Genomic DNA, 128944 nt, shown 5'->3' on the forward strand with positions numbered 1-128944 from the left:
GGACACGGAAGGCGGCCACATGCAGTGGCCTGGAGAGGGCTGGAGAGGTGCGTGAGCATGTGTGTGCGTGTGTGCGTGTGTGTGTGTGTTTGGTGGGTGAGACTCAAGTAAATGACTTGTTCCTTTTAATTTTTATTTTAAATTGTATTAAATGACACCAGATGAAAGTGATAGAGCTTGGGGGGTAAGGGTGCAATCTCCAAATGCTTACAACATAGGAAATGGTTTATAAGAGTCACTTTTTACTTAAAGCTCTCCCTGTTGCTGAGGAAGTGAATGAAGAGTGAGTAATTTACTTACTGTCAAGTTGTGAGTGTGTTCACTGTTACACGCTATTCTAAGATATACGACTCTCGTGGCCACACACAGTTTTGCCAGGGGACAGAGCATACGCTTTAACACGTGTGCCTGAAACTGGGTCAGGGCCTTTGTAAAGGGCCACTTCCTGCCCTTGAGGCAGGAAGGTGGGCAGTGGGCTGGCCCGTGCTCCTGGAAGGCGAACAGACTCAGCGCCCACTGGACTCAGGCCTGCGTCAGGAGGACGCTGTTGGAAACCATCGGAAGGGCGTCCTACGTGTTCACAGAGAGAGAAATCAAACGAGCGTGACTCGTATGTGTCCACTAGCTCAGGTGTCAGTTGTAAAGAAGGTGACAGGGAGAACTCAGGACTTTCCAGGCTGGGGGACAGCCGTGAGTGACAGTGTCAGAGAGTTACCTGAATAATTGTATTTTCTGTTATGTCTTCCCCCAAACACCCCATCACAGATGCACCACTCTCCTCAGGAATCTGCGTAACGAGGAGTGTACAGCCCTTTGTCAGGTAGAAAAGCTCACGGACTCACCCCACTGTGGATGAACTCAGGTTGGCATCCAGTTCCTGTGGGGGGAAAGGAGTAAATGATGATTCCTCAAGTTAAGAAAGAAGCCCTCGACATGGAACTTATCTTACACAAAATCAAGCCCATCATAAGTGGACTTCGAGTAAGGCTACCTCAGGGGCTCCCAGGTCCAGGGAAGGATCCCTGGTGGGCGGTGCCCTACCCCCAGTCCTCGGGTTCTGGCCTGAATTGCACCCCCTCCATTTCTATGCTGAAGTCCTAGCCCCTCGTGACTTTGACTGTATTTGGAAACAGGGCCTTTAGAGCGGCAATTAATGTGGCATGAGGTCATTGGGGTGCGTCGTATAGTCCACTGTGCCTGGTTTCCTCACGTGAGGAGGAGATCAGGAAGAAGGCCGTGTGATGGCCAAGCAGAGATGCTCAGAAGAGCCAACCTTGACTACGGCCTGACTGCAGACTTCTAGCCTCCAGAATTGTAAGAAAAGAAACGTGTAGTTTGGGCTGCCTGGCCTCTGCGGCCAAAGCAGAGAAATACACTGTCCATGTGCATGTGTTTTCACTCCTGTTTGGTGAGGACAGGAGTGGGGCGGCTGGGTCACGTGAAAGCATGTATTTGACCCCAGGTGCTGCCGGCCTGGCCTGTCTTCCACATCTCACCCGCAGGGCACAGACCTCCACCTCCCCTGCCTCTTCACCACGCTTGGTATCAGTAAACTTTTTGCTTATAGCCACGCTGGCGGGTATGTGGTGATCCCTTATTGCAGTTCTAATTTGCATTTCCTCAGTGCCCAGTGATACTGAGCCTCTTTTCACGGGCTTATTTGCTGTCCATGGATCCCTTTTGGTAAAGAGTTTGTTCAAATCTAACCCTGACCCTAACCCTAAACTTTGATGATGTCCAATGTATCATTTTTGTTCTTTTTGTTCCTTTTTTAACCTAAAAAAAATAAATATTTCATGTATTTTTACTCAAAAATCATGCAACCACAGATAACACTTTGGAAAATAGAAAAAGAGAACTAAAAGTTACCCAGAGTTCAATCATTCTAATGCATTTTCTGTCAATCTTTTCTTCCCTATTTATAGGATTTGGTTTTTGCTTTATACAGTTGCAAACATGCCATATATGTAATTTTATATACTGCTTTTCCCCACTTATTACATCAGAAGCATTTAACTTCATTATTTCATCTTCAAAGCCAGAATTTTCAATTGGCCCATCATCTGTCAGGACTGGGTATCCAGCCCATTTTACTTAATCATTCACCTGAATTTGGATTTTTAGATTATTTCAGATTTTTCATCATTATAAACAATGCTATGGTGAACATCTTTGCAATAGAGCTTTGTCCACGTTTATGATTGGATCTTCAAGTTAATGGTAAGAAACAGTTGCATGCTCCCACGTGCTGGGTGCTGTGCTAGTGGAGCATCTCTGCAATCATCACCAATACACTTAGACGTTTGCACAGGAGTAGACATGCACAGGGCTCCCTGCCCAGGTAACCGGCAGAACTGGGTTGAACCCAGGAAGCCTTAGAGTCTATTTTCATTCTCAGGAGTGCAATTCCTGGGACCAAAAGTTTATTAATAGGTTTACCCAAAGGGAAGACCTTCTAAAATAAACCTTATGATCTAACGTGCATCCTGGTGACTGTACTTGGAATTTGCTGAGAGAGTAGATCTCAAGGTTCTCTCTCACACACACAAGGTGACGACATGAGATGCGATCATCTCACGATGTACACACATGCCATTGTTCTCTTTCATAGACAGTGATTTTGGCATCGTATAAAAGAAAACTTGGCCTAACACAAGATCTGGATGCCCGTCTGGATGTAAGAATGGACGTAGGAACATACCGTTAGAGTAGCAGCCCCGGAAACACTACAAATGTTTAAAACAGTCGAGTCCCTGAGTCCGGCCCCTGGCCCCGCGCCGCGCTTACCTGCAGCCCCGAGGAGCTCTCGCCGGGGATGTTGATGGTGGAGTCCTGTTCTGTGAGCTTCATGCTGGCGGGACATACAGAAGGAAGAAAGGACACGTATCAGCAAATGTGGACTTCTGGGGGCTCAGAATGGGCTGTGAGAGGCTGCGCGATCATACAAGGCTCAGAGAGGGAGCAGCTCTGCTGAGCCCTGGAGTCTGGCCTCTGACACCGAGAGAGAACAAACGCCTCCTCTTTAAGCCCCTTAGTTTGTGAGGATCTGTTGCACTAGACCTAAAACGAACACAGAAGTATCGTGCTGAATTCTCCACGTGGGCCCAGGGTAATCATCTGAGCCTCTAAAACCGGAGAAGCCAGGAAGCATAATTCAGAGAGATTTGAACGTAAGAAGGACGTAAACTGCCGTTGCTGACTTGCTATTAGGGGGAGGAGAAAAGGTGAGAAGTGAATTCTGTCACTGTCCCCAGTGGGCTTGGAAGGGGCTTCTCCCCCAGGACCTCCAGGGATGAACGAAACCTGGGGACACACGGTTGCTGTCTGTGGGGTGCAGAGAAGAGACCCAGTTTCATTCGACCAGGTTTCTGCCCCAAGGAAACCATGAGATAGTAAGTGTCGATGCGTGTCTTCACGTGTAAGATCTGATTCCTTGCTCATATTCTCATCCCATCCATTTAACGTTCCAGAACAGATAAACAGTCCAGAAGAAATACTCTTTAGAAAATGGTACGATAACCACTGCTAGAGCAAGAGACACTGTAAGGTCCTCCGTGAGGTTTCCCGTTACAACTTGCCCACAGAACACCGTCACATCCACGGGCACGTATGGGGCGCACTTCTTCCTCTGGCAGGTGTCACATGACTTAGATATTTCCCCTGGTCTCTGTGAACCGAGGTCCGACCTGCTCTAACAGGGTCAGCCGCAGGGTGAGGCTGGGAATGGCCATCACAAGTGCCGATTTCCTCAACTGGATCCAAACTACTACGTTACCCTAGAAACATTTTCTGCCACAAAAAAGACTACTGGCAATGTATTTCCCATCGCATCTAGAGGATTTGTACCTTACATTGTACTTGTATTGCATTTTACCCATCATTAACCCTTTCATTAAATAATGCTAGCTCCTTTTCCAGTTGGAGGAGTAGAGGCTGGATTGGAAAAGAAAAAGAATTCGGTAAAGACGGTAAAGACGAATATGATACATGCCCAAAAGGTAGAAGAAAATGTCTCGAATTTTTTCTTTTAACAGAAGAAACTTCACAATACGTGAGGCGCCTAAGGAATTATATATGATCATTATTTTATAAAATAAAACATTATGGATACAATGCACAGAAAAATTATTAGAAGGGAAGACTTGAAAGGTACAAACCGAAATTCCAGCAGGAGCTACGGGCGGGTGGGGGACTCTGAGTGTCTTTTGTTTTTATACTGGGGATTCTGTATTTCCAAATTTTCTATAATAAATATGCATTGATTTGGAAATCTGAAAAAAATTTTGTTTGAGGTGAAAGTTTACCATCCTGGTTCCAGTTAAGTTTCTATCATTCTTACCAGAAAAGGATAAGAGAGAAACGTTCTCCGATTTTACTTAAAGGGTCCTGGTTAGATGATGCTGCGAAGTGAAATTCATAATGACTTGGATTTACACGATAGTCTCGCCAGTCAGATTTCTCAGGAAGTCAATTTAGAAGGAAACTTACTGGGTTGTTTGAAAGCGAACGATCTTTTTACACTAAATCATATTTACTGGCTGACTGTTAGACTAAGCAAAAATCTAAGTAACTCTCAGCATGTGAGAAACTGCCTAGTGGTGCATTTCTTCTAAGCTCCCCTTTCCTGGTCCAGGGAACCTCTCTGCCCTGCTGGATGCAGGATGGAGAGAGAGTCCCCGTCCGCAGCTCCCAGCACGTCCCTCCGGAAGGGCAGGGGCTGCACTTCTGGCCCCCTTTCCACTGAGGAGAGATGAATCTAGGCTTCCCTGTGCTGCCACATGGAGCAGTGATGCTGGGAAGAAGCAATGGTCCCTCCCAAGTGAAGCCATATTGAAGGCAACACCAACCCCAAAGCCAGGTGTCTTGGAACGGGACAAAATCCTTTCAAAGTTTATCTGGAAAAATAAATGTGTAAGAATTGTCAAAAATTTTGAAAAATGAAAACATCTTGATAGGAATTTGTCTAACCGGGAATAATGGGATGCTGCAGTAGAAGGAGATAAATGAGGCAGAAGCAGGCGTCCAGGATGAGTGCAGATGGGTCCAGACACTAAAGAGAGAGCGTCTCACTTCCACTACTTAACAAATGAGATGGCAACCAACAGGTGTATCGTTGGGATAAAATGACTTTGTTACCTGTCTCACTGTTTCCAAAAATCAAGATGGCCTGAGAATCAAAATGTAAAGAAAGCAAATAAAAACTATGAAAATATTAGAAAGACTATTGGAGGATATCTGTAGAAACTGAGAGTAAGGAAGGCTTTTCAAAGCAAGACAAAAGAAAATTTTGACAAATTCAGCTTCAGAAAAATCTGTGACCTCTACATTGCAAAAGACACAATAAAGAAATTTTTTTAAATGACAGACTGGATGAAATATATTTGAAACACACAGAACAAAGAATTAGTCAATATCTTCAGTAGGCAAAGAGCTCTTAAAATTGCTAAGAAATATACAAATACCCCAGTATAAAAATGGTGAAAATATGTGAAAACCTAACGCAATGCACACAGGAGAAATTATATAATGGTCAAAAGAGATGAAAGGATGTACATTCCCACTGGTATTAAAAGGACTGCACACAGAAACAATTACTTGTTTTATTTGGATAAAACTAAATATACTGTTAGTACCTTGTATTGAAAACTTTGAGGAAATTGATGCAAGTGTGAATTACTCTAACTTTGGGGAAAGTAATCGTGAAGATCTATGAAGATTGAAAGTGCACAGCCAAGCCCTTTGCCCTACGGATGTCCTACAGAAATAAAACCGACTGTACCTAACAACACTGGCACAAAGACGCTTCCAGTAAACTGTCCGAAAAAACCAAGGCTGGACGTAACCTCCGGGTCTGCCGGGGGGCAGCTGACGAACTCACGGTCTATCCATGGAAGAGGATGACTTTCCTGACGAGAAGGAATCACGTCTATGTGCAGTGTCACAAAAGCCATCCACGATCCACCATTGGGGGTATAAAATAGGGGGCTGCACACTGACAGGCACGGCGTGATCTGATCGTTCCCTGTAAGCTTTTGTGTACGGATAGAAAGCAAAGGTGGCGGCTGCTCAGATATCAGCCTTGAGGCGGTGCTGGGGGTTTTCCATGGTCCCTATGTTGATGCAAGAGCATGTGTTGCAGATATAATAATGCAGAAGCCGTGAGGTATTAATCTCAACCGACTCTCAACTTTACATGGATAACAAGCCCAGCTTCCTGGCATGAAGCAGGGCGTGGTGGGCCGTCACCTGGTGGGCCTGGCGATAGCACAGATGACCAAGCCAAAGGGGATTTTTCTCAACACTTGAAATCTAAGGAATTTGCCCTGCTGGGTTTCAGATTTGCTCGGGACTGGTGACCCTTTTTTCCTTCTGATTTCTTCCTGCTGGAATGGGTATGTCTCGCCTATGCCTGTCCCGTCAATGTATTTTGGAAGCAAATAACTTGCCTGGTTTCACAGGTTCACAGATGGAGTGGAATTTTGTCCAGGATGAATCAGTCATACCCTGAGTCTCAGCCGTCTCTGATTTGGATGATTTAGGTGGTGAGATTTGGGACTTAGAGCTGATGCTTGAACTGGGGGAAGTTGTGATGTGGTGACAGAAGAGCATGGACTTTGGAGGGCTAGAAGGCAGACTGTTGTGGGTTAAATTGTGTCCCTTCAAAAAAGGTGAGCAGCTGACCCTTGAACAACATGGCTTTGCACAGTACGGGTTCACTTATACGTGCGTTTTCTACGATATACAGTTGGCCCTCCGGATCTATGGGTCTCACGTCCGAGAATTCACCCAAGCTTGGACTGAAATTTCTCTCAGTGGTTTGTTGAATCCTCGGATCCAGAGCCCACAGATGTGGACGGCTACCCATGGGACTCGAGCATTCATGGATTTTGGTAAACGGAGGGGTTCCTGGAACAAACCCCAACGGATACTGAGGGATGACTGCATTGGAGCCGTAATTCCCAGGACATCAGAATGTGACCTTATTTGGAGACAGGGTGTTTCAGAAGCCATCAACTTAAAGTGAGGTCATGGGGGCTTCCCTGGTGGCACAGTGGTTAAGAATCCGCCTGCCAATGCAAGGGATACGGGTTCGAGCCCTGGTCCGGGAAGATCCCACCTGCCGCAGAGCAACTAAGCCCGTGTGCTGCAACCAGTGAGCCTGTGCTCTAGATCCTGTGAGCCACAACTACAGAAGCCCAAGTGCCACAACTACTGAAGCCTGAGCACCTAGAGCCCGTGCTCCACAACAAGAGAAGCCACCGCAATGAGAAGTCCACACACAGCAATGAAGAGTAGCCCCCGCTCGCAGCAACTAGAGAAAGCCACTGCGTGGCAACAAAGACCCAACGCAGCCAAAAATAAATTATAAAATAAAATAAAAAATGTTGGATTAGGGTGGGTACTAATCCAATACCCGTGGTGGCCTTGTAGAAAGGGGAAATTTGTGCACAGAGACAGGCACAGAGGGAAGATGATGTGAAGAGACACAGGGAGAAGATCACCACCTAAAGCCAAGGAGCCAGGCCCGGAACAGACCCCACTACCCTCAGATCCCAGCCCACCCTGCCAACACTTGATTTCAGACTTCCAGCCTCCAGAACAGTGAGACATGCTTCTAATGCTTAAGCCGCTTGTTCTGTGGTACTTTGCTGTGGCAGCCGTAGTAAGTGAAAACACCCACCATAACACTGTGAGTAAATTCCCCGTTTCTCCACCTTCTGTGAGAAGACGACTTTTCATGGCTGCATACAATTTCATCACGGAGACAGAGTGTACTCTTAAAGTGTGTTCGTACCCTGGGTGATGACCTTTGTAATGGGTCATGTTCTGCTTTTGTGATTTTGAGGTGAAAATGTCATGTGCGTGTGTGCAGTGCTCCTGGGGCAGAGTGTCACCTACCTTGGCATCTAACTGACTCAACACCGACTCCACATGAGTCAGCCTGACTTTCGGGAGCTTAATTGAAACCTAGTGTTAGGAGAGGCTGTCAAAAGGACATTCAGACTCAACGGAGCCCATGTGCTCCAGCTGGCACAGAAAATAAAGAGACTTGCCTTATTTTTGTGTATTAGTTCAGATGTTAGTTGTACAGAAGGGCAAGAAGAATTATTGTAGTTTTTGCAAGTAAGGTAAGTAAAAATGAGATACGTGAATGGCTATAATTGTTAGTAATTTTAGTGAAACAATTTTAGTTTACATTGTGTTACACATTATTTAAAAATATTCCATCACAGATGAGTTATTTTTCAAAGTAATTTGAGTTAAGAAGAGAATACAGCTATTTTTCAGATAGATACAACAACTCTAGTAAGCATCTAACCTACCTCTGTACAGATGAACTCAGGCTGGCAACTGGTTGCTGTGAGAATAAATAAAAATCAATAAAATTGTAAAGGAAGAAATTGTCGATGTTGAGGTTACTTGTTCAGAAAATTCAAGTCTGTCAGAGTTGATTTCAAGCAATGGTGTCTCAGGGGCTTCTGAGGCCTGGGAAAGGATCTCATTGGTGGGATAGTATCTTTCCTCCCAACCCATGTTACATGTACAGAGGTGGCTTCATTTCTCCTAGTCAGGAATGGAATGGGACTGCTGGGTCAAATGATAAGAATATATTTAAGTTTTAGAGAAACTTCCAAACTACTTTCCAAAGTGGTGTCACTTTAAATTCCCATGTATTAAGACATCCAACTCCTCTACAGGTTCACCAACACTTGGTATTGTCAGCCTTTTTAATTTTAGCCACTCTGATGCCTGTGTAGTGGGGTCTTATTTTAGTTTTAATTTCATTCCCCTAATGCCTAACGATGTTGACCATCTTTTCATGTGCATATTTGCCACCCATATATCTTCTTTGGGGCGGTGTGTTCAAGTCTTTTGCCCATTTAAAAAACTGGGTCATTTTTCTTATAATTGAGTTTTGAAAATTCTTTATATATTCTGGATACAAGTATATGGTTTGGAAGTATTTATTCCAGTCTGTGGCTTAGATCTTTATTTTTGTAGTAGTGACTTCTGAAGGGCAAATATTTTAAATTTTGATGATGTCCAATTTTTCATATTTTTCTTTAATAGTGCTTTGGTGTCATATTAAAGAAAACTTTGCCTAACTCAAGATCACAAAGATTTTATTCTGTTTGCTTCCTAAAGTGTTGTAGTTTAGCCCTGAAATTTAGGTCCAAGATTGATTTTCAGTTATTTTTTTGTATGCTGTGAAGTAGGACATTAAGTTCTTTTTTTTTTTTTTTTCCCTTGTGGTTATCCAACTGTTCCAGTATCATTTACTGAAAACACATTTCTCCCCATTGAATTGCCTTGGCACATTTGCTTAAAATCCATTTACCATAAATGTAAAGGTTTTATTTCTGGAGTTTCTATTCTGTTTCATTGATCTCTATGTCTATCCTTATGCTGGCAACCATACAGTAGCTTTGCAGTGAAATTTGAAGTCAGATTGTCTAAATCCTCCAATTTGGTTCTTCTTTTTCTAAGTGATTTTGGCCACTCTAAGTCCTCCGAATTTCCACATACAGCGTGCTATTTCCTTAAAGAAAAAATCTTGCTGGGAATTCAATGGGGATCATGTATGTTTGTAGATCAATTGGGGGGAAAGTTTCTATCATGACAATATTGAGTGTTCCAATCCATAAATATTGTAAATCTTTCCATTTATTTGGATTGTGTCTAATTTCTCTCAGCAATAGTTTGTAGCTTCACATATACAGATTTTTGTGCTTGTTTTGTTATTTTATTATTTTTTGATTCTACCGTGAATGGAATAGTTTTCTTAAGACCATTTTCAGAATTTTCACTGCTAGTATACGGAAATGGAATTCAGTTTTTAACACTGATTTTATATCCTACCACCTTGCTAAGCTATCTTATTATTTCTACCAGCGTTTCTGCAGATTAGTTAACATCATGTTTCCGGCAAATAAACACCGTTTCATTTTCAAATCTATACGCCTTTAACTTATATTTCTTGCTTTACTGCACTGGCTGGAACTTCAGTAAGATGTCAAATAGAAGTTTGGAATGGACATTCTTGTCTTGGTCCCAATCTTAAGGGGAAAGCCTTCAGTATGCATTAAGTATGAATTAGTTGTAAGTTTCACCAGTGTTATCAGATTTAGGGTGTTTTCCCCCCTAGGTTGGGAAATTGTTTTATCATAACTAGATGTGTTACTAGCAAATGCTTTTTCTGATTGATTGATGTGCTTGTATGTTTATTGTATTTTATTTTATTAATATGTTTACTACATTAATACGATTTCAGATGTTAAACCAACCTTGCATTCCTGGACTAAACCTCACTTAGTCACAGTTCTGTATATATGTGACTGCATTTGGTTTGCTAATATTTTGTTAATGATTTTTGCTTCTGTATTCACGAGTGATATTGGCTTATGATACTCTTTTTTTTTTAATGATACTCTTTTTTGATGACATTATCTGGCTTTAGTATTATGTACTAGCCTCACAGAAATTAGTTGGGAAGTATTTCTTCCTCCTCTATTTTCTGAAAGTTTGTGCATAATTGATTTGGGTTTTTTTCCCCCTTAAAATAACAGAATTCATCAATGAGGCCATTAGGGCCTAGGATTTTCTTTGTGGAGAATTTAAAATTACTAGTTCAGTGTCTTTTTTTTCTTTCTTTCTTTTCTTTTTTTTTAAATGTTGAGCCTTCTTTTAATTTATTTATTTTTATTTTTGGCTGTGTTGGGTCTTCGTTTCTGTGCGAGGGCTTTCTCTAGTTGTGGCAAGCGGGGGCCACTCTTCATTGCGGTGCACAGGCCTCTCACTGTCGTGGCCTCTCTTGTTGCGGAGCACAGGCTCCAGATGCGCAGGCTCAGTAGTTGTGGCTCACGGGCCTAGTTGCTCCACGGCATGTGGGATCTTCCCGGACCAGGGCTTGAACCCATGTCCCCTGCATTGGCAGGCAGACTCTCAACCATTGCGCCACCAGGGAAGCCCCCTAGTTCAGTGTCTTTACTTGTTATATGACCATCTGAATGTTCCATTTCTTCTTGAATCGGTTTTGGTAATTTGTACCAACTAAGTAGAATGGTAAATCCCTTCCTTAAATAATAAAGCACATTTCAACCTTAGAACACTTACAATTAAGTATAGAAAAGTGTAAGAGACCCAAACCCATAATGTTATATTTTTGCATTAGAAAGTCACCTGTGCATTGGTAATTTGGTATTTCATGTTCTTAAATGCCAAAGATAATGTGTTCTCCAGTGCAGGAGAGAGAAAGGTTTCAAATCTCAGTCTTAGAAGATCTGCCTGCTCTTACGCGTTGAGCTTGGCCTCGTTCTCTCCTGTTGGCCACCAAATGGATATAATAATGTGTCCAGGAGACTCTTAGTGAGATTTAACATAACGATCAATGACAAGTGTCCGTCAGAGTGGTGACCACATGGTCAGGACTGGCAGCAGGTGTCAAATGGGACTGTCACAGGCAAACTGGAACATAGGGTCACCCTGGCTTCAATGACAGCAAAGAAAAACCCACGGACGCCTGCTCCTGGCTTGCAGTGAAGTTCACCTTTGGTGGTTGAGTCTGGGGGGGTGGGCAGGATGATAGTTTCCACGAAACGTGCTTCCGAACTTCTAGTAGAAGTTGCTAGCGCAAGTGCAAGCAAGGAAAAGGAGTGATGACAACCTCACTGCTGCTAAAGGTGGGTGCGGACCCTCTTGCTATTTCTAAATTATGGCAAGGATCCCCCTTCTCTGACGCCCTTCAGAGTTTGTGGTGAGATGAAGCTCCTCCACAGAGAAAATAAAGTCACCAGCAACCTTCAGAAACTGGCAGAGTAGCAATGCCTGCTCACAAGTAGCCCACCAGACACCCCCAGAGCATCCGACCTCTAGGGGGGCCTACAATGAGCCAGCCCTGCAGGCTTGATCCTGTGAAGTTATGGAAATGATATAGCACACTCACACATCACACACACGTCACACACACGCATCACACATGCGTCACACTCACACATCATACACACACATCACACACATCACACTCACATCACACATCACACACACATCACACACACACATCACACACACATCACACACACACATCACACACATCACACACACATCACACACACATCACACACATCACACTCACACATTACACACACACATCACACATGCATCATACACATCTCACACACACATCACACACATCACACACACATCACACACACACATCATACACACACAACCCAAACATCACACACACACATCACACACGCCACACACACATCACACTCACACATCACACACACACATCACACATGCATCACACTCACACATCACACACACACATCACACAAACACATCACACTCACACATCACACTCACACATCACACTCACATATCACACACACGTCACACACGCATCACACATGCGTCACACTCACACATCATACACACACATCACACACACATCACACACACATCACACACACATCACACACACACATAACACACACATCACACACACACATCACACACACACATCATACACATAACACACACATCACACACACACATCACACACACACATCACACACACATAACCCAAACACATCACACACATCACACTCACACATTACACACACACATCACACATGCATCATACTCACACATCACACACACATCACACACATCACACACACATCACACACACACATCACACACACACATCACACACACATCACACACACACATCACACACACATCACACACACACATCACACACATCACACACACATCACACACATCACACACATCACACTCACACATTACACACACACATCACACATGCATCATACACATCTCACACACACATCACACACATCACACACACATCACACACACACATCATACACACACAACCCAAACATCACACACACACATCACACACGCCACACACACATCACACTCACACATCACACACACACATCACACATGCATCACACTCACACATCACACACACACATCACACAAACACATCACACTCACACATCACACTCACACATCACACTCACATATCACACACACGTCACACACGCATCACACATGCGTCACACTCACACATCATACACACACATCACACACACATCACACACACATCACACACACATCACACACACACATAACACACACATCACACACACACATCACACACACACATCATACACATAACACACACATCACACACACACATCACACACACATAACCCAAACACATCACACACATCACACTCACACATTACACACACACATCACACATGCATCATACTCACACATCACACACACATCACACACATCACACACACATCACACACACATCACACTCACACATCACACACACACATCACACACACACATCACACATGCATCACACTCACATCACACACACACATCACACAAACACATCACACATCACACTCACACATCACACTCACATATCACACACACGTCACACACACGCATCACACATGCGTCACACTCACACATCATACACACACATCACACATATCACACACACATCACACACACACATCACACACACATCACACACACACATCACACACACACATAACACACACATCACACACACACACCACACACACACATCATACACATAACACACACATCACACACACACATCACACACACACATCACACACACATAACCCAAACACATCACACACATCACACTCACACATTACACACACACATCACACATGCATCATACTCACACATCACACACACACATCACACACATCACACACACATCACACACACATCACACACACACATCACACACACACATAACACACACATCACACACATCACACAAACACATCACACTCACATCACACTCACACATCACACTCACATATCACACACACGTCACACACACGCATCACACATGCGTCACACTCACACATCATACACACACATCACACATATCACACTCACATCACACACACACATCACACACACACATCACACACACACATCACACACACACATAACACACACATCACACGCACACATCACACACACACATCATACACATAACACACACACATCACACACACATCACACACACACATCACACACACATAACCCAAACACATCACACACATCACACTCACACATTACACACACATCACACATGCATCATACTCACACATCACACACACACATCACACACATCACACACACATCACACACACATCACACACACACATCACACACACACATCATACACACACAACCCAAACATCACACACACACATCACACATGCCACACACACATCACACTCACACATCACACACACACATCACACATGCATCACACTCACACATCACACACACACATCACACATATCACACAAACACATCACACTCACACATCACACTCACATATCACACACACGTCACACACACATCACACTCACACATCACACACACACATCACACACACACATAACACAAACATCACACACACACATCACACGTGCATCATACTCACACATCACACACACATAACACAAACACATCACACACATCACACACATCACACTCACACACATCACACATGCATCACACTCACACATCACACACACATCATACACACACATAACACAAACACATCACACACATCACACTCACACATCACACACACACATCACACACACACATAACCCAAACACATCACACTCACACATCACTCACACATCACACACACCCATCACACACACATATCACACACACACATCACACATGCATCACACTCACACATCACACACACACATCACACACACACATCACACATGCATCACACTCACACATCACACACACATCATACACACACACATCATACACACACATAACCCAAACACATCACAATCACACACATCACACTCACATATCACACACACATAACACAAACACATCACACACATCACACACAATCATACACACATAACACAAACATCACACACATCACACACACATCACACATGCATCATACTCACACATCACACACACACATAACACAAACACATCACACAAACATCACACACATCACACACACATCACACACACATCACACACATCACACACACACATCACACGTGCATCATACTCACACATCACACACACACATCATACACACACATAACCCAAACACATCACACTCACACATCACTCACACATCACACACACACATCACACTCACACATCACACACATCACACTCACACATCACACACACACATCATACACACACATAACCCAAACACATCACACTCACACATCACTCGCACATCACACACACACATCACACACATCACACACGCATCACACACACAGACTCACACACACAATGCGAGCCCCACAGTTAGTTTGTCCCCCACTTTCTCTTCTATTCCTCACCTACCTTTGTCCCCATGTGAGGGGCACCCCTGGGAACCACATCAATGCTTCAATTCATCAAACAAGCAATTCCAAATACTGCTCTGCCCTCACTCTTGGAGGGCCTTAGACCCACCTTCGGCTCTGACCCCCGTGGTGAGTCTCACGCTGGTGGCCGTGGGCTTACCGTTGATGACGACGTGTCCTCTGGCTTTACGGTGGCGGAGCACAGACTCAGGTGCATGGAAGTTGGCAGGAACTCCTTGGGCTTCTTGCTGCTAGGATGGGGCAGGGGGAGGGAAGACGGAGGTCAGCGAGGAGGGAGCTGGCTGGGGGCAGGAGCGCATGCGGGGCGGGTAAGGCTGCAAAGCCTCACACCAGCGTCAACGCTGCCGTTTCCTCCTTAGAGCAGCAGCCCTGGGAGGCCGTGGGAACGCTCGATGTAAAACAGCCTGCAGGGGCTGTGCGTGTAAAGGACCATGACTGCTTGCCGGTGGGATGCCAGGAAGGCGGGCTTTGCCCCACTGAGCCCCCCTGGACAGCTACACTTGCCAGTTTGTGAGCAGCAGCGGTGCAGGAGCTCTTTACTAGCGCACAGTGACGCGCTTCCAGGCCACAACATTGCCACTCTGTGGCACTTTCCCGCAGAGGCTCCAGGGAACGAATAGGGAGGCTTGTCTTTGATGCCCAGGTAGGTCAGTGTCATCACACGGACCTCCACAAACTGAGGAACATGGAAGAGGGAAGTCGGGGAGGTTTGAAGCACGAGGAGGACTCGGCCCTCCGCTACCGACTTAGAGATGGAGCGTGAGGACGGGACGGGCTCTGTCAACATTCCAGACCCACCGTCTGCAGAGGACGCTGCCCCAGGAGCCCTGGCGGCTCCGTGTGAAATGCCAAGCAGAGCCCGATGCGCCCGCAGGCGTGTGACTGCGGGAACCGAGAGTTCACGCGTCGTCTTTGCCACTAAGTCTGTGGGGATTTGCTGTGTAGCAATGGGAACTGGCACAGGCCACGCCTCTAAAATCAGACAGGAAGTGTCTGCCTGTGTGTGGTCCTGCCCCCACTTGTATGTTCATCCTAGCTGGGCAATTTCTATCGCTATAATCCATTCTATGTACTGTTCCACGGCAGGCAAACAGTCCAGAAGAGAAGAAGCACTCCCAGTAAACTGGTCTGATAACTGCTACTAGAGACACACTTTACAAAGTCCCGCAGTGTTTTCCCCCAAAACACGCCTGTGAGACACTTCAGTGTCTTGTGATTTAAACATATTCCCGGGTTTCTAGGACCTACTCCAGCAAACTTTCCCCCAAATCGGGCTGTGTCTACTCGTCAACTGTTAGGTTGACTCCCAGGTCACCCCAGGAACATTTCTGCAGCAAAAAAAGGTCATTGGTGTTTTATTGCCCATTGGGTCTGGAGGGCTTGTAAACTTGTATTTTGTTGTATCACACTTCTCGCACAATCAACCCTTTCAATAAAGGGATGCAGAAGTAAAGATTAGATTGAAAATAAAGAATAGTATTCCAAAAATGAGGAAGACGGTACATTCCAAAGATGGCATGATTTACATTCATAAAAATCATCATTTTTTCTGTTAACAATGTTCACAATATATGGAGTTTTTAAAAAAGACTTCTAAAGAGTTCTACAATATGATTATAATTTTAGAAAAAAACCCATCATGGGCTTCCCTGGTGGCGCAGTGGTTGAGAGTCCGCCTGCCGATGCAGGGGACACGGGTTCGTGCCCCGGTCCGGGAAGATCCCACATGCCGCGGAGCGGCTGGGCCCGTGAGCCATGGCCGCTAAGCCCGCGCGTCTGGAGCCTGTGCTCCGCAACGGGAGAGGCCACAACAGTGAGAGGCCCGCGTACCGCAAAAAAAAAAGAAAAAGAAAAAACCCATCATGTATATAATGCACTCAAAAAATATTTAAAAGGAAGAACCTAAAAGATGCTAATCAAATGCCAACAGTGGCGCTTGGCGGAGGGGGCAAGAAGGGATGTTCGTATTTACACTGGGAAGTTTTGCAGTTTCCAAATTTTCTATAATGAATATGCATTGATAAGGCAATCTGAAAAAAAACTAGGTTTTTGTCTTGTTTAGGTTTGGTTTTAGAGTTAAGCTTACCATGCTGATTCCAGTTAGGTTTCTACCATTCTTGCCAGAAAGCAATAAAAGAAAAAATATTCTTAGATTTTTTTTTAAAGAACCATAGACACTTGAAAGTGAAATTCAAAATGACTTAGATTTTCACAATACTAGTGCCAATCAGGTTTCTAATAAATTTAGAAGAAAAAAAATAGTGGGCTATTTGAAAAGGAATGTTCTTTCACACTAAACTATAATGCCCTGATTATTAAACTAAGCAAAACTCTGCAGCAATTCTCACTTTGGGGGAATTGACTAATGGTGCCCTTCTCCTTTTCTGAGTCTCTCTGCCAGTTGAGCTGCGGCAAGGGAGACGTGAAGCCCTCCAGGACCCCGGGGCCAGTCTTCCCTGCCAGGGACACTGGAGCTTCCCCTGCAGGTTTCCGGGAAGAAGGAGCCTACTAGGGTGTGCCCGGCACTACCAGCCCACCTCCCCACCCGCAGACTGGCTTCCTGGTTTGCTCCCCACACAGACGCTGAGCTGTGAAGGTGGGGAGGCAGCCTTTGTCCCACCCACGTAAAGTGCACACCTAACGTAACTCCAGTTCAAACTCCAGGTTTCTTGGAACTGCACAAATGATCTTCAAGTTTATATGGAAAAATAAATACAGGAAAGAATTGTCAAAATAATGAAAAACAAAAATCTTAAGAGAGGCATTCACCTACTAGATATCAAAAGGCAGCTAAATGAAGTCCTATCGTTAAAACAGCACAGTGTCCTGAGTACGCTCAGCAGAGGGACAGACTGGTGTCCAGAAGCAGACAAGCCCAGAGTCTGCAGAAGCTCGGGGTATCAGGAAAACGGCCTTTCGATTTGATGAGGAAAAGTGGACCATTTCGTTAATGAGGTGGCAACCAACAGCTATGCTGTAATAAAACACCTTGGCTATTTCAGTAAATACAAAAATCAATAGAAGATGGTTTCAAAACCAAGTGTAAAGAAGGCAAGTAAAAACCACGAAAATATTAGGAAAGCATATGGAGGACGTTCCTTGGGCTAAGAAAGACATTTTAAAGCAAGCCGTTAAGAGGAGAATATAGCTGCTCTAGGCAGATGACGACTTACCCCTGCGCAGGTGATCTCAGGTAGCTATCCAGCTGTTGCGGGACATAGAGGAAAGTCATAAAACGAAAGCAAGTTGTTGACACTTTCAGTCGATTTGGAGCAGTGGTACCTCAGAGTCTCCTGGGTCCTGGGAAGGGACCTCACAGGAGGGGAGGGGGGCACCCTTCCCCGCACCCTTACACATGTGTGCGCGTTTCCACTTCTCTTTGGCAAGAGACAGGGAGTGGGGTGACTGGGTCACTGAGACGTATGTATTTCACTTTTTAAGAAAATGCCAAACCTCTTCACAAAGTGCTGTAGTTTCACATCCCCACCAGCAGTGTGTGAGCTCACCACCTACAGCCTCGCCGACACCTGCGGCTGGGCTCTTTGATTATGGCCACTCTAATGGACACGTGTGATGTCTCACTGTGGTTTTGTGTTTCCTTAACGATGAATTATGTTGACCCTCTTTCATCTGCCACCCATAGATCCCCTTTGGTGCAGTGTGTTCAAATCTTTTGCCCATTTAAAAATCTGGGTCGATTTTCTTATAATTGAGTTTTGAAAGTTCTATACATTTTCTGGGTGCAAGTATATGATTTGCAAATAATTATTTGTGTCTGTGGCTTATATTTTCATTTTCTTAATGGTGTCCTTTGAAGAGTGAACGTTAACTTTGATGAGCAGCAGCTGCAGAAACGGGCGGCCTGAAAGGAGTCGCCTCACTTGTGGAGAGTGAGCTCGGAAATGATACAACACACACACGCACACTACATGCCAAACTCACTCACACGCACATACAGCCCCCCACACATGCCAGCACAGAAGCGAAGGACTGTGGCTAAGTGGTCCTAGCTGCAAGGTGACCTTGGGTCTTGCCCCAGCCCTGCATCAACCTGGGTGGTGAAGCAGAGAGACGTCCAGTACCTGTAACAACCCTTTTCTTGGTGGGGTCACATCTCTCTTCACTGCCGGGGGCTTCGAGCGCTGCAGTTTGTTGTTTTGCATTATGTACTCAAACGTGCTCAACTTCTTGGCCCCTAGAGAGGAGGAAGGAGGCAAGGGGCAGAGTCACCCTCCATCAGCTGCAGAGCGGCCCGCCCTCCGCGGTCCGGGGCGTTGGGGGCTGGTTCCCAGGCCACTCCAAGCCCGGCTGGCCTTGGGCCGCGGCCAGCAGTGGCCCACCAGCCCTGTCCCGGGCAGGGGAGCCATGGCCCTGCGTCCCTCACAGGCCCGTAAAGCCAAGGTGGACGGGGGAGTGCTGAGCCCAGCTCCGTTTTAATTAAGGTGAGACACCAGCTCTCACACGTGGCGGAAGGACCCCAGGTTGTTAGAAGAAACTCTCAAACATGTTTGTCAATAGAAAAGCACTATTAACGAAAGCATGCTCTGTGCCCGCTTCACTCGTGTGCCTTCGCGGAGGGGCCAAACGTTCCCTGAAAACTAACAAACGGGAGAACAGAGGGTTGACCATCATTTCTGAAAAGCGAAAAGGGCCACCCACAGAAGCCTATTTGCCGCTCGAGGAGCAGACGGAGGGCCGCCTGCCCTTACAAGGCCCCACAAGGCCCCACAAGGGCCCACTAGGGCCCACGAGGCCTCACGAGGCCCCACGAGGCCCCCGCAAGGGCCCACGAGGTGCCATGAGGGCCCACGAGGCCCCACGAGGGCCCACGAGGCCCGCTCGGCTGCTGCCCCGCGGGGGCCCGAGGCTCAGGACGCCTTCCCCGCCCCCTTCCCTGGGGGCTCCTACGAGGGCTTTCGCTTCGTTTGCCTTATCTTTCTTGATTAACTGCACACGTTCCCTCAGAACCGGTGTCACACTTTGAGGATGTAAACCTGACCCTGTTTGTATTCTCATGAAAATATTCATTCTTCTGTGTGGGTTTGCACAAACACCACCAAATCCAGACTGTGAGATGCCCTGCATGCCTCCGGCGCCCTCCCTCTTCTGACTGCACTTGGCGTGAGGTGTGGTGATCGGACCGCAGTGATGAAGCGGAGGAGGGGACACGGACGCAGAGCCCCACGCACCCCGCGGCCTGGGAGCTGCGGCCGGAGCCCAGCGCGCTGGGGAAGGTCCACCTGTGTCCACCGCCTTGCAGTGCCCACCCGCCGGCTCGGGCAGCCGGAGGATCCTCTTCCTCAGCACCTTCCACGGCGCTTTCTCTCCCACTTGCGGCGCCCGGCTCTTCCTTGAGCCTCCAGCCTGAGGGTTTCACTCGATCGCATGCTGAGCGCTCGCCACTGCGCTGAGCCTGGACTGAATGCTGACTCGCCACTGCGCTGAGTCTGACCCCGCAGAAACTGAGAGGTCGCAAGAGTGTTAAGTAGATGCGTTCTAGGGTACTTTTACTGTAACTAACAATAGCTAAATCCCGACGTTTTCCTGGAAATCCATTCTTGGAGGTTCAAAGACCCTAAAATAAACCCACTCGGTCCTGAGTCCAGCACGTCTCCCCCTGTACAGGCCTCCTGTGTGTCCTCAGCCTCGGTGACGGTGGCATCACTAGCCCCTGGACACTCCTGTCCTTACATGTCTAGCCGGCCACCAAGTCCTGTGGGCTTGACTTCTCCAGGCCCCTCCTCGCTCCTGCGGACTCACCGCATCCCCAACAGCTGCAGAAGCGCACAGAGCAGCGCTTGGGCGCGCTCCGCCTGGACAGACGCAGCGGCCCCCGACACGCACCCCGGCCCCGAGCCCAGGGCCCTGCGGGCCCCGCCGTGCATGCAGGAGCTGGGGGAGCCCTCTGGGGCTTGCCCCTCGCCTTCCTCGGGGCCGCAGAGGCTGGTGATGCTTGTGACTTCCAAACAAAGGCTTCACAGGGTGCAGGACAGGCCTCCTCCCCTCATTTTAAAGGCAGATGGAGCCTGCCCCGGGCAGCTGCCGTGTGGACACGAGAAAACCACCCGTTCTCCCTCAAGCGAGTTTGGTGAGTGGAGACCCCATCGCCGAGTTCAATGCTCTTCATTGTTAGGATTTCTGGTTTTTGCTTTTCTAAATCTCCCTGTTCTTTCCCACAGTGTCCTGTTCCTGCCTCATAGATTCTATTCCTTTCTATCTCTGAACACCTTAACTGACCACTTTTTGAACCTCCTTTATCTTTTCCGCAGGCCTTGGAATAGGACTCAGCCCTCTGCCCCTCGTGGGGTGTTTCTTCTCTTCCTGTCCCTTGTCCTTTGTGCTCTGAGCTTGTTTCTGGCGGAGGCTGCCTGCCCGGGGACCCACGTGAACACAGGGCCAAGGTTGGCCAACACGGGGGGAACGCACTCAAGTAGAGGTGTAAAAGGAGCAGGTGACCGAGCAGCAGCAGGCTGATGAGCTCAAGCAGCAGCGTCAGCGCCCCGATGCCCAGGAAGACCGGCGTGCTCGTCCTCACGGGGAAAAGCGGAAGGAGCAGGAGCCACGTGTTCTGGTCGGAGATACCTGTGGAGAGGGGGAGAGGCACACGCGTCCAGCTCCTGCGGACAAGGTAGCACCTCTCATCAGGTGAGTACCTGGGGACAGAGCTTGGCAGTGGGGGAGGGAACACCAGCCTGAGGGAGTGACTCCCTGCCCAGGTGAGCCCCTCCCTGCCCAGGTGAGCACCTCCCCTGCCCAGGTGAGCCCGTCCCTGCCCAGGTGAGCCCCTCCCCCGCCCAGGTGAGCCCCTCCCTGCCCAGGTGAGCACCTCCCCTGCCCAGGTGAGCCCGTCCCTGCCCAGGTGAGCCCGTCCCTGCCCAGGTGAGCCCCTCCGCCGCCCAGGTGAGCCCCTCCCTGCCCAGGTGAGCACCTCCCCTGCCCAGGTGAGCCCCTCCCTGCCCAGGTGAGCCCCTCCCCTGCCCAAGTGAGCCCCTCCCTGCCCAGGTGAGCCCCTCCCCTGCCCAGGTGAGCCCCCCCTGCCCAGGTGAGCCCCTCCCCCGCCCAGGTGAGCCCCTCCCTGCCCAGGTGAGCCCCTCCCTGCCCAGGTGAGCACCTCCCCCGACCAGGTGAGCCCCTCCCTGCCCAGATGAGCCCCTCCCTGCCCAGGTGAGCCCTTCCTCCTTGCCCAGGTGTGCTCTGCCTGAGCTATGTACCCTTGCAGGCCCTCCTGACTGCGGTGGGTATCATGACCCACTTTATGGATCTGAAAGGTAAGGCTGGGAGAGGGTAACTAGGTGCCCAGGTCACAGAGCCTGACCCCAGCGTCCACTGCGCTGCCCCGCTGGGCCCTCCCCACTCTAACTAGAGCTGGAAGGTCAGAGCCACCACCTGGGGCATTTCCAGGATACAGTCCTCTGTGACCCAAGGGGACCTGACACCACAGCCATGCAGCTTCCAACAATTAAGTGAAGAAAAACAGAGAAGGGTCGTGTGCCGGCCAGTGAAGACCGAATCCCAGCTCAAGCGTCTTCACCCCACAACTCAGCCTGGACAGGTGCTCGACCCCGGGCTGCCCTACGTGGCCCCCCAAAGGGAAGGTGGCGGGAGGGGAGGCCCGGCCCGGGCGCAGGGCAGCGCATACTCCTATAGTGTGGGTCGCTGCGCAGCCCGGCGGGGTTGAAGAAGTACTGGGTGAAGGTGTACAGCAGCGTGGCGACCATGCACAGCAGTCCGGCCGCAGCTGAGGCCATGGAGGCGAAGAAGTACCTGTGGGAGGAGAGCCTGCTCGGGCGGCTGCACAGCCCGGGCCCGGGAGCCAGGCGGCACGCGTGCCGGGGCCCGGGGCAGCGTGCGCGACCCGGGGTCGCCCCTGCTGAGGGTGTGCCCCGGCCACCGTCCCGCGGCCCTTCCCCCTCTGGCTCCCGGCCTTTGGGCTGCTCTCCCCTGCTCTCGGGTGACTGCACAGACCCACGGCTCCACAACACGCGCCTGAGATCTCACTCGGTCCTACAGGAGGCCTGAGGAGGGCCCTAACCCTAACGCTAGCAAGAGGGAGACGGAGGCTCAGACACAGGGTGCGACTGGTCCAAGCCGGCCCCTCCCGGGCCCCCTGGTTCAGACCCGGCTCCCTCCCAGCCACCGCCAAGGGCATGGCGGCCGGGGCACTGATGCCAGCGCCGAGGGGCGGGGCCACACTGCCTTCGAAAGGCACACCCGTCAGGGCCGCGTGCCTCGGTTTTAGACCCGAATCACTGCCGCGCTCTGCACACGAAAGACACGGAGAACGGTCTTCCCGTCAGAACAAATAAAGCCTGGGTGGCAACTCCTGGAATACGGTTCCACTAAAACGCCCTCCTTTAGTCTTTCCGCTGTTATACCTTTAACATTTTCAGTGTTAAACAGTGTCTGTAGTTCACCTGAAGTCCCCTTACGCCTGCCCTGAGGTCCTCCCCCAACGCCCCGGATAACCCCGCACAGGCCCCCCCACCCCCCGTCCTGCCGACTCTGCCCGGTGGACATGGGGAGGCGCCCGCCAGGAGAGCCCTCTCAGTCAGCTCTGCGCGCTCGGAGCCGCCGTCGGGACCTGCGGCCTGCCCTGTGCTCTGCACGGCAGGGCCACACCTCTCACCCATCCCCATGGCAGGTGGACCTTGAGGTGCTCGGCCAGTTAGGAGGCCCCTTAAGGGGGCACGTCCCGGAGGAGGGGGGAGCGCCGCCCCAGGCCCGACGTCCCGGGTGGGGAGAACCCTCACCAGTAATTCCTGCTCCCCACGCAGTTGTTAAGCCACTTGCAGTGATGGTCGAAGCCTGAGACACACTTGTTGCAGGTGCTACAATGCTTGGCTTTCACAGTCCTGGAAGGAAGGTTGGGAGGGGCAGCCTGTCAGAGCCCCTGTCTGCCTACAGGGCCAACCCCACACGGTGGGTGCCTGCCCGGGCGGGCGCGGCGGCCACAAGGCGCCAGGGCCTGAGGCCCGGAGGCTGAGTCAGATCCCTCCTGGCCGCCTACTGACACCCCTGGGGCCCTGAGCAGCCCCGGGCTGTGATCCGGTCGGGGGCAGAGGCCTGTGTGAGACCCAAGGCTACAGCGCTCCTGCCCCGGCCTGGCGGGGGCTGTGTGTCGGGGCCCCTGCTTCTCTGCAAAAGGGGCGGCGCCCGTCGGCTCCTGGGGACCAGGTGCGCCTGAGCCCAGCCCACCCCCGCGGAACGGCGCGGGGGGCCCCTCACACGGCCGGGCACTCACACGGTGACCTCGCACAGGTAACAATACTGCCTCTGGATGACATGTGCGTGTTTGGACCGGTCGAAGGTCGGCACCGTCCGTGAGTAGTTCTTCTTGAGGCGGACGTTGGCGTCGGCCGGATCGATGGAAAGAACAATCAGGTGGACCAAGAGGTGGAAGAGGCAAATCCCGCCGGTCACCTGGGGTGAGTCAAGGGACAGCTCGGCCTGCGCGGCACGCGTGAGGGGCCTCTGCTCCGGGCGGCCAGGTGTCCAGGCCCCAGGCAGCCACGGGAGCCTGTGCCTGGCCGGGAACGGGAGCGGCCCCTCTGGCACCGGCGTGCCCAGCATAACCCACCCGAGTCCTTTGTCCTTGAGGGACAGAGCAGGGCCCGCTGGAGGCCGTGGCCCCGCAACCCCAGCGGAGCTTCACTGGGACGGCGGGAGAGGCCTGTGTGCGTCTGCGGGCACCAAGCCTGGGGCCGAAGCCGGGTGGTGGAGCTCCTTGGGGCAGGGAGGCCACACTGAGCACGTGCGCCACCAGGAGAAGGAGGGAGGGCTCCAATACCCCCAGGGAGCCTTTGTGGTGAGTGGGCCGGGGCTGTCTGTCTGTCTGTCTCTGTCTCGTTCTCTCCCCTAGCCAGGAACCCCCAGGCCCACGCCCTCCAGGGCTCGCAGGGTAAAATCAGTTCCTCACATCCCACCCTCTCCACCTCCTCTTCAGGGACTGACACACTGTCCCCATGGAAACCAAACAGAGGGGAGGAAGTGTCGGCCTGGCCTCCCCATCAGCCCTGCCCTGCTTCCCAGAAAGGTTCTGAGCCGGGAGGGTTCGGGTTCACAGGTCCAGCTCCTGCGAGGGCGGCCTGGGCGTGGTGGGGAGATGCCTCTCTCCGCCCACCCACAGGGTCTCGTGGCAAGGCCACATGTGCACAGGGTCTACGGTGCCTGTACGGAGGCCCACCGGCAGTGCAGACTCTGAGCAAGGAGGCCCCTCTTCTGGGGTCCTTCCCAGGCTGCACCGCCGTCGGGGTCCACGGCCTGCTGGCCCTGCCTATAAGGCTCAGCCTCAGTGGAGCCGCCCTGGGGCTCTGCGGCGTGTGCTCACAGGCGCGGTCCTGCCTGGACCAAGCATCCCCGCTGCACGGCGAGCCTCAGTGGGGGGCTGGTCTGGCCAAAGCTGCTTGGTCTCCCTTGTCCTCCAGCCTCCAGTGCACACCCAGGGCCCTGGGTGCCAGGCGTGGGGCAACAGAGGCCCGGCCCAGCCGGGGGCGCAGAGACCACGGTGAGGGCGAGAGCGCCGAGGACCAGCCAGGCCGGGGGACCTACACAGGGAACGGGACTGACCGGATCCCTCAGTGCCACACAGGGACGCCCTTCCTGTGGCCTGGACCTCCCTGCCCCTGCCGTCCAGCAGACTGAGCCACGCTCCTGTGCAGGGTGTGGGGCAGTGGGCAGGTGGTCAGCGGCCAGCCTGCACGGTCCCGTCTGGAGATGCCAGCATGGTCCGGGCTCGCTGGTGCCCCTACGCCCGCTTCCCGAGGCCTGAGGCACAGCTGACGCAGCACTGTGTGTGTGGCTGCTGAGGCGACGGGAGCGGGTCCTGAGCGCAGGACACAGGCGGGGGCACGGCCCAGAACAGGAGATGTGGCAGGAAGTCGCACTGCGGCCCAGGTGCGGCCCTGCTCTGCGGAGCTAGAGTAGGACTGTCCCCATCAGACGCCGGGGGGCGGGGGCCAGGAGGGCAGCTGGGAGGCTGGAGCCCAGTGTGGCCCGTGGGTTCTGTCTGCACGTCCACACTCGGCTCCACACGAGACCGCCGCCAGGGAGAGCGGGGGGACGGCAGCCCACGCTCAGACCCTCAGCCTCAGTGTGGAGGTGCCCGGGGGCCCAACCCAAGCCTGACAGGCAGCCCTGCGGAGCCCCTAAACCTGCAGGTGCCCGGGGGATCCCGAGACCCAGACGCGGTGGGCCAAGCTGCCACGGCCCCTCAGACGTCACGCGTCTGCCACAGGTACAGGCGTGGGCCCACCTGCCTGCCCGCGTCTGGTTTGCCATAGACGACCCGGTCATTCCCGCTGTCGTTCACACACTCAGTGGCCGTCACTGAGCCCCCAGAAGAGAAGGTGCTATAGGCGGGGTGGCGCGCCCTCAAGCTGCCAGCTTTCACTTTCGATGTAATTTTATCTCAGGAGCGTCTTAGGTTCAAGTTAATAATAAAAAGAACCCGGTCTGCCTTCTCACTTCCCCTGCAAAGCAGGGCCCCGAGCTGTTCTGAGGACGCAGCGGTCCCCTAGCAACTATCTTTGTTCAGTAAACAAACAGCACCGGGCGCCAGCCCAGGATGCCCGCCCTGTCACACGGCTGCCTCGCCGGTCCTGCAGCGGGAGGGCGGGGCCCCCGCGGAGCTGCCCCACCGCTGCCTGGGTCCCAGAGGAGCCCCACCCCGCCCAGTGCTTTCCGCACGCCGAGGGCGGCCAGGATCCTGCGCGGTGACCCCCACGCTGCTCCTGCAGCCTTGCTGACGCTTCCCTGTCTCCACCGGGCCCACGGAATGCCACACGGCTTCCTGAAATCGCGCGGCCCTGACCCGGGACCCTGCCCTCCCTGCTCCTGGGTCCCTGCAGGCGCCGAGTGACGCTGGCGCTCCCTAGTGGCCAGAGCATGGCGCCCAAGTGCTGCTGCCGTGGCCTGAGGAACATCGCTGGGGCAGTGGCGGGTCTGGGGGGCAGGAAACTGGACCAGAAAACATGTCCTGAAGGTCGTCTGAGCTCTGAACAGACTGGGACGCCATCCTGCATCCACCGCTTGGGACAGGCAGGAGGGGGCCACACAGACTCGGTGCTGAGCACCCAGAGGCAAGGGGCCCACCAGGGGGCCAGGACTCTGGGAAGAAATGGCGTCCATGTGGGACGGGGTGCACTCGACCCCGGGGCTCCTTGCTGTGCGCAAAGCAGCTAAGCGCTCACAGTGGCTACTGGACAAAGCACCCGGGGACACTCAAAAAGCCTCCAAGGGCCAAGACTCAGCTAAGTTTTGGGTCAAAAGAGAATGAAGACACAGCATCATAGCCAGCACATAAGCAAAGACCCACAGGTGAGGCTGAACTGTGTCCCCAAAAGATGGTGAAGTCCTAACCCCAGGAACTGTGGCTGATTTTACTTGAAGGTGGGGTCTTTGCAGATGATCAAGTTAAGATGAGGTCCTCATGGTGGGTCCTGATCTCACAGGACTGGTGTCCTCAGAAGAGGAGAAGATCAAGCCTCAGACACGCACAGCGGGACAACCCTGTGAGGACGCGGAGGTGGCGGCATCTAAAGCCAAGGGATGCCTGAGGCCCCCAGAGCTGGGACAGGTCCTGGGAACTTCAGAGGTAGCACGGCCCTGCCCAACCAGCTTGGACCTCTGGCCTCATCTTTGTGCCTCTGTGCCTGTGTGTGTGACAGAGCGGGTGCCCATGTGTGTGGCTGGTTTGTGACTTGTGCAGTGTTTGTATATTTGTGTGTGTGTATCTGTGTGTTTGTAGGCCTGTGTGTGCTTGCACCTACGGGGAAACTTATAGCTTCAGATACGACGAAAAGAAAAAAGGTCTAAAATCAATGGCCTAAGTTTCCACCTCAAGAAGGTAGAAAAAACAGAACTTCCCTGGTGGTCCAGCGGGTAAGACTCTGCGTTTGATCCCTGGTCGGAGAGCTAGATCCCGCATGCCGCAACTAAGAGTTCACTTGTTGCAACTGAAAGATCCCACGTGCCACAATGAAGATCCCACGTGCCACAGCAAAGACCTGGCACAGCCAAAATAAATAAATAAATAGATAAAAATCAATCTTAAAAGAAAAAAAGAAGGTAGAAAAAGAGGAAATTAAAGCCACAATACATTGAAAATGAACAGTAAAAATAAAAGTCCAAAAGCTGACTCTTTGAATAATCGATAAAAGCGATAAACCCTAGGAAGACTGATGCCACTGCTGAGCGGTATCACAACAGATCCTACAGATAACAGGAAATAGTGCGAATAATTTTATTCCAAGAAATTTGACGAGTTAGACAAAATACTAAAATTTCTTGAAAAACATGACTTGCCAAAACAGACAGAAGATGAAACAGAAAAGCTGAAGAGCTCTTTTCCTATTAAGGAAATTGATCATTGCAAACATTATCACAAAGAAATCTACCTCTATGACCTCGAGGGGCAAAAAACGGGCCTCATCTGAGTGAGAGGCACTCCAGGCAGATGCCCTGGTTTTTCTGACTGACTGAGGCTCAGGGGGGCCTTTGGGGCTCAGGGGGGGCCCCACCTCTGCAAAATGACAAGTGTCAATCTTGGTAACTTCCCATGGGATATTTTAGGTGAGATAAGAAGAATGGTGGTGTGGAGACAAAAGTCTTCGTCAGATGCAAGGTGGGGCATTCCAGTGAAATTTCATGACGTCTGGGATTTTTAAAGATACTCAGTGTATGTGTGTGAGATATGAAACAACACTGGCAAAATCTTAACTGTTGCAGCTGAGTACCTGGTAGTTGGGGTCCATCACACTGTTCTCTCCACTTCTTCAAAACTGAAAGACGCCATGATAAGGGGCTGGGAGGCCCCGGGAGACAGAGGGCCCACTCTTAGAAGCTGGTTCCAACACCCACTTCGCAGCAGCCCAGCCTGTCCGCTGGCTGTAACGTGTGGCGACCCTCAGTGTGAGGGCCGGGGCTCCTGGCGGAGTCCCGCGCCACCCTGACGCACACCCTGACGCACACCCGGACGCACACCCCAGTACTCAGAGCAGACGCCTCTCGCCCAGAACACAGCCACCCCAGGTTATCACAGACGTCAATGCCTCGGCTCCACATACCTGACACTCGCAGGGGCACACGAGCTCTTCAAGTCCTTATTAAAACCCATCATTCCTCTTGGACAACACAGACTGACCGCTTAGCCATGGTTGGGAAAGTGCGTGGCCCGTCTGCGGCTCCCCCACTCCTGGGGTCTCTGTCCACCCGGGACCCTCCCACCCCTGCTGCCGGCTGGGCACCCTCTCCCTGCCCCAGCACTGGTGGGCACTTGTAGCCCAGACCCCGAGCCAGCGGCTGCCTGGAGGACAGCTGTGGGGTTTCCAGCACTGTGACAGTGGGAGCCGGGGCAGAGGAGAGGTCTGACTGCCTCCAAGGGCGGCCCGGAGCCAGGCCTGCTGGAGGCCCCTCTGGGAGCCCCGCCCCCCCTTAGATGACAGCAATGCCCCCAGTCAAAGGATACACTGTAGGCAATGTATCTCCACTCGTGTGGCAGGAGGGGAATGAAGATGCCAAAAGTGGCGAAGACCAGAATGAGGAACACGATCCAGGCCACGATCTGCAAGCAGTGGACGGGCTGCGACCAGCCATTCACCCTGGACCGCCGGGGGGGCACAGTCTTTGTGCTCCTCCTGGACGCGGCTCCTGGCAGGAGGAGCCTCGAGATCCTGGCCCAGAACGCCATCTGCAAGACAGAACGGGGCATGGCAGGCCATGGGCTCCTGCCCTCGTGGCCCGGGGACTCTGGGGGCGGGACCCACGGCCCAGCATCGCCCGGGGCCCCGGTGACATCACAGCTGCGGAAAACAGCTCTTGGGGGTGTGTGGCCCCCTGGATGAGGAACGAAGGGCACCCCCCTGCCCCCCACCATGACCGCAGAGCGGGCAGCTACCAGCCCCTCATGGCCTGGGGGCCACTTGCAGCAATGAGTCCGGGGGCTGGTTTACAGATGCACACGCCTCATCAGAAGACTCATGGGATATGGGGGACCCAGTGAGGAAAAGGTCCTCATCCCCGGGGAAACTGAGAGGGGAGCAGGAAAAGCCAGCTTTAGCTGGTGTGATCATGTGACACTTTCATCCACCAGAAATCCTGCAGGTTTCCCCTGTGGCAGGAGAGGCCACATTTCCAGAGTCCTGTGTTTTTCCTTCCACAGGGACAGGCCCTCCAGGGGTGGGAGGGAACCGTGGCCCTTCCGGCCAGTCAGGTGGGCAGGGCCACTGCGAAAGGGAGGGACGTGGCCAGGGTGGCTGTCGGGTGTTTGGGGGTGTTGGAGGGGGGAAGGATGTTAACAGCTGTTACAGGTGGAACTTTGAGGTCAGAAGGCCCTGTGCACAGCCTTCACTGTCTTCAGAAAGCAGCACACAGAATATATAGCTGATATTAATGTGTTACTGTGGGAAGAGACAGAAATGTTGAAAAATATTCTGAGATTGTTTTTTTCTGTGAGCTGTGACTCCCCCTTGGGGACTGTCCTAAGAGCAGGTTTCAGCTGCTGGCCGCAGCTTTTGGTCATCTGCTCTGGCCCTCTGGATGTGACGCCACGTGGACATCGGGACGCAGCAGCCCTGAGTTTGCGTGGGTTTCACGAGCATCTAATAGCACATTTGTACAACACGACCAAGGCACCAGGGGTTCAGAACCCAGAAAGGCAGGCTTGGTATTGAAACATGATTCCCAGATGAAAGCATTCAGATGGAAGGGCCAACTAACAGAAAAGATGTTGCCAAAAATCAAACTCCAGTCACGTGGAAGGTCACATCAAGGGATTACTGCACATCTTGAAACAGAGACGTAGAGACGTGTGGAAGGGATAATTGTGAGAGCAAATTTAAGTGACACAGACACAATGTCTGTCTGTCAGGGTTTCCAGAAGAGGAAAAGGAAGAGGGTGTAAGAGAAGAAACAAAGAAAAAAAGTGAAGCAATGTCCGTACTGCAAGGAGATTTAAGACTTTAGCCCTAAATTATACTCCAAGAACCAGACAGTGGAAAAAGAATACATCGACAGTGGTGAAAGTGAGAACTTTGAGGACACAGAGTCCTACAGGTGTCCCGGAAGAAGAAACAATGAGATTATCTATGACACGATGTAACTGGCATTTATAAAGTTCAAGTGCTGAGTCTTCTGTCCTGAGATGGACCAGCCAGCCTGTCACTGAAGGTGACACAGGGCAAGCCCCCGGGAGGCGTCGAGACTCGAGCGCACCCACTCACCTTCTCCCAGAGATCTTCTGAGAAGATTTACTCCATCAGGTCTGAGAGTCACCCTGACACCCCGGGCACCTCAAGTTCAGAATGCAGGGCCGAGCAGGTGGGTCTTCAGTGAAAGCCGGGGCCCACGGCGCTGGCCGCGCCGACACCCGCCAGCCCGTCAGCAGGCCCGCCATGTGGTGGTGTGAGGTGACACCCGGGACCCCCGACCCTGACCCAGGGCCTCCTGCACGCAGACCTGGCAACCGTGGCCGAAGTCCTTCCTCGCCAGGCCCCGCGCTGGGACGTCGGGATCAGCTGGGTTGTTCCGACCAAGAGGACCTGGGGGAGGAGAGAGCAGACGGGGTGGAGGGGCCGCGCCCACGCTCGTCCCGCGCCTCTCCTCGTGAGCCACACCCTGTGGCCGAGCGGACACGCGGGGTGACAAGAGCCACGCAGGGCCGCAAGCGCTCGTCATCCGTGGAACGTTCACGCGGGGCCGAGCCCTCTGCCCCGAGACGGGACTGTCCCCGCCTTCCTGTCCGGCTCCACCTCCCACCGCGGCCGTGGCTCGTCCTGCCGGCTCCTCTCCACTCAGCACCCCGCCAGGCGCCAGGTCCCACGCCGCCATGGCCACCGCTGCACTGCGGAACTGGAACCCCTCAGGCCCAGCGACCGGCGCGGCCACAGGCTCTCCTGCCCTGCCCGTCCTGAGACACGGCTCCACGCTGCTGCTGCACGCTGACACACATCACACGCCACACACACACACGCACACAACACATGCCACACACACATCACACACACACACGCACGCACACCACACACACGTGCACACCACACACACACGCACACCACACACCACACATACACACACATAAACACACACCACACACATACACGCACACCACACATACACACACATGCACGCACACCACACACGCACACACCACCTACACGCACATGCACGCACGCACACACCACACACACACATGCATACCACACATACACACACACCACACACACACATATGCACACAGGCACACAGCACACACCACACACACATCACACACCACACACACACACATACACGCACGCACAGCACACACCACACACACCACACACCACACACACACATACACGCACGCACACCACACACGTGCACACCACACACACATGCACACCACACACACACACACACCACACACGCACACCACACACCACACACATACACACGCACCTACACACACATGCATGCACGCACACACCACACACACACATGCACACCACACACACACACACACACCTCACACACACATGCACACAGGCACACAGCACACACCACACACACATCACACACCACACACACACATACACGCACGCACACCACACACACGTGCACACCACACACACACATGCACACCACACATACACACACACACCACACACATACACGCACACCACACACCACACACACACGCACCTACACACACATGCACGCACGCACACACCACACACACATACATGCACACCACACATACACCACACACACACACATGCACACATGCACACAACACACACCACACACACACCACACACCACACACGCCACACAGAGACATACAGACACAGCACGTAGCACACACACACACATGCACGCACGCCACACCACACACACACCACACGCCACAGAGACATACCGACACAGCACGTAGCACACACAGCACACACACACACACACACACACATGCACGCACACCACACACACACACCACACGCCACACAGAGACATACAGACACAGCACACACAGCACTCACCACAGCTGCACACCCTCAGGTTTCTGGACTCGCTCCTCACTGCTCGGTGTTTCCCAGGCTATTTCCTGGGCCGGGGCCCTGGGGCCATCTTCTGCCCCTGCCCACCCTGGTAACAGCCGCCTTCTCCCTCCGTGCCCTGTCCTGGCGCCACCTCCCCTGGGTCATTCTGGCTTCACTACAGGGCAGACCGCTGGTGTTGGGCTCAGGAAATTAGCCCTGTTTGGGGCATGATGGTGCCTGGGTCCACTTTTTGTCCCATGTTGGTTCCTGCATCTTGTTTTCCATCTTCCCTGGGGCTCCAGTCTGTGTTTGGTGCTGGGATGACCCGTAAGGTCATTGTCACCTCCAGGCCCCCGACACGACCATGGCCAAGATTCATAGGCCGTGGTCGCCATGGAAGCAGGGGGGTCCCAGGTCTCCTGACTCACCTGCCCGCAGTGCAGAGCCCCTCCCACCCCGTCTCCAGTCTGTTCCCACCCCATCCACACTGTCCCCACCCTGTCCCCACCCCGTCCCCACTCTCCCCAGAACAGGGCATCGGGCTGGCTGCACGCTGCGTCCTGAGCCAACCACGACCTCTGTGAGCACGTTTTCTGACCGTCCCTCAGCACAGATCCTGGCAGCTTCTGGACCCGTGTCTCACCCGCGTCCCACGTGGTCCTGGACTCCCTGCAGACGGAGGGGCAGAGCAGACGGAGGGGCGAAGCACCCGCCTTCCCCGCAGTCGGACGTGCAGCCAGAACACACTCTCCTCACTCCTCTCACGATTCGCAGGTCCTGGATGAGCGGGAACGCAAGGTGCCTCTCGCTCAGCCCAAGCCCACGTGAGGCGAGCCGGGTCTCCCGGCAACACTAAATGGACTCTCAAGACGCGTCACAAAGCCGGGGCCCCGCCCCCGGTACGCATCACCAGCTCTAGGGGAGGGGCAGGGCGGCGCAGGGGCAGGCCCAAGAGACCCTCAGGAGGGACTCTCACCACCCGTGCCTGAGCTGGAGAACTTCAGCCCTCGGTGAAAAGGCGGTGGGCTCGTGCCCCCGACCCGCTGCTTCAGCAACTCACGCCGGGGGAGGCCAGGGCGTCCATTACAACCTCGTCCTCACACTTGACCCAGGAGCCGAGACTCCAGGCTCTGTCCAGGGTGTGGGCGCCTCTGTCTGGGCTGCGCTCCCCCAGCCTGATGCCCCGGGTGCCCCCTTGAAGGCCACGGAAGGGCCACAGCAGGGGCAAGTAGGGGAGCACAGGGCATGTGGACACAGTGCCGAGTGGGCGGCTCGCGCCACAAGGACGGCCAGCCCACTGGCTCAGGGCCTCTCCTCCCCCACCGCCTCTCGCCACATCGTCTCGATTCCTAAGCTCCAGAAAGTCCTGGTTCCTGAGTGTGGTGTCCGAGGACTCCTATCTGAAGGCCCCGAGTGCGGCCAATCACCAATCGCGATCCTTCCTCGGTGGGGACAGGGAGGGTGGACAGGGACATGTCCCCTCTCCGTCCACAGAGGCAGCCTCTCGCAGGCTCCAGCCGCCCGCGCCCCACGCACCTTCCTGGGGAGCCCTACTGCCGGGGCCTGCGGGGACGGCTGGGTCTGGTGCAGATGGACAGAGGCACGAGTGGAGGAGCCGGCAGGTTACGAGGTCCCCTGGGTGGGGCTGGGGGCCGGTTAGGAGAGGGGGGCTCCTCCGCGGGTCAGGGACCCTCTGCTGGGCCGGCAGCAGAGGTCGAGGCTGACTCTGCTGTTGGTCAGCCCTGTGCCCCAGCCTGACCGGCCCCTCCCCGCTCACCTGGTGTCCATTCCCTCAAACTGCAGTGCTGCCTTTGGCCCGACGGCACTGTCCTGGGAGCAAAGCACCACCGGGATGAGGATGCCCATGCTGGAAATCCCAGCTGACCACAGCCGGCAGGGGCGTGGGGGGCCACGGGCCTCCCGGGATCGCCCTCCTGGGGCCCCGGGGAATGAGGGCCCCTGTGCGCGGTGCACGCCGTGAGCGGGCCCGGGCTGGCACCTCCACCCAGAACGCACTTCCCAGGGAGGCAGGCACCCAGGACGGGACCAGGCGGCCCCAGGGCAAACCATCAGGCCGCCCGAGCAGGGTGTGACCACGAGAATCCAGCCCGCCGTGCAGCAGAGGCCGCGGGCTGCGGCGCCGTCCGAGCCGTGAGCTCTGGTGACTGAAGGCACAGCTCAGCCCCGCAGACAGCGTGGCGCTTACTCCGTGCGCTCCCCTCCCAAGGTCCGGGCCCTGGGAGCCCCGCGGCAGCCACAGCTCCTGCCTGCAGCAGGCATCGCCCAGGCTGCTGGTCAGCGAGTCCTCACGGCTCTTCAGAGTGCTTTCTGGTTAAGAGAAACGTCCCCACAGCCTCCTGCACAGAACACGCTTCTCCAGAAACACACGTGAGGCCGGTGACCAGTGCAAGGGAGCCCGCACCCTCGGGGTTTGGGGGGCTCATGCCCTCAACACCAAGTGCCTCCCAAGTCCAGCCGGCCCCAGGGCATCGCCCGTGACTCTGAAGGAGGCCACCTGGGACTCCCCCTCCGCGCTCACCTCCCAGGGCTCCCCAAGTCTGCAGTCGTGAGGGCCTCCCGACTGGCCCAGGGCCCGGTGAACTCAGCTGCTCACACTTTGGAGAAATGACCCTCCCTCAGGGGCATCGCTGCTCCATGGAACAGCTGTAAAAGCTACAACCTCGGCCCGCTCGCCACGCGAACACGCACAGCCACGATCCTCGGCCGGGGCAGCCAGGCCTCTCCACACCTAAACCCACCTCGGCCCGCCCCTGTCCCCAGACTGCTGCGTCGGCCCCTCCCTGACCCAGACCCCCCATCTGGTCTTCACGGAGGGACGGATCAACAGGCCTGGAGTTCGGGGCGCTCACGCCTCTCGGGATAAGTAGCGCTCTGTAAGCCTGCCTGTGCGCACCCGGGACAGGAAAGCGGCCCTCACTGGGAGGGTCTCCAGCCCAGGTGGGGGCCCAGGTGGGTGCGGAGGGGGAGTGGCCACACCGGAGACGGCGGCGGGCGGAGCGCGGGGCAGGCGCGGGCGCTAGCACAGTGCCCACCGGCGCACGCACGCGCCCCTCACAGGCCTTGTTCTGAGGGAAGCTTCCAGTAGAAAAGCGCCATAGACAACGGACGCTGGCCATGCTGCACCGCTGCCCAGGCAGCCTCCCGGAAGCAGCCTTTTGTTTTCTCTCTCCGGGGAGTCAACAGTCCCCCATGAGGCCTGCAGCCAGCATCTGGCCAGGGTTGTCCTGAGGGCCGCCCACCCCCGCCCCAGCCAGCTGGGCAGTTACTCTGACCAGGAGCGCCTGCGGGTCTCGGCTGGGATCCCGCCGGCTTCCTTAGGCAGAGGGCCTGGCACGGAGGCCACAGGCCCCCCGGTTTCACGGCCGCGACACCCCCGGGAGTGGCCTGAGCCCCGGCAGGGTCTGTGGTGAGGGCAGGTCACCTGCAGGGCCCCACTAACTACTACATGGCCCCACTAACTACTACAGGGCCCCTACTACAACATGGATGAGCCTTGAAAGCTGTGCTGAGAAAAGCCAGGCCCAAAAGGCCGCAGAGTGCACGACTCCACCTGAACACAACGTCCAGGGCAGGGACGTCCGCGGAGACCGAAAGCAGAGTGGTTTCCAAGGGCGGGAGGAGGGGGACCTGGGGGTGGCGGCCAATCGGTACAGGCTTCCTTTCGGGGTGATGGAATGCTCCGGAATTTGAGAGATGGTGGTTTACGAAAACATGGGGGCCTTGGTCGGAGGGCCCTCCTTCCCAGCGGGCGTGCAGCTCCGAGCGGCAAGGCGGGCTCCCCTGTACTCCGTGGGCTCCAGACTCCGTCCGGCGAGTGCGGGTCCCTGGGACACCCTGCCGCGTGCACCAAGGCACGGGTCCGGCCTCCTGTGTTCACAGCTGGCACGGCCATTGTGGTGGAGACCACGCCCTCAGGGGAGTCTGGGCTCCAGGGACTCATACTGTGTCTCGGCGGCCTTGCCCTCGTGTGCTATATACCCCATGTCACACTGGCGTCTACTGGAGCACTCCGGCTGCGGGCCAGGGAGAGGCCACGCCCGCGGGGCTGCACCGTGGGGACCCCGCCTGGGATGCGCAGGGGTCCCGGCCTCCTGAGCCCTGCTGGGGGCAGAGCCCACCGCCATCCCAAGGGTGGAAATCCAGATCCTGCCCCTCCCGGCCTCCCCACAGCTGGGGCGGTGGCTGAGGTGGGGGCTGGGGGGGCCTGCAGGGCAGTGGAGGGCCAGCCACAGGGTTCGGGCCCGGCTCTGCGGCCGGGCTGCAGCCCCGCGTAGGTAGGGAGGACGGCTGCCCTCCAGCCAGCCCCGGGCGTCTGCTCCGTACCAGCCCTGCTGATAAACTCATCTGCTCACAGCAGCCACAGCTGCTCCTGACGCTTCGCCTGTGAGATGCCTTGTCTCCCCTTTCCCCGGTGCTCACGGGGATCCTCGTCTGTCCAGACAGCGAGGCAGCCAGCCCTGCTCCCTGGCCTCTCGGCCACACGCCTCTCCCAGGACTGACCCTGCCCCGGGAGGTAACGGAGGCTCCGGCTTTATGTTTCACGGCGAGGGAACAGAACGGGAAACTGTGCGGGGATGGGCGTGACCCCGGACGTCACTGCGGTGCCAAGAACCGGGCCAGATGCGGAGCAGACCGCAGGAGACGGGGCTAGGAAGAAGGGATGCCATCCAGCTCGCGTGACAAGGGTTTTGACTAAGTCACGCAAAAGGGGACACCTAGCAGTGCTGTAAGTAACTACGCGTAATGACACTCTTTGTGTATCTTTTTATTAAGACCTGTATTTACATTCTGCAAATACAAACAGGCTTCCAGTAAACACATCCAGAACAAAGAGCGTTTTCGGACACTTAACCCTTCGCCACGGCCAGCAGGACAGGCCAGCTGTCAGCAGGGGGCGCCCCTCTCACACAAGGCTCAGAGAACGGGGACGCTGCCCTCACTCCCAGCCCCGACGCGGCCCCCGCCGTGACCCGCCTGGGAAACGTGGGGACGTGGGGCACGGGCGGGGCGGGAACGTGTAGGATGCCGCAGGGAACAGAGACAGACGCACCCACGTCTGCCTCCCAAGGGCTTCTCCCAGAGGACGCGGGGCAGACAGGTGCGTCCACACAGGCACAGAGGAGGACTTCACCGCCACCGAGAAGCTCAGAGACAGACCACAGCAGCTGCCCGGCATCTGGTCACACATCCTTTACGAGTGATCTCCAACTCTTCAGGACGCACAGGACCACTCACAGAAACGCTGCGTCCCAGCGCGGCTAACATGACGACAGACGAGTCACCACCTCCCGGGGCTGCTTCCCGCACGCCAAAGGGGACAAAATGAAAGTCTTCGTCTCATGACAAAAACTGTACATGCAAATAAAAGCTTACAAAATAAGAAACAACCAAAGGCCACCTACGGGGCTAGCTCTTTGTGGAGGCTGCGGGCTCTGGGGACTGAAGAAACTCGTACGGGTCGTGGGTCCCCTCGGGCTGCTCCCCAGCACTGAGGCGAGAAGGGCTTCCTGCAATCACGGGAGAGAAGGGACGTGTCACCCCAGGGTCTGCCACACGCACGCAGCTCACGACCCTCCTTCAGGGGCATCGCTGCTCCACGGGACAACTTTAAAAGCTACAAATGCACGTGTGCTGAACACGAACGTTCGCGTGGCTGCAGCCAGCTGAGCCCGGGCCTCAGCCCCGAGCCGTGGCTCCCAGGGATGGGCCGCCCGATGGCCCCAGAAAGGGGCCCCGAGCCTCCACGCAGCAGGGCTGCTGCTTCTGCAGGAAGGAAGGCTCCTCGGCCGGGGCCTCAGACAATCCCACGCTCCGGAGGAGCCCCAGTGTCACCCTGAGTCCACCAGGACCTCGGGGCCCTCATATCTGGAGCTGCCCCAGGGTCACCTGGAACCTCCTTCACATGCCTTTATCACAAGGTTAACGGGACCAAAATGCTGGTCCTTAAGACAGTTTTAGCCAAACCTCTACAGGTGATCACTCATCGCCCCCTCCCCCGAACGCCAAGCTCTGTTACACTGAAAGAGTAACTCGGTGTCGGTATCTGGGAACTGCAACAGCAGGGTGAGGACTCATCTAGCACGTTCAAGCGGCCAGGAGACGCACTGTCCGGGCGGGGCCCCGACACACCCACCCACCCTCACTGGTTCACCAGGGGACTCCCAGGCCAGGCAAGGTCCTGTGCTCTCCCCACACGAGGGTCCTGCAGGAACACACTTGTCCACACGGGGCTTCAGGACCACAAGTAGGAACAGCAGAAAGAAAGCAACGTCCCCAATCCCTCACTCTGGAGGCTGGCAGGTCCACGGCTGGGGGCTCCTCCTGACACGGGACCTGCAGCACCTTCCGGCCAAGCCCCCAGATCCCTAGACTGAGTCCCACCCAAAGCCTTCACCTCAGTGCAGCCGCCTGGCCCGGGAACCCCAGGGGCCAGGGCCCTCCCGGCTGCGGCCCACGCCACTCTGCACGAGGCGGCCTCACCCAGGTGGCGCTGGTCCCTGTCAGAGGCGTTGGACAGGGAGCTGAGGTTGGAGGACGGCCGGGAGCCCCCACGCTCTGCCTGCGCCTCCTGCAGGTCCTGAAGGAGCTTCGTGGTCTCGTCCAGGCTCAGGTGGCTGTCGTCGTGGTCCAGCTCCTTCTTCACTTTCCCTGCACACACGGGACGATGGGATGTGGAGGCCGGCCAGCCCGTCCACCCGCAGCCACGTCACCACACGCACCAAGGACGACAAACGCCTGGCTGAGCCTGCCCTGCGCCAGTGTGAGGGTGGCCTCTTGGGGGGTCAAGAGCCGCACACATGCTGTGGTCACCTGCGGCCCAAGCCCCCCGAAGGGCGCGGCCTAATGGTGGGACCACGTCCGCCCTGCACTGACCTGGCTCTGTACCCTAAGACGGCCTAAGAAAAACCCAGACAGGGCCCGACGCTCCAAGCTGCCTAACGACCATCGGAACAGCGCCCGGCACGTGCAAAGGCGCCGACTAAATCCAGCGCGTCCCACCAGCCACGCCCATGCAGGCAGAGAAACAGGGACACGCAGCCCCACCGGGGGACAGCCCTGCGAGTGAGATGCGGGGACAGAGATTAGGAACACGCACCGCGTGTTCCAAAGGCAAAGGACACGTGACCGGAGGCAAGAGGGGGACGACGCAGGAAAAGTCGGTGGAGCTCCTGGGGGTGAAAAGAATGGCAGCTACGGCGAGCCCAGGAGACTGACAGGTCAGCAGAAGGGCGCCCAGCGCCCCCAGGACTCCGCCCGCCACGGCCCGAAACCAAGCAGAGAGCAGACCAAAGGCAGGTGGGCAGAGTCGGGCTCAGGAGGGTGCTGGAGAACTACAGCCAGACTCCCCACATTCAGCTCCAAACCCCCAGGCCCAACGACGAAACGCAACCCGTGAAGAATAAACCTAAAGGAGAACCAACCAGGGCTGCTGTAACCAAACTACCACAACCAGGTAAAGTGGAGAAAGCCTTAGACTCCGCGAGAGGAAAGAGAACAGTTGTCAGAAGCCAGACCGGCCCCTGGCTGGCTCCCACCGCCTGAGTGACCGAGGGGGCGCCGTGCCAGACCGTCTGGGCCACGGTGTGCTTTGTCCTGGGCCCCCGCCTTCCTGCTGGGAGTCTGGGGCCGGGGCTGGGCCAGGCAGAGGGTGCCGGTCGTCACAGCTCTGGCCGGGGGCTCGTGGGGAGGGCTCTGGCAGCTGGGGCCGGGTCTCCCGCAGCAACACCCCCCCAGGCCCCTCCGAGTCCTGGGGTCCTAAGGAATCACACCTGGGGGTGGTCCTGGGGACCCCTGAACCGCTGGGAAACCAGCACACAGCCAGACGGCAGGCTGGAGCGCAGTCCTATCCACAACCGCGCTGAACACCAAGGGTCTGACGCGCTTCAACCAGAAGCAGGGCCTGCCAGGCTGCGTGACGGAGCGAGGCTGCCTGACACCCTTCACGACGGGGTGACGAGGTCCACTTCCAACAGCAGGCGGGGCGCGGACCCAGCCCCCAGCCGCAGGCCAGGCCATCCCTGCTGGGGCTCTTCTGGGGCTCCAGGGCGGTCAGCAGCACCTCTGGCCTCTGTCTGCTTGAGGCCAGAAGCACCAGGTCCCAAGTGTGAGGCCAAAGACGTCTCCAGAGGCTGCCACAGGTCCCCTGGGGGAACTGCCCTGGCGAGACCACTGAGGGGACGCACAGTACGTCCAGCAGGTCTGAAGGGGGAGGGGAGGAGACGCACCATGAAAACCACTGGCCACGAGGGGCTGGGAGGGCCTCGTCGGCACACAAGAGCCGAGGGGAGCACAGAGGCATCTTCCCCGACGGGGCCAGCCCAGTGGGCACACGTGGACGACGGTAGGGAGCACACCACTGCACTAACCGGGGGCGGGACCCCAGCAGACGATTCCCAAGGCGGGCCCCATCTGGAGTCACCTGGGGGGTCCTGAGGATGGGGGTCTTCATCGTGCGGCCAATGGGCAGGGCCGAGCCACCCTGCTCGCCGGGAGGTGCCCGGCACAACCTACCCAGACAGCCGAGCACGGAGATGTCCAGAGAGACGTCCGAGTAGGACTTCATGGCCATGAAGTCCAGGGCGGGGCCACCATCCCCGAGAGGGTCCCCCGCCTGCAGGAGACAAGCGATGTGAGACAGGAAAGGAGAGGCAGCTGACACGGATGTAACGGCCTGCCAGCCACGGGGAGGCCAGGCCTGTCACGTCGTGTCCACCCGAAGAGCCCACACCGCAGCCCAGGGGTGAGCTCCCAGTGGATGCCTGTACCTGGACCAGCAATGAAGGCGGCTGGTCTCTGGGACCTACAGGCGCTGAGGGGACCTGAGAGAGACCCAAGACCTGAAGGGCCAGGCTACCTTCCAGGAACTTAACAGATAACGCGGCAGATTCCATAGCAGCACACTCTCTTTCCTTCTCTGGGCTGACCCACGGAGGCCCTGCTGCGGGCCAGAGCGGCCGGGTCCCTGCCCAAGGCAGCCTGCAGCCCATCCCAGCTCCTCGCAGACTGTGTGAGGCCGGCACCCACACGTGTCTGTGTAACCCAGACAGAGACCCGAGCAGAACCCTGGCTGCCCCGTGCACCCAGGGGAGATGCCCTTGGCACCTTCTCCAATTCTGCCCATCCAAGGGCCCCCACCTGACAGGCACCTGACGCTCTGCCCTGGGTGGGCCCCCCGGTCACCAAGGCCAGGTGACCCCTGGAGTCCAGGCCCCCACACCCTGCCCAGAGTCCTGGCATCTCTGCCCACATGGCCGTGTGCAAAGCTGGGGGCCACAAGTGCTCCAAGTCACCCCAGGGCAGGATGAGGAAACCATGGCCGGACCGCAGCGGAGCGTTTCCTCAGAGAGTGCCCGCCCCGGCGCTGGCGAGGCCCCAGGACGCCCCAGCTGACAGCACGTGTCCGCCGGCGAGCCCACCTTCTGGGAGGACCGGAAGACCCCTGCTCACCCTGCGGGCCGCCCCTCCAGCCCGTGAATCCCTCTGTCCAATTTGGAGGAATGTGCTGTGCCCACACCCTCAGTCCAGTCATCACAGTCGGGATGGGGGGACCACCACTTAAGATTCCTCATCAGCAACGCAGCCAGTTTCTAAATAAAATATCTCAACCATTTCAAAGGCCAAACACAACTGTCCTCATGGGAACCCAAACAATTAGGTTTCTACTAACTTGTCCACGAGACGCACCTTTACTTCATCCAGAGGCTTCGTCGGAACGCTTCTCCTCTGCAAAGCAAAAGAGACAAGAACCAGTGTTCCACAACAGTTTTACACAGAACCACTCGTCCAGTCGCCCATGCATGAGGTGGACGCGGCTCATCCGCTGCTCCGAGCTGGCCCTCGTGGGGTCGTGCTGCACTGTGAACCACACGGCCCGTGCGGCCCGGCTCACGAGACCACCCTGGGGTGAGGTGGACACCAAGGAGAGCACCCCAACCTGCGTCTGCATCCCTGGGGGCAGAACACCAAAGAGGAAAGTCAGACGTTGGAAAAACAGCCAATGGTTTAACCTGGAAAATGGTTTAACCCAGGAGGTAGAGAGATCCAGAGACCAGCTGGATCCCGACAGAGCACGACGCCTGTGGTACCACCGCCCTCGCAGGGATGGGGCCACAGGCCAGGCACCCTTCTCTCTGGCCTGCTCAGCGCCAGGGGAGGGCGCACACTTGACCACCCCTGTGACCACCACTCTGACCAAGCACAAAGGTTGCACTGAGCCGTGTCCTGTGACCTGGCAGAAGCACTGTGTGAAACCGCCTTAGTTCTGTGGATGAACCTAGAAAGTTACTCAGCCTGCACGCTCTCCATCTGCGATCTTTTGCTCAAGATGATGTTTCTGAGACTCGCTTGTGTTAAAAGCTTCACAACTCTTAAGCAGAAAAATAAATACTGCCATTATTTTAACATCTGTTTCCTCACATAAACTTCTGCTGACGTATATATTTCATTATTGGATGTTATTTATGCTTTGGCACATCTGAAATTATGCCACTCTGAACACAGTTCATTCCGAAAATTGATCAAACTGTTCTTGCCTTCTCTGTCATAAATTGGCCATAAGTGGGTGAGTTTATTTCTGGGCTCTCTATTCTGTTCCACTGATCTGTGTGTCTGTTTTTGTGCCAATACCACACTGTTTTGATTACTCTATCTTTGTAGTACAGTCTAAAGTCTGGGAGTGTGATACCTCCAGCTATTCTGTCTCAAGATTGCTTTGGCTATTCGGGGTCTTTCGTGTTTCCATATCAATTTTAAAATTATTTGTTCCAGTTTTGTGAAAGATGCCACTGGTATTTTGATAGGGATTGCACTGAATCTGTGGACTGCCTTGGATAGCATGGCCGTTTTAACCATATTACTTCTTCCAACGCAAGAAAGGACAGTCTGCGCAACAAGTGGTGCTGGGACAACTGGGCAGCTACACGTAGAGGAATGAGATCAGAGCGCCCCCCAACGCCACACACAAAAATAAACTCAAAATGGATTGAAGACCTGAGCGTAAGACCAGAAACCACAGAACGCCTAGAAAACACGTAAGCAGAACATTGATACAAATCGTAGCAATAGTTTTGTTTTTGGATCTGTCTCCTAAAGCAAAGAAAATAAAAGCAGAAATAAAATGAGACCTAATTAAACTTAAAAGCTTTTGCACAGCAAAGGAAACTATGAACAAAACAAAAAGACAACCTACTGAATGGGAGAAAATATTTGCAAATGATATGACCAATAGGGATTAATATCCCAAATACATAAATAGCTCACACAATTCAACATCAGAAAAACAACCCACCCAATTAAAAAATGGGCAGAAGAATTAAACAGACATTTCTCCAAAGAAGACTTACAGATGGCCAACAGGCACATGAAAAGATGCTCAACGTCGCTAATCATCAGGGAAATGCAAATCAAAACCAAAATGAGATCACCTCACACCTGTCACAGCGGCTGTCATCAAATAACAAATGCTGGAGAGGGCGTGGAGAAAAGGGAACCCTCCCACACTGTTGGTGGCAATGTACATTGGTGCAGCCACTATGCAAAAACAGTATGGAGATTTCTCAAGAAAACTAAAAACAGAACTACCACGTGATCCAGCAATTCCACTTCTGGGTACAGATCCAAAATGTATACAAATTCGAAAAGATACGTGCACTCCAATGTTCATAGAAGATTATTTATGTGTGCCAAGACATGGAAGCAACCTAAGTGTCCATCAACAGATGAATGGATAAAAAAGATGTGGTGTATGTGGGTGCGTGCGTGTGTGTGTGGATACATATAGATATATACGTATATCCACACACACACATACACACATATACATACAACGAAGTACGATTTAGCCATAACGTAGAACGAAATTTTACGACTGGCAATAACATGGATGGACTTGGAGGATTTTATGCTACGTGAGATAAGTCAAAGAAACACAAATACTGTGTGTTATCACTTATATTTGTAACCTAAAAAACACAACAAACCAGTGAATACAACAAAAAAGAAGCAGACTCACAGATACAGAGAACAAACTAGTGGTAACCAGTGGGGAGAGGGAAGGGGGAGGGGCAAGATAGGGGAGTAAGAGGTACAAACTACTCTGCACAAATAAGCTACAAGGATGTACTGTGCAACACGGGGAACAGAGCCAATATTTTATAATAACTGGGAATGGAATATAAACTTTAAAAATTGTGAATCACTATATTGTATACCTGAAACTTACGTAACATTGCACATCAACTATACTTCAATAAAAAAATGATAAAGAAATAAAAGCACAATCTAGACTTCACACACAAAAAAGAAAAACGATATTTGAAGAAATAAAGGCTGAAAATATTCCAAGTTTGATGAAAACTATACACCGAGAAGCCCAAGAAACTCACCAAACGTTAAGCAGAATAAAGACAAGAAAAGCACACGAAAAAACACCAAAAGTAAACGGATGTAAGTCAGTTATAGAAACTATAATTTTCAAGTATCTAGAGCAACACGCAGCACTTTTTCTCCAAATGGCTGGAGAGCAAATATCTGAAGCTTTGTGGTCACGCACGGTCTGTAGCACGTTTTTTTTTTTTTCTTTTAAATCTTCAAAAACTGCAAAAAACATTATTAGCTTATGGGCCCAAATTTGCCAATCCTTGATCTTGACCAAAAAAAGACACATTAAAAATGGAAAACAAAGATAAAAATGACTGCAGACACTTCCTCAGAAACAAAGCGAGTAAGCGACCATTTTAAGTAGAGGCTAAAATGTCACCCTATAATTCCACACCGGGAAGGTGACTTTCAAAAACGAAGGAAAACGAAGACACTTTTCAGATAAAGAAAAAGCTGAGTAAATTCGCAGCCAGCAAATCTGTCCTTTAAGAAACTTCAAAGGAAAGTTTTCAGGACAAAGGAAAGTGACAGCAGATGAAAGAAATGTAGGTCTAGAGAGTGATGGAGAATACGTGCCAGACAGAGAGGAACTCTGTAAGTTTCTCTGAAAGATAATTGACTAAAGTAAAAACAAAGAATAAATAATAACCAGTGAGGGAGAAAGCCACCGACCACCTAAAAACAGCACATCCCCTAGCGCCCAGTCTGGCGGGCACAGGAGTGGCCCAGCGCACCCACCTGCCTCAGCTGGAACAGCATCCGTGAGTGGTCCCCGCCCGTGATCTGGTCCAGGAGGTCATCCACCAGCTTCTTGCTGTAGCTCCCGGCATCCTTCACGAACTCCTGCAGGCTGGGAGGGGCCGCAGAGAACAGGCTGGAAGCCGCCTCCGTGCCCGCGCCCCATCCTGGCTGCACGCCCCTCAGACACGCCCCCACAGGACAGGCTCTCGCTGAGCGCTACAGCCCTCCAGGTGCAGCGGTTTGGGGAGTGGAGAACAGTCTTCATCAGAGCGGCCGGGACCCAGAAGAGTTAAAGAGCGAAGTGAAGAACACGCACCCGCATCCCGATACAGCTCACGCCGGCTTTCACAAAAGCAGCACACTCCTATCTATGCGTTTTGGATTTAGAGACACAGGGAGACTGAGGAGAGCGTGCTGCGGAGGGCTCCCCGCTGGGGAGCGGGGCGGCAGGTACGGGAGCAAGACTCCCCACGTGCACCCTGAGTGTCATTTTGATCTCTGGACCGTGTGAATGCTTGAAAATGCAAAACAAGACGAAACAGCAAATTTGGAAAGGAGGCCGGGAACAGAACCCACAGCCCAAGCCGCAGAGCCAGGCCAAGTCCCAGCAAGGGCCCCGGAATGCAAAAGCCCTCACGTGGGGCAGGGAGGGCTGCGGGCCTGGAGGGTCTCCACCAGGAGTCTTGGGGTGGGGAGCAGGGCCGAGCAGCAGCTCTCCCGGGGGAGAAGGGGCGCTGGCACCGCGAAGGGTGTGGCCTGCTTCCTGGGCTGTTCAGGCGGCCCGGGATCCGTAGGCCTTCCAGGAGCTCGTGGAAAGTCCTATATTGAGCTCACCGGGGGCGAGCTCGTGCCGGCTGCACTTGCTGCCTGAACCATGGGGAGTGGTCCCCCCAGAGCTGAGCCGAGGAGAGGGCCAACCACTCGGGACACGAGCCTCCCACCTGCAGCTTCCTCCTCGCTTCTTAACCTCCACTTCTCTTTTCGCACAAAAATCAGGGTTAGGTATTCATTTACTGTGTTAGGCGCTAACTGATTTCTTGTTGTGTGCTCTTCAAAGATATTCCATATTCTCTTTGGAATAAAACAAAGATCTGATACGGGAAGACTCTATTTCTCAGAGACTAACAAAATCGTTACTTTCCCCATAGGAAGCCACGAAAATTCTAAAAGAATGATCCACTTTTACTTTGTCTCAGAAAACAAAAAATACGAAAACAGCCCTATAGAAATGCAATACTCTATCACTAATTTTAATCACAGCTGGGGCTGAACCGCGTTCCCAAAACTCACACGTTGAGGCCCTGAGACCCTGTACCTCAGAACGTAACTGTAGTTTGAGATGCGGCCTTTACAATTTAAAGGTGATTAAGTTAAAACCAGGTCTTTGGGGGGGGGGCCTAACCTTGGTGTCCCCAGAGGAAGGGAGCTCAGGAAGCAGACGCGCAGAGGGAAGCCGGGGGAGGGTGCGGGGGACGGCTGTCTGCACGCCGGCGAGAGAGGCCACCGGAGGAGCTGCCCTGCCCGCACCTGCACCTCGGCTTCCCGCCTCCAGGACTGGAGACCGTGAGTGTGTGCTGTGCGAGCCGCTTTGTTCTGGCGGCCGGAGCCGTCGCGCAGCCACGAGACCCTCTTTAGGACAGCCGCGACCCCGGCCCCCCGTGACGGCGCACGGCTGTCCCACACACGGGCTCCCGTGGCTCCGGCCTGGACCGTCATCACCTCCAAATCCCGACCAAGCGAGTGACCCGAGCTTCAGGGCCGCCTGCGGTGGCCGCGGAGGTCTACTGGAAACAACCCGGCCCGCACGGCCCCCACCCCAGCCCTGCCCGCAAGGGCCGCGCCGCCGCCCACCTCAGCGCGCACTGCACACCCGTCTCGTCTCCGTAGGCCGAGTACAGCAGCTCTACCTCGTCGCACTTCAAGTCGCCGAACACTGAGTTGTGCGTGGACAGGGCAGTGCTGGCACCGGACAGGAAGGTGACTGGGGGGGCGGGGCAGGGCGGCGTCAGGGCTGCGGGCACACGCGGGCCACGCCCCGCGACCCTGCGCCGCCACCGCCGCTGCGCCTCGCCACGCCCACGCCGCGTCCTCCGAGGACGGGGACGTCACGCAGGCGCCGCACAAGCCAGGGAGCCCAGCGTGAGGCCCACGCGTCCTCCCGCCCTTCGCGCAGGGTCCCCGCTGCAGGCAGTCTCGCGAGCCCTCCAACACATGAAGCGTGCCAGCTTGTTGGAGGAAACGTAAACCGCACACACAGGCGGCTGCCACGTGCAGGCCCCGCCCCCCAGTGGCAGAGGCGGCACCTGCCCACCTGCCCGGTGGGCTCCTGATTCCCAGCACTTCCCGGGACCTGACCTGTAAGATGAGGTTCCAAACCAGGCCCGGACGCGGCGCCCACACGGTGAGCCGGGGCCCCTGGGGCGCTCACCTCTGCTCCTCCGCTCCTCCCTGAAGCCCAGCGCGGTGAAGCCGGGCAGCAGCTTGCTGGACAGCGCGCTCAGGTCCACCGGGTGCGTCTCCTCCTCTGCAAGGGCACCAGGGCCATGAGCAGGTGACCCCGGAGCCCCCAGCCCCAGGCAGTGATGGGTGCACGCAGGAGGGCGGGCCCGGGGGCTCCCTGTGCCCATCTACAGCCGATCTACCAAGCTGGCTGCCTTTCTCTCGTCTCAGCTGCACCGTGATCTCACCTTAGTGCCCCAGCTCTCATGACGACAGGCCAGCGGTCTGCCCACCACAGGACAACATAACCTTCCCAAACCCACGCTACCGCTCACCACCTCCGAGAGACCTCGGGCCACGTGTCACAAGCAACAGAGCAGCCTGAGGGCAATTCCTACGCTGAATTCACCCTACAAGTTGCTCACGTGACCTGAGCAGGACCCTTCAAATCCCCAATCTGAACCTCAATCTCAAGTTCTCTTGCTAAGTGTTGACCAGCTCGCCTGTTCTCTTCTAACGAGAACGTTATGATTCACTCCAACTGAAGGTCAAAAGCAGTGGCCAGCGCCTGTCCCCCTCATCCATCAGAGGACACTGAGTGACCCTGCTCATCTTGGCGGTGGCGGGGAAGCACCGAGGGGCACGCTGGGCCGTGAGAGCCGTCCCACATCCACGCAAGTGAGAACAAGGGGGGTGTTTCACCTGCTGTGTGTGTGTGACAAGCCTTTGAAATACTTTTCCAGAAGATGGAAAAGTGTAAAAGTACTTTAAAGACCACAGCCGTGGCCGTACAGGTTGGACGGACCCTCCCTTCAAGGAAGCTCCTGCCTCCTTCGAAAGCTTCCCTGATGCAGCTGCCAGGCAGGTCGTGTGGGGCAGACGCCTGCCTCGTTCTAGCCTCGAGGGCGGGCAGAGCTCAGTGCCCCGGTTCCAACAGAGGAGCCTCAGCTGGGCTGTGAAGCAAACCCAGCTCCCAGGGCCTTGCTGCAGCTTTGGGGAGCGCGACCCCAAGCACTTGGGGCTTGGGGCCCTTGGTCCGAAAGGTCTGACCAGCATCTCCGGCCCCACTGGACGGCCGCCCGCGGTCCACTGACCACATTTGCGTCCCGCTGTGTGGGAGACTGGACACGCCTTTATCTACACTTCACCACAGCGTCGTGACCAGGGAAAAGGGGCATCTCGGGCAGGCCGTGAGGTGCAAGGTCACCGAACGGGACAGAGGTGAGGGGAGCGCGTGTGAGCCGCTCACCGTCTGCGTCCGGCTCGGCCGTGTTGACCACGCTGTAGAGCAGGCTCCCGTCCCCGTTCTTCTTCAGGTAGCCCATCTGCAAGGAAGCACGCCTGAGCGCCCGCTCTCCGGATGGCCCCGGCCCCCTGGCCCAGGGCTCCACCGAGACACCAACAGAACAGAGGCCTCCGAGGGCGGCCTGAATCCTAAAAGGCCACGAAGTTACTCGTTTCCCTGTGAACAAAGGCCACGTGCACACGTGTGCGACCGCAGAACTTCTGGGACGGGCTCCAAACAGGAGCTTTGAAGACAGAGAGCGAACCCTAGAAACAGCCTTTTCCAGCAGTCAGAGGCCCGAGCACAGCGAGCTGGGTCGGGGCCTGGTCAAGGAGACCCGAGATCCACCTCTGACGCCCGTGGGAACTCATCTCCGTTTGAAAACCAGCCTGCGCGCAAGAGCAGCCCCTGCACAGGCTGTCGGGAGGGCCCAGGAAGGGGAGGCTGCCGTGTGGGTCCGTGTGTGCGAGGGGCCCAGCGTCCGAGCAGGGTGAGTAGGGCACGGGGTAGAGGGGGATGGAGAGACGACGTAAGTCGGGTTTCTCACGGTGGAACTGCGAAACTGTAAGGGGGAAAAGCAAAGCAGACCCACGGAATTAAACGTTTCCGTGTGAAAACTCGGTGTTCAGTGAACGTAAACACGGACGTCAGTACAGGCTGTACAGACGGACGGGGCCTTCCTGGAAGCTTTGTCCACCAGGGCCCAGGTCTAGGTCTGGGATGCCGCTCTCCGCTAGGGAACCAGGGCTCCTTAGAGAAATGCTGACTCCAGGGCTGAAAGGCCACAGGAGTGCAGACAAGCGAGCTCAACAGAAAGAACTATCACGTGAGCCACACGGGCAACTTCAGACTTTCTAGAAGGCACGTTGGAAATAAAAAGAAACACGTGGCGTGAAATGTAACGTATTTCATATAACCCGACACATCCAAATTGTTGCCACTTCAAACTCCTTTACGTGAAATGTAAATTCCAACGCGTGTTTCCCAGACTTAGTACAAACATACAAAGTAAAGCTGTGATACGTCTTTACACAGACTGCACGTTGAAATAGAATTTTAGACATATCACGTCAAACTAAACACTAGGGTTAATCTCATCTGTGTCCTTGCTAACGCGACCACTAGGAGGTTTAAAGCCGCACGCGTGTGAGATTCACGCTATTTCTATCGGATGCACGGAGGGAGGACACCTTGTGTTGGAGAGAGAAGGTGCTCAGAGGAGGGCAGGGCAGAGCCCTCCGCACAGGCTCACACCTGGGTCACAGACGCGTGGGCACACAGGGCAAAGGATTCACCCACAGCGGAGAGTCCTGGCCGGCTTGGCCTCGGCCCGGGGACAGAGGTTAGCGCCGCTGCGGGCAGGCGGCCCGCACACAACCACACCCCTCCTGTCCTTGAGGTGCCCTTGGAGTCCCCCCCTGCCCTCCGGGAGACCGGCCAGCAGGCTACCACGGCCAGTGGGGACGAGGAGCTGACCCCTCCGGTGACAACAGCGCCGCCCGGACACCAGCGGGACTCCGACCACATGCTCATAATGACCGGCTAACCTCTCGCTCGTGACGGCCGTGCCACTGTCCTGGCAGAAACACAGCCATCCCGTTCGGGAGTGCTACCTTGCCACCGGGGACCAGCCGGTTGATCCTGTCCCGGGCCTCGTCGGCCGCGTGCTCCACCAAGGCCAGGACGTGCTCCTCCGCGGTGCTGTCGGTCAGGCTGCAGGCGTTTCCTTCCGGCTCGAACATGCAGCTATGAGGCAGAAACAGGCAGGAGTCAACAGGCCGCACGTGGGCACACTCACCCCTCATCCCCACAGTCCGTCCCTCATGCCACGCCAGGGCGCGGCACAGGGCAGCGCAGAGCACACTGTAACTCCCTTCCTTCTACTTCCGACGCTTCCGCTAAGACGAGAAAGTACAAGCCAAGCAGATGCTCCACGTTTCTTGTGTCTCAGCTACGCGTTTCGGTCACTTTAAGAGCAACAGGGGCCTCACGGGTTAGTGCCACTCGAGGCGCCAGTAAAAAAGTGACAATCCCACGCGGGGCTGGGGCGCTGGCAGTGAGCCCGGGCTGGAGAGCCCCCCAGGACCCAGGGCGCCTAAGACCGCAGAGGCAGAGGAAGAGCGGACTGCCAGCGCCCGAGGGAGGCGCCCCCACCCCCTCCCAGTGGAAGGCTCTAGAAGCAGAGGCGCCGAGCCCCTGCAAGGAACTGTGGGGCTGGGGTGAGCCCTCCTGGGGCTCTCGAGCCTGCGGAAGGCCCTCGCTCAGGCCCAGGCTCACAGCGACCGGCGCGGGGAGCCCGCCCTCTCGCAGCTGTCTGCCCGAAGCAGCACACCCGCGCAGAGCCTGCGACGGGCAAGCCCAGGTCGCCAATGCGCGTCCTACGCGGGAAGGCATGTCCTGGGGGTGAGGGGTCAGCAAATATTCACACAGAGCATGAGTGTGGGAATGGCAGCGACTGGTCAGCAGTGGACACCGCAGAGCCAAACCACACCTGGAACAGAGCGTGTGTGTGGCCGGCCGGCCGGCGGGGGTCCATCAGGGTGACAGTGACTCTCTTCCAGGACGAGTCACTGTGCACTGGCACGCGGAGAGTGTGGGTCACAGAGCAGAGAGCCGCGCCCCTCACAACTGACCCCGGGGCTCGGGGTCTTCTGACACTCCCTGCACCCACCGCGACCACCTCATTCCCAAGGTGGGCAGGGAAGAAGGGTCGCCTCCCTCTGAACACAGGGTCCAGGGCCTGTCCCAGCTGCCTTGAAAGCCCGGGGGCTACAAACATGGCCCTCGGCTTCCAAAGAGCAAACTCTCCCGCCAGCAACGCAGGCAGCCTGCCCACGGCAGCTGCACAGACCCGCGAGGCCCAGCTCGTCACCTGCTCCCCACAGAGCCCTGGCCCCCACGGCGGGCGGTCCTGTACCTGATGACTTCTCTACTCGGCCTTTTGGATTTCTTAGCAGTTTCTACTTGTACGGGCACAACTTCAGGAACAGGCTCCTCGACGGCTGTATCTTCGTTGCCCAAAAGAGCTGCCTGCTGAGAAAAATCCATGTCCTGCATAAACGACATGCTGCGCTTCAAAGCTAACAGCCGCTCCTAGAATCAGAAAGGACAGAGCAGCAGGGACTTTACCTCTCCCTCCGGCCAAGGCACCATGACGATGGGATGGGATGGGTGGCCACAGCCCCACCTGGCCTAACAGCTAAGCTGCCACGGGGTGCGGCACCAAAGGGCGTGCCAATTGGCCGGGAGTGCTCAGAGCTGGCGGGGATGCACCTCACCTATGGGCTGGTCAGGCCCAAGGCACTGGTCCTAGATGCGTGACGCATGCAGCCTGGCTCACGGGAGAGGTCGGGGAAGCCACCTGGGATGCCCGGGATGGCTGTCTGGATTCAGAGAGGCAACCACGTAAAACAAGCCCGCAACGCAGGCTGCGACCCAGTGAGACCAACAGATCCGGAACTCTGCACCAACCCTACGCGAGACCTGCAGCTGGGGCAGGAGCAGAGAGCAGAGAGCGCCTGCAGGAGAGGGGCGTGGGGAGGGCAGCTGGCTGGGGGGCTACCCTAGAGCAGAGGGTCCACGCCGTGGCCAGGGGCGGATGGATGGAAGCATGTCAGTCACTGTGAGCTTCTGTTTAGGCACAAGGATCGTGGAGGAGGACGCTCACAGCCGAGGCTCCTCGCTCGCTGTTAGAGGGTCCCTTACTTTGCTCATCATCTTAAAGCCCGCGTGGAGGATCTTCTTAGCTAACTTGTAGTACACAGTGTCCGGTCTGTTGTACGTCATGGCATTATCACACATCAGTTTGAAATCTGCCTGAAAAGAAAAAAGAATGCATCAAGTTTGAAACACCACAGATAACAACAAAGAGTTGAGGTTTCTATCAAGAGGCCGGAAGTGGCTGAAACAGAGTGGAAAACAATTTGGCTCTCTAATTCAAGGAGTAACCTTTGTTAATTTATATGAACTTTCCCAGGTGATTTTCCACTATGGACTCCTATTAAGATATTGAGCATATAGTTCCCTGTTCTATGTAGTAAATCCTGGTTGCCTGTCTGTTTTTTATATATAATAGTCTGTAACTGTTAGTCCCAAAGTCCAAATTTAGGCTCCCCCCCGTGCCTGTCCCCTTTGGTAACTGTAGTTTGTTTTCTATGCCTGTGAGTCTGCTGCTGTCTTGTACATAGACTGTTACATTTTTTACACTCCACAAGTGATGTCGTGTAACATTTGTCTCTATCTGACTCACTTCACTAAGTATGATCGTCTCTAGGTTTATCCATGTTGCTGCCAATGGTAATATTTCATTCTTTTTTTATGGCTGAGTAATTAAAGAGTACTTTTTAAAAACTCTGAGAAATTTTCATAATTGTTCATCAGTCTTTACTTGTATGAAAAATATTCCAGTGAGAAGCTTGCCAAAGTGTGTAACTTCTTTCTGAACGTGACACACACATTTCACAGGAGTAAAATGCTGGTTCCCTCTGCTTCCTTCCTGACCCACCCTATTCCCTCTCTTTGGAAGGAACTCAGACATTAACAGGAACAAAAACCAACAACCAGTTCTTTTAAGCAAAAGCAGAGGGATTAACTGAGAGGTGGGCATGTCCTCTATCTCTGGGATTTTTCCATAGGATTTAAAATTCTGTCTACGGACAGTGACTCTAGTACGATTAGAAAAACATTTTCCCCTAAAATAAAGAAAAGCCTTAGTGAAAAACTTACAATAAAAGTAAATGCTTGGAAATATCAGCATTTTACCACCTAGCCAAATTCCTTAGGGTACACCTGTCACAGGTGAGTCAGACCTCAGGAGGGACGACTGCTAACGCAGCATGTACCACCTGGAGTCCTTACCAAGTCACGGTGCCGGTGTCCCCAGTGCTGGGACCGAGGCCATAAAGTCCCTCTGTCACAAGGCCCAACTGTGACAGGCTCAGAACACTCTCTGGAGGACACGTCTTGGCTTTGTCACTGGGTGAGTGACCAAATTAGGGGCCTGCAGGTAGACAGGTCGCCTCTAGGACATGGATTATTATTAACCACCTGCCCACAGGAGTGGTGCCTGACCTTCCTATGAAAACTTTCCTTTTCTCCCACGCTCCCTTTAGTCTGTTGTGCTGTTTCTGCAGGTCAGCAAACCCTTTCAGTAAGTAAGGTCTCCAGTAAATACAAACAGAAAAGCCAAGCTTTTCCGAAGTTAACAGAACCTAAGAAACCTAAAGCCTTTTTCTAAGTGACGTTATTGTCAATGTTGTCAAGCATTTGTTTTGCTCTTCCCCCGAACCTGAAAGCCAATAAGCAATTCTTCCCTTTCACAGCCAGTGCTGAGAAACAGGGAGTTAGGAACAGAGTAGTCAGGAGACATGAACATTTGTTATCCCAAAAAATTTAAACTCCCGGTTATTAAGATAAGGAAAATTATGTTTCTGAAAATACCCATTCTGGGGCCAGGCCAAAATGAACACGTCCTCGCTTGACCCAACATGTCCGTTTATGCAAAAATAGTAACTTAAAAAGAAACACGTCTACTAGCACGCAACATACAGGCCAGCTTCTAGACCAAAATACTGAGAAAAGTACAACCAGCCCCTATGCTGGCAAAATGTCAACCCAACGTGGAAACACCCACGAAAACTTGGAACTGGAAACAACCTAAGATGTACGCAGTGTCTACTGCACATGAAGACACATGGAGCCTCCTAACAATTACTTCAGGAGCTGAAATGAATTTACCTTAAATTCCGTGACTGACTTGTATTCATTAGCTACAATTTTGTCTCTCATTGTGCCAAAATCCATCGGGTGTTTTATTATCATTGAGTATCCAGGAGCAATTGCATCCGTGACAGGAAAAGCAAAAAATCCATGAGGATCTTTTCTGAAAACACAAACATCTTTATTTAAACTGGAAAAACCCTGAAATCTAAATTTCTAAACAAAACCCCTCCCAGTTAAAAATTTGATACAATTAACCAGATTTTAACATTTGTTTCTTAAAAATAACAAATAAAATTTATGCTCTTTAAAACTGTGGTATTTTGGATACACTGAAAATTCCAAAACTACCATCCCGGCTCCTGCCATGACTCTACATCAGGGCGTCTGACAACCGGTGCAGACTCAGAGGAGATGAAGGAGGTGTTCTCGAGCCCTCCCAGCTCTGCTCCCACATGGCAGTGCCCCACCGCCCCGACTGAGCGTTACCCAGTGAAGGTGAAGGGCCTGCTTTACAGGTGACAGGGGTGAGGCAAGAACACCAGAGAGAGAAGACACCTCAGATGTCCCCTAGCACAAACCCTTTAGAAAAGCTCTTTACCTCTGGAGCTGGCGGAGGAAATGCTCTAGTAGTTGCTGAATAGGCGTGCTCTCATTTTCAGCTGACGATTTCAAAAGTAAAAAAATAAAATTGAACAAAAGGATTTTGGTATCACTTCACCAGAAAGCAAACTCCAATATCGTAATACTTATCTATTTCTTGTTCTACAATGTTTTGGGTTCAAATGAGAACTGGATATAAAGATAAGCAGGGGGCTTCCCTGGTGGCGCAGTGGTTGAGAGTCCGCCTGCCGATGCAGGGGACACGGGTTCGTGCCCCGGTCCGGGAAGATCCCACATGCCGCGGAGCGGCTGCTCCCGTGAGCCATGGCCGCTGAGCCAGCGCTCCGCAATGGGAGAGGCCACAACAGTGAGAGGCCCGCATATCACAAAAAAAAAAAGATAAGCAGATCCCGCAAAGCTCAGCAGGGTGAAAAAGGGCACCCACAGCATTGGTCCCCTAAACCCCTCAGACTGCCAACACCCCTCTCAAACAGTGGTGTAGAGCCATCGCTCATCACCCTGTCTCCAGCCCCCAGCACTCCTGGGCCTGGGACATTCCACACAAGGTATGAAGCAGCAGACGAGGGCTCTGGACATAGAAGCTGACCCTGGATGCACCGATATCATTGTACTTGATATCGTTTACGGGCCTAAACTTCTGGGCATGCCTCTGTTTATCTGTAAAATGGGGATAAAAATGAGAGTTCCCGTGAGGACTCCAATTGTTAACCACGTCTCTGGGCCCACAGCGTGAAAAACACGGTTTTCAGGGAATGTGAACGCAGATGTCGGTACAGGCTTCCTTCCGCAAGAGTATGTATTAAATGGTCCTCCCTAGCTTTGTCCCCCAAGGCCCACACCCAGCGCCCAGATCTGGCATTCTGAATGCTGTTCTCCACTAAGCAACCAGGGCTCCTTGGGGAAATGGCTCACTTCTGGGCTGAAGGGCAACACGAGTGCAGACCTGCGGGTCCCAAGAGTGACGCTCTTGAGAGTGATCAGGACAGGTCCAAGAGAGCATCGTCTGATCGTGAGTTTTTCAGGTACACCGGGGCAGGTGCTAAACGTACGATCTCCAACAGGCCGTTGGGCAGATTAAGCTAGCAAGTACTAGTAACTGTAGTAACTTCAGGCGCGTTCATCTGAGGCACTGATGCTCTGTGCCTGACCTTCTCTGCTCCACAGCAGGCCCAAGGGCCCTGAGTCCTGCCTGTTCCCTACAGCAATGACTCCCGCAGGAGAGGGTGTTGCCAGGAAGCAGCAACCCCACACTGCAACACAGTACCTCCCCTGCCCCCACCCCGGCAACTCAAAGGTGGCCAGACCCCAAGCCAGGGAAGAAACACCTGCAGGACAAACCCGCCTCCAGTCCAGCACCTCCTGACAACCTGACAGCCTCTGAGGGAAGCGACCACACACAAATCAGAGCGTCCCGAGCACTCCAGAAGCCTTCCTCTGCTGCAGCCAGCATAGCTCCCAGGGGGAATGATGTCCTGAATAACTGATACCAGCACTAGCCTCCTCCCGTCCACAATGAGCTTCTCATTAGCTCCTGGGCTTTAAAAAAAAAAGGCCAGCAGTGGTGAGCCAAGCCCTGCTCTAGGAGTTCAGAGAGGATGGCAAGAACTTTAGGTCCATCCAGCTACTCTGTGTGAGGCCCTGGGAGAGAAAATGCTGTTCCTTCCTTCCTATGCTTCTCCCAAGAGCTGAAGGGCGGATGCCAACCACTAGTTCACAGCGACAAGCTCCGAAGCTCCAGGACGTCTCTGAAAACGCCGCCACTTGCCTGGCTGTGTCCGGCACGCTCGGACAGGCCGGTCGGGGGGCGGCTCCACCTCCACCTTCTTCCCCGGATCAAAGTCGTCCGCCTCTCCCTCTGTGTCACAGTGTTCCTTTTCCCGCTTCCGCTTCTTCTCTTCCTGTGAGGCAGGGTCAAGGCAGCGAGAGCAATGAAGTGCTTGTTAACAGACCTCGCGTTCCTCAGGGAAAGCTGAGAGAGAAAAGCCCTCTTCCAGAGCCCCTTCTTACTCCAGGCTACCACCCTTCAAAGACTCGCCCCCCAGGGGCCAGACAAGAAAAGATGCGCAGAGCCAAAACCGAAGCAACCAACCTCGGCACGGCGCACCCTACACCCTACGAGAAACAGAACACTCGCTTCCGGAGGCCAGGAAGCCCTTGCTCCACCTGCCCCCCAGGGGTTTTGGCCGCCCTCGCTCACCTTTCGCTTCCTTCTTTCTTCATCGTCAAGGTGCTTCTCCTTCTCCGACTTTTTCTTTTTCTTCTTCTTCTTCTCCTTGTGCCTCTCCCGCTCGTGGTCTGACCTATCATCGTAGTAACTGGAGTCGTGGCCGGACCCTGAGAGCTCTGTCACTTCACTTCCTCCAACCTTGAGCACCAGCTTCAGGGGCTTCTCCAAAGGCTTGTCTGCATAGTCTGTGGACACGCAGGCGACCTTCACCGTGTGTGCTCAGGGCGCTCAGAGGCGCATACTGCTGCCCTGTCGGCAGCATGGTGGGCCCAGAGTGGGGTGTCATGGGGAGGACACAGAGGCCCAGGAAGGTGGGGCGATCGGCTAAGCTCAGGTGGACAGCAGGGGAATGCCAAAACCAACAGCGAAAGATGCTGCTGGGGGCAAAGACAGGTGGGGTGCTCCCTCCCTCTCGCCCACAGACATTCTCAGGGGGGCTGCAGGGAGATCTCTGGGTCACTGTCAGGGGGGAGGAGCCAGACCACGCCTGGGGCCCAGGCGCACAATCCTCTACCCCCAGGTCCTGGCCCGTGGTCACCCCCTTCCTGTCCTGCAGCAGTCCCCGTGCGGCGTCCCTGACACCGGGACCAGGGGCTGCCGGACCAGAGCACAGGCGGGAAAGGCGGGAGAAGACCTCGGGAAACACGAACAAAGAATCACAGAGGTGCTCAGCGCTTCTCTCCAGGATGCGGCCAGAGCTAGACGGACGCTTGAGAGGCGCGGCCCCGAGACCCCGCCAGCGCGCCCCGGACCCCCGCTCTCGTCCCCGGGATCCCCGCCGCCTCGAACGCCCGCCCGTCCGCCCTCCCGGCGTCACAAAGCGCGTCCGCCGCCTCACCCTCGTACGACGAACGCCACTCGGCCTTATGCTTCTTGTGCTTCTTGCCCATGGCGACGGCGCCGAGGGCAGCAGCGAGGCCTGCCGCACCGTGGCCGCCGACCCCCGGCCCTGGTTCTCCGCCCGCCTCGCCGCGGAGCTTGCGAGATCGCGCCGGAAGCGGGCGCCGAGACCGGAAGTGACCCGCCCGCCGGCGCCGGCGCTTCCGGGTCAGGGGGCGGGACGCTGCGCGCGGCAAGTTCGAAGCGCGGGCGCGGCGGAGGGCCGAGGCTGCGGCGGTGGCGGCGGCGCAAGGCGAGAGGCGGCGGCGGCCGCGGTCCGGTCCGGTCCTCTCGGCTCTCGGCGGCGGCGCCATGGACGAGGCCGTGGGCGACCTGAAGCAGGCGCTGCCCTGCGTGGCCGAGGCGCCGACCGTCCATGTGGAGGTCCACCAGCGGAGCGGCAGGTGAGCCGGACCCCGAGCCGACCGCGGCGCAACCCAGACCTGACGACACCCGACCTCGACCCGCCCCCCCCGAGCCTGACCCCGACCAGATCCCGCCCTGACAGGAGCCGACTCCGATCCCGAGGCGGACTCCGGCCCGGCCTCGGCTGAGCCAGGGAACGCCGGGCTCTGGAACTGCCGGTCGCAGGAGCTCCGAGTCTGGGGAAACGGCCCTGACCCCGCACCCTCGCCCGCAGTCCCGATCCCCGGCGAACCCTGTCTGGCCTAGGTGGGCGGGGAGGGGCCGGGGCGCCGGGGGTGCCGGTGGCGGGTGACGGGCCCCGGCGGGCGGCGGCGGGGGGCGGGCTCTAGGGGCAGCCGAAGGGCCTGCGAGGTCTGGGAAGCAGCGGGCAGGGGGCTGAAGGGGGACCGCAGCTCACGGCCTCGTCGCCCGCCGCCGCAGCTGTGGGGCTTCCAGTCTCCGCTAATCACAGCCCTGTCACTGCGGCTGCGCTTTGCGGGCTTCACGTTGGGCCTCGCGTTATCCAGCACAGCTCCAGCGTAGTGACTGATCTCCAGGAGCCCAGGGTGGCACCGACTCTTGCCGTCCCCCCTTCTTCGAATGGGGACCTGGGGCACAGAGCCCTTGGGCGGCTTCCCCAGGTCACGAGGAGTCTGCGCAGGTCTGCTCCCCAGGCAGGCCCTCCCGCCTGCCCTCTTCACTGCACTTTGCCCTGTTCCGTCTGTTTTTTTTTCTTTTTTTAAAATCACTTATTGTTAAAATGTTGGTTTTTAACTCAGACCTGATTTACATGTTTTGTTTGTTTTCCTAGCACTGCAAAAAGAGAAGATCTAAAGCTGAGTGTTAGGAAGCTCCTCACCAGGCATAACATTGTGTTTGGCGATTACACGTGGACTGAGTTTGATGAGCCTTTTCTGGCCAGAAACGTGCAGTCTGTGTCCATTGTTGACACGGAATTACAGGCTAAAGGTCCACAGGTAACTTACTACTTCTCAGCGGCCCCGTGAACGTCACGTGCTGTTTTGAGAGTGTGTTGTGTAGATTTATTTGATGTTTCCTTCTCGTCGCAGCCCGTTGATTTGAGCATGTGCACTATTGCACTTCACATCTTCCAGCTGAATGAAGATGGCCCCAGCAGTGAAAATTTGGAGGAAGAGACAGAAAATATAGTTGCGGCAAACCATTGGGTGCTGCCTGCAGGTACCCGTGGCAGTAACAGTAGGCAGAGCATGCCAAGAATGGGAGGTCGGAGGATGGTACACGCCTTGGGCTTATCAAGGAGATTTTGTCCGCTGTGTAGAATTTTAGAATGTTGTATCTGTTATGAAATAGAAAGTATATCACGACCGAGAAAGGTAGAAACTTCCAGTATGAACCTATTTGGATAGATCCGTCAAAGACAGTGCTAACTGAGAATTACACTGGTGCTCTGCTTTCCTGCCTAGTTGGTCAGTCTTGCTGGACCACGGCTTTCTCCTGCCTTCTCGATGCTCCTCCGTGAACTTTGCCGATGGGGTCTAGCAGGCAGAATCCTGCTTCTAATCCGGGTTAGGCTTGATGTCCTAACGACTGGAATAGACCCACCGCTCGGCCCTGCTGGAATGTCGGCTTGTGGGGAGAGTGGTGGGTTCAGGGTCTTTGCTTGTGTCCGAGCATAGGTCCACAGAGACAGGTGTGCAGAATAGTACGACAAAGAGGTTAATTATCTGTCCAAAGCCACGTGCGACTGCCACTTATTCAACATCTTTAATTTTAAGAACAATTTTAAAAGTTTAGTTTCTCTGTAACCAGAATTTTAGCTTACCGCGTGTGGAGCAGTGGAGGGCATCAGTGGCTCAGGGCAGACCTAACCAGTAGGTGCAAGGCTTCCTTTCCTAAAATTAGGTGTTTGTTTTATTCTCTCAGCTGAATTCCATGGGCTTTGGGACAGCCTGGTGTATGATGTGGAAATCAAATCTCACGTGAGTTGTGGATTTTCCTAAAAGACCCCATTATTTGAAGTAGAATCATTATTGTGTCACTCTGTAGCACTCCTTAACTCAGATGGGCTTTGTGAACACTGCTTACCAGCAGCCCATGTCCTGGATTTCTGTCCTGTGGGATTGCTCCTGAGTGGAGCTGCCCTCCGGGGAGTTCCCCTTGGGAGAAGGGGGAGCGTTGGGAGGGTGAAGACCACTTGCACTGGGTCACACGCTTGGTGTGACCAAGCACGTGCACATGGTCACTCCCGTGGGCTGAGGAGGCAGTGCTGAGGGGCAGACCGAGCAGGTGGGCAGGTCTGAACCCCCTTCAAGGGGAAGAGTCCTGCATACTGGGGGGGCACTAGGGGTCTGTCCCCACCGCCCCTCATCACCCCAGGCTCCTCTAGGCAGCCACAGTGGACCGCAGAGCCCTGGCTGTTCTTTCAGTGAATGTGCCGTGCGCTGGTCCACTGCTGTGTCCCAGAGGAAGGAGCTCACTCTTACTTGGTGTGTCCCTCAGTAGTTTTGTGTGTCGTTGGCATTTTAAATAAAAGTGATCTTTGTGTTCACCGTTTATCCTGAAAACAGTAACAGCCAGCGCTTGTCCTCTCATGTCTCAAGTTACCGTCCGGGTTGAAAGCCTGTAGGTGTGTGGCAGGTGTCTGGCCGTGGCGGTCTCTGAAGACTCCCGTCACTCTACGCGCTTAGGGCACGTTCAGCGGAACCTTTGCCTTGCTGGGGACTTCATCTGTACTTTTCCTTTCTCCACGCAGCTCCTTGACTACGTGATGACAACTTTACTGTTTTCAGACAAGAATGTCGACAGCACCCTCATCACCTGGAACCGGGTGGTGCTGCTTCACGGTAAAGCATCACAGCTTCTGTTTGTGTGACGAGATCAACTGTGCGAAACCAGGCTTTTGCTGGTGGCTTTGTCCTGCGAGGAGTTGCAGCTCCTTTTTTCTGGGGGGGCCAGAGTTGTCCTAGAACGTCCTCCTCTGTGAAGCCAGTCGGCCTCACACTATCTGGGCTTTGGTTGCTTGGCCTTTCATTTGGCAGCCACCTGATTATGCCTTGTGGCTTTTTCTACTGTTATTAAACTTCTCAAGTAACTGCCTTATTTTCCGGTTGACCGTGGACTCCTTAGGATAGCAGTTGTCTCATATTTCTTCATAGTGTCCTTAGAGCTTCCTTGATGGCTAATGGACTGCAAAAGCCACTCTTCACAGGACTCTGCCTAGTTCTTGGAGGAGAATACTGGGTTTCCTTTCTTAATGTTCCTGGAGAGAAAAGAATCGAGAGAAAACCCCAATTATAGTGAAATAGGAGCTATAATTAAAAGGGTGATCCGCCTCTTTATGCAATAAAGATTGTAGGCTTGTATACAGCTTTAAGAAGACAAAGTCTTTTAAACAGCATGTGTTCTGGCAGATTGGCTTAAAGCCAGGGTCAGTGGAGGCAGTCCAGAGGCGTTTTAATTAGCGCAGTACATGACTTGCATTTAGAATTGGTTGTATGTTTACTCTCAAACTATGGAAAATGCAGAAAATCAGAGTTGACCATGTCAGCATTTTCTATTGGATGGATTTATGCTTCCACATCAGTTACCTCAGAGTTCCTGCAAAACGCTGTGCTAAGTGACACACACTCAGGGCACAAGCCCTCGCCTTACGGCTCTCCCTGTGTAGCGTGGGGTTTGGGCCCACGTCCAGGTACCTGGAGTGGAAGATGGTGGTTCCTTGGCTTCAGAAAGAGCAAACGTCAGTGCCTTCAGAAGGGTCCTGACGGCTACCAGGAAAGGTGTGTTTGACTTTTGAAAGGTGGATTTTCGTAGTCAGTGGATTTCATAGAGGACGTGTGGGGACGAGGAGGATGTCAGTGAAGATGTGGACAAAGGAACGTGGAGCGGACTGTGGGCCAGGAGGCATACTTGGTGATGTTTTCTAGCATTTACACCGCTAGGAGATTTCTTTGTAAGTTCATAAGCGGTACTTGTGGTAATAACATTCGTAGCATTGAAGTCTGTTCGTTATCTTATATCCTGTGGATAATGCAACTCCTGTTGTTTAAGAAATTTCTTATAGCACTAACTTAAAAACATATTTGCTTGCATTTTGTTACAGGTCCTCCAGGAACTGGAAAAACATCCCTGTGTAAAGCTTTAGCGCAGAAATTGACCATCAGACTCTCAAGCAGGTAACTTCGGTAATTTGAGAGAGGAGAGCCACAGAAGTGGGTTTGCTGGGTTTTCAGTTATAACAACGGAAACTGTTTTTATTTTTAAGTCATTTTACATGAATAGTAGGTCTCTGTCTTTCAGTGTAAATTAATGAACTCCTCTGTACTCAGCGTTGTCTTGAGTTATGATTCCCGTCTTTTTAAACGTGTTGAGACTTGCTTTATGACCAGCACGTGGTCTCTCCTGGTGACTGTCCCACCACGTGCACTCAGGACGTGTTTCTGCTCTTGTTGGGTCGACTGTTAGCTCAGGATGCTTCGTGTCCGTGCTGGTCGTCTGTCTGCTGTTCTGTCGCTTCCTGGGAGGACTGTCCAAGCCTAGCGCTGGGTGTGTCTTCCTTGAGTTTTGTCAGCTTTGGGGTTTATAGTTGTATCACATTTAGGGAATATCTGGCTGTTATCATTCCAACTAATCCCCTGCTCTCTGCGTTTGTTTACACGTTACACTGCGTGATACTGTCCCACAGGCCACTGATGTGCTCTTATGTGTTTTTCAGGCTTTAAACATTTTCTGTGTTTCATTTCAATAGTTTTCTGCAGTATACGATCTGTCAGTGGAATTTTCGTTTCTGTTAGTGTATTTTTCTTTGGAGATTCTGTTTGGTTCCTTTTATACTTGTATTCCTTGTCCCATTGTGTTCTCGGTAAATCCTTGGGTACGTTTATGATAGCTGTCTTATGCTCTGTATACCAAGTCCATTGTCGTTATCATCTGGGTCTGGTTGCGGGACACATGTTTCTGCCTCTTGGCGTGTCAGGGAATTTTTGCTTGAATGCGGACGTTACGATTTCAAGCGTCTGGACTCTCTGGTCTGTCTTTAGCGACCGCTGGGTTTCGTTCTGACGGGCGTTTGTGAACTTGTCTTTGGTGTGATCCTTTTGAGGTCTCTTTTCAAGCTTCGTTCGAGAGGGGTCTCGATGTGATCTAGGCTTAACCCTCAGGTGGGGCCCTTCTCGGGTCTCCGCTGAGCCCCTGAATGAGCAGCGAGTACTCTGCACCTTGGCTGTTGGGGCCTATGAGCGCCAAGGTCTCCCTACTCAGACACACCACCTACCCAGGAAAGACTCCAGGGCCCCTGATGGTTTCTGGGGCTTTATTCCTGTGTATCCCCCTCCTCTGGAGCCCTGCTCTGTAGCCTCCAGACGCCTCAGGCTCCTTGAACTCTGGCCTCTGTCTCCTCCACTCAGCCTGATGGCCACTCTTCTTGGGTACCCCCCACGGTTACTGTTGGAAGGTGCTCCAGGCAGGACGTCAGGGCGGTCGCGCTCGCCCCGTTGCCGTCCTCTCGGGTCACAGTCCTCCGGAGCTGTCGTCCAGTGCCTGTCACAGACGTTGTTTCATTTGTTCTGCCTGGTTTTCCAGTTGGTTAAGGCAGAAGGTAAATATGACCCCTGTTGATCCAGTATGACTAGAAGAGGAAGCCCTGTGAGATTTACTTTGAAATCTATTTTGTTTTCAAAAATGTCTTATAAGTAGGGAAATTGCTTTATTTCAACGCTCTCTTTTACATTTAGTAACTTGGCCTTGGGCTTTATACAGTGAAATGCATCTGTGTTTTGAAGACCTCTTAAGGGCGGTTTCCTAAGCCACCAGAGGGGGAGGTGTTATTACAAGAAATGTGACTTTTCCAGTACAAAGATCTGGAAATCTGTACTAATTTTGTGGCAGAAAGAAGCCTTAGCAAGGCTTTTTCGCCCACTTCACTTAATAATCAACGTGCTTTATAATTAATTTTGTTTAATAGTCAACCCGATCATTAGGTTGTCTGTCTCCCCCTTCTCCTATTTTGTTAAACAGAATTAGTAAATGGTCTTTTTCAACTGGAAAATTAATGATACTTTTTAAAAGTAATTCTTTTTCTTCTGTGGACTTTTGACCTGAAAGAAACTGTGAAGAGGACCTGGGAGTTAGCTTTTCTCGGGCCTGTTTCCTGTTCGATTTTAGTCAGAACCAAGTGCATCCAGTCTCTTGCCGCCTCCTTGTGGACGGGGTGTCAGTGCTGGATTCAGTCGGTGTGTGTTCAGGTTCCCTTCTGAGCTTTCCAGGGCTCTAGGTTGGCAGGAAGTGATTTTGTGCCGGAAAACAAATTGCCACATTCTTTACGGTTTTGTGGAAGGAGGACAAAATGTTCCGCTCTGGCCAAAACATTCGTCATGCTCGTGTTTTGATTTCTTTGCTGTGTTAGTGCAGGTAATGCTTTTTCAATATGGAAGCGTAAATTATAAGTAGATTTAAAATGAGAGGGATTTTATCTTGCTTTAATTCAGATGAAGGTACCGTTCAGTTCGAGAAACTTAAGTTGCTTCATCTAGAACTATTGACGTTGATGCACCTTGTTAGATTTTTCATAATTTTTAGTACATAGCTTGCGAGGTAGCCCAATCCTGTGTCAGTGGCTGCAACGATTGAACAAAGTAGCCGTTCTCAACGTGCTGGGCATTTGAGAGATGCTGCATTAACGAGGTGGAGGTGGCTGCTGCACAGGAGGCTGCCGGACTGGTTTGTAACAATTGCTGTGACTCTTTTTTCCTGTCTTAGGTACCGGTATGGCCAGTTAATTGAAATAAACAGCCACAGCCTCTTCTCTAAGTGGTTTTCAGAGGTAAGTGTTAGTACTAATTCCAGTTCTCTGGGTTGTCAGCTATGCAGTTGAAAATTTGTCCTGTAGATTAGGCAAACCTTCTCCTCCAAAAGCTTTAGGAGAGAAAGAGGTGAAACGGGAAAGTGAACAAGGGGCTGACTTTGTGGTCAGAGAAAACTTCCAGAGCTCAGCGGTAACTTGGAAATAGCGTGAGGCCTGAGAGGACCCTCTGCCCGTCACATCCAGACCTCTGACTGGGTGGGACAGGAAGTTCAGTGTAACCTTAGGAGGGGGGGGGTCTGCCTTCTAACGGGGCGGCACCCCTCAGCTGAGCGTGCGCTGGGGGCTTGGGCCTCGTTCACCATCTGTGAACTGAGGGACTCCAACCAGGTGATGTCACAGGTGCCCCTCACCTCTGAAAGGCTCTGCCGCAGGCACCTGTGTCGGGAGGTCCCCCTGGTGGGTGGTGAGTGGGGACAGGGAGTGCCCATAAGGGGTGCACCGGGCCGGTTTGCACGCGAGACCCAGGCTGTCCTGGTCATGAGGACAACCGGGAAGGGAAAGGAGGAAAGACAGGTGGGCCACGGTGCGAGTCACCTGAGCCATGCATCCCTGGCTCACGAAGCCAGGAGGGAGGACATCTGGGTTCTCTGCAGACTGGCTCCTCTGGTTCAGGGAGTTTTCCGAGGGGCCGTCAGGAGACGGTGGGCTTGTGCGGCCACCTGGGGTCAGAGCGAAGCCCAGTGGGGACAGTGGACACGTGCGCACCAGGCAGCTTGATGAGTGCAAGTGGATAATAAAGAGTGTTTTGCTTCCAGAGTGGCAAGCTGGTAACTAGGATGTTCCAGAAGATTCAGGACTTAATTGATGACAAAGATGCTCTGGTGTTTGTGCTGATTGACGAGGTACGTGTGTTCAGACTTTAAACCTGTGACTGGAGGAGGCTCAAGACTGAGCGGCCTCGCAAATTGCTGGGGCGCCGCCAACCCCCCACGGGTCCAGCCTCCGCAGGCTCCGTGCCCTGCAGTCCTTGCCCCTATCAGGCTCACGGTGCACGTGCGCACGCCCACATCTGCGTCTGCTCGGCTGACAGCGCCCCGTTGCTCCGTCCCTACAGGTGGAGAGCCTAACGGCTTCCCGCAACGCCTGCAGGGCGGGTGCCGAGCCTTCGGATGCCATCCGCGTGGTCAACGCCGTGTTGACCCAGATCGATCAGATCAAAAGGTAACGCTGTGCACAGCGGGCTTGCCTGAGAAGCACGGACAGCGCTCAGCCTTACTCCCAGCTTTTCTAGCTAAGAACGCGTCTGACGTTGAGCGTGGGCTCTGTCTTCTCCACATCTGAGGCAGCCTGTGCTAAATGCACGTTTTACAAATTAAGTATTTTCTGCTTTATTAAAGCATTAAAAGCACAAAGCAAGCCTCGGGTGTGGGTAGGGTGTGTGCCCTGCAGAGACGCATAAATGTGGTGTCTGAGTCGGCGCCAGCAGGACCCGGTGTCGGTGGCCGCTGGAGGGCCGCCACTGGGCAGGCGGGGCGCCAGCTGCTCGCCCTTCACGGGGCCGGGTTCGTGTATCCGCAGCCCAGTCCTGCAGCTCAGGCCTGTGGCCGGTGTGCCCAAAGCCGGTCCAGCTCTGGGGGCGGCTCCTGACTCACGAGAAGCCCCGTCTGCCCTGTGCGGTCTCCCGCCAGCCCCTCGGGGTTCCCCCGTTGCCCTCCACGTGCCGCGCTCAGGAGGGGGTTTGCTGAGCGGGGTGCCGTGAGCTGCACTGCGCTGTGTCGGACTTTACCCTGCCGTCGCGGTGTTCTTCACGGCAGAGAACATCTTCATTGTCTCTTGGGGTCAGCGGCAGGCGTCCCTTGCTTGTCCTGCAGGCGAACTTCGTGTGAGGTGTAGACCCTCTTGTCTCTGCCCCCTCACCCCACCGCCCCACTCTTCGGTCTGGTTTCTCCCCCTGCCACTGCCCCCACGTCCACCCCAGCGCTCAGTGTGGAACCATCCGCGGCATTCAGCCCCCGGGGCCCCTACCTCTCTCCGCTCCCCTGACCTCTCCGTTTCTGCTGCCAGCGTCTCCCCGGCATCTCTGGGCGGGGGAGGGCCTGCACTCCCACCCTGCTCACGGATCTGGTGGGCGAGTCTCCTTCGAAGACCTGTATGTCCACAAGGTCCCCGGCCCTCGTTCGGCCCAGAAACCCCAACTCCCCGCGGTTCCCATTGCACTGATGGCCTTGCTGCGCACCCACTGCTCAAGGCAGAAGATGGGGCCACCGGACCACCCACGTCACTCCGGGAGGAGTGGAGACTGGGGCTCTGGTTTGTCTCTCACCCCACTCACCTCACGCTGCCTCTGTGCGGGTCTGACCGTTTGTGAGAAGCCCGAGCCCCGGACAAGGGTCCCAGCGGCGTGTGTGCGCCCTCCGTGCAGCCTGGGCTCCCCAGCCTCCTGGCCCGTGTGCCCGCCCCGCCCCGGGCTCACCCTGCTCACCCTGCAGAGGGCTGTGTACCTGTGTATGGCCGTGCCCAGGCAGGCGGGAGTGTAGGTGCTGGGGGCTCGGGCGCGCGCAGAGGTGAGGGGTTCGCCGTGGGTGAAAGGCAGGGGGATGTCAAGCAGGGGCCCGGGAGAGCTTTCCGGGAGGCAGGGGAGCGACCGGGGCACACGGCCCGGGGAGGGTCTGCTGTGTTGCAGCCAGGAGAACCTGGCAGGAGTTGGGGGTCAGGCAGGAGCTCAAGGTGCAGGGCTTCGGAAGGCCTCGCGGGCAGGTGTGCGGAGGGGGAGTGTAGCCGGCTGAAGGGTGCTGGCTGAATGCCCGGGACCTTGGTGGCCGTGTGTCCTGACGCTCCTCGTGTCGGGTCAGGTGTGGTCGAGTCCCTACAGCATGGGGTGACCGGTCCTCACCTCTCTGTCCGCAGGCACTCCAACGTGGTGATCCTGACCACGTCCAACATCACGGAGAGGATCGACGTGGCCTTCGTGGACAGAGCTGACATCAGGCAGTACATTGGGCCGCCCTCCGCAGCAGCCATCTTCAGAATCTACCTCTCCTGCCTCGAAGAACTGATGAGGGTACCTTGGTTATTTCTCTCTCTCCTAATCAGTAGATTTCTTATGTTTTCTTAACCTGCTGATGTAGCCTAATGTATCTGGTTGCAGCATAGAATGAGGTCTCTCAACCTGACATCAGTCTTCTCCTGAGATTGAAAGTTACAGTTGTTGGGGACTTCCTGGTGGTCCAGTGGTTAAGGCTCTGTGTTTCCACTGCATGGGGTGAGGGTTCGATCCCTGGTCGGGGAGCTAAAATCCCACGGGCCACGTGGTGAGGCCAAAAAAAAAAAGAAAGAAAGCTACCGTTGTATCTGCAGGCTGAGCGAATAGTCGAAACCACAGCCACTGATCGAGTGTTTTGCTGATCATCGTGGTGGTTTGATCTGCTGATCTGCAGGGGCCGAGTGAGTAGGGGTGTGCGCCCGTCCCAGACCTCACGGCCTTTGCAAGTGACCTGCTCTCTGGGCCTCGATTTCCTCCCCTGAAAGAGGAAGAGCGGTAGTGGTCCTGGTTCACAGGGAGGTCACCGGACTGGGGGTCGTAGTTCACAGGGAGGTCGTCGGCTGCAGTGTTCGCAGCCCCGGGTTCTACCGTCAGCGCGAGCACAGCGGCAGCGAGCGCGTTCACGTTCACTGTCTGTCTCTCGCGAGTCAGTCTAAGGGCCCGCGTGTGCCCGTGGGCGGTAACCAAGCCAGCCAACAAATAGGGATTTCTACAGCGATCGCCAGGTTGGCATCCTTGTAACTGGCTGGGGGTTGGGACCACTGCCTGCACCACGGAGTGGGGGCCCCAGCGTCCTCACAAGGGTGACCCGGGTCTCCGCCCCGGGTGCGCTGTCCCGGGCCCTCCTGTTTTCCCGCGCCATGGGGGGGGGGCGGGGGGGGCGTGGAGCTTCGACGTGGTGCTGCCGTTTAGGGGCCTGCGTGGTGGCGGGTCCTGCTGGAGGCCCCTGGGGGCCTTTCCAGGGTGCCGCGTCGCACCGTGCTGCGAGTCCAGGGGCCGCCCTGAGGTTTCGCCAGGCGTTCGGACGTTTTCTGGGAGCCGAGTGCCTGGAGCAGGTGTCGTTTCCTAGACGGTTTATGGGAAATGAAGATTCCGATGTGGCGGCGGTTTGGCTGGCCCTGAAGGCTGTCGGCGCGGGACTGTGGCCCTGCGCGCTGTCGGGAGCCTGCTGGACGGCTCAGGTCCCTGGGGGGTCCGCGGAGGCCGCGGGAGCCTGAGGGAGTGTCACGCAGTCAGGTGGGAAGGTCAGAACACAGCCAGCACAGACCCTGTTGCTTAGTTTTACCTACAACCCCCACCAGCCCTCCCAAATGTGCATCCAGACCTCTCCTTTCTCCTCTCGTGGCTTCTGAATCAGACGGCGTGGCAGCCTGACAGTTTAGCGCGGGTGCTTGGGAAGGAGCGTCCCACGTGCAGACACGTGGTCTGGGAGGTGAACTCTAGGACCCGGGTCCATGGTCAGTTAGAGGCTGTCTGACATTCCACCAAATGAGAGTCTTGGTTTTAAAACAGTGAACAGAGACCCTCCTTGAGAGGCCGGCCAAGTCCGGCTCCAGGGCCCAACTCTGTCCATCGTGGGATGTGACGCATGGTTGAAACTGAATATCAGGCTGGACTCAACACCTCTGAGTTCCTCCCCACCTGACACGTGCTGAGGACATGTTTTGCCCACAGGAGCAGAAGAGGCTGAGCGCTGTGGTTTCTGAGACACGTTTTGCTGTCTGTATTCTTGCCTTTGTTAGAAGAAGAGGGGCTGTGTGAGAGAGCTGCTTCCTGGGGCCCGTGCAGGCCCAACGGCCCCGCTTGGGTTTCTGAGATGTGGCGTGGGGTGTGCCTGCCGCCTGAGTGCCGTCCCTGTTGCTGACCCTGCCTGTGTCCCCACAGTGTCAGATCGTATACCCTCGCCAGCAGCTGCTGACCCTCCGCGAGCTGGAGATGATTGGCTTCATTGAGAACAACGTGTCCAAGTTGAGCCTCCTTCTGAGTGAAATTTCACGGTGAGCGCTGACGTCGCTTTCGTAACCAAGAGAAGCCTGTTTGCTTTGGGATTGGCGGGGAGGTCGTCGTAATTGCCTGTGGCAGCCGTGGTTGTAGTTTGGGGTCAGACGGCATGGGCTTGATCCCGACGCATCGCACACGTGCCCGAAGCCCCCCAGCCTCCCTGACCCTGGGCTCCTGGACAGGAGAGTGGAAGGCAGCTGCCCTCCTACCTCCTAGACGTGACAGCGGACCGTGAACAAAGTTCTGCCCTTGTATCTGGAAAGGCGTTCAGGTTAAGGCTCTCTTTGACGCATTACTGATTTCTTAAGCAATATCTGGTAAACTTTTACAGTTTGGCAAGAAAATAAAATGGAGGCTTTTGCTTTGATAAGCAAACAGTTAAACAAGTAAACAATTAGGGCGCTGGGCTTGGTGCTTTGGGAAATAAAGGAAAGTGGTCCAGCTCCCTGGGCACCGAGGGACACGTAACACGTGAGCATCGAGAATCGTGGGCACGCCTGCTCAAGGCCCAGGCTGGTAGCGCTTTCAAGTTCTCAGATGGCCTTGGTGATCACGGGAAGCTGGGAAATGGAGCAGAGCCCCGAAGGACAGTTAGAATTTGCACAAACTGGAGAGAAATCAGGAAGGCTGCGGGCGCCCTTAGGTGGGTTGCGCTGCAGACACCAGCTGGTGGCGCTGGCGGGGCCTGGGGGGTGGTGTCACTACCTGTTGGAGAGATTTAGTTAAAGTGGCTGAGGTGGGACAGAGGAGAGCAGTTCAGAGACTTGGGCAAAAATTCACCAAGATGTGAACCAGCCCGGTTCCCGGGGGAGCCCTTGTTGCCAGCCATGTGCCCACCTCACTGTGCTCCTTGTGAGGCCGTGGGTGGCGTCAGGACCCTGTCCTGGCCCCCCTCGAGGGGCTCTGGGGGAGGGACGTGCAGGGTCTAGTCCTGAAACAGCAGTCCGTGTGGAGTTGACGCCCCGAGTGTACTTATGTTCACAGGAAGAGTGAGGGCCTCAGCGGCCGTGTCCTGAGAAAACTCCCTTTTCTGGCTCACGCTCTGTATGTCCAGGTGAGTCCCCGGCCGAGCTCCGCCTCCGGGCCCTGTTCCACCGCCGCCCGCTCTGTCCAGCAGGGTGTGGCGTCGCTGAGAGTCCCACTTGCCACCATTGGGGTGTCTGCCTCATTGCACGTTTCTAAAGCGACGGGCTCCTGGGGCAGTGGGAGGAGGCGGCCGTGTGTCTGCTCACCCCTCGCTGGCACGTCGAGCTCACGTGCAGGGCCCCCCTGCCACCTAGGAGGTGCTTGTGCCCTGGGGGGAGGGGAGGGCGGGGGGGGGGGCGCGGGTGCTGCCGGGTGGCCCCTCCGAGGACGAGAACACTCACAATGCTGTCTGTCTTTCCAGGCCCCCACCATCACCGTCGAGGGCTTCCTCCAGGCCCTGTCTCTGGCCGTGGACAAGCAGTTTGACGACAGAAAGAAGCTCTCGTCGTGCGTGTGACCTGACATCCCCGTCCGCGTTCTCGGGGAGCACACAGCAAGGAGGCGACAGGCTTCTCTCACAGCAGCGGCCGCCCCGGGAACCTCCGAGCCCGTGGCTGAGCCTTGCCGGCCACAAACCCACAGGCCGGTGTTGTTCAAGAAGCGTGTTATATCTACGTACTTTGAAACGCGTGTTAGAAGACAAACAGCCTGTCGTTTTCTCTGTTTTAAAAGACGATCATCTGAGCTCTGTGTCTCTTTGTAAAGAACCGTCTAGATGTCCTTGCTCTAGCCTGGCTCCGGTTGACTGGGCCCAAAATGCTGACAAATTTTGTTTAGAAAGATGATTAAGTAAGCTTTATAGAAGCGAAGCAGAAACCACATTGCCTTAAATAAGAATGTAATCATAGCATTAAAAGAAAAGTGCACGTCACTCGAGGCAAGACAGCGTTTGCCTCCTGCGTGAGCTTGTTCTGTTCAGTGCAGACATTTGGAGACTGATGAATAAGAAAAACCTGTTCCTATGTTAACAGAAATCGAGAAGAAAATTCTAGGGCAGGTGCTCTTCTCAGTGAGCAGACAGGCTCCACTTGCGGGGAGGAGAAGCTGACGCGGGGCGAGCCTCCCTGGTGCCCAGTGCAGGCCGGCGTTACGGGGACGTTTCACGGTCACTCACGGCCCAACTGCAGATTGACGTTAACACGTGTAAAATAAATTGGCCAATAATTGATGTATTCCACAGAATATCGTGTTTGTTGCTGTCACCTCATGCTAAAATAAATTTCACATTAGTGTTTCGTATACACTTTTAAAAGAACACGTTACCTCTTGTCACAGAACTTAAGTGTTAAACTTGTTTTTCCAAAATTTTCTCGTTTTGATTCTCTTATCACTGTCAAATGCTTTGAGTTTTATTTTAAAATTACTCACACGATCACTTGACTTTTAGCCTGTTTTACGCCTTGAGGTGAAGGTGCATCGTCTGCACGTGGCTGTGCAGCCCGGGGAGGCCCAGGGTCAGGGCTGGGCGGGGGGTGGGAGGACCTGAGTTTCCGCCCCTGGGCCGTTGGCCGTGCTCCGGTCAGATCCAGGACTAGAGCGACTGCGGCCCTGGGGCCGGGGCCTGGCTCTGTGGTCTCCTCAAGACCCTGAAATAGGGTGAAAGTGGTGTCTGTGGGCCCTGGGGTCAGAAGAGGGGAGGGGTGCTCCACGCTCCGGGGTTGCTACTGAAGTGCCCAGCGTCCAGGTGTCCAGATGGGAGGAGACGGGAGCGCGGGGGCAGCGGGGGAGGGAAGCCCCGAGAGGGACGGCGGCGGGGCCTGCAGCACAGGTCTCAGTGGGCTCCACCGGGCGTCTCCCAGAACGCGGGTATGTCTGACGCCGCCGCCTCTGGGCACCAGGGGTCAGCGCTGCTCCGCGGGACGGACAGCGGGGGCTCCGGGTTCAGCCAGGGCCCCGGGGCGGGGCGAGAGTGGCCAGCAGAGATGGCCAGCCTTGCCCCGCGCTCCTGTTCGGGCTCTCTGGCCTCCTCCGCCGCCGCCATGTGTGCCCGTGCCCACGGGACATCGGCACCCGCATGCCAGCCAGGTGGGGGCGGGAGCACGGATGCTCGGCGCCCATCCTGCCTTCTCGGGCCCCCCAGGCGGAGGACGCGGACCCCGGGCGCCTCACCGGGCGCAGGCTGTCGTGGGCACGTTCTGGGCCGCGGCCAGAAGCCGAGTGGCTGGGCCCTGGGGCCAGGGTGGGTCCGCGCGGCCCACCCCCTGGGGGCAGGTTCCCATGCGGGGGCCCGGTGAGCCCGCCGGACACGGCGCCCGCTGGCCAGGCCTCTCCTGAGCCCCCGGCCTGGCGCAAAGGGCTCCGGCCCGACCCCTCAGCCGGGAGGGGCGCCCTGCGGGAGAGGCCGCGGACATGGGGCCGGAGGGAGCAGAACTTCCCGGGCAGGATGACCTGGAGGACGAGGCGATGGGGATCGGGGTTGGCGAGGGCGATCCTCGCGGTCACGCCACCGAGGAGCCAGGTGCTGAGCTGAGGGCGCCGTGGCCGCAGCCCCTCCACCCGGCTTGGAGGTGACACCTCGCAGAAAGGCCCAGGAGCAAGCTGACGACGGCGGCTCCGCCTGCCCAGCCTGGAGGCCCTTCTGTGGAGGTCGTGGTTCCCACCCTCAGCAGTGCCCCAGGGCTGCGGCTCCTGTCACCATGGCAACATGGTGGCAGCCTGTCTCCTCGGGCTGAAGTGTCCTTTGTGATGGGGAGGTGGGTTTTCCATCCCCGGAGTTCTGATTTCCAACTCAAACTTCCTCCCTCCACCATCTGGTTACCGTTCAGGACAGGAAATATTTTGTTCTCAGTCACCTTATATCATTCGGAATTGGAACCTTCTTTCTCTCTCACCTGAGCTGTCACGGATGGAAACCTTTATTCTCTATCATCTCCAGATTTATCTATTCTGACCGGAAACCTCCTTTTTCTCTAATGTGAGTTATCCTTTGTTCCTGAAAGCTTCTTTGTCTATAATCTGGGTTCGCATTTGTTATTGGAAACCTTCCTCCTCTATCAATCACCTCAGTTAGAATTTACGACAAGACAGTTTCTTCCCCTGTCACCCGAGTCATTATTACTGACTGGAAACCTTCTTCATTATCACTTGCGTCGTCATCTGTGACTGGAAACCTTCTTCCGCTATCCCCCGACGTCATCACAACGCGAAGGCTCTTTTCTCTTTCAGAGAATCATCACTTCTGAGGGGAATCCTTTCTTTCTGTATCACTTGGGTTGTCTGTGTCTGCAAACTACCTTCTCAGTCGCTCGATGTGCCTCTGTGACAAGCGGTCTTCTGTCTGGACCACCTGAGTTACAATTTATGATGAGGAAACTTCTTTCTGCATCACCCCACTTGGGATTTATGACTGGAAAGGTTTTCCGTTGCCTGAGTGACATTTATGACTGGAAACTTCTCCCTGTGTCACGGTCGTTAGCACTTAGGGCTGGAGACCGTATTTATCTGTCTCCTGATTTAGCATTTGTGACTGGAGGTCATCTCTTTCTACCCCCGGTGTTGTCACTTACGACTGGAAACCGTCTTTCACCATGACCTGCGCTATCATTCCCTTCTGGAAACTTTTCTTTTTTACTAGTGTTGAGCAACAGCCTTCAGTTTTGCCACCTGAGTTGCCATTTGTGACTGTTATCCTTCTTCCTCTGGCACCCGAACCCTCGTTTACGACAGGACGTCTCTGTCCTGTCACCTGAGTCATCACATGAGGCTGGAACATTTCCTTCTCTTGGCCCTGTTACCTCTGTGACGGACGGTCTTCTTTTTTTTTTCCAAGCGTGCACTGGTTTATTGACCGTGGACGGTCTTCTTTTTCTGTGATCCGACTTATTGTCTGTGATGGAAACCTTTTTTTGTATATAATGTTGGTTACCATTTATGACTGGAAACCTTCCTTCTCTATCGCCTAGTTATCATTCATGACTGAAGTTTTTTTCTCTCCTGATTGATCATTTATGACTGAAAAGTCTTCTTTCTCCATAATTGATGACTGGTACCTTGTCTCTTTATCACCTGACATCATTCAGGCCTGGAAACCTTCCTGTCTCTCACCTGAGTTATCATTTATGAGTGAAACCTTTTTCCTCTGTCACCTGAACTATCACTAATTATTGGAAACCTTTCTTTTTCTGTCTTATTTATGACTAGAAACCTTTTCTCTAGCACCTTAGTTCTCTATTTTGACTAGGAACCTTCCTTCTGTATCACCTGAATGATTATTTATGACTGGAAACCTTTCTTTCTCTAGAAGTCTTCATTTGTGACTCAAAACCTTCTTCTCTAGCTTATGAATTATTTTCCATAACTGGAAGTGTTCTTTCCTATTACCTGAGTTACAATTTTTGACTGAAAACATTTCATTTTCTCTCACCTGAGTTTATCACCTGAGTTATTATTTACAACTGGAAACACTCTTTCTCTATCATATGATTTGTCTTTTATGACTTGAGAAAGACAAATATTATCACTTATATGTGGACCCTAAAAATTAAAGCAAACAAGTATAACAAAGTGGAAATAGACTCACAGACACAGAACAGACTAGTGGTGACCAGCGGCGAGAGGAGTAGGGGAGGGGCAGGGTAGGTGAAGGGGAGTTAGAGGCACAAAGCACTAGGAATAAAACAAGAAAGTTCCAGGGACATAATGTACAGCACAGGGAACACAGCCAATGTTTTATCATAACTTTGGAGTATAATCTATAAAAGTACTGAACCACTATGTTGTACAGCTGAAACTAATATAATGTTGTAAGTCAGCTATATTCAAATAGAAAAATGTGAAATGAGGATTTAAACCACTTCATAATTAAATTACCTTAGAATTTATTTTAAAAATTTTTTTAATGAATTTAAGAAAATAAAATAAAAACAGGAAACGCCAGTGGGAAGACTTAATCACAGAGGCACTGGCGACTGGCCTAACGTTTCCCAGTAGACGGGGCTGGTGCCGCCCCGGGGCTGCTTCATCCCTGCGAGGGCCCAAGATCCCCACGGGCAGAGGGCTCCCCTGGCGGGGCTGGGGTCCCCATGGTGCAGGCCCCACGTCGCGCGTTTCGGGAGCCCAGCGGCTGGGCGGTGGTGATTAAGTCCAAGTGCCGCCCAGCTCTGGACACAGAACAAGCTGATATTAAACACCTGACAGGCACTGACGGATGGCGGAGGCCGAGTCTCCCGCTGTGTCTGTGGAGCAGCACGTGCTCGGTGACCCCCGTGTCCTCTGAGGGCCTCACGGGAGCCCCACCCACCCAGCAGAGGGCATGTGGCCCCAGGGAGCGCAGGTCCGGCCCTGCCGAGATCCACCGGCCCAGCTCGGTCCTGAGCCCACGGCGGGGGCTGGGGCCCCTTGTGGGAGGGTTTGAGCTCTAGCTAGGACCCTCGCCTTCACGCCTGGCGCCGGCTTCCCTTCCTGCCGTAACAAAGCACGTGAACTGGGGCCTAAACAGCAGATTCACTCTCTCCCAGCTCCGGGGCCAGACGTCTGAGATCCAGGTGCCCTAGGGCCGCGCTCCCTCCCGAGGCCCCAGAGAGGGTCCTTGCCACCTCTTCCGGCTCCCGGGGCTCCAGGTGTCCCTGGGCTTGTGGCCACGTCATCACATGGGTCTCCTCTGTGGCTGTGTCTCTCTTCCCGTCCCTTGTAAGGACCCTGTCTTTGGGTTTACAGCCCGGCGGATAAGCTAGCATTCTCTCATCCTACGACACTCGACGTAATCACATTTGAAAGAATCTTCTCCTAATAAGCCAGTAAGTTCATAGATCCTGGGGTGAGGCGGTGGACATCTTGTGAGGGCCACCCTCAGCCCACACGGGGCTCTGGGATCAGCCTGCAGCCCTTCCGCCCTCCCCTTCTGAAAGCAGCGCCTCTGTCCCGGGCAACTTCCTTCCGGGCCGGCCAGCCTTCCAGACGCAGCGTTACTTCCAGAGTTTGGCCGTGTCCCAGAGGTCCTTCAGAATTTGTTCCAGAAGTAGAGCAGCAAGAGAGGAAACCCCAGGCCCTGCACACGGATAGGAAACCCCAGGCCCTGCACATGGATGGGGGTCCCCACACAAGGCCTGCCCTTGTGGGCATCAGCGGGGCTCACCCGTGGCCTCCCGGCCTGTGGGTGCCCCTGTCACACCTGTGCACCAAGGACGTGCCGGTGTCCCAAGGAACTCGTGGGGTGTGGGGTGCCTCCTCACTCCCTCTCCCGTGGCCCCGGGGCCCTTCGCCACTTCTGGTCCCTGCAGGCGACAGGCCGGAGTGCCACACCTGGGCGCAAAAGAAACAACAGCTCTCGTCCAGGCCTCTGGGCTGTCCGGCCTCCAGAGACAGAGGCTGACTGTTCCGTGGTGGGAGGGGCTCCAGGATGCCCCGCCCCCTGCTCTGTCCGCCATCCCGGGACCACCCTCCTTGTCCACCTGACAGTTGTGTGACTGGGGCCCAGAGAGCACCCCCAACCCCGCATGCTCGGGAGCAAGGGTCTTCTTCTCCCCGCTCCCCCCTCCTCCACTTCTCCGATGCTCTGGTTCTGTTGAATCCCACACTCCCCCTCAACCTCGGCCTGGCCTCTGCATCCCCCCCGCTCCACCTGTGGACATGAACCTGGTCCTCCCTTGGGTCGCCCCCCCAGTGCCCCGCTATCAGCCCCCCTGCATTCCGGTTCCCTGGAGGGAAGCACTGCGTGCTGATCCAACGTGCAAATGGCAGGAAGCTAGGAGGGAGAGCTAGTGTACTGCAGGATGAAGTGAAGGTTCAAGACGCCCTCACCACCCTGGAGAAAGGGCCCAAGTTACAAGACGGAAGGTGGTGGGAGAAGTCCGCAGTCACGCTCTCGGGCCCACTCGCTTCACATGAGGAGCAGAAAGCCCCAGCCTGACGGCTTGTGAAGAAGATCTGAGAGTGTCAGTGGACCACAAGCTCATCAGGAGACAGCTGTGTGACTCGGCTGCTTAAAGGCCCTGATGTAGCCTTGAGCAGCCAGAGAGAAGGGGACCCTCAGGCCAACAAAGGAAGCCACCTCCGCCTCGCCATGGTCTCCACTGGTCAGTGCCCACCAGTCAGACACAGGGTAACAGCAGCCCACGCTGATGGGGCAGTCCTGTGGTCCTGTGTGGACGTTTCACGGGTTAATAAGGGTGTGACCCTCACATCGTGCAGTGGGTCTTTCCACCGAAGGGGACAGGAGGTGGGCCCAGGCAGTGGGAGGCGAAGCTCCGCCCTCGGGTGCCTCTCAGGGGTCCTGCAGGGTGTCCGGCCCGGCCTCAGGGTTTCCAGAGGGGCAGTGACAGACTCGTGAGGTTGCAGCAGAAGGGCAGGGTGGCTGGAGTCACGTACTGTGGACTTGGACGTCGGCGGTGGGACCGTAGACACTCAGCCCCTAGAAGAGCCTTCACTGAAAAGGGAAGAGAAATTGTCTTTTCTGCGGCCACGAGGTGAGTTTTCAGAGCCGTGGGGATAAACCAGCTGGGCAGGGGCAAAGGAAGGCTGACTGAAGGGCCCAATGAGCCGTGTAAGCGGCCCTGGGCACATGCTCGTGGTCTGTTCTGTTCTGGTTTGGTTTTAGAATTATGAGATAAAGCGAGGTGACAGGACAGCATACAAAAGCGTGTGTGCACAGCTTAAGGGACTCGCCCTGATCAACGCCTCTCTCCTCCTCAACACTAACCACCACCTGGAGGGTGTGTTTCTACCAACATCCCTGGAGAAGACGCTGCTCGGTCCTGCCCGGCGTTGGCCTCTGTGAATGGGCCACACTCTGCTCTGTGACCTGCTGCCTTCCCTCCCTTTGCTCATTTTGCACTGGAGCCTCCCCTGTATTTTCACAGACGTTCGTTGGCTACCACAGGCCGCATCGGGTTGTCCATTCTGCCGCCGTCGAAGCCCCCTGGTCCAGACCCCCCACTGCAGCAGCGACGCACGGCACACAGGCACTGCGGGCCGCCCGGCCGTGAGCCTGCTGGGACGCACGTCTGCGGGCCTGACTTGACCACGCGGCAGTAGCTGTTCTCTGCAGGGCTTCGTGATCTCCTCCTCGCCTGCTGTCGATGAGAAAGCGGGCTCCTCTCGGTGTCCGTTCTCGCCAACCCTTGGTGTTGCCTGACCTGTAAATTCTGCCACACGGTTGGTGTGAAATGATGTCAATTATACTTTTAATTTCCACTCACCTGATCACTAATGAGGTTGAACATCTTACAATTATTGGGTCGCTTGTGGTTTCCTTATCGAACGTTGGGGGTCTTCACGTATCCTGAGTATTAACACTTGGTGAAGGGCGGAACGGATACCTCCTTCCTGCTTCGCGGCCTCTTTACTCTCTGGGACGAGCTGATGTCCTTCCTCTGAACGTGGTTGAATACATCAGAGTTTTCTTTGCTGTCTGTGCCTTTTCTGAGTTGTTTAAGGAATCCCTCCGTACCTTCAGGGCTTACGGATAACCTCCTGCCCCATCTTCTAATTTGTTCTTAACAGTTAGGGCTATGGGGGCACTAGGATCTCTCGACGTGTGGGGTGAGGGAGGAGTGCAGCCTTTTTTTCTTGCAATGACTAACTTCCCTACGACTTTCACATGGGAGTCCAGCCACATGGTCCCCAGCGTGGGCTGGTCTATCCCTGCACCAAAGCCACCCGGCCCCTCAGCAACAGCTCTCAGTATCGGTGGGGAAGGTCCCCGCCGTGGTCTTCTGCTTCTGGTTCATCTCTGCAACTCGTATTCCTCTGCCCATCCACGTGAGCTTTAAAATCATCTCACCAGGGTCCACAGCAAACCCGCTGGAAGCTGACTGGAATCGCGCTGGATCCACAGACCCGTTGGGAGGCCGCGGCTTCCGCACAGCACGAGTCCTGCCCTCTGTCTGCGTGGCAACCTCTCCTGGACTTAGGTCTTTATTAACGCCTCAGTAAAGTGTATGATTTTCTCCTCAATTGCCCTGTTCATGTTTTGTTAGATTTTTAAAATGTTTTTATCTGGGATATGGAAATGCAGGTGATTTTGTGTGTTGGGTTCACATCCGACACACTCGCTACATCTTGCTATGTCTAAAGTATGTGCAAATTCTTTTGGATTTTCTATCTTTATCCTCTTTTATTTCTTATCTTTATTATTCTTTTTCTTTTTGTTCATTTTTCCTAATTTCTATAATATAATAATACCATTTGTGAATAATCTATTTTTTCTTCTTTCCTTTCCAATCCTTAGCCATTGTCTTTTTCTCCATCTTCCTCTGTCTCTCTTTGTCTCTGTCTCTGTCTCTGTCTCTTCCTGTGTGTGTGTCTCTCTCTTCCGCAGATGATATGACCGCCTACCTCTCTCTGAATGTAGCAAGAAGTACAGTTGGAGGCATACTTACCAATCCTGTTCTTAAGGGGAATACTTTCTGTTTCACCCTTTAGTGTTATATTTGCTGAAGGCTTTCTGAAGAGACCCTTCATCCCGTTAAGGAAATGCCTTTCTAAGTCTGATAAAAAGTTTTTCGTGGATGACTGTGAGTGTTCTCAGATGTTTTTCTATAAGCTGATCACATGACTACATTGGAATTTTGTCTGTCTGTTCGCTGCTGGACGCCCACTGCTTAGAAGGGCTGCGGGGACAAAGCATCTTGACTCCTCCATCTGGAAAATGGGTTCATCTCGGTGACCCGGGCCTGGAAATCTGGCTCCTGGGGGCTGTCTGTGGCCAGGTCAGGGTGGTCCCGGCTGGGCCCAGGGCTTGGGCCACTGGTCAGCGTGAGCTGTTAGGCCACCAGGAGGGACGGTCTTCCATCTCTGCCTGCTCTCCTGGCTCAGGAGACGTCCCAGAAAGTGGGGGCCCATCGTTGCCGCTCCTCTGGGGTCTCAAACCCGAGAGGTGGCCTTCAGAGGACTGCTCCGGCACGAGGGATCCACGGGGTCTTTGGACTCGCCCGTGAAGCCCCCGACCCCTGGGGGCAACTCCAGCGCCCATCCCAGGGCAGCTGGGCGTGGAGGAGAGGCCGTGGGGCACCGGGCACTCCAGGAAGGGCTCCGCAGGCTGGGTCTGGGTGTGAAGAGCACACGCAGCCCGAGTTCACCCCTCCGTCCCCCGGGCGCCCTGCAGGCCCTGCCCCCCACCCCGGGTTCAGCCTCCACCGGGCGGGCGGCTCCCTTCGGCGTCCCCTCCCCTCCCCTCCCTCCCCGGCCGGCAGCCAGCGCACGTCTCCAGGGTGACTGCACGTTCCTTCACCCCCGGGAAGCCGAGAGCAAGCGAGGTGCCGAGGCTCCAGTTCCTGGAACGGTTTCCGGTTGTTTGGGCCGAGCTGAGACGCCAGACTGTGGGGCTCGTCCAGAAACCCTCTTCTGTGGCATTTCATCAAACTACTGGGAAAGAAAATGAAAGGCCCTGACGACCAGACAGTGGGGACCTGCCGGCCCCACGGCTCTGTCCCCGGACACCCAGCCCGGCTACTCCTGCCCCAGGGCTTCCTGTTCTTGACCTTAGTCTGCGGCGGCCACGCTGCAGGGAGGGACGGAGCCTCTTCATGTTTCAAGACCAGAAACACCTGCGTGGGTCCTGCCTCAAAGGGGGCTGTCGGGAGGAGAAGGGCGAGCCCACCCCGAGAAGCCGCGTGGTCTGCTGGGCCCGCGAGAGCCAGCGTTCGGGAGAGACGGACAGACTCCAGCTGCTCTGTGCGCTCGCCAAGGATTTTAAGCGGTCATTTGATGAAACCCCATGTGGGTTTGGCCAAGTCCATTTCCCAGAACTGTAAACACGCATCACAGAGGGGGAAGAAAAGCGGCACAGATGTTTCTGATTCCTTCGCACTTGAGGGACCGTTTCCTGCTGTTCGGAGACTCCAGGCCCCTCCTGGGGTCCCTCCCCGCTGGGCCAAGAAGAGGAGGTGGGTGACCTGGGCGGGAGGGTGGGGAGCCGTGCTGGGGGCTTTGTGAGGGGGACGGGTCTTCCCACGCTGGAATTTCAGGGTTTGTCAAATCTGCAACTGCCCCCCTCTCAGGGCCGAACCGGTGCCCCAGGAGGGGCCTGCCTCTCTCTGCCTTTGCTTCCCAGGACCCTGCACCCCTCTCCTCCCCAAACCCACGTTCTCCTCCAAGTCGCCCCTGAGCACGAAAAGGGGGCTCCGTGCCTACGATCTTATCTCAAAACTGAGCGACGTGTTCTCCGCCAGCTTTACGTTAAAATGTTATTGCCGCTGCTCTGGGAATGGCCTTTGTGGGGGAGTTTCCCTTCCTTCCTCTCTTCCTCTTACCAGTCCCTCCCTGTTGATGACTTACAGAGTCTGTGCTGAAACTGAGGAGGAGAAAATGCATGACAGAGTCGACAAAACCTGACCAGAAATCTTAGCCAGCCCCCAGTGGCCAAGGGCGCAAGCCTGGTGACACCCAGGGACGAGGCTCAGCAGCGCTGCGTGCCGGGGACCCTGCTTGGGACAGCCAGCCACCAGCACCTGCACGGTGGCCAGGATCGGAAGCCGCTCCCCGCAGATTCCTACCTCCGTCCTTTTCTCTGAGGAAAGCACGTTGGGTCCAGGCGAGGACGAAAACCAAACGAAACACGGACACGGTTTGGGAAAGTACATCACGTCACGAACGCCAGTGCCTTGTGGTTCTGTGTGATCACCACCAGCTGGTAGATCATCGAAAATGTGTCAGTTCACAGTTACAGTCGCAGGCTGCTTCCAAACAAGGGGAGAAGGGGGCCTTCACGTTTCCAGGAGTGAGGATACAACAGGAGTTTAAGGGACACAGAAACACTGTGAGTGAATCAGACTTGGGTCCCCGCGCCCGCGTGCAGTGAAGCCAGTCTACTGACCCCGGGTTGCGGTGAAGGAAAGGGGAGCGCTTATTGCAGGTGCCAGGCGAGGAGTACGGACGGCTAGTTCTCAAAGGGCTGGAACTCCCTGAAGGCTTCCGGGTGGGGGTGGTTTAAGGGCGACATCAGGGCTGAGGACTGTAGGGTGCCTGAGCGGCTCACGGGCACTCTTCTGATTGGCTGGTGGTGAGGTCGTCAGGAGTCGGCATCATCAACCTTCTGGTTTCAGCTGGTCTGGGGTCTACATGCTTGTGGGCAGCACACAGTTAACTTCTTCCTCCTGGTGCGGTTTCAGTATCTGCAAAGCAGCTCAAAGATGTGGCTCAGAATAGTAACTAGAGCCCTTGACGAGGACCCAAAGGTCATTAATTTTGTGACGGTTTTCCTTTGTTTCACATTTTCTCACTTCTCTGATTAAATTTTCTCTGTGGAACTCAGGGAAGTCCTAGGAGGCAAAAGCTTTTCTACAGACAAGAGGCAGGAGGAGGACATGGCAGGGTCCTGCTTGGTCTCAGCATGAGGTTGCAGAACATCTCTAGACTCTCTTCAATTCCTTTTCTAAGGGGCTGACCCAAAAGTCAACCTGGCTCTACGATAATGGGAAGCAGAAATGTCGCAGGGAGGGGGAGTTAATTTGCAGCGATATCATTTTATTTGTGGATATCACAGCAGAGCCACTTCTCAACTCCATGTTCACATTCAGTGTTCTCTCTTCACCAACAAGAACCACAGATTAACACAGAGAATGTATCTTTAGTAACCAACAGTCTCTGAGAGCTTTCTATGTACAAACCATCTCCCAATCAGTTCACGCATGTCAATACACCCAGTTCTCTCCTCAACACTGAGGGAGGCGCCTTCCACCCATTTTACAGATGTGGAAACAGAGGCTCCGGACGAGAAGCAGCACCCTCGAGGGCGCCAGCTGGAAGGGCACACCCAGGATGCTGCATCTCTGAGAAGCGGCTCCCTGTGTTTGGGACTCCTAACTTGGGGAGCAGACGGGGAGGAGAAATGCCCCAGGCGTCAGGGAGCCGATGCCACATCTACTGGTGCCGATCCAGGCCTGGAGGACAAGGGTGTCCTCGGGACTTCTTCCTTCCAGGAGCACCAAATTCAGAAACTATCAACAGCAGTCTCCTTGGGGAAACTGAGTGATGCCGAGGACTGTTACTTTTCAGCTGTTGTGTACATTTTTAAATCCGTGGACACTATTCTTTTATACTTTTCATTTTGAGATAATTTTAGACTTAGAGAAAAGTTGAGAAAGAGTCCAGAGCTCCGGTGTACCTTGTGCCCAGCTGCCCGTGCCGGCGTCCTGCGCAGGCACGCCGCGGCGATCCAGAGCAGGGATTAACACGGGGAGAATACTGTCGGCTACACTGCTGGCTGGGGTCAGATTTCACCAGAGTTTCCTCACAAGTCCAACCCCTGTTCCAGGTCCTACAAAGGACCCCCCTGCACTTTGCCTCCTCGTGACCTTCACACTTCTGAAGGTCAGGGGTTTGTCAAGTGTCTCTCAACTGGAGTGTCTGTTATTTTATCACGACTTGGTTGAGGTTACGTATCTTTGGCAAGAAAACTGCAGGAGTGCTGTGCGTTTTCTGGCGTGTCTTGTGGGGCGCAGGAAGCCAGAGTGTTTTGACTTGATTCCGCTGGGAAAGGTGGTGTCTGCCAGGTTCCCCCACTGAAGTTACTATTTCCTTTGTAAGTAATAAACATCTTGGAGAGCTTCTTAAAACTCTGCAGATATCCTATTTCTCCTCAAACTTTCGCCCACTAACTTTAGCATCCATTGGCGGATTTTGCTGCCACGATTACCCCTGTGGTGTTCTAATGGTGACTGTATGTTTACCTCATTCCTTCTACATTTAGGAACTGGAATTTCTGCGTAAGGAGGAAGTCTCCCTTTCCCTCATTTTCTGCTTATTCCATTATTTATTTACATCAGTATGGATAGCGGCTACTCACCTTACACTGAGGTTATACCCCTGTACTGCTGTTACTTGTTTGACTGCTCAAGTGGTTCCAGTTCTGGCCATGGGGCTCTCCCAGGTTGGCTCCTGTGCCCTTTGACACACACCTCCCTCCTCACCATCCTCTTCTGAGCACTCCCTTGCTTCCTGGCACAATGAGAGACTCTGGGCTCATCTCATATTTTCGCCCAGCTCTGGAATCAATCCCTTCTCCAAGGAGCCCTGGTGCCTTTTATTGGGAAATGGTATTAGAAACCGTATCTGGGCATTAGGTGTGCTCTTTGCTATTGGGGTGTCATTGAGCAAAGAGAAATTTCAGCAGAAAATTGGCCTGTAATTAGTATTAAAATAACTGTGTATCAGATAAATAAATGAAAGCGTGAATGAAGGAACCGATCCTTCAAAATAGTCAAAAGATAGATTTTGACTGACTCATTTCTTCTTTGTAAGAAATAATTTAAAAGTAAATAAACATATTTTACTTGCATTGTCTTTCCTCTCCTCCTTGCATTTAGAGAAAGAAACTTGCTGAAAATATTTTGACTAAACAATGCTGTCGTTCCCTCTCAGCTCCTTTCCAACTCTGAAACAGCACCCCTCACTGTCAAAAGGAATTCCTGGGGGTCTTAATAACGTAAATGAACTTCTCAGCTGAAACAAAGTGATCCAGATTGGGCTTTTTCACCTGAAAGTAAATGCTTGCACAATGCCACATAAGTAAGAGAAGTGCAGGCAGCAGTGTATTCAGAAGGCAGGGGCATAGCCCCACAGGGAGCTCTGGAGCAGGAACTGTTCCAGATGCACTGGGTGCTCTGCACACACATTGGCTTCTTAGCCTGGGATGCTAAGAAGCCAATGGCCTGCTCCTTGACCTGCACTTATACTGATTTTACTTTTCTTTGGTAATTAAATTATTTTAGTAACACTTTAATTGCATTAGTAGCAATTATACAAAACTTTTGGGAGGAGCTTCTGTCCTTCCTTGAGACATGGGTTGTCTGTGGCAGGCACTGCTCCCCTGCCCCCCGCTGCACCCAGACTTGACTCTGGGTGAGAACACTTGTCACACCGCAGCACAGCCTAATGTTATGTTTTCACATCTGCTTCCTCCATCAGACTGTGGTGAGGCAGGGCCCGAGTGCTAGAGGCCCAGCCGAGCGAGGGCCTTGGCATCTTCCCGTGTGCAAGCTGCTGAGACACATCGAAAAGCAAGAGACGCCCCACTGCGTGCAGACAGAAATGCTGAGGAAAACACAGCAAAAGCAAAATAAGGATGGGAGAGGAGTAGCTGAGCTTACGAGGAAGAAACAATACATTCAGAAAAATGCCTGCCTCCCGATAAAATGAGATGGATTCACTAATATAATTGAGCCCACATTTACGTTACTTCCGTGATCCAGGAACCACCAAGGTAAAACAACAAACAAACATGTTCCCAAGCTGGTGGTAAGCCAAGATTCCTGCTGAAAGTAAAGGCCAGGATGTGCTGAAGGGGCACCGCAGCCAGCCTGCTCGGATCCCCCTGAACAGCAGCCCGTAACCCTAAGGACAAACGCGCAGGGAGACAGGGGAGCACTACAGAGTGGGCAGAGGCTACAAAGCAAAGGGTTCAAACCCTGGAATCTGCCCCAAGTCACTATGTTTAAAATCATTAATTATAAAGGAGGGACCGGAAGCCAAAATAAAATACAAAAATGTAGAACAAACATGAAACGTGAAAAATAAACAGGAATAATTTTTCAAAGGAGAAAATAAAGCTTTGTCTTATCAGTTCAGCTGCTATGACAGAAACACCACAGACCAGAGGCTTACGTGACGACGTGTATTCCTCACAGCTCTGCAGCCTGCAGGTCTGGGATCAGCAGGATCGGGTTCTGGTGAGGACTCTTCCTGGTTCATAGACTGCCATTTTCTCACTGTGTGCCCAAAACACAGGAAGTGTGAGGGAGCTCTGTAGGGTCTCTGTCTTCAGGGCACTGATCCCATCATGGGGGCAGCACCCTCATGACCTCATCAGCTCCCAAAGCTCCCACCTCCTAACACCATCACATCAGGGGTGAGGGTTTCAGCATATTAATTTGAGGGGACACAAACATTCAGCTCATAAATAAACTCCTAAGGATGAAGTATACTGTTCACTGAAATTAAAAATACAAAGGATGGGATAAGCAACAGATGAAACATCACTGAAAGGTATGCTTTGAAGAAATAACCCACAGTGTTCATGCACAGAGAAAAAGAGATGGAAAAACATGAAAGAGGAATTAACATACATGGAAGAGAGAATGCAAATGTTCAGCTAGTTTTCATGGGAGTCACAGAAGAACAGAAAAGAAAAACCTTAATGGCTGGCAGTAAATAGCAAAAGAAATAGAATAAACCCAACCTAGATCCATTGTATCGTAGTGAGATTGCAAGATACGAACAATAAAAACAGCTTGAAAGCATGTTGAGAAAAGGCAATTTGCCTGCCAAGGAGCATTTAGACAGATGCAGGCTTCTGAAGATCTGCAGCAGTGGCCAGGAGACAGGACAGTAACACCCAGATGTGAAGGAGAAGGACGTCGCCTGAGGTCCACGGGAGTCACAGGGGTGAGACGTGCTCAGCCTTGACAGTGGTGATGGGTTCACAGGTGTGTATCTATGGGATGAGACTCACCAAATTGCACACTCTAAATACAATCACTTTTTGTGTTTTTGTATATCAATTATTTCTCCATTAAGTTATAAAAAGAACGTTTAAGACAACTCTTCAGAGGCAGGTTTAAAAGCAGATTAGACACAGGAGAAGAGGGGGTTGGAAAGCTGGACTGTAAGACGTAGGAAGTACCTGGGCTGAAGAAGAAAGACAAAAGACTTAAAATAGAAAATAAACATAGTTTAAAAGGTGAAGACGTGATGAAAACACCTAACCGCACGTACATATTTGGAGCCCTAGAGAGAGAGTCGGGAAGCAAGACCAATTCCAACGCCAAGATCAGTGCTAAGGAAACCACGTATTGATGTGTCGACAAAGCACAGGAGAGCTGCTGAACACCAAGGGCCAAGGGACATATTTTATTTTGTCTTCTATTAGTTATCTATTTTATACATATTAGGGTATATATGTCAATCCCAATCTCCCAATTAAGGGACATATTTTAAAAGCCAGCGAAAAAACACAAGTATCAGTTCATAAGGGGCAATAAAGTGATGCAACCCATTAAAGAACAGACTGGCATCTTCGTGGTGCTAAGAGAAAGTGAGTACATCCAGACTCCTGTACCCATGTGAGCAGCCTTCAACACGAAGACGGAACAGACATTCCAGGCTGAACACCAGAGATAAGACGTTGCCAGGGGCCGGCACCGAAGGAAACGCCAGGTGAGTTACTCGGGTGGAGGAAGCGCATCCCAGGTGGAGGCACCAGAATGCAGGTGGAGTGGAGGCCGCGGAAGGGCCGCCCGCCGCCACATCCGACAGCCAGGGTGTCGTGTGGGACCCGGGATGCTGCGGGCTCACGGGGTGCCTCACGTGGGAGGGGCGGGGCAGGGAGGCACCGGGCCTGCGCTGCGAACACCGGCTGGACCCTAAGGTCAAGGTCGGGGCAGACTGTGGGGCTGGAGTGCTCACGGGGGTGAAAAGGCCATCCAGCGGGCGGTGCGGTGATTCTGATTTGTGCACGAGACACAGCCTAAGTGGTGACGGATGTCAGGTCCACAGAACCAAAGGATAAAGTGGGTGAGTCCACAGTCATCGCGGGAGATTTTAGCTCACGAAGCTTAGCAACTGGGAACAAACTGTGTAAAGACATAGGTTTGTAAAACACATTTACATAATTGACAAATGTAGACCAGCGCGTTCAGTGCATAGAACACAAGCCTTTCAAAGGTACGCAGGACATTGAACTGACAAGTGGGTCACGAGGCAAGACTCCGCAGAACTGAAGGACTGGATCACTGGAGCGTGTTTTCTCTAACTGCAGCGGGACAGCAGAAACACGATTTAAGAAATCCTCGAATGTTTGGAAATTAAGCAATAACCTTTTGGATAACCCGTGGGTCAAAAATAAATCACCATGGAAATTAGAACGTATTTGGACTGAGCGATAAACATATGACAAATTTAAACTTGGGGGGTGCAGTGGTTTTATAGCCTTAAATGAATATTTAGGGGAAAAAAGAATTTAAAAACAATGACCTGATTTCCATCTTCAGAAATTAAAGAAAAGCAAATTAAAGCCAATGAAAGTGGCAGGAAGGAAATAATAAGGATAAGGACAGAAGCTAATACCATAAAAACCCCACAGGCTAAAGCATTGTTTTTAAAAAGATGGCTCTTTGAAAAGATCAAAAACACTGATAAAACCCTGACAAAAGTGAACGAAAAGGGGAAAAGGCCTAAATTACTAACATCGAAAATAAAAAGTGATGTTGCTGTGTGTTCTGCGGACAGTGAAAGGCTGTAAGAGCGCACTCTGAAACACTTTGCGCTGTTACATTTGAAAATGCAAAGGAAATGGATGAGATCCTCAACACAATTTTCCAAAACTGACACAAGGGAAAAAGGAGAGACTGAATCCCCTAGCGAAATGAACGTGTAATCAAAGCTCTCCCACGGACAACACGCTACGCCTCACCCGCTTTTCTCGTGAATTTTCGGGCGAACCCGGGCACCGGAAGCGCTGCCTTCCCTCCCCCGCCAGGCGCTCAGGGCCCGGGTCTCAGGCGCCCGGAGAGCACAGGCAGGCCACGTGGGTGGCGCCGCCGCCGCCCCTCAGCCCCGGCCCAGGGCTGTCCGAGAACCGAGAGCACCCGCGGTGCCGCCGGCTCTGTGCTCGGCTGGTTTCGGCGAGTGACCCGAGGCCTGGGGCCCAACCCTCTGCGGACCCAGCCCCGAGGGCGTCCGCGCTGAGAGCGTCCGGCCAGCCCTGCCCTGAGCGGCCCCTCCCTCCAGCCCGAGGGCCCGCTTCTCCGGGAGAAAAGCCCCGCCCCGTGGCCATCGGGCGGTCACGTGGGCCCCAGGGCCGCGCCGGGCCAGGTTGGCCCTTTCTGTTCCCATGCGCATGCGCACCCCTCCCCCCCACGGGAACTTCCGCCTGCCGCCGTCCGCGCAGCTGTCGCCGTCCTGCAGGCAGGCGCCGCGCGAGTCCTCTTTCGCTGGCGGCTCCGTGGTAAAGGTGCCGGACGCTTGGCAGACAGGACAGGACCAGCCTCACGCGTGTCACGGAACTCACACCTCACCCTCCAATTTGTACAAAGGGAACCAGATGGACCACGAACAGCCCACGGAGGGGGAGGGTCTCTGGGTGTGGCCTGTCGTGCCCCCTCTTCTCCGCGGGAGCCCAGCTGGGTGACGGGACGTGCCCACAGGCCCCTGGCGTTCCCTCTGCTTCGCTCTGAGTGCTCGCCTGGGGAGGGTTGCATGTGCTAAACCTGCATCGAATCCTGTCTTCATGACTTGCAGAGTGTCGGTCCTGCCCAGAGGGCCGAGAGCCGGGCTGCAGCCACTCCGCCCCAGAGCACCCGGAGAGGCCCCCGGAGCGGAGGGAGGACCTGGGGACGATGAGAACCCTGACCCCGCACCACACCCAGCGGGGACGCGTGGGAGAGGCAGGGGTGCCCAGGTCTCAGCAGGGGCCGGGGGCGATGGGCGTGTGTCCCCTTCCTCCCGAGGGGCCGCCCCCAGCAGAGGGACCCGCCCTCCTCTCTCTTCTCTTTGGTGCTTTACTTCCCTCCCTCTCGGCTTCCAGGGCTCTCACAGCAGGAACTGTCTCCCCGATGTCCCTGCGCCCACCGAGCGCCCTACACACACTAGGGACCGACACACGCCGGCGGGGCGAGCGGTGAGCCGTCAGGGCAGGGGACGCAGGAGCTCCGAGCCTCGTACAAACTCTGCGGGCACGGCAGGCTTGGGGGAGCAGGCTCGCCGGTCTGCCGGCCTTTCTGGAGGAGCCGGAGCCTGGGAGGGCTGGCCTGCCTCACCTGGGCAGGTGACGTCGCCCACCGCCGGGCCAGGTGAGGCAGGAGTGCGCCCCGTCTCCTCGGAGACACAGGGACGCCACACTGGGACTCCGGGTGGGTGAGGGGGCTCCTGAGCTCTAATGAACCGGGGGAGAAACGGGGGCCCAAAGGAGATCAAAGATTGAGACAGATGGTCCGGGCAGCGGCCACATCAGACAGCCTGTCAGCTTTGTCCACTGTTCAGCCCTCGCGGGCCAGGGACTCGAGTTTTGCCTTAATTGACTTAACATGGTGTCATGGAGATGCTGACAAAGAGTGAGTTCCTGGCCAGAGCTTAAACTTAAGAGCGGATTTCCAAGGAGGCCTGCGTTCTTCTCCCCTCTGGGGACTCTGGGCAGAGGAAGACAGGAAGGGAGGCCGAGGGCCTTTAACGCGGTTGGTTTCTGCCCTCCTGGACCACCAGAGTCACGAGATGAGATGCAACACCGACAGGTACACTTTAAAGGAGCTTGTGTGCTTTCCGGGGTGACGGGGGTCTCATCCGGAGCCAACGGCTAATTCTCACGTAGGTCGGTGTGATGAACACTTACAACTGACCTCTTATGCATTTTAACATGTAGCCCGTCTTTTTAACAGACTTTTAGTGAATACTCATGCACGGGAGGCCCTGAACTGAAGGTTCTAGAAAAGGCCCAACTGGGAGAAGGGCTTGTTCTAGGAAGTAGCGTAGCCTAGAGCGGACCTTTAGACAGCATGTCGCTGGGCGTTGGGCAGACTCTTCTCTGAGCAAAGGGAACTTCTTCCCTTAGAACAGTGAGGACAGACGTCCTTCTGTCCTTCTGGGCACGAAGCTGTGTCATGACTGCAGAGGCGGGGAGGGCATGGTGGCCTCCTTCCAAAGTGTTTCGCAAGCCTCCTCTCAAGATTAGACCCTGGGCCGCTGGTCGGGTTTCAAATCCTAACTGGAAACAGATTTGCTTTCTCGGCTTTGATGAAGTTCTGCTGTTTTGTGGGGCTTTGAAGCTTATTTGTTTGTCCTTAAATTGCATTAATTATTTTTGAAGTTTATACTTGTGTTCACGAAGTCTCTGTGAAGGGCATAACATGCGTGTAGGTTCAAGTAATTCAAAGGGATGTGTCTAATAGTTACTTTTAATTGGTAGCAGGGGACGGCATCCAGCTTACTACAAACCTACATGCTATGGTTGAGAGCTAATTAAACTTGCCCTTGAAGCTGGAATTCAAAGCCTCACTCGTGGCTGAAGTGGTATTATCCGGGGAGAATGTTTGTTTCATAATTTGAAACAAGAACCAGGATCTTGTATGAGGCCCAGTATTACTTCCATATGAGGGGGCTGGACGGAAGGGCAGAGCTGGACCCCTGACTAGTGCCTCTGCCCTGGGGGCGCTGGCCCCTGCGCTGGGGGCTGCCCTGCCCTGGGCCCAGGGTGCAGCCACCTGGTGAGGCTGGGAAGCCGTGAACATGTCTGTGTGCCATGTCCACGCAGCGACCGTGAAAGCAGGGGCCCAGGGGATGGGGTGCGTCCGTGGTGCGGCCTCTGAGCAGAAACCGAAGGCCTGTGGGACCCGGCCCAGAGAACTCCTATCCTGGGGGCAGGACAAGTGGGTTGGGCTGGAGGAAGCTGGGGAGGGCGGGCAATGACCTGGGGCTGCAGGCATTTTGGGGACTCTAGCTCCTACCGGGAGGGAGGAAGGTGGGCACGGGGGGCTTCTTAGGGGGTGGCTGGCCTGGCTCTCAGTTCTAGGGATCCTTTGGCTCCCCATGGAGGATACACTATGGGGGGCATAAGAGCAAGACCTGCCAGGAGGCTGTGGCCAGTGCCCAGGGCGGCTGGATGGGGACAGGGGTGCGAGTGCCTGGGTCCTGGGTGGGTTGGCAGGAGAGCTGAGAGCGTCTGCTCATGGCTGGGTGGAGTGTGAGGGGGCTGCCAGGAGAATCCTGGGGTTTCATCTGGAGCCCCTAGAGGAGGGGCTGGCACTTCCTGAGAGCAGGGGAGATATGGGGGACACGTAATGAACGTGCTGGAGGGGCACCCAGAGTGGATGTCATGGAAGTGCACATCTGGGGTCCCAGGGGGAGGAGCCAAGGGCATCACGTGACCACCAGAAGGACACACCCATGCATCGCAGTACAGAGACCTAGGCGCTTGAGCTCTGAGGCTGGGGACCAGGAGGAAAGGTCAGTGAGGTGAAGGGAACTGGAAGAGGTGTCCAGCAACCCCAGGAGGCCTGGCACAGCCCTGTCAGCCCACCCAGGTTTTCAGATTTAGTGATGTATTTGGACGTTTCCTATCACCTCTTAAAGTTCCATTTGCTCTACGTTTTCTCATTCATTTTTCTTGGTTTTGCCTTTATTCAGATTGATAGCAAATGCTCACTCGACCAGAGGAGGGTTTAGTGGCTCTCAGAACCCCTGGTCTCCACGTCCTGGTCCCTCATCTGTTGAAACTACTGGGAGTTCTTCTTCTGGGTTCGTACATACGTGTGTCCATGTTTCTTTTCTTTGGTCTTAGTTTTTTCTTAAGACAACAACAAACTTTATAAAGTTATCGTTTTAATCTTTCTTTTTTTCTTCTCACATCTCTTGCAGCTTTTCTGGGTTTGTTTCTTTATATTTTGAGGTTTCCTCCAAAAATGTTTTCATTGTGGGTTTTGTTGGCAAATCTTTTGAGACCTTGTAGAATAGCTTTATTATGCCCTCCAAATAGTTTGTTCTTTCAACTACTGTGTACCTACTATTTCTACTTTCTTCTTTTTTCAGGGTGTTTTTTTCTTTTTCCTATTGCTAATGTCTTCCTTTATTTTTAAAGCATATTTGTCATACTTATTTGAGGTAATCTGTCCTAACACTTCTGCTTCAGATGTTATGAGCTCCCTGGTTTGTGGCTCTTTGTGATTTTTAAACTTCTTCGGTGTTTAGATTTCTTGACTCACTTCCCCCTAGAAGTGAATTAAGTGATCTTTGGAGGAAAATACATCATCCAAGACCTCTGTTTCCATGCGTGGTATCCACAACACCCTCAAACTTTCCAACCATACCAAGGACCAAGTGGCCAAAAACCTTGGGACAAAAAGACAATGTAAATAGTATCGAATGTGAACAGATGCTGGACTTGCCAGATGTGGATTTTAAATTAACTGTTTTTAACCCTTCCCTGCCAGTTTTAAACAATTAAATTAACTATTAATATATAAACAGAAATATGACAGGATGACCAATTTCACAGGAGAACTGACATCGTTTTTTTAATCAATGGAAATACTAGAGTTAAATCTACATTCATTGAAATTAAGTACTTGAAAGGTGGATTTAGTGATGGGTTAGAGCACAGAACAGAGGTCAGTGAACTGGCAGAGAGGTCGGCAGAAGATATCAAAAGGAGCATAAAAACACCTGAGATTTAGTGAAAAGCTATAACATGCATGGATGGGAATCCCAGAGGAGAAGAGAGAGAGCGAGGGGCAGGAAATATTTGAAGAAACGCTGGTCAAGAAATTCCCAAGGCAATGGAAGACAGCAAACCACATATTTGTGAAAATCTACAAACGTGAAGCAAAGTGGACACAAGGAAAGCACACCTGGGCACATCACAGTCCAACCGTCAAAACCGTAAATGAAGGGAAAATTGTTAACAGGGTTACAGACAGCTGACTTCTTCACAAAATGATGGAAGCTGGGAGACAGTTGAAGGGTATATTTAAAACCCTGGGGAAATAACAGCTCACCTAGAATTCTCTGTCCAGTTAAAATGCTTTTTGAGAGCAAATATGAAGTTAAGATATGTTAAAATGAACAAAAGTTGAGAGAATTTGCCAATAGCAATTCTCACTAAAATAAATGCTAAAGGAAAATTTTCAGGCAGAAGGGAAATCTTGTCTTTTTAAAGAAAGATGATAGAGAAAATTGTGGAAAACAATAGAAAGGGTACATATGTGGGGAAACCCAGATATTGTATTGCTGCTGACTGACTGCAGCAGTACAATATCTCGTAGAATTTAAATAAATGTACAATTAGGATACAGAAAGAAAAAAAAAGCTAGGATAGGTAAATGGGATTCAAGAGTTGAAGTGTGGTTGCTTTGTCCAGGAGGCTGAGTACTAACTCTAACATATCAAGGATGCATGGGGGAAATCATTAAAAGAAAAACAGAAATCGTATTTAGGGGAAATAATAGGAAATATTTAGATATTAGTCAAAATGTGTCAGAGAAGGATTTAAAAGGGACAGAGGAGACCACTACAAAGCAAACTGTAATATGGTAACTTTGACACAAATGTACCATTAATTACACCAAAAATAATTACTATTTCGTTAAATCATTAAAATACATTAATCCTCTAACTGAAGACAAAGATTGTCAGGCTGGATTACAAAAAACAAAACAAAACAAACAATTGTTCCTCCAAGTGCCACATGTAAATGTGAGTACCTCAGCATGAAAGGATGGGGAGAGGCACACCACGCAAGCAGACGAAAATCAGCGGAAATATGGGAGATTTGAAAAGCATGATAGACAAATCTGACCTGGTTGACATGCACAGAGCCCTGCATCTAATCGATGACTGCAGTATACACGTTTTTCCAAGTGCACAAGGAACATTTACCAAAACTGATGACCTTTTGCATCCCTCAACAACTTTTGAAGTGTTCAAAACATACAATACTCTATGACCACATTGAAATTAACCTAGAAATCAGTAACCAAAAGGTACAAAGTGAGGAAATCCCAAATGTTTGAAAATAACATGATAAAGTTCTAAATGATCCATTAGTCAGAGAGAAGCCCCAGTGGGAATTAGGAGATACTTTGAATTGGATGATGATAAAAACATGAAGTATAAAAACTTGTGTGGGGCTTCCCTGGTGGCGCAGTGGTGGAGAGTCCGCCTGCCGATGCAGGGGACGCGGGTTCGTGCCCCGGTCCGGGAAGATCCCACATGCCGCGGAGCGGCTGGGCCCGTGAGCCATGGCCGCTGAGCCTGCGCGTCCGGAGCCTGTGCTCCGCAACAGGAGAGGCCACAGCAGTGAGAGGCCCGCGTACCGCAAAAAAAACCCCAAAACAAACAAACAAAAAACTTGTGTGGCATAGTTAAAGCTATACTGAAAGGAAAATGTACAACTTTGGGGAATTTCCTGGCAGTTCAGTGGTTAGGACTCAGTGCTTTCATTGCCGTGGCCCCAGGTTTGATCCCTAGTCTGGGAACTAAGATCCCACAAGCTGCAGCCAAAAAAAAAAAAAAAAAAAAAAAAAAGTATAACTTTCAATTGCATATATTAGGCAAAATGCTGAATATCAAAGAAATAAGTACTTTACTCAAGAATTTGAGAAAATATTGCCAAAATCTCGGCTTCCCTGTGCACCGAGGCCGAACAGAAATACGGAGACAGGTTTTGGAGGAAGACAGAGATGGCTCTACTTTTCTGCTAGGCAGTAGGGAAGACACAGCTGGCAAGTGCCTCAAGAACTGGGCACCCCCCCCCCCCCGCTCCTTGAGAATCAGGGAAGATTTTATATGTGGGGCTCTCGCAGTCCGGGGTATAGGATAAGGATCAAAGTAGTGACGGTCTTGCATTCCTCCTTTCCTTTGCATAATTTCAAAACAGTCACAGTTGGCATCAGGCCGCCCGGTAATTGGGGTCCGGCAGTCTGGTAATTGCGTCCGTTTGCCTCTGGTTTATCGGCTGGTGGCCTCGTTTCTGAAATGCAAATAGTATAGGGGGTGATTCGTTATGAGGGGCGTATAGAATGTAAGTGCTGGACATAATAAGGTTAGGGAGTGAGAGGCAGGGGATGTAACTCACACGGAGTCAGGGGTGATGGGTGCCGAATGTAAATTACATAGTGTCAGGGAGTGAGGTTAGCTTGGTAAAGTACAAATCTAGTTACTACAAATCAGTGACGGTTAAAGTAAAACAAGGAGTGATTAACTCTTTCAGGCCAGGCTGTGTTTCTTCTCTAGCTGGTTTGCCGTTCCCTTTGTTTTCCTTGCTGTCAGGGAAGAAGAAAGAAAACTCTCACTTCTATTTACATTGCAACAAAAAATTAAACAATAACACTCAATTAGAAAGAATACAGCAATGATAAAATCAGTAATTAATGAAATATAAATCATACAGGAGAAGAAAATCAGTAGCCAGAGATTGTTTGCTTGAAATAGAATAATTAAAATGATAAACCCCTAGAAAGTTTAATCAAAAGGAAGATAGGGAGGCACAATTAACAGTGTCAAAGATGAGAATGGAGACATCACTAAGGATCCCACAGATATTGACTCACAAAAGGACGTGCTGAACAATTTATGCCAATAATCTTGACAATGTAGATAAATTGAACAAATTCTGAAAAATGCAACTTGCCTTAACTAATACAAGAAAAAAATTTAAGTCTAAATAGTCCTACTGGGGCTTCCCTGGTGGTGCAGTGGTTAAGAATCCACCTGCCAATGCAGGCGACATGGGTACAAGCCCTGGTCCGGGAAGATCCCACATGCCGCAGAGCAATGAACCCCGTGAGCCACAACTACTGAGCTCGTGCTGTAGAGCCCGAGAGCCACAACTACTGAGCCCGAGTGCCACACTACTGAGCCCATGCACCACAACTACTGAAGCCCACATGCCTGGAGCCCGTGCTCCACAACGAGAGAAGCCGCCACAATGAGAAACCTGCGCACCGCAACGAAGAGTAGCCCCCGCTCGCCACAGCTAGAGAAAGCCCGCAGGCAGTTATAAAGACCCAACGCAGCCAAAAATAAATTAATTTTTAAAAAATACCATAAATAGTCCTACTAAAAACATTCCCACAAAAACTCCAGATCCAGTTGGCTTCACCAGTAAATTCTTCCAAATGCTGTGGAAGAAATGACATCAGTCTTACACAAACTCTTCTAGGGAAGAGAAAAAAAAGAGGTGATACTTCACAACTCGATTTAAGAGAACAGAATGACCTCATTATTCATATCTGACCACAAGGTCATTGCAAGAAAGAAACATCACAGCAATCTCTGACATGAGCATGGACACAAATGTGCTTTAAAAATTAGCAAGTCACAGTCAACTGTGTATGCAGATATACACCATAGCCAGCTGAGGTATAATCCAAATATGCAAGAATGGTAAAACATTCGAAAAGAAATCAATATAAATCGTATGCAATCTGACCAGAAATGCTACAACATGGTTGAACCTTGAGGACACTGTGCTGAGGGAAATAAGCCAGTCACAAAGAGACAAATACTGTGTGACCCACTTATACGAGGTACCTAGAGTCACCAGAGAAATGCAAAGTAGGTGGTGGGCGCCAGGAACGGGGGGGAGGGGCTTACCATGTAATGGGTGCAGCGTTTCAGTTTTGCAAGATGAAAAGAGTTACGGAGCTGGACGGTGGTGACGGTTACACGACAGTCTGAATATATTTAATCCCACTGAACATACACTTAAAATCATTAACGTGGTACATTTTATGTCATGTGTATTTTACTAACATTTTTTTATTTTTATTTTTTATTGTTTTGGCCATGCCATGTGGAATGCAGGATCTTAATTCCCCGACCAGGGATGGAACCCACGTCCCCTCCGCAGTGGAAGTGTGGAGCCTTAACCACCGGACCGCCAGGGAAGTCCCAACTTTTTTTTAATTGGAAAAAGTAATAAGGGGAAATAGCTATGGAAAGAGAGTAAATTTTTAAAAATCAGAATTGATTATTGTCAAAATCAATTTAAACCTCTGTCAGATGGAAAACTTTATAGAAAAATATACTTTACCAAATGGAACTTGAAGACATATAAACTTTAAATAGACCACTTTCCATGGAAAAAAATAGTGGAATTTTTCAAAGACCTACCTCTGAAAAAAGCACCAGACCTGCCCTTTAAGCTGTTTTAGCGCATAGAATAGGAATAGACAATTCTAGATTCTTTTTACAAATTGCATATAACATCAAAGTCTGGAATGCATCAAAAATAAAACAGGCCAGTCTTGCATCATGAATATTGATGCAAAAGCCTTTTTAACATCTTAGCTAACAGAATCCAGCAACACATTAGGACCAAATGGGGCTGTGATGATCAGATATTAGAAGACCTGCAAATATCGTAATACGTTCTCAATAGATGCTGAAAAGCCAACTGACATATTTCAAGGATAACTTGTCTCTTCTGTAAAAAGGGGGGGCAGACTTGTGTTTTCTTGTATAATATTTCTTGTATGTAAATTAAAAGAAAAAAACCTCTGGAAGCATGCACAAAAAAGTGTTACAGCTGATTACCTCTTGAAGGAATGGAACGGGGAAAGTTCGCAGGCGGGATAATTTTCACTCTCTACCTTTCTATGTGTTTATTAAACCATATGGATATATTATTCAGAACTGTTAACTAAATAATAGGTCAATTTATGCCAACTATGTAGACGAGAAAGCAACGAAAGGGAAGATTATCAACTAAACACCGATAAATTCAAGAACCTAAGTAAAACAAACATTTCTGGGAAAATAAAGAATGCCAAAATTAGTGTGAGAAGAAACCGAAAATGTGATAGTCCAATACCCACTGGAGAATTAGGGCTGCAATCAGAGACTTAGGGCCACCAAGGCCACAGCCCCCACCACGTCAGATGCACTTTATTACCCTCTTCTATGGGACACGCAGCAGAGGAGCTGGTGCACTTCTCCAAGACCAGGAGCAATAAGGGTGACCTCCACCCCCACTGCGTTTCAAAAGAGCTTTGTAGGTTCCTGACTCCGAAGTAAAGGAGTGAGGAGTAGACGGATGGTTGGATCATCTACAGCCAATGCACAGGATCAATCGACAAACGATCTGACCTGACCCAGGAGAGAGTCAGTATTATAGTGTTGTCCTCTACCGGCAGCAGCCAGGTGTAATAGGAACAGACTCTCCAGAGCTGTGACATAGGAAGAGGAGCCGTTCTTGCCGCTACTGACTCCGAGATACGGCGTGGCCATAAGGCAGGGGGCTGGTTTGCAAGGACAGGCAGGGAGAGCCAAAGTGCAGCCCCACACGTGGGACCAGCTCTATGCCAGATATCCATGGAGAAAGGATGCTCCGTCCAGTCAGAGGTGTGAACACTGGCTACTACCTGTGGCATCCCTGCCTCACACCGTATGCAAAAAGGGGGAGCTGGAATAAAGCTCCAAAAGTGACATCATAATCCTTGAAGCTTGAATCCTTGAACAGAGGAAAATGTAGGACTGTCTTCACAACGCAAAGACCACAAACCGTAAGGTGAAAACCTGCTGGGTCTGCCTGCGTCAAAGTTAGATGCGTGTGTTCCGTGGAGGGCATTGCAGGCAACACTGCGGATGAGCAACAGGCGGAGGGGAGCCGTTTCCATCGTCAGAAACCTGCCAGGGTCTCTGCCCTGAAGAACCCACCAGAGCTCCCGCCCACCACCAGGCAAGGGGGAGCCGGGACTGGGGCAGGGGAGGTGGGTGGGCGATGCACAGAGGGGCACTCAGGTGAGTGAGCAGCCTCACCGTAACGGGGAGTGGGGGCAGGCAAGGGCAAGCAGCAGGCCGTCACTTCACGCCCAGCAGAGGGGGGGAGAAGGCGGGGTGCTGGGAAGCACCGCCCGGCGGGGGGACCGGCATCGCGGGCATCTGGAGAGCAGTGGAGAAGAACCTGGGTGACGGGCACTTACCCTGCCCCCGGGGCACCATCGGGGGATGCAGGCAGAGGACCAGAGAGACGGGCTCGCCTATCACTGCCGCCTTCTCTGGGGAGGAGGATGGTGGTGGCCACTGGCTGGAGGTGAGGTGGTGCCTGACCCGCCCCCAGAGGCAGTGAGCGGGGCAGCCCTTCACCCCTGTGCACGTGGCAACCACTAGGCCTGCTTTTAAGACATGCGGCACCCAGGCTGCACCCCAGATGACGTCAGTCACAGTCTCTGGGGCTGGGACCAGACACAATTTGTTCTGAAACCCCAGGCTATTCCAAACGCAGCGGGTTTGAGAACCAGCAAACCGGCTGTGTGACAATAGCGTAAATCTGGACGTAGCTTTAAAACAGTGTTAAGTTAAAAAAATCAACAATTATGAGTAAGATCATTGCAAATATCAATTATGCCACTAAAATCAGTTCAGGAAGCACCCTGTGTGTTCGCACGGTTCATACACAAACAAGGACATACCCAGTCACATTGGGGGACTACATGGAACTCGCTGGAGGAACAGGGCAGGGCATAAAGCAACGTAGCTGGACCAGAAGTGACCCACTGGAACAGCGCACGTTCCAGAAGTGAGAGGTTTGATGAACTCTGCACCCAAGCTCCAAAAGTAAGCAAAAGTCAGAAGTGAAACCATAAAGGATTAGAATAAAATACGGATGGGTATTTTTACATAGTGTAATCAACATATCGGTTTGGGCATAAGACATAAAGAAGAGATCAGTGTTATTTTCAGTGTTAAAACCATTTTAAAAAGCTCCGTCTCTTCACACCCGACCTGAAATGCTGTCTCAGTCAACAGTGACTTCCTGAAATCCTGGAGTCCACTGCCGGCTTCGCACCCCTGCCACGCGGGGTTTCATGTATTTTAACATCTCTTAGGGAAAGTCACTCCTTCTTACTCTGTCTTTTTAGGACTTCCCTGGCTATTATTGGATTCTTTTCTCCAGATAAACTGAAGAATTATATTGTTACAAGTTTCCAACAACGACCATTGGGACTCACTTTACAGGCCAGTTTGAAGGATGTTGTTCACTGAACACTGCGGACAAGTGTCCCACCTTCTCACGTGGCCTCTGGTGTGTTTGCTTTACCCTTTGTCTTACTGAACATTTCATAAAGCTGGTACCACGTGCTGTTGAAGCCCGAATGAATGAACTGGATCCTTCCTGCACATCACCACACACAGGTGCAGGGATGCCACACCACAGCCCCTGGGGCAGTTCCTGTGGCAGCCCCCGTAGCCCGGCCCGCACCTTCAGCAAACAGCCACTCGTCACACTGGGAGGCGGTCAGGGCCACCACGTCTGCTCGAGAGCCTGTCTTTGTCCACGAGGCCCCTGTGACAGGGCAGGAGGGGACACCGTGCTCTCAGGCAGGTTGTCCTGGGGACCTGAGTGCTGGTGAGAGAGTCAGGCTCAGAAACGAGGAGCCCACGTCCGCTCACGGGAAGCACGTGACTCCTCCCAAATCAAGTTGCATTTGCAGACAGTTGCTGGGACGGGGCGTAGCCGTCGAGCGGTGGTGAGGGCCCAGTGGGGTGTGGACCCGCCCCGTCCGGCAGGTCCAGAGGGACCCGCAGGGTGGCTCCTGGAGACCTGCATTCCTTCCGTGCATTTGCTTTTCTTATTTTCATGCATTTATCAGTTGTTCCTTCCCTACAGCGAGGATGACGAGAGCAGTTCTCAAGCCGCCGTCCGCTCTCCCCTGAATGGCCGTCAGCCGGGAAGTCGCGGGCTCTGTGGCCCGCACGGCAAACATCTGCTTTGTCCTTGTGGGCGCTGCCTTTTGAAACGGGAATAAGTAAAAGTTGTTCTGGTTCACTTGCTATACTTTCTCTTCCTCTCGACTTTGGTAGGAATTGTTTCTTCCTGCTGCCATCGAGCTCTAAAAGATGCCGTCAGAGGGAAACGTCAGCCCGCTCCCCGTGAAAGCCACAGCGGCGTGAAGCGGGCAGAGAGGGGGGATCAGGCCAGAATGTGTCTGTAAAAACAGCCTAGTCTGAACGTTTTCAAATAAAGGATTCAATTGTGCGCCTGTATTCCTCTTGTGCCATCTTGGCTGGAGGGCCTCGTTAAAGCTTTCCTGGAAAACAATGCGTTCCTCCTCTCCGGAGCACTTTGGATGCCCCAGCGGCTCATAAAGGGCCCTCTGTGGGGCTGAGCCTGCGGAGGTGATGGGAGATGGGCCTGGGGGGACACACCTGTCTCCCCACCCACCCACCCCCCCCCCCGGCAGCTTCCACACCCCTCAGACCCTCAGGGGTGGGCTGTGGGCAGCCGTGGACCCTCGGGCGTGGGGCGAGGCGAGGCCACAACAGTGAAATGGACCCGAGCACCCGAGTCGCGTGGCCTGGACAAACGCACCGCTGCCCGTAAGGGAAGTCTTCTCAATAAACGGTGTCCAGTCGACCGAGGATCTGCATGGGAGGGGAACACGGACCTTGAGCCACACTTCACATCAAAAACGAAAATAAGTTTGAAATGGATCTGAAAGGACACAGGAAAATAGCCTCATGACCCGGGGGCAGATTCCTCAAACCGGGCAGAGACAGCATGACTCAGAAGAAAAGAGGGAGGAACGGGGCAGTATGAAAGGTGAGAAGGTCTGTGCATCCAGGACTCCAGGGAGGGAAGGCCAGCCCCAGCCCGGGAGACTCCGGGACACGCGGGTCTGACGCGGGCGGCTGGAGCCCGTCAGGAGGGAGCTCACTCCGGACACGAAGGCACATCCAGGGGCTTTTCCAGGCGACAGCAAGGGGCTCCGTGTCCCATTAAGCCGGGAGACACAGCTCAGACCACAGCAGCAGACTCTGCGGAGGCCGCGTGGGTGGTGGAGCCCGAGGGGCAGGCACGGGGGCCGCGGGAGGGGAGAGTCGGGCCTCCCGCCGAGGCTGCACCCGCAGCGGGTGAGTTCAGGGCCTGGCCACCCCCGGACGGAGGCTGCACCGACCAGAAGCCAGAGCGGAGAGCGGCCGCTCCCGGGCAGGGGGGGGCGGGGGGGGGGGCGCAGCCCTCGGCGAAGGCAGGGATGGGGGCGGGCACCGCTTCCGTCTCGGGTCAATCCAGCTGCACGTGGGAGCCGCCCTCCCGGACGTTTACCCGCGTCGAACAGGAGAAACAGACGCACACTGCTTGCCGGTCCTGCCCCGGGCACCTTCACTCCCGAGGAAACCACGCGTGTGTCTGGGGGCGGAGCCCTCCGCCCGCACCCGAGTGAGTGGGCTGCTCCTGGCCCTGAGCTCTTCCCTCGGGTGAAAAGGGATTGGGAGAGAAAAACACACGGTGAAGACGTTCTCAGGGGCACTCAACCACCCGTTTCCAGATTGGGGCTCCCAGGGCCACGGGCAGCCGAGCAATGCCGCCTGCTGTGTCTGGGCGGCCGCGGTGTCTCTCGTGCGGAAAGAAGCAGCGTCTCACCCTGAAAATGGCTCAGTCCACACTGACGCTCGCTGTACAGTCTCTGTCTCTCTGTATCTCTGTCTGTCTCTGTCTCTCTGTATCTCTCTCTGTCTCTGTCTGTCTCTGTCTCTCTGTATCTCTGTCTGTCTCTCCGTCTCGCTCTCTGTCTCTGTCTCTCTGTCTGTCTCTGTCTCTCTCAGCCTGCGCAGGGCTGAGTCTGCTCTGGGTGCTGCCGTGAGGTTGTGGGTGAGAATGGGAATGAAATTCAGCAGGAAGAATCCATGATTCCCTGAAACTCCTCAGAGGAACTTGTGGTCCCTGGGAAGAGGTGGCATCAGGCATCCATGCACACTTCCCAAGGTCACCTCTGCGCCCATCTGAATATCCGTGCATCTGAATGCGGGATGCAACGGGCAGAACCCACAAAGACCTCTGCGTTCTAATCCCCGGACCTGGGAGCAGATACGTTAGGCTATGTGGCAAAGGGGGATTAAGCTCTGACCAGCTGGCCTCGAGGTGGGGGTGTGATCCTGGGTCATCGGGGTGGCCTGGTGCAGTCACAGGGGTCCTTCCAGGGTGGGGGGAGACGGAGAGTCAGAGGGTGCACTCAGCTGCGATGCCGGCTCTGAGATGGGGAGGGCTGTGAGCCCAGGGCCACGAGGGGCCTCAAGAAGCTGGGAGGGGCGGGAATGGAGTCCCCCCTGTAGCCCCGGGGGTCCGGCCCCCTGCACACCTGGAGCGGAGCCCAGTGAGACCTGCTTTACTTATGGCCTCCGGAGCGGTGGGGCAAGAGATGTGACGTTCATACCTGGTCACCAAGGGCTCGGCCACACAATGCATCAGGATGGGGACCTGGGGGGGGAGGGGGCAGGGGGAGGGGAGGCCACGGGGGAGGGGCCAGAGCTGAGCCCTCCTCCTCCCTCAGGATCCTTCCCCGGTACCTTCCCCAGGGGCCCCTCCTGCCAGGCCGCAGCCCAGTTCCCAGGGAAGGTCAGGGTCTTGGTCTTCAGGCGCAGCCCGGCCCACGGGCAAGGGCTCGAAACAAGCGACTGCCCTACCGATTCCATGCACTCTGTCCTCCTGCGGCCCCTAACGTCTCACACACACGTCCACTTTGTGTCCAAAATGTTTTGCAGTTGCCATAGACACGGGGTCTGTGGTGGCTGGTGCGGGAAGCTGCCCCTCGGGGCTGCCCTGCCTGATGTCCCCCGTGACCCCTCGCCTGCCCCATTCTCCCGGGGGATGTCAGACGGCCCGACAGTGTTCCTGGGTGGGGCGGCAGCTTCCCACAGGGCTGCAGTGGGTGGGAAGGGCAGGGCTGCACGGTGATGCCCACTCCAGGCCGGAACTCTTGCTTATGTTCCAGAGCCTTCTGTTCATCTCCTTCTCTCTCTCAGCTCCAGCTGATGCAGCTGGACGGCGGGGGGGCGCATCCCCATGAGGGCAGAGGGCACGTGGGATACTAAAGGGGACGCAGACAAACCACGTGCCCACGTGTTCACACAGCCAGATGTGCAGACAGCCCGCGTTCCCCAACTGATGCTCGGGTAAGCCGGGTGTGGCCCCCCTGCAGCGGGATCCCCCAGCCGTAAAGAGGGACGGGCTCTGGTGAAACCCCGTCATGGGTGAGCCTCGAAAATGTCGTGGAACAAGCCAGACACACATTCCATGTGAAATGTCCGGGAACAGGCCAATCACAGAGGCAGGAAGTGAGTGGGTCAGCGCTGCAGGGGCTGGGGGAGGGGGTGGGGAGAGGCGGGGCTTCTGTTCGGGATGATGAAGATGCTGTGAACTTGGATCCAGTTGATGGCTGTGCAACTCAGTGACGAGACTGAAACCACTGGAATATACACTGGAGATGGGTGAGTGGTGGGACTTGTGAATTATATCTCAATAAAGCCATTAAAATTTTAACACGACTTCTGAAAATAATAATGTTCCAACAAGTAGAAAAAAATTAATGTAAGATTTTTTGCTGGATTTTGAAAGATCAAAACAGTATATGCTCAGTGTAGAAAAAATTTTAAATATAGAAAGCTACGAAGAATGACATTAAAACTACACCTAGGGCTTCCCTGGTGGCGCAGTGGTTGAGAGTCCGCCTGCCGATGCAGGGGACACGGGTTCGTGCCCCGGTCCGGGAAGATCCCACATGCCGCGGAGCGGCTGGGCCCGTGAGCCATGGCCGCTGAGCCTGCGCGTCCGGAGCCTGTGCTCCGCAACGGGAGAAGCCACAGCAGTGAGAGGCCCACGTACCGCAAAAAAAAAACCCCAAAACAACCACACCTACACCTTTCAGTGTAGGTACCACGTGTTTTCTGGTTTTACGTCTGACTTACTCATGTAAAATTACGAGTGTCTCCTGTGTCAGCAGAAAGTTTCTCCGACGGCATTTTTACGTCTGTGTGGGCGTTCGTGCTCCGGTCACCAGGCTCCACCAGCTCGTCCCCGCTCGTCCCTCCCAGTGTGTCCCAGGCCTTCGCTGCTGCCAGGACAGCCGTGAAGAACGTCTCTGGGCAACAATCCTTCTGTTCAGTGGTTCCTTAGAAATAATATCTAGAAGTAGAATTATGGAATGAATGAAAATGGACTGTATTTTAAAGACCTTTGAATAAAAAAGGGAGCAAGCGTCCCCAGGCTGTGGGCTCCTTCGGCCTCTAGTGTGATCGACGGCACCTCAGTGAACCTGGTGGATTCTGGCCTGAGTAACGCTGACGTCTCTGACTGTCATTTGGCCACAGCAGACAGCGAGCCGGCCGTTTTCTGTGGAACGACCTTACTGAGGTTAGAACAACAGCGGGGGTTAATGCTCTTTCCTCGTAGACAGCATCTGGCCGCTGGCTCCTGGGATCTGCCTGCTTCTCCAGCCCCTGGCAAGGGCGTTTCCGGGGCCCCAGTGGGACGCTGCGGGGAGCCAGGGCCGCCAGCTTGCCCACAGCCAGCAGGGATGGCCCCAGAGCACCCCCCGAGCAGGGCCATGCAGATGCCCCTCCGGGGGCTCCCGTGCGTCTCACCTGGCCCTTCCCGGCCTGGGGGAGTGCGTTATCATCCTGAGATGGCCCGGAACTCACCCGGGGGCCACCCGGGGTCCGAAGCCAGCTGCACCCCCTTCTGCCCCCGGGGCCCCGGGATCATTACCCTTCTCGGGCCTGGTCTCAGAGAAAGCTCCAGGGCCAGTGGGGGAGGCAGGGAGCCTGGGGCGCCAAGGCCTCCCCAGCAGGGCTGGGCGTGGGGTGGGGACCTCCTCCTCTGCACCCAGGGCAGTCACAGCGGCGCCTCCCTGACGTGTGTCGGGGTATTGCACCTGCTTTAGGCCAACAGTGCAACCCAGCAAAGGAAACCCTGCCGTGGGCACGACCCCTCCGTCCAGAGCTCGGTGTGCAGAAGCCCCCCTGGGGTGGTCTCCGGGGCCTCCGTGCTGGGCCCACCAGGTGGGTGTCCCCTCCGCGCCCTGCTCTGGCTGTTGAGGAGAAGCCAGGCCACGCGTGGTTGGCCCCCAGCCACCTGGGCCTGAGCTGTCGGGGAGCACGTCTGTTCCCCCCCACTGTTAGGAGTTCACTCTCGCTTTTGAAATTCAGGGGGAGGCTGTGACCTTTGGCTCTGTCATGTAAAGGGTCAGATGGCGGACGTGGGTGTCTGGAGAGGGGACGTGTAGCGGCTCCCTCTGTTCCTTTTTTTTTTTATTTTCTTGCGGTACGTGGGCCTCTCACTGCTGCGGCCTCTCCCGTTGCGGAGCACAGGCTCCGGACGCGCAGGATCAGCGGCCATGGCTCACGGGCCCAGCCGCTCCACGGCATGTGGGTTCTTCCCGGACTGGGTCACGAACCCGTGTGCCCTGCATCGGCAGGCGGACTCTCAACCGCTGCGCCACCAGGGAAGTCCTCCCTCTGTTCTTAAGGCCTGGAAGGCTTGGTGATGTTGTGCACAGCTGTGTGTGCACACGTACTTGTGTGTGTCTGCATGAGCACCACGGGCATGTGTGTGCCGTGCGTACACCTGTGTGTGTGCGTGTGTGCACGGGTGGGGGCAGGCGCTGAGTCAGCCCTGGGTCCCCCGGCTTCTCGCCCCTCGAGCCCTGTCGGCTGCTGCCCTGCTCTCCTGGCACCTGCAGGAGGGACAGAGGACGGACCAACGACACTTCCCGGGGTGAAGGGCGTGCTGGGGGGTGCACTGTGTCTGCAGGGGAGGGGCCGGGTCTCCAGCGGGGAGGGAGGAGTGACAGGTGGAGGGCACTGCTGAGATGGCCTTGTCCACAGGTTGGCCCCTGGCCTGGGGGTCCCTGTCCTCTGCTCAAGCCCCTGGTCTCCCTCCACACCACATACCTGTTGCCCTCTCAGCACGTGTGCAGCTGAGGGAAGTTTGGGGTAAAGGAACGAAAGAATGACATCTTTTCTTCCCCTTCAGCTTTGCTTGGGTCTGGGCCATTGGTGTCTTTACAGCCAGAGAGAAGCTCTGTTTCTCTTTCTCTTCACTGAAGGAAGAACACCCACCTTTCCCGGCATGGCTTGAGAGGCTGATTTACAGAACCACCTGGAAAGAGAAAGGTCTGCCCGTGGGCTGTCCCTGCAGAGCCCCCGTCCCCCTCCAGGCTGTGGAGGCAGCACGGGGGCTGGGGGTCCAGGGTCCAGCCCCCGACGGTCAGAGAACCAGCCCAGCGCTGGGGGTGCGGTCGCCGAACGGAGGGTGGCGCCCAGAGCCCAGCCGCTGGGCTCGACGTCTGCCTGGTGCTGGTGACACCGGCCTGACCATCACCAGAGCCCAGCCGCTGGGCTCGACGTCTGCCTGGTGCTGGTGAGACACCGGCCTGACCATCACGGCCCTGCGTCGGCTGTCACCCTGGACATCGGCAGAGGATCTTGCTACTTATTCTTGCCATGCGTTTAAAGCCAAATGAATAAACCTGGGCCCACCCAGGCCACGCAAACTCGGGCCCCGTGCGCTGGTCTAAAGGAAACAAAGGTCTCAAAGCACCTCCTTGGCCTCTCTTTCTGGAATTGCCGCCGCCCCTTGGCCCTCCCTAGGGGAGGCTGCCCTGCCTGGGGCTGCAGGGCTAGTCGGTTACCCTAGAAACTGCCTGAGTCAGCTGCCTGAGCGCTGGCTAACCAGCTAACCAGTCCTCTGAGCGAGACTGCCCTGCAGCGAGATCCTTGCCCACCTCAACCCCACACACAGTCCCCGGAACGAACGCTCCCGGGCAAGAGGGGGCCACACTCTGCCACGCTTCAAGCCTTCTCCTCACACTTGCAATTTTTAAAAGTTTTCCCCCCATCTACTTAAAAAAATGTGTTTATTGTAGAAAAGAAAAAGTCCAGAACTGAAACAAAAGTCTCCCACCCCCAACAGAAGTAACTTCTGCTAACAATTTAATGTGTGTCTTTCCAGAGGTTCCCCACGCAAAGGCAGACAGAATGATTTTTGTACAGATAGGACTGCGGCAAAAATGTGTCCTGAGACCGGCTGTGTTTCCTCTCAACAGCGAGCCCTGGACGCTCTTCCTCCCGAGCTGGTGCAGGTTCTGACCGTTTTAAGGGCTGCGTGGTGCCCTACCCGGTGGTGTGGTCACTGTGCTTCTTCCCATTGGCGAGCATTAGGGCGTTTCCAACTATTTCATCTGTTAAAAGCAGGGCTGCAATGAGGACACACACGTGCACATGTGCACACGTGTGCACCCCCCCAGGTGTGTCTGTAGGGGGAGGTCCCGTGGGCGGCGCCCCTGCTTCTCCGCAGAATCCTGGGCCTGACGAGGCCACCACGTTCCCGCTCAAACACCCCCCCCCATGAGCCCACCTGCTGGGAGAAGGGGTCGCCAAGCCCTGAGGCCCCTTCCTTCTCTGTCACGTGTGTCCAGTGCCCGCCCAAGCCTCGAGGCCTCGTCACCGAGATCGACAGAAGTCCCTGGGGCTCGGCACTCAATGCAACACGGCCCTGGCATTAACAGCTGTCAGAGGCCAGCGCTGGGCCGTGGACGCCAGCTTCTGAGAGGTGGACGGAGCGCCTGGCCCAGCCTGGGTCCTTCCAGGCCACCGTGAACATGGGGCTGAGTTGAGTTCACGGCGCCTGCAGGGACATTGAGGGGACCACCAGAACCGAACTCTGTCAGCCTCATTTGGGGCAGCAGGTCCCAGTCTGGACAGCCGCCATGACCGTGACCGCAGTGGCCCCGGGGCAGACCCAGCGGGTCTGAAGGGTCAGGAAGCCTTGAACTAGGGAGGCTTGGGCCCCTCGGTGGGACCCCCATGGCCATGCCCTGGGAACTCCTCAGAGCGGCTGAGAGGCCCACTCCCGGAGGCCTGGGGGCCCCGAGGATTCTGGGTGGCCTGCAGTGCACTCAACCGGGGGTCACTTTGCTCCCCTGCCCCTTTCAGGGAGGAGGGGACACTTCCCGCAGCCGCCTCTTCGGGCCGACTGGCCACACAGGCCGGGGTCATCCTTTCTCTCTCTTCTGCCTCTTTCTGCAAATTCTTCTGGCCAGCACTTGCCCGGTGCTTCCCAGAAACCAGCCCCCGGGTGGTGAGAGCCCAGAACACAGTTTTCCTGGGTCCCCGAGGAGGGGGCTCCGGTGAAGGTCTGAGGGGCTCACGGGGAGGCCGGCCTCCACCTGAGAGGCTCTGCTTTCTCCAGGGGGACTGACCACAGAGAGGCAGCACCTCAGCGGAGGGTGTCCCCAAGGGCGTTTGACTGCACGTCCGGGACCCTGAGACCCTCTGCACACCAAGGGGGCAGCCTGCCCTTTCCCCTTGAACCTGGAGGATTCTGGTGACCTCAGAGAACAGAACACAGCACAAGGGACACCCCCTCCCCCCGAGCTCAGGCCCAGGCCGGAAGAGACCAACCTTTCCCCTGCACACGCCGAGGGCCTCGGGCCTCCAGCACTTGCAGGGGTCCCGGTGTCCGGAGGAGGGGATGTGGCACTTGGAGCCACCCACCCCTGGGGACCCCGTCCCGTCACCTCAGACGGAGAAACAAGCACAGGGGTAGCAGCTCGGACCACACCCTCGAGGTTCCTGAGAGAACATTTCAGGGGATCCGTCACACGTGGTTCCCACACGCCTCCCCCATCCAAGGCGGACGTCCACTTGCAAACTGCCCAGGACAGCTCCCTGCCCCAACCTGAATCAACCTGATACGTCCAGGTTCCCCCCGTGGAGTCGCGTGGGAATGCCTCCCCTTCTAAGCTGGACTTGGAAGATCCTCGGGGGCCCCCTTGGACCAGAGTATTTCCCCGCAACCCCCTGGGCGTTTAGAATTCTCAATTCATAAAGTTTCTATTGACCACGTGATATGATATGAATGGGATGCCGTGTCCTGCCGGGTTCACACATTGAAGCCCTAACCCCTCCGTGAAGGTGTCTGGAGGTGACTCGGGGGAGGTGAGCCCGTGAGAGTGGGGCCTCCTCGGGGGTCAGTGTCCTTGTGGGGTCGCGAGGGAGCCTCCGCTCTGTTCTCTGCCCGCGAGGCCACGGCGAGAAGGCGGCGTCTGCACCCGAGAGGCCTCACCGGAACCCCACCCCACTGGCACCCGGTCTCGGGCCTCCAGCCTCCAGGACTGTGAGAAATAAGACCCCCCCAGCCTGTAGGTTTCTGTTAGGGCGGCCTGAAGGGATTAAGACACACAGCCTCTCCCAGATTCTATATCCACTGGATATAGACTTCACCTGTGAACGCAAGTGCAGGTGATTCCCCTGAAAGGTTCGCCGGCTCTTTTCACTCGCCCATTCACTCGTTCACTCATCCAGCAAGTGATTTCTCAGCATCTGTCCTGTCTGGGCAGTTGTGCAAACATTCAGATTCCCAGGCTCCATGGAACTTAGAGTGGCCGGAAGGTGTGTTCAGGCAGTAAACAAACACACAAGGAGGAGGGGGCTTCCTGGGGACCGAGGACGTGCCAGCCACGTGGAGGAGGTGGGGAGGGGCCGCAGAGGTGTGGGAGGGGCGCCCCAGCTCCGGGCCGCACGTGCAGAGGTGCTGAGGCGGGACCGTGCTGGCACACGTCCTACAGGCAATGAGGCCGCCGTTGCTGAAGCAGAGGGGCGAGGACACTGCAAGGGGCGTCCGGTCAGAGGGGAGCTGGGAGGTCTTGTGGGTTCTGAGCTGGGAAGTGGCCTTGCCGCCCCACTGGTTAAGGAGTCCCTATGCCTGGCGGGCTGGGCGGCAGCAGCAGGGACATGGGAGAAGGTGCTGCCCTGCCCGGGACAGGGCCCAGGAGGCCGGGGCCACAGCTGCCACGGGCTGTGAGAAGGGGCTGGACGGCGCGTGCACACCACAGGCGGAGCACACGGGCCACCACAGGTGTGAGAGGCAGTAACAGCTGGAAGTTTCTGTTGACTTGGGTGGATGCGAGGGGAGATTTGGGGGAACAGGAGTTGGGCTGGGACCCTCTGAGAGTGTCGTCCCCCTAGACAGCCAGGTTGGGGGGCTGCGGGCTTTTGCTCTCCTCCCTGTGGTCACATGTGGGGCCTGGGGGATGCTCCTCAACCGGGTGCCGTGGATGCCATGAGGACACCGCCCGAGATGGGCCCGGCCCGTCTGGGCAGGTCTCTGAGCCTCAGAGGGGTCAGAGCCACCCCTTCAAAGCAAATCGTTTACTGCTGTTTGCCCTCGGCGAACTCAGAACAGCAACCGTGCGGCGATGCTGAAAAAGCAAAGGCGGGCAGAGCGAGGGCGCCGGCTCAAGCTTGAGGGAGAAGGTGGCTGAAAGCTGGGGGACTCGGGGGCCCCTCTGGCTGCCTGGGGGAGGGCGGCCCCCCGACACTCCCCCAGACGCAGCCCCGCCGGGACGAGGGTGACACCCGGGGCTCCATCTCCCCCAGGGGGCGAGCCGCGCCCACGTCTCGGGCGCCAGACAAGCCCAGCGTCCCGCCTGCTGACGGCTGCCTTGCCTTATCCTCACCACCCGTGTTTGGCTGGAGAGGCCATGATTATCCCCATTACAGGGGTGACAAGGCGGAGGGACCGCCCAGCATCACGGGGCCACGCAGAGCCCTGACCCCGGAGCCTCCCTCCCACTCGCTTGGCTACACACAGGCAGGCACCCCGGGGCCTTGAGAAACAGTGTACGGGGCCCCCACCGACCACCGACTCAGACTCCTGGGAATCTGGGGGGCTCACCGGACAGGATGAGAGAGGCGGCGCCCCTGCCCCCGCCCGGCTGAGGAGGGAGCAGGTACACAGTGGCCTCAGAACAGGGGTCGCAGCAGCACGAGAATCCCCTGCCCTGGGCCGTCCCGGGGCTGCGTGTTCTCCCACCTCCTGTATGTAGACACCACTCAGGGAGGCGCTCGGGAGACTGGAGGCCTCGCCCTAGGTGCCCCCCATGCCCTACCCCGGCCAAGCTGCACTGGGGAGACAAGAGACCCTCTGTGACCGTCAGGCAACAGGAGCCCCGGAACATTCCGGATCTCCCCGTGCTCCTGGTCACTGGGGCCTCTCCCTGTGCTGGGTCACAGGCCTGCCCCCCACGATCGCCCAACTGCCCAGCAGGACACCAGACACCCAGACGGCCGGCCCCCCTGCGGCAGGGGCTTCCCCGACTCCCTCTGGCCACTGGGTGGCTGGGTGTCACGGGGCTCGGGGGGTGCGTGGGGCCTGGGGCCCGGCCTCTGTGTCCGCCCAGCCAGCTCCAGGCCCTGCGTGGCCTCCGGCCGTGGGGACTTGCTTACCGTGGCCAGGGGCGGGGGCAGCGGGGGAGGCGGGAGAGAGAAGGCTCTGTGTCGACCCTTCCGATCGCCGAACGGAAAGCAGGTCGTGCCCGGCGCCCCCCACTCCGTGGCCTCCCGCAGCCCCCCAGGCTCCTGGCCGCCTCCAGCTCGGGCCTGGCCCGGGGTCTCTCCACTCTGTCTCCCGCCCCTGCTCCCTGACCCACGTCTCAGCGCTCAGATGTGCACCCGGCTTCCCCCGAGTAGGGGGCTGACAGGAGGGGCCTGGCCCCGGGTTGGCCCTGAAGGTCGGGGGGCGGGTCGAGCTGCTTCCCAGCTCCGGGGTGATTTACAGGACTGAGCTGAGTGGGCGCCCAGCGCGGGGATGGTCCTTCATCCTCCCCCTCCCCACCCATCCGCTGCTCTCAGTAGCACGCGGAGCAGCCAGTTATCACTCCGTTTCCCGTGTCTGCGGGCGCCACACTGCCCCAGGCAGTCAGGGGTCAGCACGCGAGGACTGAGCCCCCTTTCTAGGGGAGCAGAGAAGCCCAGCAGCCCGGGGTGCCCCCGTGGGGAGCCCTTGCTGGAGGTCCCGTCGCTGGGCTCCACGCCGAGGCCTGGGAGGAGAGGCGGGGGGAGGCAAAGGGAAGCACAGCTGCGAGGGGCTCTTGTGCCTGTTCTCAGCCCCACAAAACTCTTCTGAGTCCTCATCGAGGCCGGAAGGAGGGACATGGGGAGCAGAGACAGACTTGGAGGCTGGGGCCCACTGGCAGCAAGGAGAAAGCGCCCCGAGGGACCTGGGGACACTGGGAGGGAAGGCCCCCGATGGAGACCCCTGTGCTTGCCTGAGGGCATCGAGCCAGGTGACCCGGGGGCAGAGGGAGGCCCTCCGGCAGCAGGGACTCAGAGTTTAAGGTGCGTCCCAGCTTGGGATGTCTAGGACCCCGGGAAACCCAGGAAAGCAGAGGTCAGTCCGGCTCAACAGCGCAGCACCGCTCGTAGGCCCTACTGTGTGCCCTGAGCGTGACAGGGCCCGCCCTCGGGGGCGACGTAATTCTAAGTTCCCGGGGGCTGGCTGGGGCTCCGAGGTGCTGAGGATGGACTGGACACAGGGGACTGAGTCGCGTCCCCCGAGGCCCGCAGCTTCCCCGGTAGCCGCCAGCTGCCGGTCGCAGGCTACACGTCCCCCGCCCAGCCCTGCTCTGAGGGGTTCTAGGACTGGTGGCCAAGGGCACCCTTGTCTGGCGCCAGGGTCCCCACCCCCAGCCCGGCGAGAGAATCCTGGCTTTGGGCTCAAGGCCCTTGTGGTGCAGATGAAGGAGATGATCCCCTGTTAACAGCTGGCCCAGCACGGGGCCCACCTCCTCGCCTGCGTTCCGGGGCCCACCTCCTCCCCTGCATCCTGGGCCCACCTCCTCCCCTGCATCCTGGGCCCACCTCCTCGCCTGCGTCCCGGGGCCCACCTCCTCGCCTGCGTCCCGGGGCCACCTCCTCGCCTGCGTCCCGGGGCCCACCTCCTCGCCTGCGTCCCGGGGCCCACCTCCTCGCCTGCGTCCCGGGGCCCACCTCCTCGCCTGCGTCCCGGGGGCCACCTCCTCGCCTGCGTCCCGGGGCCCACCTCCTCGCCTGCGTCCCGGGCCCCACCTCCTCGCCTGCGTCCCGGGGGCCACCTCCTCGCCTGCGTCCCGGGCCCACCTCCTCCCCTGCGTCCCGGGGCCCACCTCCTCGCCTGCGTCCCGGGGGCCACCTCCTCGCCTGCGTCCCGGGCCCACCTCCTCGCCTGCGTCCCGGGGCCCACCTCCTCGCCTGCGTCCCGGGGCCCACCTCCTCGCCTGCGTCCCGGGGCCCACCTCCTCGCCTGCGTCCCGGGGCCCACCTCCTCGCCTGCGTCCCGGGGGCCACCTCCTCGCCTGCGTCCCGGGCCCACATCCTCCCCTGCGTCCCGGGGCCCACCTCCTCGCCTGCGTCCCGGGGCCCACCTCCTCGCCTGCGTCCCGGGGCCCACCTCCTCGCCTGCGTCCCGGGGCCCACCTCCTCGCCTGCGTCCCGGGGCCCACCTCCTCGCCTGCGTCCCGGGGCCCACCTCCTCGCCTGCGTCCCGGGGCCCACCTCCTCGCCTGCGTCCCGGGCCCACCTCCTCGCCTGCGTCCCGGGGCCCACCTCCTCGCCTGCGTCCCGGGGCCCACCTCCTCGCCTGCGTCCCGGGGCCCACCTCCTCCCCTGCGTCCCGGGGCCCACCTCCTCGCCTGCGTCCCGGGGCCCACCTCCTCGCCTGCGTCCCGGGGCCCACCTCCTCGCCTGCGTCCCGGGGCCCACCTCCTCGCCTGCGTCCCGGGGCCCACCTCCTCGCCTGCGTCCCGGGGCCCACCTCCTCCCCTGCATCCTGGGCCCACCTCCTCGCCTGCGTCCCGGGGGCCACCTCCTCGCCTGCGTCCCGGGGCCCACCTCCTCGCCTGCGTCCCGGGGCCCACCTCCTCCCCTGCATCCTGGGCCCACCTCCTCGCCTGCATCCTGGGGCCCACCGGCCCACCTCCTCGCCTGCGTCCCGGGGCCCACCTCCTCGCCTGCGTCCCGGGGCCCACCTCCTCGCCTGCGTCCCGGGGCCCACCTCCTCGCCTGCGTCCCGGGGCCCACCTCCTCGCCTGCGTCCCGGGGCCCACCTCCTCGCCTGCGTCCCGGGGCCACCTCCTCGCCTGCGTCCCGGGGCCCACCTCCTCCCCTGCGTCCCGGGGGCCACCTCCTCGCCTGCGTCCCGGGGGCCACCTCCTCGCCTTCGTCCCGGGGGCCACCTCCTCGCCTGCGTCCCGGGGCCCACCTCCTCCCCTGCGTCCTGGCTGTTCCGGTAGGAACGCACCCGCAGGGCAAGCACTGGGTGGGCACGGGGCGGAGGTCAGAGGTCAGAGTTCAGCCCCCGAGTCAGCCAGAACGATGGAATTTGTGGCTATTCCCTAACAGCCTTGCGCAAGCAGGAAGCAACTGGAATGAGGTGATGACGGCTTCAAACCCGCTTCAGTTTCTTGGTTGATTCCAAGTTTTGGAGGCTTGCGGTCGCGCTGGCCCTGCCTCTGCTGCCGGCCTGGAGGAGAGACGGGGCTGCGGGGCAAGTGGCCGAGGTCCCTGCGGGAACTAGAGCCAGGATCCCACGGAGGGGTCAAGACAGCGACAGCAGAGCGTTAAACCAAGCGTGTGGCCCAGGAATCGGGGACTAAGTGCAGAGGGTGGGGGGCCCTGGAAAACACCGAGGGCGCCTGTTCCCACGTGCGTGTATGTGCGTGTTTGTGAGCACGCGTGTGAACGTGTGTGTTTGTACAGGTGTGTGCACATACGTATGTGCATGTGAGCACCTGGGGGGAGGAGGGAGGAGGACCCGCCCCACAATCCCCTTCTGCCTTCCGGCCCCGAGCTCACACGGACCTTTGTGGGGACACGGTGAGGGCCTCCGCATGGGGCCCTGCAGGACCCGCCCCCCCCCAGCCAGTCTCCTGAAGAAAGGCGATGTGGGCCCCTATGTGGCTTATTGAGTGCACGCAGGGCACTGGCCAGCAGGCGGGCCTGGGGCCCGGGAAACCGACTTGACGGCACGGGAGCAGGTGGCATCCTGACCAAAGGGCCGTGAGGAGGCCCCTGGAGCAGGCTGACGGGAGGCTACGTGCGGCACCCCTTTCACCAGGGCAGCTGGTCCGGCCCCATCGAGAGGCAGCCTGAGCTGAGGCCACCCAGCTCCTGCCAGCGGCTCCCAGGGCGCGGGCTGACTGGACCCCCAGGGCCGGGAAGGGCGACTCAGACAAGCAGGGCTGTGGCCGCCTGGCCAGGCTGCGTCCTGCTCGGCCACGACCCCACAGCCCTCAGGGAGAAAAAGCGTGCGTCCCCACTGCTCGGAACTGGCCTGGGGAGCTTCACCCTGGAGTCGTGTGACCTGGGCCCCTCGGTAGCTGGCCAAGGACATCAGGCGTCCAGGCAGGCGGCCGGGCTTCCTTCCTTCCAGGAAACCGGGGGTGGGCCTGGGCCCACGGAGGAGAGACGTGGTGACTGGGGAGTGCGCAGAAGACCCTCGCTTCTATGTCTCCTCTGATGGGGCCTTTTGGGAGCCGGGGGTCCCGGGGCTCCTCCCACCAGGGTCTCCCTCTCTGGCCGGATGTCCTGAGCTCAGGTCATGGGTCCACTCTGAGCCAGCCCTACCGCCGGGACTGCAGGAGACGCTCTTTCCCTCGGGACAGCCCGGCCCCGTGGTGCTCCTGCTGGCTGGAGCTGTGGGCACACGTGCAGGACGACACAACGCCCGTCACTCAGGCACCCCAGCCCCAGGCTCGCCCTTGCCCTGCAGCACATACTCGGCCGGGCCCCTGGTGCTATGAGTCGGTTTCTAGAAGCAGGTGAGCCTGAAAGGGTGACCCCACTGCCCTCCCATCCTGCCGAGGCCGCCAGTTCGGGGGAGAGGAGAGCCAACGGCCTGGTGAGCCCTGCTGGACCTCCAGGTGCTCCAGTGGTGGACAAGGGGCGTGGGGACACCACTGGGTGGTCACTGTCCACACCAACTGTAGAGCAGCCTGCTCCAATGGGCAAAGACTCTCCAAGGATAAACACTGTTCAATTAAATAAGAAGAGAAAATGTAGGTTGTTTTTTTTTTACTACATAGAAATGTTAAACTTCTGTAAATCAGAAGAAAAAAATACAAAAACCAAGTCTAATGTGGCATATGTATACAATGGAATATTACTCAGCCGTAGAAAGAAACGAAACTGAGTTATTTGTAGTGAGGTGGATGGACCTAGAGTCTGTCATACAGAGTGAAGTAAGTCAGAGAGAGAAAAACAAATACTGTATGCTAACACATACGTATGGAATCTAAAAAAAAAAAAAAGGTTCCAAAGAACCTAGGGGCAGGACAGGAATAAAGACACAGACCTACTAGAGAATGGACTTAAGGACACAGGGAGGGGGAAGGGTAAGCTGGGACGAAGCGAGAGAGTGACATGGACATATATACACTACCAAGCGTACAACAGACAGCTAGTGGGAAGCAGCCGCATAGCACAGGGAGATCAGCTCGGTGCTTTGTGACCACCTAGAGGGGTGGGATAGGGAGGGTGGGAGGGAGACGCAAGAGGGAAGAGATACGGGAACATATGTATATGTATAACTGATTCACTTTGTTATAAAGCAGAAACTAACACACCATTGTAAAGCAATTCGATTCCAATAAAGATGTTGCAAACAAACAAACAAACAAAAAAACCAAGTCTAAGAGCAAACTGGGTGAATGTTTGCAACAAAATGATGGGGCAAACATATCCTTCATATACAAAAAGCTCTTACCCATCAATAAAAATTATGCCATAATAGCAATAGAAATGTAACTGTAGACATTGATACAGAGGCCAACCTTGATCATAGCCAAAGAAAGAAATATTGAAACAAAAATAAAACTTCATTTTCCAGTTTATCATGTTTTGGAATGTGATGAGCTTGCCTATAGGTTGCCGATGGAAGTGTAAACTGGTGAGGGCTTTTGCAAAGCAATGTGCCTCTAGACATCACAAGTAAGAGAGGTTCCATACCTCTGCCAGGCAGTTCAGGGGACAGTTAGAACAGAGACAGTGATTTGTGACAGAGGCCAGGTGTGACGATGTCACCTGCAATCATGACAGGAGGGAACCAGTGATACATGTCCTATGGTCGTGCCACGGAGCATCAGGTAGAAGTGTAAATTGTGCTTTTTAGAGACTATTCAGGTGTACAAGAAAGTGACCATGAAACAGCTTTCGGTAAAATGAGCAGAAATAAAGCCCTGGATAATGAAGCGGTTGTATCTCAGGGAGGTGGCGTTGGGGACAGTTTTATTTCCTTCTTCATATTTAATTTCTACATTTTCTAAATTATCTGTAAGGATCAGCCAGAACTTTTATAATGAGAAAAGGTAAGGAACTTCTCTTTTTACAAAAAACCAACTCTCATAAAAGTGGATAAGGTATATTGTGAGTATCATGACGCTTTCCGATCCACACGGGCAGATCTCCAAAACCGCAGGTGTTGCTGCCAATGTGCTGGCCCTTGGGCACTGCCGGGCCCCTGGGTGGCTCTGGGCCCCTGCTCCTGCCTGGCTCCCCGGGGGACTGGCCATCCCATATTGGAAAACCTTTCACCCTCCGCTTCACGGCCACCTGGCTTGAATGGAAATACCCACCTCTGCCCAGCTCTGCTGATTCAAAGGCACTGGGTATCTGCGGTGGGAGGCGTACCTCCATGTGGTCCTCTCCCCTCCCTCGAGTTACACGTGCCATCCTTTCTGGAGGAAAACATTCAGTGTGGCTCTATTTGCAATAACTTGAGTCAGTCCCACTCGGCGGTGACAACAGAGGAGATCGGAGGGCTGAGGGTCAGAGACCGAGAACTCGCCGCGCTCGCCGGGCCTCCTGCTTCGGGCCGGAGGCGCTTTCGGGACCCAGCAGGTGAGGGTGCTTATTGACAGAGGGCTCTGCTGATCCTGGTCCGGCCCAAGTTCCCTAAATGAATGGTCCAGGCACCTGGAGCCGCCACAGGACCACAAGCAGGAAGGAGGCTCCCGGGCCGCTTCCCCGGGAAGGTCTCGGCTGGCTGTGGCAGAGCGGGGCCCCCGCAAGCTCGCGGCCAGCTGGTGGCTGCCACCCAACCAAGTGCTTCTGCCCGGGAAGGGGCCAGGCCCTCCGTCCTGTGTCCTGTGGGGTGGCCCGTCCTGGGGGTCCTTACGGGACTGCTAGGCACGTCACAGCACACAGACCCAAGCCTTTACTAACATGGTCAGACGGAAAGCATTTTCATTTAGCAAAAAGGACGCCCAACAGACGCCTGGCCTGAGGGGCGCGTCCTCCCAGGTTGAGCTCCGGCGGCCCCGTCTGCCCCTCGAGGCTCTGGTGAGCTTCCTGCATGCCTGTGCTCGGGCCTCCCTCGGGGCGCGGGGTGTCTGGGCCAGCACTGCCCTCCGCCAGCTGCGTGTGGGCCCCTGTCCGTGGACGTGGGTCCTGGCGGGGGGTCCCAGGGCGGCCACCCCTCCCCCCAGCACCCAGGCGAAGGCTCGGGGTAGGCGTAGGGCCCACAAACTGTGCTCCCCAGAAGTCGATGCAGGTTTTCAAGATCGGCCACTAAACACACTGGGGGGGAGGGCGTCCCCACGATGGACCCCAGCAGCCACGAACCCCCACGCACCACCCCCTCCCCCGGCCTCTGCACTCGCACGATGGGGAAAGAAGCCCCAAAGGAACGCAGGCGTGTGACCCCGAGCCCCGCGGCGTGGAAGGGTGGGAAGGAACGTCCCAGATCCTGAGCTGGGGTAGGGCCGCTGTGCCCACGGGCCCACCCCCACCAGCCGAGCCCCTCACAGCCATCAACGGAGGCCACGGGCAGGGCATCCTGGGAACACAGGGCCCCCAGGGCTACGACGCGGCGTTTCAGAGCAGGAAATCCCCCGGCGGGCTGAAAGCGGTCTGGATCCGGCCTCCTCGTTGCCTGCAGCTCTTCTCAACGGAAACTCTCCCCGTTCCCCGCCCGCAGATGTGCTGGGTGAGGGCCGTGGGGAGGACAGAGGCCGAGCGTCCCCCCTCGGGCTCACCCCACCTCCAGACGCGTCTCCTCGTCTTAGAGACACGCCTGGGCCCTGACGCGATCGTGCCGACGCAGATTTATGACTAGAGACGCAGCTTTGGCACAGCTCTGCCCTTTGAAAGTGCTGAGAACTGATTTCTACCAACAGTGGAACTGTCCCAAAGGCGCCATGCCTGGAAGGGGGCTCAGGACGGGGGCAAGGTTGCCTCTGAGTGAGCCTGAGCTGGTCTCAGCTTCCGGTCCGCCCCGGTTCTCCACCGGCAGAGGACAGGACACTGCAAGTGTCCCCGCCCAGACTGCCCATCCGCGGGGGGCCAGGACGCTCAGAGGGGCTGAGCTCAGCAGGGGGGAAGGGGCCTCGGAGGCACAGGGGGCCCAGGCAGCGCGCCCGCCCTGACAGTGGATGGCGTCCCACAAACGGGCTGTGGCGAGGACACACCAGTCAGCGCCACGTGAGGGGGCCACACGCAAACCACACTGGTCTGAGACTTGCGGGAAGAACGGACGGCAACCCTGCAAGGGTTGCATCATAGCGAAAGCACCAACGCAAGCACGATGCCCACCGAACCAGTGGGCGACAAGGAGAGGCCGCCCCAGAGAAAGTCCAGGACAGGGACAGTGGCCAAGCACACCCCTGCCTACCGGGGTAACAAAGAGGGCGTGGCCGCGTTGCACTGTGAACGGTCACAGCGGCTCCAGGCCTGAGTCTCAAGAACGCGCAAGCTGGGTTTCCCCGGTGGCGCAGTGGTTGAGAGTCCGCCTGCCGATGCAGGGGACACGGCTTCGTGCCCCGGTCCGGGAAAATCCCACATGCCGCGGAGCGGCTGGGCCCGTGAGCCATGGCCGCTGGGCCTGCGCGTCCGGAGCCTGTGCTCCGCAGCGGGAGTGGCCGCAGCAGAGGCCCGCGTACCGCAAACAAAACAAAACAAAACAAAAAAGAATGTGCAAGCCAGCGGCTGTGCTGGGCCCTGGAGCTGGTGGCACATCCTGTAGGGACCCCAGCTTGGCCCCACCTGGGGGGACAGTCAGAGAGGGGAAGGGTCCAGCAGGTGCCAGGAGCTGAGAGTCACGGCGTCCCAGGGCCACCTTTGAGCGGGGATTGCCGGCAGGGTGGGGGACTGGGGTCCAGTGGAGGGTGGGCGTGAGAGGTCTGGGTTCAGCTCGGGGTGCCCATGCCCCGTCCCCCAGGGATCCGGCCCCTCCCCTGGCACCAGCGCATGTGAGCTCTCTCTGGGGCCCGGGGTGGAATCCGTGAGCTGGCTCTGGGTCAGAGCTCCACCCCTCGACCGCTATCAGGGCTTCTTGTCTGCGTCCGTCTTTACATGCGGGGCACTTTCACGTGGCGTTGGTGTCTGGGCTGTGGCAGGCGCTCTATTCAGCTGTGCACGGTGGCACTGGTCAGACTCCCAGCGCTGTTGCCAAGTGTGTGTGCTCAGCCTGAGGTCCTAAGTGTGCATCAGCAAAGAGCCATCTGCAGACTCTTAACTTGGAGGCTCCTCCTGAGAACTGAAGCGATTGCTGCATCAGTGTGAGCAGAGACCTTGCCTTTCCTGCATCCGTGCCCTCCAGCTGGGCGCTGCCAAGGTCAGCGGGCAGGTGGCCTTTTTCGGGAGCCCAGGCTTGGCCGGGAGCCCGCGGCAGCCTGCAGGACCGGGAGCCCGGCTGGGGGACGGCACGGGGTGTGGGGCTCCGCGGGGAGCCTGAAGATGGATGGAAGGCAGCTTGAACCAGCTTCCGCTGAAGGGCCTGGTGGCCTGGGGCCAGACGGCGGGCGCAGCCTCGGCCCCCGGGGCCTCGTGGGCTTGGTCAGTGATCTGGCCAGGACTCACCCTTCGGTGGGGAGGCTGAGGAAGCAATGCCGTCGGGACAGGGGCGGGCACAGTTAGAAGATAGAATTTTCAGTGTTTTTTATGGAGAAAAGGGCCTCCGAAGGCCAAAGTGCCCGGTCTGGGCTGCTGAGCCCAAGAGCTGGACGGACGCCCGCATCTTCCAAGCCGGCGCTGCAGACCCTCCTTCCTGAGCTCAAGCAGTGAGTGCACCCCGAAATCTGGGGGCAAGGGCTCCCCTCACCTCCCAGCCCCCCGAGCCTGGGGGCTTGCCGGACCCTCAGGACACCCGTGGCCCTGTGTGGACGACGAGGGACACGCACAGGACCCACCCGCGTGGGAGGCACCCGTGGGCACTGACAGCCCGGCCAGGAAGCTGAGCTGAGGAGGACTGCGGGCCCTTCCTGCCCCTCAAGGCACCCAGATGCCACCCCGAGCCCAGGGAGCGGGCAGAGCAGGGCTCGAGTCCCTCCTGCAGTAGGGGGAGGGCGCTGCGTGCCCCGTAGGGACGTGGCCGCAGCCTTGCCTGGTTGGGAAGCACAGTGTCCCGGGCCGGAGGGCCTTTCCGGCGTCTCTGAGGTCAGCGCCCCCAGACAGGGGACCTAGGTGAGAAGGGAGCCTGTGCTCATCCCTGGAGCCGGCAGACGTGTGGTCTGAGGCTCAGGAAGGACCACGTGGAGTCGGGCGGAGTCGCTTTTACAGGTGGGAACAGGAGCCCTGGGGGCCTTTCCGAGGAGCAGGTGGGGGTCGCCAGCGGAGGTGATGGTGGCACGAGACAGCGAGTGACCAGGACGCAGGAGACACGAGCAAAGCACAGCCTGTGGCCGGGCCCAGCCCATCCTAGCTGCTGCCTGGGCCTCGCCGGGAAGGGTCTGCTGGGACCTGGGCCTGAGGGCAAAGGGGGCCTGGAGCCCAGCCTGCTGTCTGCCCTTCTGTCAACGATCTGCCTGTCCAGCTGAGGGCACTGTGGTAGCAAGGGGGGTGGGGGGACAGTGGCCATTCTCTGGAAACTTCAACCCATGCACCCACTGTGGACCACCTGGGAGCCTTGCTGGGTGAGGCTGGGAAGCCATGGGCCACTCTCCACCCAGAACAGGACCAAGTGGTGGACACAGGACATTGCAAACAGACAGCACTTCTGCCGGCCGAGCCACAGACGATTCAGGATTTCATAGACGGTGCACGGGGCACCGTATTGCCTCTGTCCTGGCCAGGACCCACACTCAGCTGGGGCTCTGTGAGGTGACGGCCGTGGTCCGTGTCAGTCCTGCCCCTCCCCCTTCCGCCATCACCCTCCCCGCACCAAGCACAGGAGTGGACGTTCAGCAGGCTGACGGCCACTGCACACAGGCCCTTTCTTGGGACCTTTCCAGCCAGAGCTGGTGGGACCGTCCTTGCTTCTTCCCCAGTTTTGGGTGTGAGTGGGGCTGCTGGAGCTGCCGTGGCCGTGTCTACACGCACCGGGGGGGCCCAGAGTCTTCGGGCAGAGAGACGCCCCAGAGTGTCCCGGTGGCTGAGTCCCCTGTCCCGTGCCCAGGCAAGCCCCACCTCTGCTCGTCCGTGGCTCTGGTTCGTGACCCTCTTTGGGGTTCAGAGAGTCTGAGTCGAGTCTCTTGCAGTTGAGAATTCCCGGTACCAACAAGCTTGAGGGACTTCCCAGGATGACCAGCTGTGCCCTGCCCCCTGGCTGCAGCCACGTGGGCAGAAGGTCAAAAATTAAGACTCAGAGCAATTGGAGGTATGCCACCAAAAGCACGATCAACAAAAGATGAAATGGATACACTGGAAATATCAAAATTAAAAGGACACCATTAAGAAAGTGAAAAGACAACCCACAGGATGGAAAAACATATTTGCAGATCCTACATCTGACAAAGAACTTGCAACCACAATATGTAAAGAACGTTTACAACTCAACGACAAAAAGGACAAAGATTTAATAGACATTTCTCCAAGGAAGATATGCAAATGGAAAAGAAGCACGCGAAAAGGTGCTGACAGCGCCACTCATCAGGGAAACGCAAACCAAAACCATGTGAGACACCACGTCACACCCACCAGGACAGCCAGGACCAAACGTCACAGGACGGCAAGGGCGCGGAGCCTCCCACACGGCCGGCGGGCTGTGAGGCGGGAGTCCACATTGAGAACACCTGGCGCTCAGTGGGCTCGTTCCTCTCGACGCGAAACAGAGGCCCCACGTGACCCAGGTGCGAACCCAAGAGAACTGGAAAGCTGTCCACAGGCTTGTGCGTGAACACCCACAGCCGCCTGAGAGAAGAAACAAGCCAGGTGTCCACCAGCAGATGAACAGACCAACAGAACGGGGTCCATCCACACCACGGAGGAATGACGCCCTGACAAGCTGCAACGTGGATGAACCCTGGACACGTTACGCTGAGTGAAGGAAGCATACGTCACGGGACGCCCTTCACACGAAATGTCCCAAACAGGGCCATCCATGGAGGACGAACACAGGTTGTGCGGCTCCCTGGGGGTGGCGGGAAGACGGTGGGTGGTGGACTTGCTCTCTGAGGAGGGCGAAGATGTTCCGAAGTTGCCAACGATGGTTGCGCACATCTATGAAAATGCTAAGAATCATGAGTTGTACACGCCACGTGGGTGGATTGCGGGGCATGTGAACTAGATCTCAATACAGCTCAAGAACGAATTTAAAGAAAACAGTCACCAGCGAGCCCAGGTCAGGGTGGAACAGGTGTGGGGTTTCTGCTTTACGGTCCCACTGCCTCACCCCGTGTGACAAGGTGGCCGTGAGGACAGACACCAGGCAGCCCCAGCCTCACGCCACCCGCCTTCCCAGGACCCTCGCTCTCCCTCTGGGCCTTCTCCAGACCTTGTGACATCTGCACGGAACAAGAGCCAGAAAGAATGAGGCTCAGTGGCCTCTGCCAGCACACCTGGCTGGGCTCCCAGCCAGCACCCCTCCGTGGAGTACGGGGAGTCCGGCTTTGCAGCCGCTGCACCAGTGAGCACGCAGGTGTCACGCACAGCCCCATCCAGGAGCGGATCTGCACACGGCGTCGCACGCCTACCCGAGCTGCCGCCGCACGTGGACATAAACACGATGCCTTTGGAAAGGCTGTAATCCCCGAGTGGTCACTTTCACAATAGCGTCATCATTATTGTTGTCACAAAAACATTAACAAGACACGTGAAACCACAAGATGACGAGCCTTTATATTCTCAGTTGGGATCAAAGGCGGTATGGATGGTGGAGAAGGAGAGGGAGGGCTGGGAAGAGCCTGGAGCGCTGCTGAGAGAGGCTCCGACCCCGGCCTGGAGCTGGGTGCCCCATGGAAGGCGGCCGTCACCAGGGTCAGAGCCTGGGCCGCCTGCAGGTCCGGCGGAGACCTGTCCCCCAGGGCTGGGGACGTCTGCTTGCATGGAGTGGCCCACTCGGCGGCCGGGCCTTTAGAAGGGACGAAGGGAAGGGCTCATGGGCCAGGCTGCCCACAGCACTGTTCACGCCTGTGTTCACAGCCCCCGGGTGCAGCTTGGCTCCAGGCTGAGGGTCGGCCCGGGTCACAGGAGCAGCTCTCCAGTTCAGCCTCCCACCCTGTCGCTGACCAGCTGTGCGCCTGCGGGAACCACGGGGCCCCGTGGGCCGCTGTAAAATGGGGCGATGCCAGCACCAGAAACCACACAGCCTGGAACCTGGACCAGATGGTGTGTGTGAACTGCCCCCGGGCTGCCTGGACAGTAGCTCCGCAATGCGTGTTGTGCGGGGGCTGGGCGCTGGGGGGCCAGGCAGCCCGGGCTGCAGCGGTGAGCTGGGGAGGCCCAGCTCCGTCGAGGGGCTGACCTCAGCCACCCACGGCAGCCCACCTCCAGGGCTTGGTGCCGGCCCTGGGCTATGTGGGGTCACCACACCACCACAGACTGGAGATACGGCAGTGACACAGAGCGACGGGCACCTGCTGAGCTGAGGCCCCTGCAGGAGGTTCAGGTGCTTGGCAGGTGTTCGGGGGGTTCAGCTGAACGGAAGGGAGAGGCAAGCGGGGGCCCAAGCAGGAGGTGAGGCAGGGCAGTCTCCGGAGGCAAGCG

General features: G+C 55.4%; 3 protein-coding genes and 3 long non-coding RNA genes across 13 annotated transcripts; 3 read left to right on the plus strand and 3 right to left on the minus strand.

Annotated features, from left to right (window-relative positions):
* Positions 1-22344: 22344 nt before the first annotated feature.
* Positions 22345-22927, plus strand: LOC309820844. The gene is made up of 3 exons (XR_014296552.1): positions 22345-22408; positions 22708-22756; positions 22890-22927. It is a non-coding gene; the product is annotated as an uncharacterized lncRNA (long non-coding RNA).
* A 1307-nt stretch (positions 22928-24234) lies between these two features.
* On the minus strand, positions 24235-32312 carry ZDHHC11 (zDHHC palmitoyltransferase 11; the record flags this gene model as incomplete). The annotated part of the gene is made up of 6 exons (XM_082652007.1): positions 24235-24340; positions 24730-24908; positions 29953-30048; positions 30092-30174; positions 31919-32023; positions 32234-32312. The coding sequence occupies 6 exons, from the start codon at positions 32310-32312 to the stop codon at positions 24235-24237; spliced, it is 648 nt and encodes a 215-aa protein (XP_082508133.1).
* Positions 32313-38286: 5974 nt separating this feature from the next.
* On the minus strand, positions 38287-59923 carry BRD9 (bromodomain containing 9). 4 transcript variants are annotated; one of them, XM_082651507.1, is made up of 17 exons: positions 59770-59923; positions 58902-59116; positions 58470-58602; positions 56682-56742; positions 56099-56243; positions 54068-54178; positions 53280-53392; positions 51976-52108; positions 50327-50402; positions 49067-49162; positions 48490-48619; positions 46636-46747; positions 43204-43242; positions 42031-42130; positions 40000-40167; positions 38922-39026; positions 38287-38813 (listed from the first exon to the last, which is right to left on the minus strand). In XM_082651507.1, exons 1-16 carry the CDS (start codon positions 59819-59821, stop codon positions 38926-38928), a joined length of 1785 nt encoding a protein of 594 aa, XP_082507633.1. In that variant the 5' UTR covers positions 59822-59923; the 3' UTR covers positions 38287-38813; positions 38922-38925. The 4 variants fall into 4 exon arrangements, with proteins under 4 accessions (XP_082507633.1, XP_082507632.1, XP_082507630.1 ...); XM_082651506.1 differs by having other exon boundaries at positions 53280-53395; XM_082651504.1 differs by having other exon boundaries at positions 53280-53455.
* Positions 59924-60122: 199 nt separating this feature from the next.
* On the plus strand, positions 60123-73526 carry TRIP13 (thyroid hormone receptor interactor 13; the record flags this gene model as incomplete). Of its 4 annotated transcripts, none has more annotated exons than XM_082651925.1 (13): positions 60123-60214; positions 61027-61192; positions 61286-61415; positions 62121-62176; positions 62950-63040; positions 64300-64372; positions 66954-67017; positions 67815-67901; positions 68114-68220; positions 69907-70060; positions 71927-72039; positions 73028-73097; positions 73431-73526. In XM_082651925.1, 13 exons carry the CDS (start codon positions 60123-60125, stop codon positions 73524-73526), a joined length of 1299 nt encoding a protein of 432 aa, XP_082508051.1. The 4 variants fall into 4 exon arrangements, with proteins under 4 accessions (XP_082508051.1, XP_082508052.1, XP_082508053.1 ...); XM_082651926.1 differs by having other exon boundaries at positions 71933-72039; XM_082651927.1 differs by lacking the exon at positions 67815-67901.
* Positions 73527-80419: 6893 nt separating this feature from the next.
* Positions 80420-91448, minus strand: LOC309821043. Its single transcript, XR_014296566.1, has 3 exons — positions 91416-91448; positions 88610-88713; positions 80420-80432 (listed from the first exon to the last, which is right to left on the minus strand). It is a non-coding gene; the product is annotated as an uncharacterized lncRNA (long non-coding RNA).
* Positions 91449-91950: 502 nt separating this feature from the next.
* Positions 91951-104465, plus strand: LOC309819729. 2 transcript variants are annotated; one of them, XR_014296467.1, is made up of 3 exons: positions 91951-92793; positions 95120-95230; positions 104103-104465. It is a non-coding gene; the product is annotated as an uncharacterized lncRNA (long non-coding RNA). The 2 variants fall into 2 exon arrangements; XR_014296468.1 differs by lacking the exon at positions 104103-104465 and adding an exon at positions 100295-100346.
* Positions 104466-128944: the final 24479 nt, after the last annotated feature.

The sequence above is a fragment of the Grampus griseus genome (assembly GCF_964374135.1).
Source record: "Grampus griseus genome assembly, chromosome: 3".
In the NCBI taxonomy this organism is placed as follows: Eukaryota; Metazoa; Chordata; class Mammalia; order Artiodactyla; family Delphinidae; genus Grampus; species Grampus griseus.

Coding starts and splice junctions, on each gene's coding strand:
- BRD9 (XM_082651504.1), bottom strand. CDS start 59,821: ATGGGCAAGAAGCACAAGAAGCATAAGGCCGAGTGGCGTTCGTCGTAC. Junction 52,109..53,279: donor CCGAGTAGAGAAGTCATCAG/GTACAGGACCGC, acceptor TCTGCCTCATAG/CTGCATGTTCGAGCCGGAAG. Junction 40,168..42,030: donor CTCCGTGCTCGGCTGTCTGG/GTAGGTTGTGCC, acceptor CCGTGTGTGCAG/GGAAAGTGAAGAAGGAGCTG.